This window comes from Phyllostomus discolor, chromosome 11 (assembly GCF_004126475.2).
Source record: "Phyllostomus discolor isolate MPI-MPIP mPhyDis1 chromosome 11, mPhyDis1.pri.v3, whole genome shotgun sequence".
Taxonomy (NCBI): domain Eukaryota; kingdom Metazoa; phylum Chordata; class Mammalia; order Chiroptera; family Phyllostomidae; genus Phyllostomus; species Phyllostomus discolor.
In genome coordinates, this window is record NC_040913.2 from 612,864 (window position 1) to 717,073 (window position 104,210).

At 64.1% G+C, this 104,210-nt stretch overlaps 7 protein-coding genes across 14 annotated transcripts; 5 read left to right on the forward strand and 2 right to left on the reverse strand.

Moving 5' to 3' along the window:
* Positions 1-4,308: 4,308 nt before the first annotated feature.
* Positions 4,309-7,946, forward strand: LOC114508464 (cryptic protein-like). 2 transcript variants are annotated; one of them, XM_028526344.2, is made up of 5 exons: positions 4,309-4,417; positions 4,719-4,877; positions 5,590-5,704; positions 5,841-5,950; positions 7,523-7,946. In XM_028526344.2, the coding sequence occupies exons 1-5, from the start codon at positions 4,345-4,347 to the stop codon at positions 7,690-7,692; spliced, it is 627 nt and encodes a 208-aa protein (XP_028382145.1). In that variant the 5' UTR covers positions 4,309-4,344; the 3' UTR covers positions 7,693-7,946. The 2 variants fall into 2 exon arrangements, with proteins under 2 accessions (XP_028382145.1, XP_035867035.1); XM_036011142.1 differs by lacking the exon at positions 4,719-4,877.
* A 2,543-nt stretch (positions 7,947-10,489) lies between these two features.
* On the reverse strand, positions 10,490-17,421 carry LOC114508463 (serine protease 40). Its single transcript, XM_028526343.2, has 4 exons — positions 16,895-17,421; positions 14,957-15,231; positions 13,233-13,399; positions 10,490-10,927 (listed from the first exon to the last, which is right to left on the reverse strand). Exons 2-4 carry the CDS (start codon positions 15,012-15,014, stop codon positions 10,604-10,606), a joined length of 549 nt encoding a protein of 182 aa, XP_028382144.2. The 5' UTR covers positions 15,015-15,231; positions 16,895-17,421; the 3' UTR covers positions 10,490-10,603.
* Positions 17,422-26,626: 9,205 nt separating this feature from the next.
* On the forward strand, positions 26,627-29,375 carry AMER3 (APC membrane recruitment protein 3). The gene has a single exon (XM_028526342.2). It carries the CDS (start codon positions 26,649-26,651, stop codon positions 28,809-28,811), a length of 2,163 nt encoding a protein of 720 aa, XP_028382143.1. The 5' UTR covers positions 26,627-26,648; the 3' UTR covers positions 28,812-29,375.
* Positions 29,376-39,726: 10,351 nt separating this feature from the next.
* LOC118497446 (basic proline-rich protein-like) lies at positions 39,727-48,605 on the forward strand. Its single transcript, XM_036011673.1, has 4 exons — positions 39,727-42,877; positions 46,329-46,455; positions 47,715-47,807; positions 48,379-48,605. The coding sequence occupies exons 1-4, from the start codon at positions 39,941-39,943 to the stop codon at positions 48,603-48,605; spliced, it is 3,384 nt and encodes a 1,127-aa protein (XP_035867566.1). The 5' UTR covers positions 39,727-39,940.
* Positions 48,606-48,990: 385 nt separating this feature from the next.
* LOC118497286 (rho guanine nucleotide exchange factor 4-like) lies at positions 48,991-69,112 on the forward strand. 3 transcript variants are annotated; one of them, XM_036011143.1, is made up of 11 exons: positions 48,991-49,488; positions 56,137-56,279; positions 62,333-62,512; positions 63,295-63,474; positions 63,560-63,739; positions 64,712-64,944; positions 65,156-65,285; positions 66,413-66,547; positions 67,085-67,328; positions 67,941-68,018; positions 68,298-69,112. In XM_036011143.1, the coding sequence occupies exons 1-11, from the start codon at positions 49,029-49,031 to the stop codon at positions 68,447-68,449; spliced, it is 2,115 nt and encodes a 704-aa protein (XP_035867036.1). In that variant the 5' UTR covers positions 48,991-49,028; the 3' UTR covers positions 68,450-69,112. The 3 variants fall into 3 exon arrangements, with proteins under 3 accessions (XP_035867036.1, XP_035867038.1, XP_035867037.1); XM_036011145.1 differs by lacking the exon at positions 56,137-56,279 and having other exon boundaries at positions 49,093-49,488; XM_036011144.1 differs by lacking the exons at positions 48,991-49,488; positions 56,137-56,279 and adding an exon at positions 58,548-59,377.
* Positions 69,113-69,568: 456 nt separating this feature from the next.
* Positions 69,569-82,389, reverse strand: FAM168B (family with sequence similarity 168 member B). 4 transcript variants are annotated; one of them, XM_028526711.2, is made up of 7 exons: positions 82,170-82,389; positions 77,516-77,596; positions 75,943-76,026; positions 75,028-75,170; positions 74,755-74,932; positions 73,117-73,240; positions 69,569-72,787 (listed from the first exon to the last, which is right to left on the reverse strand). In XM_028526711.2, the coding sequence occupies exons 2-6, from the start codon at positions 77,583-77,585 to the stop codon at positions 73,128-73,130; spliced, it is 588 nt and encodes a 195-aa protein (XP_028382512.1). In that variant the 5' UTR covers positions 77,586-77,596; positions 82,170-82,389; the 3' UTR covers positions 69,569-72,787; positions 73,117-73,127. The 4 variants fall into 4 exon arrangements, with proteins under 4 accessions (XP_028382512.1, XP_035867045.1, XP_035867044.1 ...); XM_036011152.1 differs by lacking the exon at positions 82,170-82,389 and adding an exon at positions 81,854-81,973 and having other exon boundaries at positions 71,188-72,787; positions 74,755-74,929; XM_036011151.1 differs by lacking the exon at positions 82,170-82,389 and adding an exon at positions 81,854-81,970 and having other exon boundaries at positions 71,188-72,787; positions 73,113-73,240.
* A 3,418-nt stretch (positions 82,390-85,807) lies between these two features.
* Positions 85,808-101,497, forward strand: PLEKHB2 (pleckstrin homology domain containing B2). 2 transcript variants are annotated; one of them, XM_036011148.1, is made up of 8 exons: positions 85,808-85,886; positions 91,989-92,032; positions 95,108-95,260; positions 96,184-96,286; positions 97,427-97,466; positions 98,413-98,511; positions 99,330-99,438; positions 101,014-101,497. In XM_036011148.1, the coding sequence occupies exons 2-8, from the start codon at positions 91,996-91,998 to the stop codon at positions 101,148-101,150; spliced, it is 678 nt and encodes a 225-aa protein (XP_035867041.1). In that variant the 5' UTR covers positions 85,808-85,886; positions 91,989-91,995; the 3' UTR covers positions 101,151-101,497. The 2 variants fall into 2 exon arrangements, with proteins under 2 accessions (XP_035867041.1, XP_028382597.1); XM_028526796.2 differs by lacking the exon at positions 85,808-85,886 and adding an exon at positions 91,056-91,188.
* The last annotated feature ends 2,713 nt before the right edge of the window (positions 101,498-104,210 follow it).

Below are 104,210 nucleotides of genomic sequence, written 5' to 3' on the forward strand. Positions count from 1 at the left end.
TTTTAAAAAAATTTAATGTGTAGCATGTCCAAAAGCCTAAAATGGAGCTTTTTATAACTGCAGAACCCACTCAAAACGGTCCTGTCCCGTTCAGAGAGATGCAGCTGCTTTTCAGGGACAGGGAGCCGAAACCGCAAGCCACTCAGCCAAACAAAGCAGGTGCAGAGGAGAGAACTTTGACCTCCAGCTGCACCAGGAACCAAAGGCGCCTCTCCCCGCCTGCTTTGGTTCACAGGTCGACACTCAGCCCGCTGAGCCACACCAGCTAGGGCGGATTGCTGCGCTGTACACCTGAAGCCAATGTTGTATGTCAACTCTAAGTGGAAAATAAAAATTAGTCAGAAACAGAAGAACCTACCGACCTAACTTCTGAAAGGTGAAACTTCCAGGCGAGTTTCCCAGGAGGGAACTTTGGGGGTTCAGAGTGAGCCACCCCAAGGCATCCCTCTGTGGCAAGCTTGAGCTAAAGGGGACTTCAGCTGTAAGCTCAGGAGAAACTTCCGCCCCCGCTCCCCCTGCCCCCCCATGCACAGTGACCTGGAGAACGTGAACTAGGGGCCTTGCCCACCACACGCGATGTGGAGAGAGAACTCACCGCTCTGGCCTGTCTAGCGGGCAGAACACACTCCTCGTCACTGAACATCTGCTCTTCTGACCCCGCAGCAGCCCTTTGTGGCCCCCAAGGCACTCGGCCAGCCGCACGCCCAGTGCAGGCGGCCTCCTACGCCCCCACCCCCTTCTGTCTCTGCACCTCTCCTGAGGGTGGGGCTCGCTGGCTCTGCCGGGCTTGTGGGCTTCCCACACACGTGTGTGTCTTGAATGTGGTTACTTTTCTCTTGCTAACCTCTCCCACGATTAGACCAGCCAGAGGGACTTGGAGGGGGGAGAGAAGGTTGTTCCTCCCCCACATCACATATCCCCAAGCCGTCCTCTTCTTTGATTTCACACTCAATGGATTCTAAGCATGATAATCCATTTAGTCTTTTTTTTAAAAGTATTTTATTTATTTATTTTTAGAGAGAAGGGAAAGAAGAGAGAGAAACATCAATGTGTGGTTGCCTCCCAAGCGCCCCCTACTGGGGGTACCTGGTCCGAAACACAAGCCTGTGCCCTGACTGGGAATCGAACTGGCGACCTTCTGGTTCGCAGGCCGGTGCTCAGTCCGCTGAGCCACAGCAGCCAGGGCCCATTTATTCTTTCATGCACACGAGCAGCACTTCACTGAGCGGCAGGGTGCCTCTGGCAGGTAGCAGCCGAGGCTTGGAAGGAGCGTCCCACCCTCGGGGCACACAGCCACGCAGAACGTGGGTGCAGAGCCACAGTTCTGGCTGTGCACCAGAGTCTCCTGGGCTGGTGAGGAACAAAAAACAAAAAACAAAAAAACCCTGCCGTGCGTGGGTCTCAGCTCTGCCGGGGTTTCTGAGAGAAAGGCCCAGTGAGCCTCGCAGGACCGACCTGCGTTACAGTCGCAACGGACAATCCCTTCGCACCTAACGTTTTCACAGCCGCTGTTTGATGTGCTAAGGACCCAGAGGAGGGGCGGTGGTCTCCAGTCCCCGCACAGGGAGTCCCTGTTCCCACACACCGAGGGCGGGCGGCTCAGAATGAGCTGGGGGTCTGCCAGCGGCGCTGGCTCCAGGCTTATCTGTTCACAAGTGATAACGAGAGAGAGGGGGGCCCTCCCGCCACTTGGCCTCAGGCTGCTCCCCAGCCCCCCCGCCCCCGCCCGGCCAGCTGGGCCTCCCTAACCAAGCAGACCTGGGCTCTTCTGCAGTGACATGCAAAGTTCTCTTTATGAGACCTTTAAGTGGACGAGAGCGCGTGACGGGCCGCTGAAAAAGAGGCTGCAGCAGCAGCTTTACCGCCCCGGCGGCCGCCGGCCCTTTCCCTCCCTCCGGGAGAGCTGACTTGAGGCCTTAAGCAAACAGCCGAGGTGGGACATTCCAGGGCTGATTCTGGCCTCCCGTTCCGCCGCTATTTCTGTGGTTCCCCTCGGTGAGGGGCCTATTTTCAAAACCTTACTTGACATGGGAAATATCATGATGTCTCAGATTTGCTTTTGATAAAAAAAAAAAAAGTACCGGGGTGGGGGGGAAATAAATGAGATTGGCAAAGGTTGACACTTCACTGTGGAGCCCAGGCAGGCTTACGGGATCCCTGAGCGAGCTTTTGTGTAAATCTGAAACCATCCACAATGCACATTTAGTTAAAAATAGCGGTAAGAGAAAGTTGCCTTTTAGATACTACTTTACATTTTTAAATGTTATTATTAGCAAGGTTTGGCTTCAGTGTCATCCTGTAAACGGAACAGCTTTTACACCTCTTGTTCAGGTAATACGCTCCCTGGGCTTATGCATGGGTTCATTTCAGTGGGCGAGTCGCTTAGGTTGTAGAAATGCTCCCAGGGACTTGAAGTCATAAAACGCACTCACGTTTACGTGCGACTGAATCATGGGACTGACGGGTAGTGGCCCCTCAGTTTCAAGGTGTGTTGACCGTGACGCCAGTTACAGACGCTTCACGCAGGCGCCAGGTGTCCCGCTCTGCCTGTGCTGCCTGTGGGTCCCTGCAGGTCACGGCACCGGCGAAGGGGGCCTTCCTGCAGCCGGGCTCGCCGATGCGCTGCTGGCGAGTTTCACAGCCTGTCTAATGAACCTCACATTTAAAGGTTTAAACATTTACTCGGTGGATTGCACACCAGCCTGCAAACTGAAAGGTTGCAGGTTCAATTCCCAGTCAAGCGCATGCCCGGGCTGTGGGCCGATGTTTCTCTCTCCCTCTCTTTCTCCTTCCCTTCCTCGCTCTCTAAAAACAAATAAATGAAATCTTTAAAAAAAAATCAGGAACCAAGACAATATCATCCCTGGAGGAAGCACAGCTGTTTTCAGAAAGCAGTTTTCCTATTAAAATCACAGGACCATTTGCACCCACATGGCAAGGGGTCCCCTTTGGTGCCAGTCTCCTGTCACTATTTTGGCAACAAGACAAATTGAGACTCGAAGTCTCAGAAGAGGCTCCCAGACCATTGCCTTCTCAGGGTCCGAGCGGCTCATCCAGGATGGGGGCGGGGTGGGGCGGCGGCGGTTCCCCAGGAGCCTTCTCCCGCGGTCTGCGCGCATCCTGTTTCGGAAAGATCTAACTAATCTCCAGGCCCTACTTGCCTCTCCTGTTACGTGGGGGCTGCTGAGGGTGCTCCCCCAGGGCAGCGCTCTGTGAACTGAGCGAAGTTTGGACGCACAGGTCACTGTGCTGGGCACGGAGAGCAGGCTGCGGCGGCGGGAAGGCCGGCACCTCGGACAGCAGGGGTCGAAGCGTCCCCGGCGCTCCAGGCTTCTGGGACCCGCGCCTGCGGGGCAGGTCCCACCCGGCCGCTCCCTTTACGGCCGGGTCCCCTCCCGTCTCCCGGGATACGCACTTAGCAATGCAAAATGTCCATTTTCCATGAAAACTTGTTTGTTTGTGTTGGGGTTTTAATTGCCCCCCCCCCTTGAGGGAGAGAGGTGTTGCCTTGGTTACCAGTGTTTTCCCTGAGGCCTGGCCACTCCTGCTGCTCTGGCTGCGTCTGCACTGTCCCCCTGGCTGGGGACAGAGTCAGCCAGGCTCCGCCCCCTGCCCCCAGCTGCGTCTCCCTGAGGGGACAGTCACCACGGGCTGTTGCCCAAGGGCTCCCACAGCAGAGGTCAGAGATCTCTCTCAGGTCACTTCCCGTGGCCTGGGCGGAGGTAGGGCGTACCTGGGGCCTCTGCTCTTACCCACCTGGTCTCCTCCGGCAGTGGCTCCAGGACCTTCCCGCACAAACGCCGTCGGACCCCGCTTCCTTGTGGACTGACCGGCCTTCACCGCATCGGAGGACAGGAGCGGACTCTGCTGCCCACCGCGTCAGGGAGGAGATGGCCCGGAGCGGGAGCGCCCGTGTCAGGTGAGCACAGGGGCCAGCAGATCTCAGAGCCGGGAGGGGTGTTGAAAAGCCTGCAGAAGGAGGGGCAGGGTGGCTCCCTCTTGCTGAGGCACGGTGTGCTTCCTTGGTCTCCAAATCTTCTGGGCGACAACATAATGCACACACACCCGAGCTTTCGTGCACACTGTCTCAGGATTATCACACCCACAGTGTGCGGTCATTTTACCCATGGATAACCCACACCCTTGTTTTTCCCTCAAAACTTTGGGCGAAAAAGTGCGCATTATGCATGGCGAAACATGGTGATCAAAGTCTACACGTTACAAAATGATTGCATGATACCATCCCTTAAACATTGAATATACCTTTATATTACATGTGATTGTATCACAGTTTACATGCATGTAAACTTCTGCTTCTGCGTTTTTTTTATATTTTAAACGTCCATGCTTTTCCTTCGCTATTCCAGGCTTCTGTTTGCGATCAGTCTGGCGTTACAGACCGTTCCTTTGGGAAACAGTAAGAAGCCTTTTATTTACAGTATTTTGATTTCTATTGCGTAGTTGTTTCTCAGACATTATCAATCCCATATCTCCAATTTTTAAAAATATATTTTATTTATTTTTAGAGAGAAGGGAAGGGAGGGAGAAACATGAGTGTGTGGTTGCCTCTCGCGCGCCCCCTACTGGGGACCTGGCCCACAATTCAGGCATGTGCCCCGACTGGGAATCAAGCCAAAACCCTTGGGTTCGCAGGCTGGTTGGTACTCAGTCCACTGAGCCACACCAGCCGGGGCTCATCTTTCCAATGTTTTTAAAAGGCTGCCAGAGAGAGAATCATGAGGGCAGTAGAGAAGAAACCAACAACGCGACAGTTCAGAGGCTCCAGCAGAAAACACTCAACTGGACGTGGGACGGCTCCAGGGACGGGAACGGGAGCGCGCAGGACCTGCTCCCCCAGGCCCGGGCTTCCCCAGAGCGTGAGTCCCACACTGCGTTACGGCCTTGGCGATCATCGCAGCCCCCCGCGTCCGGAGTCAGGGTCTGGAAAGCCCGGGATCTGTTAAGGCTAAGTCGAGAAGCCCAACAGAGAGCATTCTATCATCCTCAAGTGATGACGCACGATCAAGTAAAAACATTCCCTAGCGAGGTGTTCTTTGGCTCTGAAGTCTTACTCTTCCACTGGCAAAGCGTTGCGTTTGCTCTTACGTGGGTATTTTTCTTGGGCCCCGAGAGCTGATTGAAATGCATTGAAAACAAATATCCCAACCCAAGATAACAGCGGACTCTCTCGGGCTCCAGGGGGTCCCTCTGGAGGAGGGGGGGGTCCCTCCGGTGGGGGGAGGGTGGCGTCACTGCATCCGTGGGTGGTCCTCTCCGGGGAGGCCTGTCTTCAGTCACTGTCACCGTGTCACAGCCTGAATTTAACATGTGAAAGAGAGGAAGAAAGCAAGCCCTGCTTGCTGGGGGCAGGCTTTCGAGTCCCGCCCTCCGCCTGGTTCCTGACCCGCCCTCACCCCGGGTAGCTTGTTTTTAATCCTTTAATGAACAAGCGGGGTTTACCTGAGCAAACACACTTAGCAGGGGGCTAATTTTATTGCCTCCCGGGCGATCTCGTCCCGCCCCCTTCCGGCGGATCTAACGCAAGGGCTGCGCCCGCGCGCCAGGCTGACGCCCCGGCGACCCTCGTAGGTGCGCCCCCGCGGCCGCGCTGCTGCATGAACGGCGGCACCTGCGTGCTGGGCAGCTTCTGCGTGTGCTCCGCCCACTTCACCGGCCGCTACTGCGAGCACGACCAGAGGCACAGGTGCGCGCGGGGCGGGAGCGCGCGCAGGGCGGGAGCGCGCGCGGGCGGGGCCGGCGGACCTCGGGACTGGAGGGCGGGGGCGCGCGGGGCGGGGCACGCGCGCCGGCGGCGCTAACGCAGGGTCTCGCCCTCTTAGCGAGTGCGGCGCCCTGGTGCACGGATCCTGGACCTTGCGCGGCTGCCGGCTGTGCAGGTGCGTCTTCGGGGCCCTGCACTGCCTCCCCCGCCAGACGCCCGGCCGCTGCGGTAAGGGGACCTGCGTCCTGGCTCACAGTCCACGCATGCATGCGGTTTCTCCTTTACACACTTCGATCCTCCCAGACCTACGTGTGCCAGGCGACACGGAAATGAGCAAGCTGGGTTGAATCATCATCCCTCAGGGAAGTCACATCTGTTGTGAGTCACGTAGCGCATCATCATTTTTAAACTCACAGTGCAGTGTTATTGTCTACCATGCTGGCCGCCCTGTGGGTTACATCCCGCGGGTTATCTTTATAGCTGGAAGCTTGTACACGGACCCCCTTCACCCGTCTCAACACCCCTCCCCTCGCACTCACCTCCCCGCCCCCCGGCAAGCTCTGGCAACCACACATCTGTTTCTGTGTCTATGAGTTTGGTTCCTTCGTTTAAGAGTCTACATACAAGTGACATCATGTGGCCTTTGTCTTTATCTTATTTCATTTAGCATAATGTCCTCAAAGTCCATCCGTGTTGTTAATAATGGCAAGATTTCCCTTTTTCTATGGCTGAATAATTTTATATATATATTTAACCACATTTTCTTATTCCATTCATCCATTGATGGACACTTGGCTGCTTACATATCTTGGCTATTTGTAAGTAATTCTGCAACGAACATAGGGATGCATATGCCTTTTTCTTTTTAAAAAGATTTTATGGTATAATAAAGAGATTTTATTTATTTATTTGTAGAGAGAGGGGAAGAGAAGGAGAGAAACATCAATGTGTGGTGGCCTCTCACTCGCCCCCTACTAGGGACCTGGCCCACAACCCAGGCCTGTGCCCTGACTGGGAATCGAACCAGAGACCCTCTGGTTCCTGGGCTGGTGCTCAATCCACTGAGCCACGCCAGCCAGGGCCAATTTTTTTATTTCCTGTCCTCACCTAAGGACATGTCCACCGATTTTGGAGAGAGGTAGAGAAACACCAATGAGAAAGAGAAACTCCCCAGCCACGGGCCCTGACCGGGAATCAAACCTGCGGCCTTTAGGTTTACAGAAAGACACTCCAACCAGCAGAGCCGCACTGGCCAGGGCTCACACTCAAGTCTTAAAAACACATTCCTGGGACCAACCAGCCAACCAGCCAGCCAACCACCATCTGTGGGCCAGAGCCAGCCTGTGGGGCCGTGGGCCGCTGGGGAGGCCGCCCACACAGGTCCTGGCCCCAGGGGGCACCGGCATGGTGGTGGACTGCCCCGGAGAGGGCAGCCCCTCCGTCAAGCCCTCCTGGGGTGCTCTCCCGTGATGGGCGCCATTCCTGTGGGTGGGCTTCTCCAGGAAGCCCCCGAGACCCCTCTCTGCTGCCTTAATGACAGCGAAGCCCTCGGCCCCACAAGCATTTCTGACCCAGCGAAACGGACAGACAAGCTGAAGGCCGGCACATCTCCCTCGAGCTGCGCCTGAGGCCGGGCCGTGGGCTCGCTCCCGTCCAGCCCGCCGGGCAGAGCCCCGGCCGCAGGCACAGCTGACAGGGGCCTTTGTCAGAGCGGCTGCGAACGCCTGTCAGCCCCTTAGAGCGGGTCTGCCAGAGAGGGAGGGTCTCACCTGCTCGCTCTGGGGTTTGTTTACCTTTCAGACCCGAGGGACCTGCTCAGCTCACACTCGCCGAGGCGCAGCGCCTGCGGCCCGCTGGTGTTGCTCAGCCTGCTGCTGCCCTGCCTCCTCCTGCCGCGCGGGGGCCGTGAAGGGGAGCCCGCTGCCCCGGGCGCCCGCGGGGGCCCAGCGCCATGCCCCTGGAGCTGCTGAGCGGGCGCGTCCTGTGTGTCCTCTTCAGTTTCCCGTGTTCTGAGTAATATATTTGTTCCGTCCCAATTCGTGTGAACTGAGGCGTTACGCCCACGTTTTTGTCAATAAACATTTTCAGGGTGCCTTCAGCCTGCTTCCCTGGGCTGTGCGTCAGGGCACGTGACTTGGCCGCACGTGAGCAAACACTGAAGGCCCGGCCGCTTCCACCCCACGCATCCGTGCTGTGGTGGGGCAGACTGGGTGGGCGCCCCCAGCACCCCATCTTCCAGCACCCCAGCCCCCATGTGCAGGTGCTCCAGAGACGTGTGAACCGCCTGCGAGTGCCAGCAGCCACCCCCCCCCCCCCCCCGCCTCCACTGACCGCCTTCATTGAGGTTCATGACTCTGCTAGAAGAACCGGTAAACGCACCTGGAACACCCTGGTCGTACAAGTCTGGGTAACCGCGTCCCTGGTTTGCTAGGAATTTAACCGAAGGGACTTCATGGGTTTAACTTCCTTCCAAACCTGTGCCCCGCTGCGCTGACGAACTCAGGGCTGTCGGCCGGCCAGGAGCCCGGGATGATCCGCAGAACCGGGGACGCCTCGGACGGAAACCACTCGGGCTGCGCAGGCACCCTGGAGGGCTCTGCACCCGCCTCCTGACCTTCTCACCAACCGCTCTCGTGACACGCTCGTTACAACCCGAAACCTTCCGCAGCCCGGGGAGGGGGGGGGGGGCGAGGGTTTGCCGCCGGGCTCCAACCGCGGAGGCGCAGGCCTGATTCTTCACCGCGCACGCGCGGCAGCGTCCGGCCTGCGCCCACCAGGAGGAGGCTGACCTGGGGGTCTGTGCACCGCGTTCCCGAGGGAAAACGAGTCCGACCCTTGGTGCAGGGCGGCGCCGCTGGGGGAAGGGGCGCCCTCCAGGACGCTGGCACCTTCAACGCAGATTTAAATAAGCGCTGAAGAAACAGGAAGGCAGGTCTGGTGCAGGGCTGACATGGGAAACAATGACTCAAATTTCGAGACAGACATTTCCAGGCAGTAATCGTTTTTGACAGCCAAGCTGTCTTTAAATGGTTCCAAGTGCACTCTGAGCAGTGCCATGCGCTCGGCGTCATTTGTCACAGAAACGGACCACCCGTGGACTTGGTGCGCGCGCCCTAAGAACTCGACGGACGTGTCTACGCTCTGCGGAATGTTTGCTAAATGCCTGTCTCCTCCCTCTGTCCCGACGTGTGCGGGGGAACATCGTGGGCGGGAGGCACGTGGTTTTAGTTTCAGCCGCTGCACCCAGGAAGCTGAGCCCGGAGGGCCGCCCACCTCCGAGAGGCTGCAGATGTGGGCAAAAGGAAGTTTGAGACTCATTGATTGTTCATGTGAATATCCAGGCTACAAATCGTCCACTTACATTTCCAGTAGAAAATTAGGAACCAGGGTTATGGGTCCTTATAACAGAGTAATTCCTTGATTATAAGAAACCCCCCCGAGTAACCGCGTTACCTTTCTTTACCTGTCTGTCCACCCACACAGCAGACCGGGAAAACTGCCCTCCCGGCTCCGAGAGCAACAGCACGGAGTCTCACATCCCCAAACCGTGACGAGGATCTGCCGCTCTCTGCTGCGGGGCGTGAAGAATTTGGGACAAAAGGCACTTCCCTTGGTAGCGGCCCCCCCAGGTGTCCAGAGAGGTCCCTGAGAACTAGAAACCCCTCAGGGGACAGAGGAGGACCCCTTCACCCAGACGCGTCACCGCTCTTCTCTGGGGGGAGCGCATGGAGGGAGGTGCCTCGCCGGCCTGGGCCTCCTCGGGGCCCCGCCTTTGCTCAGGCCGACAGGGGGGCCAGGGCCCCGCCTTTGAAGGAAGCCGTGGCGGGCTCTCTGCCTTCCCCGCTGTTGACCCGGCGCCCTCACTGTGGGCACCGACCACTCAGGGACACTGAGCAGGAATGGGGAAAGCCACCGGGTTCGGCGCCCTGGTCGTCCAGATCCCCCAGCCCGTTCGGAATCTGAGGTCACTCCAGAGCCGGAGCAGAGGCCCTGCAACCCCACCCCTCCCCCACGCAGCTCTGTCCCCCTTCCAGCCTGGAAGCAGTGGACTGGTCCCGCCCGTGTGGGGAGGGGGGCGGCGGCATTCGGGAGCCACCTCTGCACCACGCTCAGCCTCTGCTGCCTGCAGAAGCCGGTCTGCACACAGGCCTCCACGCCACACGGGCGGCGCTGCCCGCGGCCTGCGTTCAGCTTTGGGTCGTGAATGTTCTAGGAGCGTCTCTCATTTCCGGTGGACCGCTGCTGGGGAAGGGACACGCAGCCACTGGCTGTAGCCTCGGTGCTGGACCAGCAAGTGCGGGGCTAGCTAGGCCTCCGCCGCCAGGGCCAGTGCACCAGTGCACGGGGCAGTGGGGTCTGGGGGCGGGGGGCGGGGTGAACAAGATGATGTGTGCGGGGGGCGGGGCTCAGAACTCTGGAAAGGGCGGCCAGGGCCCCTCACTCACAACTACTGCAGGGAGACGGCGGGTCTCTGGGAGCACTCTGTCTGGGTGATGCTGGCCATCCGTGCCCCACAGGTCCTAGGGCCTGCCACCTCCTTCCCAGGGGAGGCCCTGGCCCCCGAGTCTGCCGGCTCTTCTAGAAGACTCCCCAGGCACAGGGACTCGGCTCCAGGTGGCCGGCCATCCCCTCCTTGTCCTTGTCCCCTTCAGCCCAGGGAGGAGGGAGACCTTCTTGCAGGGAGGAGCCTGAGCCCAGGGGGTGGGGTGGGGCGGGGCGGGCTGGCGCTGCCGAGTCAGACACAGGAGCAGGGAGCTTGTGGGATCACTTTTACCTGGTCAGGCCTCGGGGGGACGGGAGGGCTCAGATGCGGCCCGGAGACGGACAGACTCCAGGAGCATGCGGGGCGCACGGGGAAGGGCGGAGGGCGCCGGGGGTCCCTCACGGCACCCTGAGTGGGGGCGGCAGCAGCAGTGGCGGCAGCAGCAGCGGGAGGGCCTGTGACAGCAGCCGGGCCCTGTGGACCCCGGACCCCGGGACGGCGCCCATGGAGGAGGGGCCGTGGGAGGACGCGGGTTTGTGCTGAGGAGACCGCGGGGGCGGGGGGTTCTCCTTCTGCCGCTCGAGGACCCAGTCGGAGAAGTGGGCGAGCCGGGTGAAGACGCTGGGGCTCACGGGCGAGCGGCAGGGCAGGCTCCAGCTGGACAGCCCCGCCAGGAACCAGGTGTCGTTCAGCTGGCAGCTCAGGGGCCCCCCCGAGTCTCCCTGGGCGGAGAGAGGGGTGTCTCGTGGGCACCAGGGCGGGGAGGGACGCGGGGAGGGACGAGACTGCCCGCGTCCTCCGCCAGTGTGGGGTCAGGCGGCCTCGTGCCGAGGTGGGGTCCTGGCGATCTGGGAAGTCCGGACACCGGGCCCCACGGCAGGCCTCCTGGGGCCAGAAACAAGGGAGGGCCCCCCCGGGAACCCCTGCCGGCCGGCAGTCACAGACCTGCCCCCACGGGGCCTGGCGCTGGCGTCTCAAAGGCAGACACGTGGGGATAGAGGCCCGCGGCCTCCTGTTCCGGAAACGTGCCCGCGTGCCCTGCGTGTGCGGGACGCAGCGGGGTGACGGGCGGCAGACGCGAGCGCCCCCCCCAGGTGGGAACAGAAGGGCCCGAGGGGGTGGGGAGCGGCGGAGGGGCCAGCTGCTCTGCTGGCCCTCGGGGAGCTTCTGGGAGCCCCGCCTGTGTGTGTGTGTGTGTGTGTGTGCGTGTGTGCGCGCGCTGGGGGGTGGGGGCAGGCCCGGCTCTGCAAGATGCAGGCTGGGACGGCGGCACGGTGCCCTGGCGTGGGGGAGGCCGAGGGGTGCGTGTGTGTGGGTGCGTGTGTGGGAAGGGAACACCGAGTGGCACTCAGCGGGGAAGCGACGTGACCTGACGTGGATCCTAAGAGGAAGGTAGGATGCCCCTGGCCGGGCGGCCCCGTGGGCTGGAGCGCCGTCCCCACAGAGTGAAAGGTTGTGGGTTCCGTCCCCGGTGAGGGCACATTTGAGAGGCCACCCGTCGATGTTTCTCTCTCTCCCTCCCCCTCTCTCTCAAACCGGTAAGCACGGCCTCCTGGGGTGAGGAGGAGAAAACGTAATAAAATAATACAATGAAAGGATGGCAGGGGGCTTCTGGGGCTGGGAGAGGTGGCCGCAGCAGAAAGGGCGACAGGGGCCAGAGACGGTGAGGCTCGGGGGGAGGGGGGGGAGGTTGGACAGCAGCCCCGGAGTCAGAGGCGCGGAGGCCTCACAGGGCGGGCTGAGGCCGGGAAGAGAGGTGCGGGCTCGGGAGGCAGCAGGGTGCGCAGCCCCGGGCCCTGCTGGGACAGCGGGCAGGGGTTTGGGGAGGAGAGCGGGGGCGGGAGCATGACGGTGTGTTTCTGAGCTGCTGGGAGACGACCAGGGAGGGGGAGAAAGAGCGAGAAAGAAGGTGCAGGAGGGAGCCGAGACTGGGGTGGGTGGGGTGGGTGGGGCCACCGCTCCGAAGGAGAGCCTGCCTGCCCCAGTTTGACGGGGGGCTCACCACCCCACCGCACCCCACCGGGGCCAGCTACTTCCCCTCTGGGCCTCGGCTTCTCGGGCCAACACCAGCAGGACCACACAGAGTGCGAGGAGACCTCCATTACGCAGGGACCCCGAACGCACTCATGGTCAGTCCGCAGGAAAGACAGACAGCCCCACAGAAACGCTGGCAAAAGACCCGAAGGCGCGCGCTACAAAAAACCGGCAACGCACGTACGGAGAAGGGCCCGTCTTCCTTCCTCCCCGGAGGAGCGCAGATGAAGAGTCAGGCGCGGTGTTTAAGGTGGACCCGGCGGCCCCGGGAAGGAGGAGCGCTGCGGCCTTAACCCCGCCCCCACCGCCGTGGGCGTCCAATCGGTGCCTGCCGCCCGGCCCCAGAGCGCCACGCCCAGGTTGCGCCCAGCCGAAGTGTGCAGCGAAGTTCACGCACCCACGGGACGGGCGGTCCCGGCGATGCCGTCTGTGAGGGTCTGCAGGGGAAACTGCCCAAGGGCCACCGACACCAGCACGGATACACACGCGGCTGCGTGTGCGCACAGTAGGGTGCTCTTCAGCAACAAGAGGAACAACGGAAAGCACGCGCAAGGTGGACAGAGGCCACCAGCAGGACACGAACTGAAAGAGGCCCGAGGAGAGGGCGTCCGGGGGGGTTCCACGCAGAGAGGCCCCGGCACCCACTCACGGGGCGTGAGAAGCCAGGCCAGGCCGTCGGGGGGCGGGGAGGTGCTGACAGTAGGGGGCGTGGAAGAGGGGCCCTTTGGGGCTGGTTCCACGAGGGTCTCAGTTTCTCACGCGCACCAGATGGCGCGCCTGTAAAAGGTGCCCCCCCGCGCGGGACGCTACACTTCAACAAAGCTTTTTAAGAAGTATGGGGGCTTCCGCCCTGGGGCTCTGACCCTTGCGACAGGTGGGTGGGCCGAGGAAGAGTCCAGAGAAGACGGGGGGGGGGGGGGGGGGGGGGGCAGGTGCGGCCGGAGAGGAGAGGCAGCCCCGCCCCCACCCCAGACACGGAGCCGAGTCACTCACGCGGCAGATGGACTTGTTGTCCCTCATGGTCCCAGCACACAGCACGCCCTCGTCGATGGTGTACTGCGGGCCTTGGGGGTCCGACGCCTGGAAGAACACCTTGCAGACGCGTCTGTCCAGGAGGCTGACCCGCCCCTCCTGCAGCTGCGAGGGGCGGGGCAGGAAGTCTGTGGGGGGTGGGGGAGGGTCAGACGTGGGGTGGAGGCCGGGAGAGAGGCCAGCTCCCTCCCTACCCTGTCGGCGGAAGAGAGGCGGCCAGTTCTGGCCCAGAGGTTGGGGGGAGCCTCTCAGAGGCCGAGCAAAGACCAAGGGACAGACGTTGGAGGCAGGCGAGAGGGCCACAGCGAGCAGGGCACTGGGGGAAGGACCGGGAGGGGGCGGGAGTGCCCCCAGGGGCACCTTCCCCGGGGGATCGAGCAGGTGGGGCTGTCTCCCCGCACGTGGAGACCACTCAGGTTCCGGGAACAGTTCACGCAGCTGCCCGTGGGGCGCAGAGGGCGGAAGCTGGGCACCTGGGCCCGGCCAGGGTGCAGCAGGGCGCGGCTCCCAGGTGCCAGGTGTGGCCGGGTGGCATGGCCAGGAGCAGGTGGCCGGCGTCCGGGAGCATCTGCTGTGCAGCTGGCCTCCGCGTGGGTTCCCACGGGTCTGGCCCTGTCTCCTCGGTGGCAGCACAAGGTTCCGGGGCCAGGAGCCGTGGGTGGCTCTGGCACGTCATCATCATCATCATCATGGTCAAGGTCGAGGGTAGCCCAGGCCCTGCAAGGGCAGTCAGGGAGGCAGGGGCGGGGCGGGGGGCAAGCTGCAGGTCGAGTCTCTCCTGGCAGCTGCTCACGGCTCCAGCCCGCACTTCCCTTCCTGCCCTGGCTCCCGCCCTCTGACCCACCCTGAGTCCACCAGTGTTTCTTTTCTTCTTTTTTAAACCTTCACCCGCGGACATTTTTTTTCACTGCTTTTAGAGGCAGAGGAAGGGAGACAGAGAAACATCGACGGGCTGCCTCCCGTTTGTGGCCCAGCTGGGGCCGGAACTCCAGCGGGAGGAGCCACCCGGGCCAGAGCTGCCGGCGGGTCAGCGGAGCCCATGCCAGGGGGCACCTTTGGACGTGTTGGAGCCGACGCCCTGGCTGTCGGTGTGACGGACACCCGGTGGACAGGAGCAGGATGCGGGCACTGGGCTGCCCAGCCCAGGAAGCCCCGCCCCAAACGCCCCATCAGGGCCCTGCGGATCGTGACGGTTACACTCTGAGTTTTCGCTCCGTGTTACATTTTCATAAACGAAACCCTGGCATAAAAAAAATCTCTGCCCAGCACGCCTCCTCTCTCCACCTGAAAACACACAAGCTTGCTTGGCAGGCTGGCGCAACAGGCGGCTTTCCCTCGAGTCGGGGTCAGGAGGAGTGCGGGTCACCGAGGTGATTGTGCTTAAGCCATAAACGCCCCACTTCAGCTCTCGGGCCAGAGGGCAGCCCCAAACCCCCGAGTGGGAGCTCTGAAGGGGCCTGACCCCAGGAGGACCTGGGGCTCCGGTGGAGTCCTGGCTGGTGTGGAATGAAACAGCCCACGGAGAGTCCAAGGCTCTGGAGAGACACCCAGGCTGTCTGAACCTCGGACTGCAGGACACTTGACATTTTAGAAGGTCGCTCTGCAGGGCCGGATGGGCCCCACGCGGGTCACGGCGCCCGCCCCCGGCCTCACCGCCCCCTCTGCCCACGGGCGGCCCCGCTCACCATTCTCGGTGAGCTTGCCCCAGCCGGTGACCCAGCAGGTTGCGTAAATGGGCAGCATGGTGTCGGGCTCCGGGAGGCAGATGGGCAGGATGTGGGGCGTGAAGTCCACGGGCCGCCGCAGCTGCAGCAGCGCCAGGTCGTTGCTCAAGAAGTGGTCCTTGTTGAAGGCCTTGTGGATGATGAGCCGGTGCACGGCCGCCTGCAGGCCATGCGGGGCGGCTCCGTGCAGCTCGTGGTACCCCAGCAGGACCAGGTAGTCACGGGCGTCGTAGGACCTGTGGGGGGCGGGCAGGCTGTGCTGTCACCTGGCTCTCTGACCCGCCCGCCGGCCCCTGCACCGCTGTCTACCCAGAGCCTCCTCTCTCCTTCCTTCCTAATATTCTCTCCAGGGGGTCTGTCTGGTCGCTGTCCGTGGCCTTGGGACATTTGTCCTTCCAAAGTTTCTGCTGGCTTCCCCCACCCTGGCCCCCAGGCCCCAGAATCACAGGGGCAGAGAGCTGTGCCTTCTCCCTAGCCTCAGGACGCTCGGCCCATTCCCGTCTGGGGCCTGAGCCCTGGGGAGGCCCCAGAGTCCAGAGTGACTCCCAAAGGCCCCTGTCCCCACCCCTCCCAGTCCACACCCGCCAGCCCCTCGGAGGGCTGGTCTTGGTCTGGGGACAGGCACTCGGTGGGTCTCGGCAGAGCCGTGGAGGGGGGCTCGCAGCTGCCCCTCGGTTCTGGACACGAGCAACCTCCCAACTCCGTGTCCTGCGGGGGCCGCCCGCCTCCCCCGGGACGGCCAGGCCCCAGGCCTTCTTCTCCGAGGCCCAGCAGCCGGCAGGCCCGCAGACCCCGGCACCTGCCTGGGCTCTGCCCCCTTGCGTCCTGCATCACGGCCATCGGACCGGGCCTCCCTCTGCTCGTAGGACCAGAAACTTCAAGGTGGGTCTTGCATTTATTTCCACCCCCACCCCCCAGCGGGCTGCACATGGGGCCTGGCACCCAGGGGTGCTGAGTAAGTGAACAGAACCCCAGCGGGGTCTCCAAGCCAGCTGACGCCAGCGCTCGGTTAACCGCGATGTCCTCATCACTCACTCCCTCTGGGCACAGAGGGAGGCCACCCCCCTGCCCGCCTCCCAGCACAGAAGCCGCGGGCTCTGCTCCCATTCCTCACTCCGGCTCCTTCCGGTGCGCGGGGTGGTGGAGGGGAGAGGGAGAGCTGGGTGCCGCCGGCTCTGCACAGGCCCCGCAGCCCGGAGAGAGCGGCACACGCAGGTGTGGGGCGCCCAGGGAAGCGCTTGTCCTCAGGTGGCCTTTGGACAATCTGGCCACAAGGGGGCAACACCCTTGTCCACGCAGGGCCCTGGCCCAAGCTCCCCACCCCCAGCCTCACTGTGGCCTGAAGCCGGAGCCAGGCGCGTGGCCAGGGGCACGACACCCCCCGCCGTTTGCACAAGGGGAAACCGAGGCCCACAGGCACCTTGCGGGCAAGATGCAGGTGCCGCAGCCCACCTCGAGTGGGAACCGGGCATGGATTCCTGAGGTGCAGGGGCGGTAAGGAGGGGCCTGGAAGCCATGACTTTGGAACTAGACCCTTCCCGCCACCCCCCCCCCCCCGCCCGTGCTTAGGGATCACCGTATTTAGAGCCAATTTCAGCTGCTGGAAAGTGTCCCACCTGGAGCCAAGACAGCCACACCGCAGCGCGAAGAGGGGCCTGGAAGGGGCCCCCCCAGAGGAGTGGCTCAGAGGTCGGACAGGGGCGCCGTTCCAGGTGGAGGGGACCGCCCCCCAGGCAGGGGCACCCAGAGACGCCTGGTGGGGGCCGCCGGCCCCAGAACAAAGCCTAGAGGGGCAAGAAAGCCCTCGGCCCCCTGTACCCCCATCTTTTCTGGCCTTTCGGTGCTGCCTCCCCTTCCCGCTCTGGGCCGCTGGCCCCGGGGGGGTTGGGGGAGACTCACTGTTGGAAGCAGTGGGCCGCTGAGATCACCCAGAAGTTGTCGATCAGGGCCGCGCCGCAGATGTGCTTGCCGTGGAACTGCAGGCTGGCCTGCCACGGCCACTGCTGGTCAGGCGCCCCGCTGCCACCAAAGATCCTCCAGTCCACCACAGGCCTCCCGCACACTGTGGAGACAGTCCCAGCCACCGGGCACCTGGTTAGACGCCTCCGCGGTCTGGCGGCTGCCGGGTGCCCTGCCCGCAGGACCTGGGTCCACCGTGTCCGGTGCTCGCAGGTCACAGCAGGAACCCAAGGCCCCGGTGAAGTGGCATGGCCTAGGTGACAAGAGGCCCCCTGGCGTCACTGGAGACCGCGGCGGTGAGGACTGTGAGGACGCAGCCCGTGGGTCTGGGGGGGAGGGGGAGGGGACGGACAGACCAGCGGGCAGCGAGGTCCAGGCTGGGCAGCGCCGCTGCACCGGCCCTTCCGCGACCCGCTTCTCTGACCAATGCCCCGGTTTGGGGTCCCGGAGACCGAGGCCCCCGGGGAGAAGTGGCAGCCCCTCAGCCCGGGGCTCTAGGCAGCCCAAGGTCTGGGGTCACACACTTTGCTGGACCGTCCGGCTCCGGAAGCCACGCCCCGCGTTCAGGAACCGGGGAGGGTGTGGCGGGCAGGACCTGGGACCCCGCCCCCGGCCGCAGAGGCTGACGTCCGTTGGGGAAGGGCCCCCGGGAGCAGTGGCACCTGGTCTTTCCGCCCTCCGGGCCTGCCGCCCACGTTCCCCAGAAGCCCGGGGACCCCAGAGCCCACCCCGGCCGGAAGAGGTGCCCCCCGCCGCGGCCGAGGGTGGGGCGAGGGCAGGACGCGCTGGCTGCCAGCTCACCGGCCTCGAGGTCCCGGTTGGTGGTGTTGGTCCTGCTGGGATGGGCGCGCAGCGGCGGCCACAGCCAGAGCAGAGCCACGGCCAGGGCCAGGGCGAGGGTCGCCCGCCGGCCTGGGCCTGCGCCCCCCGCCCCAGCGCTCGCCATGGCGGGGCGCCCACGCGGCGGCCGGTGGCTGGGAAACCGCCTGCTGGGCGTCGGGGGCGGGGTGGGAGGGGGCGGCCCCGCGCGCGCGCTCAGGCAGCTGCGGGGGCGGGGGGTGCCAGGCAGGCCCAAGAAGGCGGTCCACTCTGGGAGCCCCCAGACCGAGAGGGAGGCAGAAGGCACGCAGGGACCCCAGTCTGGCGAAGACTTGGGAGCCCGGGCCGCTGCCCAGGAATAGACCCCGGTGGTCAGAGGTCAGCTGTTTAGATGATGTCATCAAAGACTGTCGTCTGTTTTCAGGGTCTGGTACTCCTCTGAGCCCCTCCTGCAATTAGGCCCGGCCCACCAAGGGAACGCGGCCTCCTTCCGCCCACCCGTGCAGCTCGCCCCCTCCCCACCTCAGCTGGTGCCCGGCCGGCCGGGCAGTCACCCGCGGGCCGCGGCGGGGGAAAGCGCGGCCCGCGGCCCTGGGAGAACGGGCGCCCTTCCGGAAGACGGATCCCTCACTGTGTCCCGCGGTTCCCGAGGCCCCTCCCACTGACGCAAAATCCACATTCTCCTCTGCCAGTGGAGGTCAGGGGCAGGGCGTGACCCGCGGCTGACCACTGAGCTGGACCCCTGCAGTCCAGGGCCCTGGCCCCTCCCCTGTCCTGGTTGGGAGGCACACTCTGGCCCTGAGCCGGCAGCGGTGGCTGCCCTGAGGGGGCAGCCCAGACGGAGAAGGGGCCTGTGTAGAGACTCCTGGTGGGTGGCCCCGGCCTTCTGGTCGCCAAGGAAGTCCCCTTGTTTATGCAGCCCCCCCAGCTGCCAACCCCAGTGGTCTGCCTCCTTCTTGCATCTCTTCTTGCCCTCCGCATGCATACGGGGGCTGCTCTGTGAACCAACACCCTCACTTAAATTTCAATGTCTTTCTCGTGTCTCCTGGATGTCCAAGGCCTCTTCCTCAGGTGAGGGGGAGGTTCCCATGGTAACCCGTTAGGTGACGCTGTGAAGCGCGGGTCTTTCGCATCTGCGGTCCGGTGGAGCCCAGCGCTCCCAGCGCCCAGAGGTAGGACGGGCAGGGCTCACAGTCCCAGACATTTCTGTTTAAACACCGGGGGGTGGCGGCCCTGGCCGGGTGGCTCAGTTGGTTGTAGCGCTGTCTCCTACTCCAAAAGGCTGTGTGTACGAGAGGCAACCAATCTATGTTTTTCTCTCACATTGATGCCTCTCTCTTTCTCTCTCTCTTCCTTCCTTTCTCTTTAAAAGCAACAAACACACCCTTGGGTGGGGATGAAAACTAACCACAGTAATAACAAAGGGGGACGGAAAGTCGAAGGAGTCGCTGGTTCCGACGCGTGTAGACGGGTGTGTGGACAAAACCCACTCTGTCTCGGTGTCCCGGGCTTCATTCCAAGGTCGACGCTGCGACCCTGGACCGACCTCCCTGTCCTGAGCAAGCCTGCCTACCGTCCACGGTCTGTGCTTCTTGCAGAGCTGCCACACACGCTCCGGTGGGCGGGCCACGGCCAGAACAGGGCGGCGACTCGGCCGAGTGTCGTGCTGGTGAGAGGACCGGGTGCGAGCCGTCACCCATGATAGGACCGACCCCGGGAGGGCGGCCCCCACTCTGCTGCCTCCGTGTCCCCGAGTCTTGTCCGTCACTGACACCCGAGCGATGGCCTGAAAAGGCCTGCGACGGGGTCCGGTCGTGAAGGACAGTGGGAGCGGAACTGCTGGGCCGTGTCTCCACCACGGCCCACTCTCCCCTTACCTGACCTCACGCCGGATTCCGCTCTGTTCCGTGGTGCTGCCTGCCTCACCTTTGGGTTTGAACACACCTTCCTGTCGGGGCGGCTGTGACACCTTGGCCCCACGGGCTGACGATCAGTGTTGATGTCTTTCCGGGCAGACGGGGTTTGGTCTCAGGGCCTGGGGCTGACACCCTCTGCCCCCCGGGGAAGGGCAAGAGGGCGGGGGAGCAGGCCGAAGCTGCACTCAGCCCCCCCCACCCCCCAGGACCGAGCTGGAATCCCAGCTAAAATGTAGAACCATCAGCCCCAACCATCACCCGAAAGGTGGCTGAACAGACGTCCCGTACCCCAAGATTCTCAGAAGCAGCCACGTGGCAGGAAGGGCAGAGACAGGAAAAGGGCCAGGCCGGCTCCCGCAGCGCGCCTGAGCTCGGCCGCAAGGCCCCCCCCCCCCCCAGGAGCGAGCTCGGGGCTTCAACCCCACCCAGAGCTTCCCAGCCCAGAGCTGTGGGGCCGGCCGGGAAGAGGCGCCCACAGCACACCCGGTGTGAAAACCAGCGGGGACTCCGTCTGCGGGGAGAGACAGGCTTCAGCAAGGAGCCCCGGAGAGGCCAGCACAGAAACTCCCGTGCACAGCCGCTCACCCGGGGCGCGGCGGAGGGGGGGCCACTTGCAGTAGCTGTTGGGCAAGGAGACCCCGGCCGGCCGTGTGGCCCCGGGGGGGGGGGGGGCATGTCTCTCTCGCCGGCCCTCCCTTCACACGGCCAGACCTTGGTCCGTTTGGGCCTGGTGACCTCTGCTGGCCTCGCTGTGGCCTCGCCGTACCACGGAGGTCCTCAGATCTCGGGCGGGTGGCCGCTGGCCTCGGTGTTCCCTGAGACTTCTGCCGAGTGGCCTCAGGCCCCGCACCCGCCGTACACCCGAAGTTCTGCCTGAGGCTGACTCACCGAGGCCTCCCTCCGGAAACCCACCCACCGCCACAGGCTCCTCCATTAACTGAGGGGCCTAAGGGGCAGCCCCAGGCAGAGGCGGGCGGAGGCGGGCGGAGGCCAGTCCCTGGGTGAGTGGGTCCCCAGGCTCGGTGCGGGTGGGAGCCAGCTGTGGTGTGCACGGCAGCCACTCCACGCACTCGTGTGGCGGGAGAGGCAGCCACACGCTGCGGAGCCCACTGTGTCTCCAAACCGGTGGCCCAGGGCCCGCCCTGGGCAGCGTCCGGCACCACTTGGCCCCGGAGTCCCTCCCAAAAGGGGTCAGTCCCAGCGTGACTGCGGGGGGCCTCGGCCCCGTCGGAGCAGGACCCCATGCACTTCGCCAGGGGCTCCCCACAGGCACCAGACGCTGCTGGGTGGGCCCCTCTGGGTGGTCAGCACCCGCTGGCAGCGCTGGACGCTGTGCTGGGGGTTGATCCTCATGTGCGTTTGGGCCAACAGCGATCAGGACTCAGTGACAACGGGAGGGCTCAGCTCAGGCACAGAGGGGCGTTGCGGGAGCACCCAACTCGGGGGGTCAGGGAGCCTGAGCCACGGCCCCCCCACCCCCGACACCTACTACACACTGCCCCCTGCCAAGGCTAGGAATTTAGTAGGTCCACCTGATCCGCAGAAGCACATACAGACAGGCGGCCTGAATGGGGGGCAAACAGAGCTCAACTGCGAGAAACGCGGGAAGGGGGCTCGCGCAAAGGCGGGGCGGTGCTCGCTGGAGGCGGGGCCTGCGGCCCTGCAGCCTCAGGCCGGCTGATTACAGACACGGCGCATGGGTGACGGCAAAGCCAGTTCGAACCAAGGTGGACGCCTTGTTTCTCCAGGTTTTAAAAAATATATTAAATTGTTCACTAATTAATTGTTGTGAGAGGGGCACGGGGAGGAGGCCCGAGGGCTCGAGGAAAGGCGTGGCCTTTGTCCTTCCCCAGAGCCGGTACCTGCGTTGGGCCTCCCTCGGCCCAAGCCCGGGCCGGGGGACCCCTCCCTCCTCGTCTCTGCAGCGTGGGACCGGCCCCTCCCCGCCCCACTTACCGCGCTCCCTGGGGTCGCCGCGGCACTGGCACCGGCCCTGCGCTCCCGCTGCTCCCCCCCCCTCCCCCGCCCCTCGCCTCCCTGCTCGGGCGGGCGTTGCTCCCGAGCCATCGGCAGTCACCGAGTCCCTGCTCGATGGCCGCCCCCCAGCGCGCGGACCCTCCGTCCTCAGCTCCGGGGGGGGGGGGGGACAGGCTCTGCTCCTCCCCCAAGACTGCGGCAGGCCACGGAGCCCGCAGACCCCACGCGGGGAGCACCTGTAGGGGAAGCACCTCCCTCGTCCCCATTAATGCTGTCACCGGGTCCAAGAGAGGCACTTCGTAAAGAAGGTTCTGGAACACCGCCCTGCATCCCGAGGGTGGCCTGCTCCCCGTCTCCGAATCCCGGGTAGGACTCGAGACGAGGCCCCCTGTGACTGCGCCCTTCCGAGGGTTGGGGTTCACGCTGCCCGGGCTCGGGGCTGCGGGACTCGGACACCGGCGCCTACGCGCTGCGAGGCGCTGGGACCGCGGCGCGCGGATGAGGGCGGGGCGACGGGAGACCTCCGGGCCGCGGTCCCTGCCGGGCGCGGGCGGCTGGGCTGAGGGACGCGGCGCCACATCCCTGCGGGAGGCAGAGACACGCGGAGACAGAGACGCAGAGAAACACGAACAAAGCGAGATCCTGTGGGGCCAGCGCGGCGGCGGCGCATCCGCGCTGCGGCCCCCGGAGCAGCCTCCGCGCCGGCCCCGGGAGCGTCACCTCTCCTACCGGTGCGCTCGCGGCCGGCGCCCGCCCCGCCCCGCCCCGTCGCCCGCCCGCGGGGAGCCCTCCCCAGTGCGCCAGCGGCCGGACTCGCGGCGGCGCGCGGACGCGGGCCCTCGGTCCCCCACCCGCGCCCCGGCGGGGGCGCGCGGCGCTGGGAGCTGGCCGTGGTGCTGAGCGCGCGGCTCGGTGTCCGCGCGGTTCCAGGACCGGCTGAGGCCGCGTCCTGCGACACTCCCTGCCCCCGCGGTAAGTCGCCAAGGCCCCGAGGATGTCGGCCGGGGGGAGGGGGTGGAGGGTGATTTGGGAATTTTTGCGCGTCCTTTCGCGTCACGGGAGGCACGCGGGGAGGGACCAAGGTCCGTACTCTCTCCACCGCATGGTGCCTTGCCCGGATGGCTGCGGTCCGGGGTCTGGGGCCATGACCCTTGCGGGTCTGGGCTGGGAAGGGGAAGAAACTCGGCCCGCGGTCGCGGGTGCGGGAGCCGGGAAAGAACGGGTAAGAGTGGAGACGTGGCTTCCATCCTCCCGATGGGGCAGCCAGGACCACCCAAGGCTCCCCCAGGGGAGCTGGGCCAGAGCCTCAGGCCGCAAAGACCCTTTGTCTCCCCAGCGCGGGGGTGGGGTGACCTGCGGATGCCCACTGCCAATCCCGGCCCTGCTTTGTTCCCTCCCCCACACCCACCTGGAACACGAGGGCTGTCCCTCCCCCAGTGGCCTCCACGTCATCCGTCAGAGGCTTTGGGCAGTCTGCGACAGAAATAACCTCGTGCCCCTGCCTAGCTTGCCACCCCGACACCCCAGCCCCCCCCCCCCACATCCCTGGGCGGGTCTGCCCTGAGCGACCTCTGCCTGCCTACCACCGCCCACCCCACTGCACTTCACCGCCACCGGCTGTCCTGCATGGCGGGGGCGGGGCCGGGGACGGCGTGACACTCGCCCAACCCAGGGGTCAAAATCTTCCCATCTTGACACCGTTTCTGTGGCATACCTGCATCTCGGGCTTTTTCCTGTGCTCCGTGGAACACCCAGTCACTGTCACGCTACACGGGGAAGGAGCACAGAGCTACCCCGCCGAGGGGAAAAGGGTCACCTAGGCTGTGCAGTCCGTCACCAGGCGGAGCAGCAGCCGCTCCAGTGGTGTGACCTGCCCGGTTCGCAGTGAACCTGTGTAAGGGGCTGGGAAGGAGGGTTTGTGCCCGGGGTGGGGAGCAATGCCCCGGCCACCACTCTTCCCCGTCGGACGCTGCTGTGGCTGCTACCCTGAGCTCCCGCCTCCCCTCCGGTCACGCCCGCAGCCGGGGTGATCCGGTAGGACAGGCACTGGGCTCACGTCACTCACCTTTCCCGTCTGGCTCCCCAGGGCAGGCAGGACCAAGGCCAGGGCCCTCGCTGCCGCCTCAGGCCAGGCGTGGGTGCGGCACCCACCACCCAGCCCCAGCCCACCGGCCTGCTGCCCGGGCCGCCTGGGTGAGCTGTAGGATGAGCGGTCCCAGACCCAGCTTCCCGATCGGGAAGCGCAGGCGTACCTGTGTGGGTAGGATGTCTGCACAAGTCACCCCTGCACCTGAAGAAGTAGTGGCTGTGGACCACCGTGGGGGCGGGAGTCAGGAGCCCCCGAGAGTTCCTCGGTCTCCCTGAGGAGCCAGAGGGCCAGGCGAGCAGCAGAGTGAGGGGCCGGGGCCAGGGAGGGTTACAGCTGAGGGGTCCCCACGAGGGGTGGGTGGGGCGGGGGCGACGGGTCTGCCTGGTCCCTCACAGCTTCCTGCTGGGCCCCACTGAGGGGGCCTGTCGCTGTGGGGTCCCGAAGTGGAAGGTGCGTGGTGGCCACCGAGGGCCTGGACACCTTCGGCCTCTGCCCTCAGAGGCAGCGGCAGCCTCTGGCTGTCCCGACCAATCCACTCGGACCCTGAAGCTGTCGTGGAAGGGGGCGGTCAGCCCGTTGCCATTAAGACCCTCTGACCCGCAGGGAGTCCCTGCCCTTGTCCCACACGGACCCTATGTTTCCAAAGAGTCAGGCTCAGAGAAAGTAGTATAGAGATATGATGTGGAAACCCGGGGGGCGGAATACACCCCAGAGTTCATTCGGTTGCTCCAGAACTCTGCAGGTCTCCGGTTCACTGCTCTGGACCTTAGCGCTCACTATCCCAACTGGCGAGGTGTTGCATTAGCTCAGGACACAGGCTTGGCCACGTACAGCTATGGTGAGCCGTCACTTTCTGAGTTCAGGTGCCCTGGAACCTCCCACCGTTCACGGTTTCAACTCGGTTAGCCGTTCCAGTCGTTAAGAGACCGGGCATTTTATTTATCGAGGTCAACAGCAAGTGAACCATCTTCGTCCTTGTGCCTGCGGAATTCTGCACACGGTGAGGTCATCTGTATCGCGCCTGGCGGAAGTCACTTCCGAGAGTATAGCGATAAAAACATTTTTCGATAAAAACAGAGAAGAGCACGTTCAGCGGAGCCCGTGCAGTGACTGTCTCCGAAATTCCCGCCGCAGGAAGGACGCCGGCCCCAGTGCCGGTGCCCACGCCTGCGTCAGCTACTCGCTTGCTTTTCGTCTTCCTTTCTGCTCGCTTTCCAAACCCCCCACGAAGGCACGGCTATTACTGGATTAGTGCATTCACCGTGGATGGGCGTTTGAACCGTGGGCGGTGGGTGTGCGAGGGGTGCAGGCCGCAGAGCCTGGGGGGCTCAGGCACAACCTGTGCCGCGTCAGACTCCAGCCCCCAGCGCTCTCCCCTCGTGCCCCCCACGGACAGAGGGCCCCCCCCCGTAGGCCACCGCGGCCCAGGAGGGAGGGGACCGGCCGGCCTGAGCGTGTGAGCGCGCCGCGTGGGGCGGCTGCCCTCTTTGGGTGCGGCCGCCTGGGCCTCCAAGCTCGCCCCAAAGGCGGCGTGTTTAATACGGGACTGTGCTCCCGTCCCCCAGACCGGCTCTGGGCACAGGCCCCTCCTCGTCTGCCCGCCGGCCCGCCTCCCACCCTCCCCGCCTCTGCCCGCGTCTCCCCAGCCCTGCGGTGACCGCCCCCCCACTTGCTGCTCGTCCCTCTGCCCCACGGTGCCGAGGCCCGGCGTCTCCTCCTCCCAGAGACCCTCCGGCTGGACAGCCCTTTCCCACGCTCAGAGCCGCGGCCTCCAACCAGGCCTTGTAAAAACACGCGTGTGTATGTAAACATGCGTGTGCATACCTTCATAAACATACCTGCGCACACACGCACAGCCCACTCGCTGCCTCCTTCCCGCCCCCCCTCCGGCCCGGAGCCCCTCCCCCACTTCCTCCCGCCCTCTACGCAGACGTCAGGGGGCGGTCTCAGACACCCCCGCCCTCGCCGCGGCTCCCACCCGCCCCCTCGGCGACCCCCACGGGGCTGCCCTGACCTCAGGGTGGGGCCGCCCTCCTCGGCCCGGGCCACGCTCCCCTGTCCGCTCTCTCACCACCCCCCCAGCCCCGCACCCCGGACGGGGACCGACCTCTGCGAGCCCGGTGGCCCCCTCCCCCACCCCGAACCCAGACTGGGCGCGGGAGCCCTCCCACGGCGGGCGGCAGTCTGTGTCCCAGTGTCAGCATCTCCGGTCAGGCCAGCACAGGAGGTGACACCTGGCGCCTCTTCCGGCCCACGACGTCCCGCGTCTCCTCCATCTGCCAGGTCCTGGCCTGGAGCTCGCCTCCTGGCCTTGGCCTCCGGCCACGCTGCTCCGGCTCACTCGGGGGGCCGGCTCTGCACGCACCATCAGGCGCTCCGCTGCGTGTCGCCTGGTGGCGTCTGTCCCAGCCCTGTGTCCCTGCCCCCCCCCCCCCAGCAGGTGGGGCCGACCTGGAGGGCGGTCTCCGTGCCTCCCCAGCCGGAGCGGAGACCTGGGGCTTGTCTCTTAGGTGAAGGAGGCAACTCGTGTGTGGAAGTCCCTGCTGCACCCGCCTACAAGGGCCGTGGGCATCCCCATATGCAGGGGGTGCCACCTGCTCAGCCCCTGGGCCTGGGAACGGGGGTCTGACTGGGCTGGCCGCACTCTGGGAGGGTGCTGGGGTGCACCCAGGGACCCCAGACTCAAGACCCCCAGACCCCGAGGCCCTCCTGTGGGCCTGGCTGCTGCCTGCAGTCTGTGGCTGAGCCTCTCCAGGCGTCAGGGGCCTGGGAAGGCTGGAACGTGAGCGGGTGGGCTGCTGCCACCCCTCCCCCACCCTGGGGAGGGCTCAGCCCCACGAGGGGGACACTAAGTGCCTTCTGCTTCCCCCCCAGCAGCCACCTCGCCGGCAGCATGGAGCTGAGGAGAGGGAAGACCTTCATCAAGTCCAGCCCGCACGTCGCCCACGAGAAGCCCCCGGGCCCCGCGGCCCCGGCACCTGCCCCGGAAAACTCGGGGGCCTGCTCGGTCTCACCTGGCGGGCGGCAGCAGGCCCCTGGCGAGAGGGGCCCCCAAGCCGGTCCCAGCACCCACGGGTGCCCCCAAGGCTCCAGCAAGGGGGCACAGCCCGACCCCGAGGGGGGCGCCCCCTTCAAGCTGGTGTGGAAGAGCAAGACCCAGGACAGCGCACCGGGTGCTGGCAGGGCAGCCTCAGTGGCGGGGCACCTGGTGGGCAGCGCCAGCTTCCCGGGGCCCTCGGGCAGCCAGCGCATGATTGACTACCGCCACTCCGTGCCGCAGGCGCCCTTCGTGCCGGCCGTGGCCAAGAGCCTCCCCAGGAAGAGGATCTCCCTGAAGAGGCCCAAGAAGTGCTTCCGGAACCTGTTCCACCTCCGCAGGAGCAAGACGGAGAGCCTGGCCCCGCCGGCCGGCGCGGGGAAGGGCCCGCCCTCCCCCGGGAGCCCGCCGGAGGCCCGAGGGCGGCGGGGCCCGGCCCTGCCTGCCTGGGGCGAGGGCCCGGGGCCGGAGGGCGCGAGCCAGGACCTGTCGGACGGCGAGGTCCCGCCCGAGGCCCCCTGCGAGCTCTGCAGGGCCCTGGGCGAGGACGCGGCCTCGCTCAAGAGCTTCGACTCCCTCACCGGCTGCGGCGAGATCTTCGCCGACGAGAGCTCGCTGCCGCCGCTCATCCTGGACGCCGGCCTGCCCGGCGCGGCCCGCCCACCGCCGGCCTCCGACGGCAAGGCGGCCAGGGGCCCCGCCCAGGACCAGCTGCCGTCGCCGGCCCGGGACGAGGCGTCGGACCTGGCGCGGTTCTGGGACAGCGTGAACCACTGCGTGTGGCAGCAGCGGCGCGCCCTGCTGGGCCTGCGGCCCGAGGGCGCTCCGGGGGCCGGCCCCGCCCCGCTCCCTCTGTGGCCCTGCAGGGACCCCCTCGGCGGCTCCAAGGCCAGCCCCACCGACACGGGCACCCCCAAGAGCGAGCAGCCGGAGTCGGTGTCCACGAGCGACGAGGGCTACTACGACGCCTTCTCCCCGAGCCTGGAGGACCGGCCGGGGGCCCCGAGCCCCGGCACCCCCTCCGCCTCCTTCCCCCGGGAGAGCTACAGCGGCGACGCCCTCTACGAGCTCTTCTGCGACCCCGGCGAGGGCCCCGCGGGTCCCGGCCTGGACGACGGCGACCTGTGCATGTCCGAGAGCCTGTCGGGGCCGGCCCCGGGGGCGCCCCTGTCCATGTGCAGCTTCCACGTGGGGGCGGACGAGAACCTGGCGCCGGGCCCGGGCCCCGACCTGCTGGGCCAGGGCTTCTGGCAGAGCTCCTGGAAGGGCAAGGAGTGCCTGCTGAAGCTCTGCGACACCGAGCTCGCCGTCACCATGGGTGTCATCAACTGGCTGCGCCGCGGCCCCGAGAGGAGAGGCCCGGGTCCCGGGCAGCTGGAGGGCGGGGTCGCCGCAGGCCTGCTCGCTGGGGAGAGCGAGGCGTCGGCAGTGGCAGTGGCGGCAGCACAGGGGCCCAGCGGCCGGCCCAGGGACCCGGCCGTGAGGGGCGAGGCCGGCGCCCGAGGCCGCCAGGAAGGTTCGTTCTCCCCCTCGGGGGCTGCGGGGGCTGCGGGGGCTGCGGCGACAGAGGCTCCCGGCAGAGACAAGGTCATCACCCCTCTTGCCTGGCCCCAGTCTCAGGCGCCGCCCGGGCACGCAGGGTGCCCCCGAGACTGGCGCAGGCCAGGGCTCAGGGGGAGCCCCCCGGAGGCAGAGCCCACCCTGGCGGGCTGTGCGGCCCAGGTGGCCGCCCTGCAGATCCACCCAGGGTCTGGGTCTGAGCCCCGCACGGTGCAGCCCCCCGGGCAGGACACCGGCGGCGGGCCATGCAGGGGGCCCCGGGCAGGGGACAGGCCCCTTCCCCGGCAGGACCGGCCCGACAGCCCTCCTGGAGGGGCTGCCGCCCGGGGCCGGCCCTCCGCGACAGGCCCACCCCTCGGCCCACAGGCCCCCAAGTGCCCGGGCCTCGTCCTGGACCTACACCAGCCCCGGGTGCAGCCTGCCTCGGCCCAGGCCTCTGTGCGGCCGCAGCCCCTGTAGCTCTGCTGGGCGTGGGCAGGAGCCACGGGCCTCACCTCTAACAGCCAGGGGACAGAGTCTGCCCCACGGCCTCCGTGGAAGTGGCTGTGGCTTCCTGTCCCACCGGGGCCTCCCCTGCAGCCAGCCTGAAGTGGGGGGCCCCGGCCAGCCGGCGGGGAGCCCCAGCGGCAGCACAGCCCTGCAGGAGCCACCAGGAGCAGCCTCTTTGCGGCCGCAGTCCGGAGAACCTGAGACCGAAATCTCCACCTTTCGTCTGCACTGTGGCGGCGACTGTGCTGGGGGTCGTGGGAGGGGGCACGGCTCGGGCAGGCGGGGCCGGGCGTGTGGCTGTGCAGGAACCTGGGCCGGAGCCCACGCGCTCAGCCGGATCAGGCCCGGCAGCTCGCGGCCAAGGCCAGCCGGGGAGGGGCCGGCTCTCTCCAATGGTGCCCGCACACCTCTCCCCACAAGGCTCGGAGGAGCCCAGAGCCAGGCGGCCAGAGGGGCCGCGGTGCCCGGCGGTTCCTCACACCAGGAGCCAGAGAGGCGTGGGCGCTTGCAGCTGGCGGGAGGGAAGCACCTGGCACTGTGGACGGGAGGGGCAGGGGCCCGTGAGTCCTCCCGAGGGTGAGGATAACTCGGGGGAGAGTGTGGGCTCAGAGACCCGGGGGAGGGGTCACTGGGAGTGAGCGACAGGCAAGGCTCCCCTCCCCACCCCTCCCCCGCCGTGCATGAGCCTGGAGTGCCCGCCAGCCCCAGCCCAGCCTGCTCTCCGCCGCGGACCCAGCAGCCGCCGTGTCCCGGGACCCTCGGGGGAGGGGCCTCTCCGTGGGAACATGCAGCCGGGCCAGCTCCCTCCCAGCGAGAGCCTCGCGACCCAGCCGGCCTCCCTGGCCAGCAGGGGCCGCCCCAGGGTCTGCCAGAGATCGCCCCGAGAATGCCGCCTCGCCAGCCTTCCCAGCTCACACTGTCACGGGAGCCACGGCGGCGCAGAGCGTTGGGGAAGAACAGACGTCTCTCTCGTCCCCTCCCCCACGGCCACGGCACAGGCACAGCCACGGAACGTTCAGAACGTGAGGCAGGCGTCCGTCCTGGCCCCTGCGGGCCGTGAGGTGTGGCCCCACTCTGCCGACACACCGCAGTGGGACGTGCAGGGGGGTTGCTGCAGGCAGCCCGGGACAGGACTTCTACCCGGGCCGGCCAGCCCAGCACGGAAGGGGGCGCAGGCCGGGGGCCGGGTGGCTCTCCACACGGCGACGCGGCAGACGCCAGGCGTGCCTGTCCTGGCTGTCGGGTGAGCAGCCCTCGGTGAAAACTCCTCGCCGGCCGGCTGTGTGCCGGGCGCAGGCAGCGCTTGGTCGGCGAACACGCTCCTACCCGGACTCCCGGCCTGGAGCCCGACCGAAGGCAGCCAGGGCCAGGCCTCCGGGGAAGCCACACTCCACTCCTCCCCTCGGGCCCGCCACCGGTGACCCGGGAATCGTCACGGAGCCTCCTGGCTGCAAGCACTTGTCGCCCTCGTGGCCCAGACCCAGAGACTGAGGACAGAATGCTGGCGTGTGTCGTTTGCCCTGGGGAGTGGGGTGGGGGAGGTGGGTCCCAGCCGCCGGCTCCCCAGGCCCTGCCGGGCTCTCCCTGAGCTCCCCCAGGGAGGGCCCCTCTCAGGGCCTCCCCTCCCCCCTCCTGCAGCTGCACAGGCGCCTGAGCCCCCTGGGGGCCCAGCCTGTGTCCCCCGCCCCCTCCAGCAAGCAGCTCAGACCCCGAGGGCAGGCCCTGTCACTGTGCCGCGCCCAGGGAAGCCGGTGCCCAGTAAACACTTGTGGAAGGAAGGAGATGGCGGAAGCCGGTGTGTGGTCTCCTTTTCGACCGTGAGCCCCGGGTCCGGAGAGCCGCCGAGGCCAGGGCTCGCCTCAGGGAAGTTCTCAGGGAGCGTGTCCCCGGGGGCGGTGGGGGACACCAGCCTGAGGGGTCAGGGGGAGCCCGGCCAGGCCAGAGCTCCGGGAAGGGCAGCGACCGGGGTGACCCAGGCCTTGCTCTACAGTGACCCCCCCCACCCAGTGGGGCTGTGCCCACCCGGGAGGAGCTGCTGGCCCCGTGGCGCTCGGGTCGGGAAGCCGCTTGGGCAACCCCAGCACGGGAGGTCCTGGTTTGCAGCCACCAGGGTGGGGTGGGGTGGGGGCCGTGGCAGAGGGGGGCCAGGCACGGTGCTGGGAGGACGGGGCGGAGGATGTGGCTGCCCCCTGCGCCCCCTGCGCCCCGGCTGCCCCGTCCACCTCTGTCCATCTCTCCCTCCACACCCCCTCACAGGCTGCCCTCCCCTGCCCGGGCGGCCCAGCCTGGCCCTGTGGGGGAAGAGGCCTGGCCGGGCGTCTCCACAGCGCCGGTCATTTCTGACCCTCTCGCTCCCACGTGGCCCTAGAGGTCACAGGAGGTTTGTGCCATGTAAAGCCCATCCCACGGACCAGGTCCAGCTGTCCCTCAGAGCTGGGGTGACTCACCGGTGTCACACAGGGGTCAGCTGGGGGCCGCGCCTCCCAACCTTTCACCAACACAACGGGGGACGGAGGGTGCTGGCAGGGACCAGGCAGCAGGCGTCCAGCTGGGGGGGGCTAACAGTGGGGGGCCCGGGCCCTGCAGCAGGGCTGTGGGGCGGGGCTGGGGTGGCTCCTGATGGTCACGGCCCGGGATCTGGGTGGACAGGACATACCGCACACCTCCGTGCTGGGGCGGGGAAAGGTGGTGTTTTGGTTTTTCAGAGCACAGGTAAGACCTTGGAGGTGGTCGTTCCCACCCTTACGACAAGAGAAGTCGGGACGGACGGAGTATCGGTGGCTTTCCTGCCCCGTCTGAGGCTGCGGGGCAAGCAGGTTCCCCGGAACCCGGAGAGACCGACAAGTGTGACAACGCGGACCTGCAGCAGAAGCCGCCAAGGGCCGGAAACCGCGCCCTGGCCGCCCCGGCCGGTGCCGCCCAGCGGGTTGGAGCACCGTCCAGTAAACTGCCGGGGGGTGGGGGGAGGGTTTGGTCCCCTGTGGGGGTTCCTACCTTCCTCACATCGGGGTTTCTCTTGCTCTCCCCCTTCCCCTCCCTTTAAAAGCCTTTCAGGCCCAGGAAGGATCGGGGGCTGGACCGTGAGAGGGGGCTTGTCCTTCTACAGGCTTCTCCTCCAGGAGCCACGCTGCGCGTTCAGGGCGTGGGCAAGGGCGGCCTCCCCGTGGGCCCGCAGGGGGCGAGTGGGCAGAGCCCCTGGGGATGCCCCCCAGACCCCGCGCCCTGGCCCGGGAGGAGGGCCTTCACCGTGGGGCCGTGCCAAGGCCTTTCCCAGCTGGAGGGGGGACTCCAGCCCGACAGCCCTCCTCCGCCTCCCGGTCTCAGGCGGGGTGACCCGCAGGGCAGGCGGCAGGCGGCCAGGACAGGACGTCCAGGGCACACACTGGGAGTGGCAGGGCTGGGAGAGGGGTGTCCCACCTCATGGCGTCTCTGGGCCACACCGGGAGAGAGAAGAGTTGTCTGGGGCCACATGTTAAATGCATAAACATCAACAAAAACAAACAAAGGTCTCACCAAGTTTTAAGTAAATTTATGTTTTTATGTGGGGCCACACGGGGCCCGTGGGCCGAGGGTCAGACCCCCCGGTGGGGCTCCTGAGGGGCTGTCCCCACCCCCAAGGCTCAGGCTCAGGGAAGGCTGGGACCTGAGTGGGCTCTCAGAGGACAGTGGAGGGGCCATGTGCGCCCCACTCCGTCCCCACGTCCATACACCCCCGGCAACGCCAGGCTGGAGCCCAGCTAACAGAGGCAGAGGCTCACTCTCAGGAGCAGGAGGAAACAGGCCACGAGCACGCGGGGGACGGTGGGGACGCCCTCGAGGGCGCCACCTCGGGGACAGACGGCACCACAGCCCAGCCTCCCGCCCGCCGGGCTGACCCGGACGCTCACCGCCCGTTCCTGTCCCGCCTGTCCGCCGCCCTCTGCGGCGTGTCTGCCTCCAGCAAGAAAATGACAAACTGTCGCGTCCCCGACCCCCATGTAGACACGCGTCGGTCCGTGTCCCGGTGTCTGTGCAGCGGTTCCGGCCGCGCGGCGCCGTCCAGACGGGCTCCTGAGGGGCTGCTGGACAGCGGCGTCTCTATCGGCAACGTGGTGTCCAAGAGAGGTCATTCTCCGGTCACGGTTCAGCTCAGCCACCATGCATTCTTTTTTATTTAAAAAAATCTTTAAATATTTTATTTATTTATTTTCAGAGAGAGGGGAAGGGAGGGAGAGAGAGGGGGAGAAACATCCATGCGTAGCTGCCTCCCATGTGGCCCCCACACTGGAGACCTGGCCCGCAACCCAGGCACATGCCCTGACCGGGAATTGAACCAGCAACCCTTGGTTCACAGTCCGCGCTCAGTCCACCGAGCCTCCCCAGCCAGGGCACCGCCACGCATCCCTCCTCTTTAATGGTCACTTGTGCCGTTTCGCTGGCTCCCTCCCCGGTCCCCGTGGATCCCGTGGGCCCGTGCTGGTTTCTCAGAGCTCGCTTATGACCGGAGACGGCCACCACTTGTCCCGTGTTGCAAATGAATCTCCTTTCTTATTCTTTTCGTGTGGTGCTCTTTCATGTTTCAGTTGCACAGAAGTTGTGCGTTGGAATAGGATTATGTTTTGTTAAAAAACAAACCAAACCCTGCTGAAGGCAGGAAGACACAGTCTGGAGGGGGGAGCCGTGTCCCCACAACCAGACTCACAGGCGCGGGAGTCCTCAGGGGGAGGCCGCAGGTGCGGCCCCGGCTGGGGGGGCTGGGGGGACTGCGGGCCGGCCCGCGAGCCAAGCTTTATTCGCGACGGTTTCACACGCAGCCCTCAAACAGTGGGGTACGCCCCATTAACGGGAGGAAGGGAGAAGAGGACCCGAATGCTCGGTTACGGCAGACACAGCGCTGGACAAGATCCAGCGCCCCCTGGTGGTGAAGCGTCCTCAGTGCGGCAGGAGCAGGAGGGACCTTCTCGGAATGACGATTTCCTGAAAACACTCAGCAGTGAGCATCGGCCCGACGCTGAGACAGAAGAGCAACAGGAAGACGCCCACGTCAAAGTTTCTCTCTCTCCCAGCTCAGCAATCACGTCCTGGGGGGGGGGGGGGGGGGTTTAAGAAAGCTGCTCGGAGACAGAGGGAAAGGAGGCGGCAACCTCAGCCTCGGCCTCGGGGTGGCTCTGTGGTGGTCCACGCCCGGCTACCGGTTCGGGGACAGCCTCGGACCGGAGTGGGGGGGCGCGGGGGGCCCACGAAGGGGCTCACGAGGTTGTGCCGGCAGCTCTTCCAGGCCGGCCCCCCTGTCCCGGGAAAGCACTTTGAGAGAACGGGGGGCGGGAGGGGCTCGGGCTGGCCCGGTGTGTGGCTCTCCCCAGTGGTCCTGGTGCACCAGGGGGAGGGCAGCATGGCCCCAGGCCCAGCGCAGGGCCACCATGTCTGTGTCAGGGGCACAGACGCCAGGACAGAGACGGCCACGCTGCCACCCAGAGGGAGCCCCTGGCGTCTTTGGCCCCTGTGCAGGTGTGGGAAGAGGGGGTAGGAACCCCAAGGGGGGGAGGGGACACATCGTTAGGACGCAGCGCAGAGGTCACCAGATCACCGAAGAGAGAGGGCTTTTCCTCCCCGAGTTGCCCTCTACGGCCGGGGCACCCTGAGCAGGCCGGGGAGACGGGGCCCAGGAAGCAGGGGGTGGGGGGAGGGCGGGGTGAGGGCGGGAGGCCTGAGCTGTGGCTGGGCCCCACCCGGCGGTGAATCAGCCCGAACGGAGCGGGCCGCGGAAAGCACGTGTCGGTGCCGCAAATACCTGGAGCCTCTTCCCACACTCCGTGGGCCCTCCCTCCCGGCCCGGCCCAGGCATGCCCTCCGTCCCCGGGGAAGACGCTCGGCTGGAGGAAGGCACCCCTCGGCCGCCTGTGTTCCGGGACGGAGGCCCAGCAGGTAGGGAGGGCTGCGGAGCTTCCGGCAGGGGAGCGTGGTCTTCTGTGTGGGAAGGGACTTGCTCTTTAGGCCTCACCCAAGGACAGGTTTTCGTTGCGTTTAGAGAGAGAGGAAGGGGTGGCACAGAGAGAGCACGGTGGGGGGTGGGAGGGAGAGAGAGAGAGAGAGAGAGAGAGATCGGTTGCCTCCCGTACGTGCCCGACCAGGGACCAAACCTGAAACCTGGGCACGGGCCCTGACGGGGAATCGAACCCGAGACCTCTCAGTCTGTGGGACGACGCTCCCACCACCGGAGCCACCCGGCCGGGGCCCGGAGGGACTTTGTGACGAGCTCCGGACCAACCTGTCACTGTTCTCCGGGCGCAGCCCGCCCTGCTGGGGCCCGGGCCCACCAGGGCCCACGGGGGCCGAGGCCGGGCACAGACAGACACGCTGTGCACACGTCTGATCTGCGGGCGTCGCCTCAGCGTGTGGACCCGGGTCTGCGCGCCGCGGGCTGTGCACAAGCAGGTCGGCTGGCCCTCACCCCAGGGCGGAGATTTTGTACAGACAAAGGGCCTGTGGGGGAACTCTGAGCCCCTGGAGCTCAGCCTGAGCCCAGCAGTGGCTTTGGGTCTCTTCTCACTGAAGACCCCGGAGGCCCCTGAAGGGGTCACGGGAGGTGGGCGTGGGTGAGGGCGTGGCCCAACCGGTGGCCGCAGCCCCCTGGGCAGCTGGAGGAGGGATGGGCTGAGGGCAAGGAGGGGGTGCAGGGGGATCCACGGTGACGTAATCCTCCTGCCTCCTTCCCGTGGATGCGTTAGAAGCATCTGTTGCCTTTCTCATTTTTTTAAAAAGCATTTTTATGAAGGGAAGACTGGTAAGAACCTTACACAGTTATATCCAGTCCAGGTTTGCTACTTTCCCCCGGACCCTCGGTCTGGGGCCCCCCAAGTGGCCTCCCCAGCCCCCGGCACGTGGCTGGCTATTCAAGGGCCCCTTTCCCCCTCCCTCAGCTTCCTCTCCGGCGCTTTTCCTGGTTATCCCCAAGACGGCAACGCGAATCTCCAGGGTGAGCTTGGCTCCGGGGTGAGGGACACGCAGCAGGACAATCTGCCTCCACGTGCGCCGTTCCAGGAGGTTCACGGAGTGCGAGCGCACATTTGTGCCCCGTCACCGTTATTACACACAACCTCCTGTGGTTCCCGGCACAAGGCCCACCCCCGCCCCCGCGCCCTCCGCTTCCCGCGGGTTCCCTTCTTCCCACGGTTTCCCGGGACCGACCCTCCCTCCAGGCGCTCAGCGATCAGAGCGCCTCCCAGGCTGGGGCGGGTCCAGCTCGGGGCTCCCACGGGAGGCAGCCCACCGATGTTTCTCTCTCTCTCTCTCTCAGATCGATAACCATGTCCTTGAGTGGGGATTAGAAAAGGGGGGGGGGGTTCACGTGAAGGAGGTGATAGAGCACGTGGCCTTCGGTGTCGGGCTGCAGAAGGTCCCGGAGGGTTGGGCTGTGTCCGGTGTGACGAGTCCCCTCACCTCGGCCCAGGCGCGCCCCCCACCCCGGAGCGTGGTGCGTGGGGGTCGGGGCCAGCTCCCGCTGCCCGGCGCCTCCGTGTTGGAAACACTTGCTTTCGGACCTTGGCGTGGACGTGCGCTTTATTTTCTTCTGATAAAACCCCCGGCGCACCGCTGCTGGGGCGCACGGTGAAATCAGGTGATCAGAAGCCGCCAGCCCGTTTCCATGGTTGCGGCAGCAGCTCCCCCTGGCTCCCCGCCGCCGCGCGGGCGTCTCCGGGACTGCCTGTCCAGGGGAGCTCGTCCCGCGCAAGCGGCGGTCTTCCCGCCTCCCGCTGCGATGAGCGGCCTTCGGTTTCGTCCCGGGCACTTCTGGTGCAGCGCCGCGTGCGAGGCGCGGGGCCTCACCTAAACCCGGCGACCGGGGGGCCCCGGGGCACGGCTTCGGCAGGGCCATGGGGTTGGGGGGTGCCTCGGCTCCCCACTAATACAATAGCTGTCGCTGGGGGAGAAACAAACGCGGCATTTATCTTGATGCAACAGCTAGAGGTGTGAGTGTTGAAAATGTGTCAGTGGATCAAAAACCTGACGAATTCTGGTCGAGAGCCGCCTGGGGCCAGGACTCGGCATTCAGCGCCTCGGGGAGAAACAGAGGAGTCCGGAGCGGGGCCCCTGTTCTGGGGCCGAAGTGCTCTGGGACCTTTAACGAAGCCACCTACAATTCCCAGTGACACAAGGACGTAAGCTGTTGCCACGCATTTGTCTGTTATGAAGTAGTTTAACCGCCGTATGCGGCAAGCAGAAAAACAGACGCAGTTTTGACTATACCCCAAACATTGCTTCTCTGGCGTGTTTCATTTCAGTTTCCTGGTATTTCTAAAATGCTTCATAATCGCAGCATACACGACACTCTCTGTCCCACACGTTTACAGGTTTCACCCACGGTTCAGAGGACGTCTGGTTCCCACCGAGGACACACGTGGCTGCGTCTGCCCGGTCCGTGTCCCGGTGTCGGACACAGTCCCCCCCTTTTAAACGTTGCGAACAGCAGTTACTGCCACAGACACGTCACGTCGCGGGGTCCTTCCCTAAGTTAGACCCTCTCACAGGAGGCCACTCCAAGCGGGGGCCTTCTGACCCCTCCGGACGCATGACTACGGTGGCCGTGGGCAGACGGTCCCTGAAGCCACTCTGACAGCGGGCGCCCCAGTGGCCACTTCCAGTGTCCGCTGCTCCTTCCGCATTTCCAGCTGGGACTACTCGGTGAGGGAGACCTCTCCCTTCTCCCTGTCTGTCATTTACTCAGTCACTCACTCATGTCAGCAGGGGCTTAGGGAGAAGCCCTTTATTTTTGTGTTATAAAAAAACACACAATGATTATTCATGTTGGATAAATAAAATTCAGGAAATTATTTATAAATAAATAATTTGGATAAAGAAGTAAGTGGAAGAACGGGATTCTTTGTGAGAGTAAGTAATAGCATTACTCACTACTGAGTAATTATATTAAGTGTTTAAGTTCACAAACACCATATTCCCTTCACTTATTTAGGTCTCATTTGATTTCTCTCACCAGTGCTGATCAAAAATACATGGGCATGAAATACCCGAATATGTGTCTAATATATTTCATGAGATTTATACATGGGGACGTATTTTTTGCTATTTTTAAATTTCAAATTCTAATTGTTTGCCCTTCGTATATAGAAATGCAATTTTTGTTTGTTTGTTTCTTGACTGTGCGCCCTGACACCTTACTAACTAAACTCACCTACTAATTGTAGGCTTTTTTTAAATGTTTTTTTTGATTTTCCATACAGAAAATCATACACAAACTATTCAGTGTCTTTCACTTTACTCTGCATTGCTCTTACTGTTCTCGTTGCCGTGTCACACCAGGATGTCAGTGTTCGGTGTCGGGATCGAGTAGGGAGAGAAAGCACTCCGGCCCGGCCGAGGCCGCAAGGGAGAGTGTTCGGTGTCCCCCTTGGTTCGTTCTGGCCGGTCTGTCTGTCTGTCTGTCCTGCGGTTTCCCGCCGTCAGCCGAAGAGCTGCCCGTCCCTTCACGTTTGCGCCCTTCATGCCGTGTGTGCAGCCCAGGGCCCGCCACGTTCCCTGAAGGACGTCACCACTCGCGAGGCGGAGGGTCAGCCGGAGACACTAACTCCCTCTTTGAACTGCGTGTCTCTCTGCAGGCGCCTGTCTCTCGCCAGTCTGGGGGCAGTCCTGGGCTCGCGGCTCCAGAGTCTCTTCCGGCCTCGTCTTTCCTCTCTCTCTCCTCTGGGCGGGGGGCGGGTTCCAGCTGCGCCGGCGTCAGGGCGCTTGGCGTTGGTCTCGGGCGACCGGGGTTCCTCTCTCCCTGCACACGCCCTTCCGTCTTCACCTTCTGGGCCTGCGGCTTGCTCTGTGACCTCAGCTCTGCGACGGGCCCCCCAGAAGTCGTGCATTTGAAGCTCATTTGACTTTCACGCCAGAAGGGTGGGAGGGATACTTCTTGTAGCTCACTCACACGCCAGGGCAGAAGCTGCGTCCGTGGGAAGTGTCCCGTTCTACGCCTCTGACAAAGTGTGTCCCCCCTGCAACCACCACCCCTCGACCTGCAGCTCCCTCCTCTTCCTCCCCGCTCCCCCGATGGCCCGTCAGTGGGCGTGCATAAACAAACTCACGCGCACCAGGCTGGTGAAGAGACGAGAGAAGGAGAATCCACTGGTCTTGCACGGTGTGTTTTGCTTCCTGTTCTCACAGCCGTCCCGGGCAGTGATAACATCTCCACATGTGTTTGCAAGTTCAAGGATTCTTGTCTAATTTTTTTTTTTGCCCCAGCAAACCTCATTCAGAAAACACTTCCAAGCGCAAGAGCCTTGACGTGCGCCCGGCGGGTTGCACAACCGCCGGCAGAGCCCGGCGCGAACGGGAACGCGTTCTTTCTTGCCGACAACACACAGCACGATGGGAGCCTGGCCGTGACGCACGGGCACTCTTGTCCTCAGACGGCCCGGGCTGACGCCCCAGGCGGGCTGCTTTGGCGGTGCGCCCCGCTTCCCTGCTGCTGCTGCTGCGTCGGGCTTTGTCACTGGTCTTTGTCAGGGACACAAAGCTCTTCCTGCTGAGCACACCCCTGTCTTTTCCCAGGGACACGTGGCGCACTGACGGGACGTCTCTGAACCTTCTCCTCCCGGGAGGCGCGTGAGCAGGCGGCCTTGGGCCTTCTCCCAGCCTCCTCTCTCCTCGCCCTTCCTGACCCCGGAGCCAGGTGCGCACCTGCCAGGGCAGGTAAGCTCGGAGACCAGCGGCTCCTGACTTCTCCCGGCTCCTCCGCAGAGCCCGAGGGACAGGGATGGAGCCAGGGACCAGACGGCGATGACTCGGAGACGCGGTCCCACTGGCGTGAAAGACCATCGGACACAGACCCCGGCCACTTGGGAAGTGCTTCCAACAGAGCCCCCACCTGGTGACCCCACGTGGGGAACTGCCGCCCTCCAGGTGGTGCCCCTGGGGACGCAGTGGCATGTTGGGGGTGCCCTGATGGCCCGGCCACCACACCTCCTCAGGAGCAGCGTTCGACAGGTGTCCCTGGGCCTGGCCCCGAGGAAGAGTGAGACCCGGCCCTTGACTTCTGGGAGGAGTCTCGAGAAAGTGGTTTCAGAGCCTTTGCCGCCGCCGAGGACAGGGAGGAGCCGGCAGGGCAGGTCTGGGGCCGCATGGCCAGCCCGCAGCGGCCCTCGCTGGCCGGGGCGCTGCACCTCTCGCAGGGCGGCTGCCGCCTCCCACCAGCCACGCAGGCGACCGTCGGGGCCCGCAGGGAGGCCTCTGCTACTTCTCTCCAGAAATCCAGGTCTGAGGGCTGCCTGGGCCTCCCGGGGGTCACATCCCGACTTCTCCAGGGCGGTGGGCCGGGCCACAGCTGGCCACACACCCACGACAGGGCCCAGGCCCCGGGCAGCACAGGCCCGCTGGGAGGCAGGGCGAGGACGGGAAGCGTCCAGGGCCCTGCAGTGAACGCAGCCCCGCCTGGCCCCCGGCCCTCCCGGGATGGCCCCTGCCGGGATGGCCCCTGCCGGCCTCCTTCAGGGACATCTGGCCTCCCGCACGCCTGGCTTTGCAGCAGCACCCAAGAGAACATTGGCGGTGAGACTGGGCCCCCCACAGGGCACGGGTCTGGGCCCACAGGGACGCCGCCCAGGGCCCAGTCCATCACGGGGTGTCCCTTACGGTGCTCCGAGGACCTGCCGGGGCAGAGCTGTGCGGCAGCAGAAGGAGCTACAAGGCCCAGGTCCGCCCCACCCCCGGCTCCCGCCCAGGTGTCCCCGGGGCCCCCTGCCCCGAAAAGGAGGTCTTTCTGCCGGCAGGACCCATGCGGGCCCAGCGTGGGGAGCTGTGTGGGGGGCTCTCAGGAAACACGTCCCGAGGGTCCCCGGCTGGACGACCAGCGGGGATGGGATTCTCGGCCCCGCCCAGTCCCTGCTGCGGAGTCCCGAGGCCTCGGTTCACGGGAAGCGCCCCCACCTGCCCAGTGCAGGCCCGGACACGGCCCGGGGAGCAGGCCTGGGGAGCCCCCAGGCGCTGGCCCCGCCCCGGGTGCTGCCAGGAAGCAGGAGCACCTCGAGGCCGTGGCCGTGGAGGCAGGAAACCAAAGCGGCGGTGACGCACCCAAGGGTGTTCTCGCCGAGAAGAGCAGGCCGCCTGCGGGGCCCGGGGCCCCACAGTGTCCTAGCAACGGTCGGTCGCAGGTGTGCGGGGCCGAAGGGACCCGGTGCTCCAGGGGCGGCGGTCAGGCGGACGCCCAGAAGGCCACCCCGGAATCCAGGGCCACGCACGCTCCCCAGGAGGGGGAGGACGCCGTTGGCCTGGACCCCAAACGCCGGGATGATGCCTTGCGGGGGTTTTCAGAAATGACCCCAGCAGCGGCCGCGCCTCCCCTCAACGGCAGGCACCCGGGCTGTGGCCAGGGGCCAGAGGGGGCGGCCCCGCCCTTGGCGCGGGCCCTGACGCCGGAGCCGGGGGCAGACACGCCGGCCAGGGGCCGGCGCGGGCTCGTCATCATCGCGGTGGAGCACAGAGGCCTTCAGGCCACCCGCGGGGGCGCGGGCCTGCTCCCGGGAACGCGCTCCTGCGAGTTCCTGGGCGAAAGGCCGCCGTCGCGCCGCGGTGTCGGAGCGGCGCCCTGGGAACCTCCCGGGACTGGGGCGCCACACACTTGGGGCGCGGAGCCCCAGCGGCCCGCAGGCCGCAGCCCGGGAGGCGACGAGGGGACTCCCGTGCACGTGGCCGGGGCTGCGCGAGGCAGAGAAGAGCCCTGCTCCCAGGGGCCGGCAGGGGGCAGGCCGAGTCCCCAGGGGCCCGCGGAGGACGAACCGCCGGACAAGGAACAGAGCTCCAGGACTGGGGCCGACGAGGGGGCCGCTGCTCGGGTGCCCAGCTCCCCGCCAGAGGACACACCAGGGGGGGCGTGGGCGGGCGCGCTGGGCAGCGGGGACCCCGAGGGCGGCGATGCTCTGACGTCGTCCCCACGGACCTGCCCGCTCCGCCGGGCTTCCCAGGAGCCGGAGCCACTGCAGCCGCGTGCCGGCGCCCTGGGCGCGGAGGGCGACCCGGAGCGCTGCGCAGACAGACCGCCCCCTGTGGACGGCGGGTTGGGGGCGCGCGGCGGGGAGCCGACGCCTCTGCACCACGTGCACGCGCTCGGGGACGCTGAGATGGCCCCACACAGCCCGGGCGAGGGGGCCGCGGGGCTGGTGGGAGGAGGGGCCGCGGAGACACCCAAGGACCCAGGGGGCAGAGGGCTGGGCTCGGAGAGCTGCGACGCCCCGACGCCCAAAACCCCGGAGAAGAGCCTGTGGGCGAGGCTGGCCACAGCTCACAGGGCCTTCGCCAGTCTCTTTGAGCCCAGAGCTGTGGACAGACAGACCGCGGACGACAGGTCCCCAGGCTCCCCCCGGGGCCCCCCGAAGGGGCGGAGCCGGCGGCCGCAGAGCTCCTGGCGGGCGCTTCTGAAAGGCGAGGCTGCAGGGGGCCCCCAGCGGCCCTCCTCAGCGAGTCCGGGTCCCGGCCCAGAAACCCCTGCGCCCCTCCCGCCTGCCCCAGGGACTCAGGGCCGCTGCGAGGAGCGGCCAGAGGACAAGGGGGGCCACAGGGCGCCCCCACCTCCACCCGGCAGCTCGGTCTGTGCAGAGAGCAGGAGGAAGAGTGAATCCACCATGCCCTGTGCCAGCCCCCCGAACGGGGGTCGGTGCCTGCACGCAGGGGTCTTGGCCGACAGGTCCTGGCTGGTGCCCCCCACCCGCCCTGGTGCCCGACAGCCCACCCTCACTGTCCCCTCTGCCTCCACCTGCTCTCTGGCCTGCGCAAGCCCGGACGCACCCAGCAGACCCCTGGGCCCCAAGCCCCGGCGGGCGGACTCCCGCTGCCACCCTGGCAGGGGCAGCGCCCGCTCCATGGTTCTCCTCGGAAGCTGCGGCCGGGAGGATGGCAGCCCGCAGGCCCCCGCGAGGCCCAGGACCCACCAGGCCGGCAGGAGCCACCTCTGCTCTCAGCCGCTGCTGGACCGCGAGGACCGGGAGGAGGAGAGCTGGGGAGGAGGCCGGCGGCGCGGTCCTCTGAGCCCCGCACGCTCGCTCAGGGACCTTCCCCGGAGTGAGGTGAGTTAACGGGGACCCCCCCCACCCCCCCACCAACCCCCGGGTTTACCTCTGGAGGGGGCGCCGGAGGGAGCCGCAGGGCCGTGTTGCTAGGCCAGGTAGGAGCAGCCGGCCCAGCTGCACGCCCCACGGCCCCGCCTTCGTCAACACGGGGTGCGACCAGACTCCTGGAACCTGCAAACCAGCAAGCGGGCGCTGGTAATTCTAATTGTAATTCTAGTGTCTGCGTGTTTTGCGGGGGCCTGGCTGGGCCGCAACGCACAGGAGGCTCACCGTGGCGGTACCAAGGCTCCCTCTGGTGGCGGCTCCCGAGAAAGCAGGCTGCGGCCGGCCGCGTCTGCCGGGAACTCGGCCCGCGGGCCCCTTTCGCCCTCGCTCGGCGCTTCTAAGGGGGAGGCGCTGTGTTATCCCAGTGCCCTGAAACGGTCACAAGAACACAGCATCACATCTTCTATAAACACGTTTATATACTACTTCACACGGTCACGGCCATGCCGACTATAGAGGCTTTCATTTTCTATGACTTTGCATCCTGTCGCTTTTCTTTTTTCTTAAAGATTTTGTTTCTTTTTAGAGAGAGGGGAAGGGAGGGAGAGAGGAAAACATCAGTGTGTGGTTGCCTCTCGCACGCCCCCTACTGGGGACCTGGCCCGCAACCCAGGCCTGTGCCCTGACCAGGAATCGAACTGGTGACTCTTTGGGTGGCAGGCGGGCACTCAATCCATGGAACCACACCAGCCAGGGTGGCTCCATGGATTATTCTGATGTGTGTTGCTTGATTTCTAAGTAGATGGGGACTTCCCGAATACCATTCTATTACTGACTTCTAGTTTAACTTACGGTCAGGGAAGCAGACATTGTATGCTTCCAATCCTGTTACATGTGCTATTGCTATTATTGCTCTTCCCCTCATCACCGAGACACGGTCTCCCCTGGTGAGCAGCCCCCGTGTCCTGCCGAGGGTGGGCGGTTCTACAAAGGCCCGCTAGCCCCACTGGGCTGAGGGGCCGTCCAGGTCCTCTGTTGTTCTGTTTCCTCTGTTTCTGTTTCTTTGTCCCGTTGGTGACTGCCATAGAGTGTGGAAGTGTCCAACCTTCACTGCGGACTTTCCACGTCTTCTCGGTGAACTTGTATCCATTTCTGCTCCCTATGGTGTATTCTGAAGGTCTGTGGGGAGGTGCACACACACTTAGGGTTGTTACGTCTTCCTGGTGAATTCGCCCTCTTATTGTTTAATGTCCTTTGGTGTCTTGGTGATTTTCCTTACTCTGAAGCCTACTTCATCTGATACCAATGCAACCATTCGAGGCCTTGTTTTTGTTAGAATTTGTGTGGCATATGTTTTCCCATCCTTCCACTTTTTACCGAGTTTTATCATCACTTTGAAAGTGGGTTTCTTGCGACAGCATATGGTGAGGTCTCTTTTTCTCATTAACCTGCTTTGAAAATCTTTCAGTGATGTGTTCTGAGTATGTAAATCCAGCGTCGTTACTGACGTGACTGGATTCAGCTCTATGGTGTTCTCTGTTCGTTCCTCTGATGTCATCGCGCTGTCGCCTTTTCATGTTTCCTTTTAAGCCATTTGGACATTTTCTTAGTCTTGTATCTTAACTTTTCTACTGAGTTTAAAGTCTATGTCTTTGGTGTTTTAAAATAGTCGCTCTGGGAATTACAATGCATCCTTAACTTTACACAGCCGGCTTAGAGTGGCTGTTTTGTGACTTCAAATGAAATGTGGAAACCATGGCTACACACCCTATAGGCTATGCCGTGCACACATGCACACACATGTACACACACACGCGCACACACACCTCATCAGGCAGCACACTGGCCCGTGCTTCTAACTGTCCAGTGTACTTCAAAGAGCTCAGAGGAGAAACACAACCTGTTACACGTACCCACACCTCTGCTCTGTTGCTCCTCCTGCCGTCCGCTGGCTGTGAATCCTCTCCTTCTCCTCCTCGTGAGAGTGTGTGTGTGTCACCTCCTTCCCTCAAGCCTTTTTCTTTTTGGCTGGGTCCAGAATTCTGAGTGGACATGAAGTTGGTTCGGCATTTAAAAAATACTGTTCCACTTCTTTCCAGCCTCCGAGAAAAATCTGTAGTCGTCCAAACGGTTTTCCCTTACAAATCACCTGTCATTAGCTTTGGGCTGCTTGCAGGATCTTTCCACCTCCTCCGGTTTCCAGCCGTCTCGTGAGGGTGTGCTAGGGATGCGTTTCCTCGGGCTTTCTGGGCTTCCCGCGTCTGTAACGCAGGTTAATGTTTTTCTGCCACATTCGGGACAGTTTCAGAAAGCCCCTGTTGCTCCTGCCTGGCACCACCCCTGCTCCTCTCTGCCCAGAGGCTCCAGGACTGTGCGTTGGTTCCCATCAGCTCCCCCCACACCCCCCGGTTATTCAGGTTGGATCGTTTCCACTGAGCTGTTTAGAAGGTTGTTGGCTCCTTCCTCTCCCATCCCACCGTGTAAGTCAGCAGTGCCAGTGAACACGCGTTTACTTGCTTATCTTGTATGGAGGCAACGGGGACACCCATTATAGCAGCTCCGAGCGCGTGGCACGGCGGTTCCGTGTTTGTGCGTGCCACGAAATGATCACCACAGGGTGTTTAGTCCGCCCCACCCCACACACACCTAACAGAACATTTTTTCTCGTGAAGAGAACAATGAGAATTTTTTTTTAAGTTTAAAAATATTGTATTTATTTATTTTTAGAGACAGGAGAGGGGAGGGAGAAAGAGGGGGGAGAGAAACATCCATGTGCGAGAGAATCATCGATCTGCTTCTTGCACGCCCCCTACTGGTGACCTCACCCGAAACCCAGGCATGTGTCCTGACTGGGAATCAAACCACCCACTCTTTGGTTCCCAGGCTGGCGCTCCGTCCACTGAGTCACACCAGCCAGGGCCACAATAACTTTTTAAAGTAGACCAAACTGGGGGAGGGGGGACGAAGTTTACCGGGGGACTGTGGGGTGCTGAGGGAACACTACCTCTTGCTTTCCCAGACCCACACCAACCCTGGTCCTTTCTGTCTCATAACTGTGAGGCGGCAGAGGCTGCCCGAGGTGCAAGAGTGTTCACTGAACGCCCCTCAAAGAACACGCCGCAGCTGAAACAGACAGTTCTGCCCTGGGCGGGAAGCCGGGCTGTGCGGCCCGCCAGCCAGGGCAGAGCCACGGGTCCGGGAACCTCCCCCACGGCCCTCCCTCGGGGTGCTGAGCTCGGCCCCGCCCGGCCGCCACACTTGGGCGCCCAGGCTGCAGCCGACCGGGTTCAGGAACAGCCGCCCCGTTGTGCCCACGGGTTTCGAGGTGAACGTGGCAACGCCCGGAGCCGCTCGCATCCCGGCCCTGGGCTCGGCTCAGCCCGGGAGCCGGAACCGTCGGGGAAATGCGGCAACGACTGTCGTCTCTCCTCACTGACTCTCGGTCCCTTCCCTCCTCTCCCAGTGCCGGGGGGAGATGACCGGCGCCTCTCCGTGGTCTCTGAGCCCCCCCAGAAGGAGCCGCCCCGTCTCCCAGAGCGCCCCGATGGGACTGAACCGCCTGGGCCGGCCGGAGCGCCGACCTGACGCCGGTGAGTCCCGCGCCCCTCTCCCTGGGGGTTCGCGCCCTGCCGCGGTGGCCCGGAGGACAGGCAGGGACACGGGTTGTTGGCCAACGTTGTCTCCCATCTGGCGGAGAAGTGGCTGGAAGGTGAGGGACAGAAAACACTGCCCGTCGTGCCTTCAGCTCGGAAGGGCTCCCCACCACGCAGGGGAGGGGACTCCTGGCCTAGGGGACATTCCGTTATTGAACCCCCAAACCTGCCTCCACTCACTCAACTCGATCAGAACTGCTGACCGGCCCTTGGGCCTTGTTAAGGGACAGAGCTCGCAGGAGTGACCGCAGAGAGTTGTCTCTGGTCCAGTCCAGGGACTTGGGGACTTTCCCTTCTGAGGGGCCGGCCTCCTCCTGGAGGTTCACAGCTGCCTTCCGGGTCCCTCTCCCGAGACTGCGGCAAGAAGCGGTGTATCACGTCTCGGTCCCTGGAAGGGCTGGGTCTTGTGCCAGGAGGAGCCGGCCGCAGAGATGGCCAGGGCGGTGCTGCCGTGCACACTAACCCAGGAGCGGCTGGGCGAGCCGGAGATGCCCAGGGTCTCCCGGGGAAGGACAGACCTCGGGTGCCGGGGCCCGAAGGGGTGCCGACGAGGTCAGGGGCAACCTCACTGCCCCAAAGCATCCCGCCAGCTGGGGGGAGGGGCCAGAGCTGGTGTCCAAGAAGGACAAACAGCCCCCCACAGGGCTGCAGGACCAGAGCGACTCTACCAAACACGTGCTTTCTCCAGGCTCGGGGGGTGGGGACGAGGCTCCCATCCAGGACTCTCCAGGGCTCCGTCTGGTGGCACTAGGGTCCCGTGGGGGCCAGGGCCGTTGGCAAAAGCTGCTGTGTGAGGGCCGCCGTCCAGCCCTGGGGCAGGTGGGCGTCTGGAGCTCCGGGTGGGACTCTGTGCAGGGGCACCGGCCGCTCAGCTCGGCGGGCGAACAGCGCGGTCCCCCGTCAGCACGGGCTCAGGCCGCGCCAGGCGGCGGACTTTCATTTTTCTCAGACTGGGCTGCGGTCTGAGGTTCACCGCAGGGGGAGTCCCGAAGAGGTGTGTTTGGCAAGCGCCCAAAGAATCCTTGCAAGAACGACAGGATTGTTCACACGGGCACGATGCATAAGTCCCAGAATTAGGCGGAGGCCCCCCGGGGAAGGGCAGCAGTGCGTGAGGGCAGCCGTCCGCACGGTGGCCTGAAGGGACACGGTCCCTGTGCCACACCAGAACTCAGATGGGGCCCCCGGGGTCCCTGCAGGAGGGGTTCCCCAGATCCGTGCCCGGAGGGAGGGGGCCTGCGAGGCGCAGACGCGGCTGAGTCGCCCCCTGGTGCCCATCGGCTGGTATCGCCGTATGCTGGCACAGCACTCTGCCCTGGACATCAGCATTTGCCCGCGACCGTCCCAGCCTGCCCCCCAGGTGTGGGGCAGGAATTAATATACTCACGGCGGAGACAACCGAGAACCCTCGAGGGCGGGGGGTGGGGTGGGGCGGGAGGGGGAGACACCCAGACATCCACGGAGATGCCGGTTCCCTGTGGCTCACAGGCAGGAGCCCACGTGGCTGAGGGGAGGAGATGGGCTGTGAGGAACGGACCCCAAAGGAGGGGAGAGGAGGCAGCGACCACCTTTCCGGGAGCCGCCCTCTCCCAGGTGGGCTCGGGGGAGCGATGGGTGGGGGTGGGGGCTCTGCGCCCCGTCAGTTCGTATTGGCTCTTCCCCCTGGCACATCCCACCCCCAGCGTGAGGCCGCGCCTGCACTGTTTTTCGCTTTCCAGATTTTGCGCTCTTACAAGAACCTCTTGATTTGCGGGCTCGTGTGCAGGCGCGCACACACTCCAAGGACCCACGGGACACTCACGAGTGTGCGGGGAGGGGGGTCGGGGGAGACAGCAGCTCCCTTTCGCGTCCCCATATCCGCAGACCCGGGCTCCGGGTCCCTTCGTGCCACCGCCGGGCTTTCCCCGACACTTTCTAGCGTCGTTCGGTGCGGACCCTGCTGCTCCTTCGCGAGGCTCTCACTCACGGCACTGCCCCTGGCCCGGTACCCCGGGCGGGCACGTTCCTGCCCGCGGGCTGCCCCAGCAGGGCCGCTGCCCCGTGTCTCCCGCGCCCCGGGGGCTGCGCTGGGCCGCCCACCCGGGTCTTGACCCTGGGCCACCCCGCGGCCTTCCGGCCTGACCGGCTTGGGCGCGCGGCCCGCCGCATCCAAGCCGCATCCTTGGGAATCAAAGCGCGGGCCCGCCAGCTCCACTCACCACCGTGGCCTTGGGATGACTGCGCGTCCCTCGCGAGGAGGACCCTGCGGTGCCCCACGCGTGCGAACGCCGGCGGCGGGGCGCCCACGCACGAGGGCCGGCGGCCGTCCAGGCCCAGCGCCGCGCCCGCCCCGCCGCTCCGGGTCTGCGTGCGCGCCTGCGTGAGCGCGTGCCGACCGGGTCTGCGCGGCCTCCGCCGCCGCCGCTCAGCGCCCCGGGGCGGCGGGAGCGGGCGGGCGCGGGCGGGCAGCCGGTGCGCTTGCCGGGTGGGCGCCCGCAGAGTCCCAGCCGCAGCGGCGGCGGCGGAGCCCCAGGATGTCCGGGAGCCCGGAGCGGCGGCCGCGCGGCGGGGACGCAGCGGAGGACAGAGCCGAGGGCGCCGCGGGGCCGCCAGCGCGCCCCTCGCCCTCCGACGGCGCTGAGGATGCGGGTGCGGGCGCCGGCCCGGGCCCGGGCTCGCTGGCTCCATCGCCCGGCAGCCCCGCCGCCGTCGCCTCCGAGTCCCCCGCGCCGTGGCCCGCGGCCCAGCCTCCCGCAAGCTTGTGGCTGGAGCTCGAGCCCCCGTGCGGGAGGGCGCAGCAGTGCCCGAGCGAGTCCAGCGGGCAGACGAGCGGCGACCTGGGCACCAGCAGCAGCAGCGGCGGCGGCAGCAGCGCCGGGCTGTCCCCGGCCTCCGACTCCGACAGCAGCGGCGTGGTGTGCGGCGGCCGCGGGGGCCTGCGCGGCGCGCGGTCGCGCTCCTGGAGCCTGGAGAGCCTGCGCTCGGCCGCCGCCGGTAAGCGCGCCGCCCGCCTCCGCGCCGCCCGCGCGCCCCTCGAGCCCTCGGCCCCTGCCCCCGCCGGGCGGCCTCCCCCTTTCTGCGCCTCCGCTTCCTCTTCCTTTGCTCCTTGATGCTTGTTCCTGCGTCTCTCCAGATTTCCCACCACCACCCGCCACCGCCGGGCCCTCCCTTCACCCGCTCCCACCGGTGGCTCCCTGTTCCCGCCGCGTCGCTCTCACGCACCGCCGGGCAGCCCGCCGGAGGCAGGGCGCCTCCTCCCGCGGGAAGCGGGGTGTTTGGGGCTCGGTGCCGTCGCCCGCTGCTCCTGGCCGCAGCGCGGGCCTGACTTCCGGGGCTGCAGCCGCGTGACCTCTGTAAAGCGGGGGGCGCGGGGCTGGGGGCTCGCTGGCCCGGAGGGGCCGGGATTCAGGGTGTCTGAGGCCCCCGGCCCAGAGCGGGCGCTTGTCGGGGACCCTCCGAAACAAGCAGCGCACCTTCCCCGGGACGCGAAAGCCACGGAGTCCCCCCCGGGGCCTTGCACTACGCCTAGGGCTGCCCTTTCTACCAGGAGGGCCGGGTTCTGCGTCCTCGCGGCGAGACCTGGATCCCAAATATTAATTAAGCAAGGAGGCCCAGAGGGGGTTTAGGACGGGTGCCCCGTGATGGCTTGCTAAACGGGATTCTTTATAGTTCACTTGTTGGAAACGCTCCACAGGTCCGTTTGGAGCCCTACAGTGGAAGCTGTGAAGGGGAGCAGGGGCTGCCGGCAGAGTGGTGGGGGGGGGAGGGGTGATGCCCGGTTACGCTCCCGCGAGGGTGGGGCTCGGAGCCCCAGGAGGCGGCGGAGGGGGCGGGAGCCGCGGGGAGGGGGCGTGCAGACTGCGGGGTTGAGCACCTGCCCCCCTCCCACGGAGCCCACGCTACGTGGGGCCCTGTCGGGAAGAGTGGAGTGAAGGGCTCCTGCGTGAGTCCTGAGAGCGCCGTGGCCGGTGGACACGGCATCTGGACTCGGCGCCGAAGTCAGCGGGCTCCGCGCGGCGAAGGAGCTGCCCTGAGACGCCCACTGCCTGGTCCCCAAACCCACGCAGGGACGTGGAAGAAGCGAACGGCGAGGCTGCGGGAGGCTCCTCCAGCGAAGGGTTTCCCAGGATCGTGCGGCGCGCGCCTGCCCCACCCCACGTCCCCTGAGAACTCGCTTTCCCGTCCTCGCGGGGGCGGGGGTGCCTGAGTAGAGCCCCCCTCAGTTTCAGAACTCCGGCGAGAGAACTCCGAAGTGGCGCTTTACGCGAACTGGGGAACGACCCCTTCCTCCCCGTCCAGCGTCGGGAGGGTTACCTGCTCCACTGCGCAGCGGCGGCGGGCGGGGGCGGGGGGAGCCGCGCGCCCCCATTCCTTCCTCCTGCCCAGGGCAGGCGTAAGGCGGATGGACAGGGCCAGACAGACCTGGGTTTTTAAGGCAATCCTGAGAACCCAAACCAGCCGGGGGGGCCGGAGGCAGTCTGGGTGTTTCGGAGATAACAGCTCTGCGCGCGCGAAGGCCTGGGGTGGGCGGACGTGGGGGCGAGGTAGACGCTGAGACCCAAGGCCGCCCCTGGAGGCGCTCAGAGCCGGACGGCGTGGAAAGCACGTGAGGTTGGAACAGCCCACGTGCGCCGGCGTTGCTGAGCGCATAGGCAGCGTCCCACCTGTGCTGGGGCCACGCCGGTCCCTCTCCAACCTCAGGGGCAGAGGGGGAAGAATTCTAAATCACCGATTTACCCTCTGCCCCCACGCGCATGGGTCACCAGCAGCACTGGTGTCGGGCACTGCCAGCAGGCGCGTGGAGCCGGGTGGATCCAGGAAGGCTTCTCTCAGCTGGTTTCCGGGAGACGATTAAGCCCTGAGGCGCTCAGGCGGCAGGATATGGGCACCACTCTAGAACGGGACTGTTGTGGCTACGTGCCACGCTCGGGAGTGACGGAGGAAAGAGGCAGACCCGCCCGAGAGCAGACCCTGGCTCAGCCCGCGAGCTGCCCGGCCTTGCGCAGGCTGTCGCTCCGGAGCCTGAATTTCCTCGTCTCCGAGATAGGACGGATGACACTTCACTGGCTGGCATGTTGAATGGAGAGTTTCTGGCACCGTCTTTGGCCCACACTGGACGCTTAGTGAGTATTTCATCTTTTTTCCTGCTTCCTCAAAGGACCACGGTCAGTGGGTGCAACGTGAAACTGGGGCCGCCGTCCCAGCAGCTGTGGCCTCGAGGGGCCGAGGCGCCGGAGGTGAGCCCATGCAGGGAACGGCCTCTGCATCGGGGCTGGCTCGGGGTTCGAGCAGCTGGTTTCATCATCTTCTTCCCCTGATGAAAGTCGACTCCACCCGGATTTAGCCTCCTCTCTGCCTAGCCCAGTTCTGTTTCTCTGTGTCTGGGTGCGGAGAGTGGGTCTGTGTTATCAACAGCAGAAAGAGGCACGTGAAACATTTGCAGGTAGAATGGTATCTTAGTCGTTGGTGAAAAAAAAAAGGAAGAAGTTCACCAATCTGACATCTTACACGGCAAGGCGTCGTGATTTTTCCCTGTTGAACGCAGACTTAATTTCTCGTTAGCCCCCTGGTGAGCTGGCAGCCGTCGGAGCTGCGGCTCAGCTGGCCTCTCTGTGCTGGTCGAGGGAGAATGACAGCTCTCGGCTCTGCAAGATGATGAACTTGAGACACTCGTCTGCCAGGAACCTCGCCGCGGGGCGCCCAGGGCACAGCAGGCGTTACCTTATCGCTTGTCTGGACTCCTGGGGATGGCAGGGAGCTCCCAGGCGTGGGTACTGGGAGGCTGGGGGGGCCAGAGCTGTGGTCACGCCAGCCGACACCGTAGCCGGGGGCGGGGGGCGGGGGCAGAGGGGCGCTTTGCCGAGAACACAGCTGCTGGAGCTGCTCTTATCCGCTTGGGAGGGGAACATCGGGTCTTGTCCCTCCGCAAGGCTGGGAGAGGGGACCAAAACCCTTACACAAAACCGGGACCTGCTAAGAGCTGGACTGTCAGTGGAAGATGCATTTTTTTTATTCCACTCGACTCCTGGTTGGGTTCTGGGCAAGAAAATTAAAACTCTCCTTGAGCATTAGAACCTGACATGGAGGGACAGAGGGTGACATTTACATCAGCTCATTCAGTCTGAGAATGTACATGAGTTGGTTAAAAAAAAAGATTAAATACTGATTGAATTGGGAAATCACCTAACAATCAGTCTCTAGGGAGACCTCGGGGCATTTCAGAAACGTTCATCCACCTACGTGTGTTCAAGAGTGAGAGGCCGTGCGTGAAGGGTGCGTGAAGGCTGCACGGGTTCCAACCCCGGCGAAAGGGGGGAATTTGTAACCCGGTGAACACGATGCGCCCCCCCCCCCCTCGGTGAGGCTGCAGGACGCCGAAGACAGAGGAGACACAGAGAATAACGAGAGAGAGACAGAGAGGAGCCGGACTACCCACCACGGAGTGACCCCGGGTCGGAAGCCTGCTCATGAGCAGCACCAGTGAGAACCAGGAGAAGGAGGACTCCAAGGGGCTAAGAATTCTCTCCCCAAACCAAGTGTCAGTCACGATGAGTAGGCTTAAAGACATGGCTGCCCTCTCTCTCTCCCAGTACAGGCTTGAGCAAAGTGAGTCGCATTCCAGAGGTTTTTATAGTGTTGTAATAATCATTCCGTTCAAAACACTTTCTAAGCCCTGGCTGGCATAGCTCAGTGGATTGAACGCGGGCTGGGAACCAAAGTGTCCCAGGTTCGATTCCCAGCCAGGGCACATTTCTGGGTTGCAGGCCATAACCCCCAGCAACCACACACTGATGCTTCTCTCTCTCTCTCCCTCTCTCTCTCTCTCCCCCCCTTCCCTCTCTAAAAATAAATAAATAAAAAATATATATATATAAAAAGAAATCCTAACATTAAAAAAAAAACACTTTCTAATTTCTACTGAAATATTTTTTTTTGCTGTGGCCTGTGGGTTATTTACAAGTATATTACTAATTTATAGCTATATGGATTTTCTAGCTAGCTTTTTGTCATTAACTTCTGACTTATTTGCATAATGACCAAAAAAACCCCTGCATGATTCCAACCCTTTTAAATTTGTCAAAACTGGGTTTATTTTCATAGTAGTATTTCATATATACTTGAAATCAATATGTATGCTGTCCTTGTTGAACACAGGAGATAGTATTTAAGTCCAATCTTCTTGCTGTATTTATGTTTCTGCTCGTTCTACCAGTTGCTGGGAAAAGTAGCCTAAATCTTCCACTAGGACTTTAAATTTTTCAGTTGGCTTTATGTCATTAGGAGCATACAAATTTAGATTTCATTATAACTTCACCCAATATTAACTTTTCGCCATTAAATTGTTTCTCTTTATCTCTAATAACTCATTTGCCTTGATGTCTGCCTTGATGTACACACAGCTGTGGTAGCTTTCTTTTCTTTTCTCTTTTCTTTTTTTCCTTCTTTTCTTTCTCTTTCTGCAATTTGACACTGGCTGGTGTGGCTCAGTTGGTTAGAGTGTCCTCCCCTACACCGAAAGGTTGTGGGTTTGATTCCCGGTCAGGACACATGCCTAGGTTGCAGGTTTGGCCCCCAGTCTGAGTGTGTACGAGAGACACCTGATGGATGTTTGTCTCACCTCAGTGTTTCTCTCTTTCTTTCTGTTCCCCTCCCTCCCTTTCTCTCGCTCTGGAACCAAAAACAAACAAATGAAATAAAAAATTAAAACTGCAATTTGGTATAGTTTATTATCCAACGTCACGCCATAAATTTAATTAAAAAATAAATAAAAACTGCCACCGGGACACGTGGTCTAATGGCAGTGCTCAGGTAAGTGCGCAGAAAGGAGAGGAGCCTCTCTCCTGGGCTTGGGAGGGGCCGTGGTGACAAAGAGTCCGTTGGAGGAAGCTGGAAGTTTGAAGGTTCGTGACTCCCGGTTGGCCGAGGGACAGCGCCCCCCTGAGGCTGAGCGGTTACTGGGCCAGGGGGACTTGCTGTCTCTCCCGCTGAGACGAGGTCGCATCACTTCCTGTCCGAGGTGCCAGGCGCCTCTCTTCGCGCAGGGGTCAGTAGTGCGCCTGGAGCGTTCTCTCTTCTAGCTTCTCAACGTCAGTTTAAACGCGGTTTCCAATTGCTGATGTTCGCAGTGGAGCATTCATACATGCTGAATCCTAAATTGCTAGGATGGCCCTGGCTGGCTTGGCTCAGTGGATTGAGCACCGGCCTGCGAACCAAGAGGGCCGCCGGTTCGATTCCCAGTCAGGGCCCATTCCTGGGTTGCGGGCCAGGCCTACCATTGGGGGCGCTCGAGAGGCAACCACACATGGATGTTTCTCTCCCTCCCTTCCCCTCTCTCTAAAAGTAAATAAAATCTTTTAAAAATTAATAGCTAGAATAGCTTTGGGGAATAGTTTGGCATACCAGTGACCCTCTCTTTTTCTCCTGGAATGACATTAACTTGGGCCTGGGACAGACCAAGTGCTTTCTCAAAAGGTCCAGTCAACTTCCCAAACTCCTCACACCTCAGTGGGGTCCACCTCCCAGTCAATCCCTCCCTCCCCAGGCGGGACGGACAGGCCTTCTGGTCCAGCACCTCCACCTGCACGGTTCTGACTTCTATGGAGCGTGTGCGGCCTTCCCCGGCCCCGCCCCCAACCGGCACAGGAGGGAGGGGGCGCCTTTCTTCCGTCCAATGATCTTGCCAGCTGTTTGCGCGCTCAGCGTGAGGACCCGCCCCTCCCGCCAGCGTGGGCGCAGTGGGCGAGACTCCCTGGTGCTCCGACGGGTTCACGGCGGCAGCCACGATGCGGGAAACACGATGTAAAGTCCGAACTAGTCACAAAAGGCAAGACGGCACATCAGAGAGAGTGAGTCAACCGAAGCCACGGGGCAGGAGAGGAACAAAAGCCGGTCAGCGAAGAAACCCAGCGAGTGACTGCATTTGTGTGAGGTCAAGCCAGGCAAAGCTCAACGGAGATAAACGCTGAAACGAAGACAAGCGTGTGACATATACGAAGTTGGGAATATTCGACATTTCTCCAAGGGAGACAGGAGGGAACAGGATTGGGGCAGGACATGCCGGAGGCTGAATTCCACGATCATGGTGTTTGTCTTACGCAGGATGAGCAGTGCCGTGCGTGCTTATTACTTTCCAGACTGCAGCTGCGTGTATATAATGTGTACTTGTGTGGCTGTACTACACACATACATCTCATGCTATTGCTTTCATTCCGTCATAAACTGCGAGCCTGCTTCTGAAGGGCCTTATACTCCACGTGGCACACTGGCCGGTGGTTTTGAACTGGACCCAGTGGCGGGGATGCGGAGTGCGGGCCGCAGCAGATACCTGTGGTCCCGTGCTCACGCGGTCGGTAGGGACCGAGCAGTGCATGGTCACCGTGGTGTGAATGCTGGCTGGTGCACTCTCGGCCAGACCGAGTGTTTGCAGCAACGGGGGTTCAAGAAACTGGCGTCAGGCCTTCTCCCTGCTCCCAGGCATGTGCCCCGACTGGGACTCGGTGACCCTTTGGTTCACAGGCCAGTGCTCAATCCACTGAGCCACACAGGCCAGGGCTATCCTGAAAAGTTTTGTGTCTTCTTGCGCGTGACCCTCCTCCACCCCGCTGCCCGCTCCTCCTTGCCAACTGGTCTCTGCCCTTCCAGCCATCCCAGATGGAGCCCTGGATGTGGCCATCCATGCCGACAAGACCGGGAGTGAGGAGGACCTTTACGAGGACCTGCACAGCTCCGGCCACCACTACAGCCACCCTGGTGGCGGCGGCGGCGAGCAGCTGGCCATCAATGAGGTAGGGCCCGGCTGGGGGTGAAGGGTGGGGCTGGGTGGGACGGCCCGCTGTCCCGCTGGCTCCGGCGTGCTCCGCCGGCCTGCGCATCTGCGGTCTCTGTGCCGCAAGCACAGGGCGCAGTTTCGGCCCGGGGCACTCCCTTCAGGAAAGGGAGTCCATCCTCAGACCTTGCCCACGGACAGGGCTCCCCCCGGTGCCCTCTGGGCCTGCAGGGGACCGACCTGGAGTAGCAGGCAGGCCATCCGGGACCGCAGGTGTAAGAGTGCTGGTCTGTCCGGACGAGTGGTGCCTGGAAAGCCATCCCGGCTGCCAGAAGCTCAGTTTGGAAGGAGGGGGCCCCTGACCCTCCTAGAAGTCGTCTGGGCAGGACCGGGATGAGGCGCGGGGAACGCTGATTGCTTTCCTGTGCGGAGAGCTCAAAGTTACTGCTGTTGCTATGGAAACTGCCTTTCTCGGCCTGCCTTGGCCTGCTGAGATGCTTTGCACAGGGAAAGCCAGGAGTCAGGACGGCTCTGCAGACACCTGGCCCCGGGAAATGCGGGTCCTTCAGACTGTGCATCGTATGGAGAGTCTGTGTCCTGTTGGTTCAAAGGTCCGTCTTGGTGCTGGAGGTCACCGAGCAGACAGGGTGGGGCTGTTGTCTCCCGTTCAGAGCACCCAGGGCTTCCCAGGGCCCTTGTCTGCCTTGGACCCACAGTGTGCCCCCCAGAATAAGCCCCAGAAAAGTGCCCTGAGAGGGGCGGGCTGGCGTGAAGACAGGGCCTGGGGCTGAGTGAGGGCCCACCTCCTTGGGTCAGACTCCCGCCCGGCCCCTGGCCAGTGGAGGACTGGCGCGGAGCGAGTCCTTCCCTCCTCTGGGCCTGTTTCCTCGGGGTGGGTGGGTGCGGCCCCTGAGCCCGGCTGCGGGGGCCGCGGGAGGCTCGCCGTGCCTGGGCGTTGGGGGTACCTGGGACAGGCGGCCCCCGCTACGACTGGCGGGCAGCGCGGCAGAGACTCACTGTATCAGAAACCCCCAGGAGGCGGAGAAGGGGGCTCTGCACCGACCGACCCGCAGGCCGGGAGCATCAGCGTCCCCCTGCACGCTCCGGGCCCCTGGGCTCTCCCAGCCACCTCGGCGGGAAGGCTTGCTGGGGCTCAGCGCGAACTCTTCCCCGGAAATGACAGAGAGGGCGGAGGTCAGAGGGAGGCGCATGCTCAGTGGTGCTGGGCTTGCTGCGGGACCACGTGTCCATCCGCCTGTGCTGTTTTCAAGGACACGTGAGGGTCGTGTTCTAGATTGTGACCACCGCTTGTCCGTGGTGGCCGCAGGGGACAGCACTTGTCAGTGTCCTGAGCAGGAGGGAACCCGAACCCTGGGGCCTGGAGGGCAGGGGACGCCGGGGGACCACGGCGGGGTGCCCCTGCGGGCAGCTAGGCGCGAGTGTGTGCCCGCACGCATGCGCACGGGGAGGGTGTGGGTGTGGCGTGAGTAGGTGTGTGCTGCACGCGTGTGACTCACATGCTGGGTATGCAACGTGTGCTGGGTGACGTCCCGGCCCCAGAGCACGGCGGCGCAGAGGGTGTGGGGCCGTCGGGGGCTGGGCAGGCAGGCGGAGCCTGTCTCCGTGGTGCGGCCACTGTGGAGAACAGCGCGGAGGTCCCTCCGAAAGGGGAAACCATCTACCACGTGACGCAGCAATCCGCCTGCCGGGTGCACGTCCCAAAGGACGGAGCCAGAATCTCGGAGAGCCAGCGGCCCTCCGTGCTCGCGGCGGCGCTCTGCGCAGTGAGCGAGGCCCAGGACCACGCGTGTCCCTCCGCAGACGGACGGGTCTCGGTGGCCGGGCACACAGGTGCAGCGAAGTACTATTCAGCCTTAAAAAAAACACACACACAAAGGAAGTCCTGCCCTTTGTCACAGCAGAGGGGTGGAGCCGGAGGAGGACACTGCCCAGCAGAGTCACAAGGCACATCAGACAATCCCTGTGTGTTCTCCCGTGTGGAGCCTGAGCCCAGTTCAGAAGCAGAGAGCAGACCGGTGTCTGCTGGGGGGCCCTGGGAGGGAGGAAACAGGGAGGGGTCGGCCACACGGTGCGAAGTGGCCGTTGTGTGTGGAGGATGAGCCCTGGGGATGCAGTCACAGCGCGGTGACCACTGTCAGCCTGAAATGTGCTGGGGCCACAGAGCTCCGGGGGCGGGGGTGGTGACCGGCTGCAGTGCGGTGGTCGTTTGACCTCCTGTGTGTGTGTGTGTGTGTGTGTGTCAGAACATCAAGTCGCACGCCTGAAATGAGAACAATTTTTATTTGTCAGTTGTACCGCCACAAAACCGGGGGCGGGGTGGTCAGCAGCTGAAGAAGCCAGCTGCTTCTCCGCAAGGACAGAATGATGCCCTGATGGGCAGGGTCCGTGAGGAGGATCCTGAGTCGCAGCAGCCCTGGAGCGCCTCCGTCCACCCGGGGTGCAAATCCGGGCCCCACGGCCCTGTCCCGCCGTGGGGCTGGATGGCCAGTGCCCCGTCCTGTCAGAGCCGCATTGACTCCTCTGCGGAGTCTGGGGCTGCTGTCAGTCCTGGTCCAGGAATCAGACGCCCTGGCCCAGCCCCTTGGCTCAGGTACGCGGGTGTCTGCCAGGCCCCACGGCACCCGGGAGCCACCCTCCATGCACCTGGCCCTCCCGGTTCCCTGAGCCTCCCACGGAGTCGCCCAGGTCAGGGGCCTGCGCTCGCTGGAGTCCCCATCACTCGCCCGCCCCGCCTCGGTGCGGGGCTGGGGCTGGGAGCCCTGGCGCGCACGTGCCGGCTGCGCAGAAGAAGCCGGCAGGGCGCACGGCGGCTCCGCCCCCTCCGGGCGCTCTTGGCCCCGCTCGCTAGTGTCCCTGCGCCGCGGGATCTCCGGTGCCGAGCGGAGGCCCCGAGCAATGGCCAGGGTCCCGCAGGCCCGGCATCGCCCCGCGGCCCCCGGGAGCGCCCTGCGCGCGGTGCTGCGCTGCAACCTGCCGCCCGGCGCTCAGCGCGTGGTGGTTTTCGCCGTGCTGGCGCTCCTGGTCCTCATCAACGTCGTGCTGGTCTTCCTGCTGGCCTTCCGCTGACCACCAAGGCCCCGCACCCGGCTCCTCCGGGTGAGTGGCGCTGCCATGGCGCACCCCTGGCCTCGCTTCTCCCCCTGCAGCCCCGGCCGGCGGTGTCCCCGTGCTCCCGGCTCCCGACTCTGTGACCCTAACCCCCCCACCCCCAACGCTGCCGGGGGGAACGCGGCGTTCAGCGACTCCGGGGTGTGGTGGCCCATGTGCACCGGTCCTTCCCTCTGGCATCCGTAGTGAGCGCGCGCGCGGGTGGCTAAAATGGCGCATCGCCGTGGGCACCCGGAGATGCGGGTGCCGCTCTGGCCGCGGTTGCTGCGGGTGTCTGGGAACTGCGCCCCGGGCCTGCGCTCCTGTGTGGCTGGAAGAGCTGTCTGGACGACGAGCGGGCTCTTCTGCACGTGTTACCGGCTTTCCCCATTTTCGGTCTCAAGATCCGCGGTGTCGCTTAGCGCCCCCCCACCCCCCACTCCGCGCTCTGAACAGCCTCCAGCCCCGCTGCTGATGTGCCTGCGAGCTGCGTTTCCAGGTTGCGGTGGCAACTGCGGCTCTCCGCCAGACGGGGCGCAGTGGGAAGGGGGGCCGGTGGTCCTCAGGGGGCACTCTGGGGCAGAGTCCGGCTTCCCCGGGCCTGTCAGAATCTCAGGGGCACGACTTCACGCAGCACAGCCCCTCACCTGCCCCACATAAAGCCCCCCACACCCCAGGGCCAGCGTGTCTCCCCGCCGCCTGGCCAGGAGTGAGCCTGAGCCCCCCCTTCGGCCCGCGCTGTCCTCTTGGCTTCCGAGCGCCTGCACCCGGGACAGCTGCCGGTAAGAGAGGGCCTCTGCGCGAAACCCACCCCACGTGGTGGGCCCCGGCGGCCTCCCGGGGGCCCTGGCGGCAGGACGCTACTCCCGCCTGGGGAGTTGTGATGTCTCCGTGACTCGCATACACGGTGACTGTCGTCACTGCGACTCACCCGAGGACCCCCGTCTGCGGGTCTACACGAGAGCCCTGTGGCCAGCACTGTCACTGGGGGGACCCCGACCCAGGGCACTTGCTCCTGCCCGTGTGCCTACCAAGTGCCTCTGGCCAGACGCGGTGACAAGGAAGTGACAAGGCGACTAATCCCTCTGCCCCCCCCCCCCCCCAGGGCTTCCAGGTGACTGGGCAGGACGGGCATGGGGCTGTGACCGGCACAGGGAACCGCGGCTCCGGGGGAAGCCCCGTGTCTGTGCCGCGCCCGCCCGTGCCCTTCCCCGCAGCGGTCAGCGAGGTCGGCTGGGGAGGGGTTCAGAGAGAAGAAAATGCAGGGGCCAAGTTTTTATCCTGCTTTCCAAAGGGGGAGGGGAGGGCTATGTGGGATGATGTGGGGAGCCCCGGGGCTGGGGGCCGGGGGCTGCTCCCAGGCGGCTGCAGAGCAGGGCGCCTCACGTGGGCTGGCCTGTGTCTCCCTGTTCCCTTCGGGTGCAGGGGCCGGCCGCCTGGTCTCCGTGGCCTGCTGGGTCCCCTGTCGCAAGTCCCCGGAGCCTCTGCGCTCCAGGGTGCTCCCGGTGGTTTTTTGGTCCTGAGGACAGAGGCTTGGGGAACAGTCGGGGTCAGCCATGCTTTGTGGGGTCCAGCCAGCTCTGGCAAGGAGCGCCTGAGGAGGGGGCTTCCGTCCTGATATGCAGGACCACACAGGTGCAGGGCTGGCGGGGAAATGCAGGGGGGAGGTGTGCCGGGCTGTACGAGAGGGGCTCCACTGGGGGTCCCTCGAGGAAAGCCGGGGCGGGGGAGGTGCCTGACCTGGGTCCTGCCAGGCGGGAGCCCCCGGGGGAGGGGGAGCGTGCAGCAGGCCGGCGGGTGTGTCGGTGTCCCTGCCTCCCCCTGGGCCCCGCGCCGGGGCCGCCCCCAAGCTGCCCTGCAGGCGTGCGTGCCGCTGCTGTGGACTGCGGGTGGACGGGGGCCCCAGCGTCGTCTCAGGGGCCCCACCTGCGGTGTCCTCGGGCGAGCGTGCGAGCGCGTGTGCGGGCAGGTGCACGCCAGGGGCTGTGCGGCAAGGTGGGGGGCGGTTGTTAGGACCCCGCGTCTCCAGGACCGGCACCACAGAGCTCGAGCAAGGGGTTTTGTTCCCTACGGGACCCGAGCCTCAGTTTACCCAAGAAGCTCCACGGTCTCGGCCACTCGTCACGCAGAGTGTTTTAAGTCCCGATGCTCACACGCGTGGCGATGAGGCCACCGCCGCCCCCAGTCCTGGCGCTCACCCTCACCCGGGTCTCTGCCCTGGCCGGAGGGGACGTGAGCAGCGGCGCGTGCAGGCCGCCTTGGAGCCCCCGGGCCAGACCCCCGAGGCCTGCAGGCCGCGAGGTGCTCCCTGCCTGCGGAAGGCCCACTCCGCTCTGGCGGCCTTGCTCAATCCTCTCGTCCTCCCCTGTCCACTGTGGCCAGGAGCCGTGGTCCCGGGCCAGGCGTCCCTGGGAAGGGGATGCACTCGAACAGGTGTTTCCAGCTGGGTGGGCACAAGGTCCTTCAAGGAGACCTGCCGCCCTCGGGAAGGCGCAGCGCCCGGTGCCCAGGGTCCCCAGCAGCCCTGGCGAGAGCAGGCACACACGCAGGCAGCTCTGTGGTCCCCTCTGTGTCAGCCCAGGGGGACCTGACGGGGAGCGGCAGGCCCAGCAGGACACAGCTGGCGGTGACCCGGCCCCAGCGTCACGGAGCAGAGACAAGTGACGAGGCTGAGGGGCGACCGTTTAACCGCTGGCCGGGCGGGGACGGAGGAAGGGGGACCCTCACAGGGCGGCAGCCGCGTGCCGCTGGGCTCTCCGGTTCTGCACCCACCCAGGCTCCCGCGGTCCAGGTCCCTTCTGGCTTCCCCATGAGCCCCGCCGGTCCAGGCTCGCCCAGGGGACCCCCCAGAGAGCCCTGGCTCAGGGGGATGCCCCTCCACGGGGCTGCTGAGGGGTGGGGCGCAGAGGGCAGGGGCAGGGCAGCCTTGCCCCGCTGACCGGCTGTCCCTGGCTTTCCCCGCAGCTCATCAGCGATGGCGGTGTGGTCTGCGCGGAAGCGCTCTGGGACCACGTCACCATGGACGACCAGGAGCTGGGCTTCAAGGCTGGGGACGTCGTGGAAGTGATGGACGCCACCAACAGGGAGTGGTGGTGGGGCCGCGGGGCCGACGGCGAGGGCTGGTTTCCGGCCGGCTTCGTGCGGGTACGGCCCCCGGGAGCCGCTGGTCCTGCTCAGGAGCTGCCGTGGCCTTGGGCACCACGGACCGTCCCCTCGGGGCTGTGGGCGGCAGGCCGGCCGGGTGGGGGTCGGGACAGCCAGCCAGGCAGCTGGGACAGCCCTCCCCCCACCTCCCACCTCCCACCGGGGCCCCAGCAGCAGGAGAGGTGCAGGTCAGACGGGAGGTGTGGGGGCCCCTCCAGGGGGAGCCTGCCTGTCAGCCCAGCACCTCCACCTCAGATGAGCAGGTGTTTCCAAAAGCACCCGGGGGTGGGGGCACCCTGCCGGGCTCACTGGGTGCACAGTCACGACAGCCCTGGAGCCAACGCCAAGGCGTGGAGGGTGGACAAGTGAAGTCCGTGGCCCCCAGTTCACAGGGCCCCACCGTGGGGCCCCCTGGTGTCCACGGCAGGAGTCCAGGGCAGGCTCCAGAGGGCCAGGCCGGGCGGTAGGGAGCGGAGCCCCCAGACTCCCTGACCCGTCCGCCGTGTACCCCAGGCCTGTCTCAGTTATGGTCTGAAGGCTGGCAGCGCCGGTCACTGTCCACTTCCCGCGGGTCCCCAGAGAGCCCAGAGGGACAGGCGCGGCTGGCTCAGAAAGTGTCCGCAGCCCTGTGCCCGGCGGGGCGGGCAGGCTGCCCACAGAGAAGGCCGGTCCCAGCAGGCCGATCGCGGCCGGGTCGCCGGGGGCTGCGTCCGCAGCGCTGTTCAGAGTGGCGCGAGGGGAGCCCAGGCCCGCGGGGTGCTGACCGTCAGCCTCGCCTGCAGCTGCGGGTGAACCAGGACGAGCCCTCGGACGAGGCGGCGCTGCGGCCCGGGGCCGGCGGGGCGGAGGACGGCGGGGCGGGCGCGCAGAGCAGCAGCAGGGACCAGATGCGCACCAACGTCATCCGGGAGATCCTCAGCACCGAGCGCGACTACATCAAGCACCTGCGCGACATCTGCGAGGTGAGGCCGGGGGGCGCGCGTGCGCGGTGCGGGCACGGCGGGGCGCAGCGGGGCGGGAGGGGACCTGACCCGCGCCCGCCCCCAGGGCTACCTCAGGCAGTGCCGCAGGCGCGCCGACATGTTCAGCGAGGAGCAGCTGCGCACCATCTTCGGGAACATCGAGGACATCTACCGATGCCACTCGGCCTTCGTGCAGGCGCTGGAGCGGAGGTTCGACCCGGAGCGCCCGCACCTGAGCGAGCTGGGCGCCTGCTTCCTGGAGCACGTGAGCGCGCCCCGCCCCCTGCCGCCGGGAGTGGGGGGGGGGGGGCGGGGCCCCTTTTCCGGGAAGCTTCCAGGGCCCGCCCCCTCACCTGCCCAAAGGTCCTCACCCTTCAACACTGAGTAGAAGTGTCGCTGGTTTTGGGGGGACAGACCACGGCCCAGAAGGCCCCTTGGAGCAGGGGGCCTGCGATCGCCCCAGGCTTTCCTCCCGGCAGAGGGAGGGAGGCTGGCTGGCTGGCTGTGGAGTGGCTCCAGGCTGTTTGTTCTGAGCGAGTTCCGGGTTTCCACGTGCGTGGTTCAGTGCTTCCCTCTGGGCCAACGCCAGCTGGCATGTGACTGAGGTCCCCTGGCCGGGTCCGGGTTAGAGGGACACCCCCCACCCCACCCGGTAAGGAAGCACAGGCTGTACCCGGTCCTGTGATCGTGGTGGGTCGGACACTATGCTGGGAAGGCCCCGCCACCTCCCTCCAACGGCAGAATGGGGGTGGCCGGGTCTGGGTGCCTGCAGGAGCACATGGGGGGGCCTGGGTGCCTGAGTGCGGGCGGCTTTGGGGCCCCGTCCCCGAGCAGTGGGCGGGGGCTCTCCACTGACGCACCTGGTGTGAGCACCACAGCGGCTGTCACCCTCTGTGACCGCCTAAGTCCAGGATGTCACGGGCCACTCACCACGTGGCCGGCCCGGCTTCCCTCTGGCCCTGGGAAGACGAAGGTTTAAGAGAGAAGGAAGGGGGGGGGGGGCCCTGAGAGGAAGGAGCAGGACACTGGGCGGGAGCAGGCCCTGGCACCCGAGTAATCCCCTCACCCCCCCTTGCGCCGCCCTCACCAGCACCACCGTGTCGCCCCAGCAAGGGGCCTGGACCGCGTGTCTGTCTGGGTGCCATCGAGGCCCGTGCCGGCCCTTGAGCGGGGGTGGGTGGGGGGCGGTGCAGGCAGGGCAGCGGGGCAGCCCCCCGACGGCCCGCTGTGCCCCCAGCAAGCGCACTTCCAGATCTACTCCGACTACTGCAACAACCACCCCAGCGCCTGCCTGGAGCTCTCGCGGCTCGCCAGGCTCAGCAAGTACACCTACTTCTTCGAGGCCTGCCGGCTGCTGCAGAGGATGATCGACATCTCGCTGGACGGCTTCCTGCTGACGCCGGTGCAGAAGATCTGCCAGTACCCGCTGCAGCTGGCCGAGCTGCTCAAGTACACGCACCCCCAGCACCGGTAGGGGCTGCCGGGGCGGGCAGGCGGCTGTGCGGGGCGCCGCCGCGGGCGCTGGAGGGCGGCCAGGGAGGCCCTCCCTGCTCTCACCTCCCTGTTCTGCCTGTGGGGCCCCCGGGGTGACGGGTGCTCCAGCCCTGGGGATGCCGCTCCGCATGGGGCCCCGGGAGGCTCCCAGCCCTCCTCGCGCTGCAGTGCGTCGGCTCCGCTGCAGGGACTTCAAAGACGTGGAAGCCGCCTTGGACGCCATGAAGAAGGTGGCCCGGCTCATCAACGAGCGGAAACGGAGGCTTGAGAACGTGGACAAGATCGCCCAGTGGCAGAGCGCCGTGGAGGGCTGGGAGGTGAGGGCCCCGAGCTCCAGGACGTGCCACAGGCCGGGCCGCTTGCCTCGCAGCCCACTGGCTCCTGGAAACCAGGGAGGGGCCGCGCTCCTGGAGCCGGGGGCGGGGAAGCCGATGGGACCCAGGTGGCACACCTGAGCACCCCCCAGCCTTTGCTGCCACTGCCGCCCAATGGGCAGGTCCGGTGGGGCGAGCGGGTGCCGGCGCTGCCACGGGAGTGAGGCAGGACACGGCTCCCTGAGTGTGGGCTGCCACCCGGCACAGGGGGGCTGCTGTGCTGCTCTCAGGGGACAGGCCAGACCCCCGGGTCTGGGGACTCCCAACAGAAGGGTTCGGGCCAGCCACAGCATCAGCAAAAACAGGTCACCGCCTGTCAGAGCCCGCCCCCCCCCCCCCGATTCCTCTGGCTTGCACGGTCCCCTGGACCCGCCCACGCCACAGAGGCCTGGACTAACGGTGACATTCCTGTCCCTTCTCGACACCCCCCCCACCAGCCATGAGAAGGCACAGAAAGACAGCTTCCCGGGCCCCACCCTAGAAACAGCCGGGACCCCTGCGGGTGTTATTTTGTTGTCTTCTGTTTTTCTGGAGGTTGGTTCTGAAGCCAGCCCTGGCTGAGGACCCCAACAAACTCGCCCCCGGGGTGGGGGGGCCCGAAAGGGGCAAGCTCGAAGTCTGTGGTGGGACTTCGGACCCTGAAGTTAGGGGGAGGACGGAGGTCTTCCAAAGAGGCCCCTGTGAGGCCGTCCTCGGCAGGAGGGGGTGGGGGGTGTCCCTTCAGCCACGTCTGACTGCTCTGGAGGGCGGTGCCGGCCGGCCCAAGGCCCCAGGCGCCCCGGGAGGTCTGTGTGCCCTGGCAGCCGCCCCGGAGAGGGAGCGTGGTCCCTGGAGCCGACGCGGCCGTTCCGTCTGAGTGACACGGGAATCGCAGCTCGGCGCGTCGTCAGCGGAAACGCCGTCAGTGGGACGTCCCGCGTTCTGTCCCGTCCCGCGTGCCCCACGTCAGAGTGCGTCTCACCGACGCCTCCCGGGGTCGGCCACGCTTCACAGCTCGCGCCGAGGGGCCCCGTTCCCTCCCCCCGGCCCCGCGTGGGGGCGCTGAGCCCTGGCTGTCCGTGGGCCCCCAGGGGGAAGACCTCCTGGCCCGGAGCTCGGAGCTCATCCACTCGGGGGAGCTGACGCTGGTCTCGCAGCCGCCGCAAGCCAGGAGCCAACAGAGGGTGTTCTTCCTCTTCGACCACCAGCTCGTCTACTGCAAGAAGGTGCTGACCCGCTGTCCCCGCCGGGGGGCAGGGCCTGCGGGCTGGAGGCGGCTGCCAGAGCAGAGCCCCACACAGGGGCGCCCCGGTCCCCGGGGACCGTGGGGCCCTCCCAGCCTGACCAGGGCCCGTGCTGTGGAGAACATCCTGTCTCCTGGCTCCACCACCCCGAGCCCCAGGTGCTCTGCTCCAGCACCTCCCCCGCCTCTGTGGGGCTGCTTATCCCTCTCTCCCAACTCGGCCCGTGGGCCTGGTCGGGGAGCCCAGGTCTCCCCGGGGCTCTCCTGTGCCCTGCGGGCTGGGCCCCGGCCCACGCCTGCAGCCACACTGCTTCCCCACGAGCCTGCAGGCACCCTCGGAGGGCCCCAGGGCGGCTGGTAAGCTGATGAAGGTGGCGGGAGGCTCCTCATGGCCCAGCGCACAGCTGGGGCCGCACCGGCCGCTCTGCCCTCGTGAGCTCGTGGGGGGAGGCCCACCAGCCCTTCCAGGTCCGGGGCGGAGAAGGGGCAGGCTGGCCAGCGGCTCCCGCCGTCTCCGCAGGACCTTCTCCGCCGGGACGTGCTGTACTACAAGGGCCGGGTGGACCTGGAGGGCCTGGAGGTGGTGGACGTGGGGGACTGCAAGGACAGGGACCTGCACGTGAGCGTCAAGCACGCCTTCCGGCTGCGCTGCGGCCCCGCGGGCGAGAGCCTCCTGCTGTGCGCCCGGAAGCCGGAGCAGAAGCAGCGCTGGCTGCAGGCCTTTGCCCGGGAGCGGGAGCAGGTGCGGCTGGACCAGGAGACAGGTGCGAGCCCCGGGCGGCCCCGCCCACCACGGCCGGGCCTCCTCGCGTCCCTCAGGCACCACCGGCGGCTGGGGCAGCGTGTCCTGCGGCCCCAGAGCCTCGCGGTTTGTGAGGCTGCAGAGTAACCCTCGGTTTCAGCCCCAGGGTGTGGGCCTGCTGGCCTTTTGGGGGGCTGTTTATACCACACACACGCACACCCAGTGCACTCGGGGGCACGGATGTGGGGTCCCCTTTCCAGCACAAGCCCTGGGGGAATTCGGGTGGAGGCAGCACCGGCCTGCAAAGCCCACGTGAGCAGGGCGTCCCCATCCTGTGCACGTGCCCCATGGCCTCCACAGTGGGGAGCGAGGACACTGACCGTGCTGGGGACCCGGGGAAGGACAAGGCCGGGGGGGGGGGGCAGGAAGGATGAGGCCCCGAGGGGCACCAGGGGTTCCCACGGCCGCCCACAGCCAAGGCCAGTGGGTCACGCAGGGCGCTGAGCCCCGGAGCAGCTGGAGGCGGGCAGGGCGCACGGGGGCGCCACCAGCCAGGAAGCCCAGGCCGGGAGGGCGGGGGAGAGCCGCCAGGGGCTGGCAGGCAGCTCATCGGCCCGTCCTCCCTGCCCCCCAGGCTTCTCCATCACCGAGGGGCAGAGGAAGCAGGCCATGCTGAAGGCCAGCAAACTGCAGGCGGCCGGGAAGCCCAAAGGTGAGCGGGCACTGGTGCCGCCCCCACCCTCCTTGCGGCGGCACCTCGTCTGACCCTAGAGCAAAGCCCGCGGGGCTCGGGTCCCAGTGGCTGCTGCCCTTGCAGGTGTCTGCTCCCACAGGGGCTGGCAAGGGGCCCCGGGGGGTGGAACGTGTGTCCGCGTGCGGCCAGACTCGTGCCCTGGCCACCTCACAAGGACAGGGTGAGCTGCCCACCCCCCTGCCCCCCGCCCCCGCTCCGCCCTAGGAGCCCGTGTAACCCTGCTGCCTTCCTGCCTAGCCCTCGGCCGGCCCTACTACCTGACGCGCCAGAAGCCCCTGGCCCTGCCCACCAGCCCGCCCCGGCAGCAGGCCCTGGTGCTGACCGAGCCCAAGCGGAAGCCGTCCACCTTCTGGCACAGCATCTCCCGGCTGGCCCCCTTCCGCAAGTGAGACCGCGCCCCCGGCCACGCTGTCTGGACCCGCTCCGCCAGCTGCCCCCGGCCCTCCCCACCCCTGGGCCTCTGCCTGGCCTGCAAACCGCCAGTGAGCAGGGCTGAGCGAGGGAGAGCCTCCTGCCTCGGGACACACCAGGCTCCGCCCCCTCGACGGACGCACAGGAGACACCAGCTGGAGGGGCGGGGCCCCGGCCCGGGATCCGCCCCCCAGGCCGGGCTGACGCAAGAGAGGACCCGCCCCTGGGCCCTCTGCTCTGGACTCTCATCATTCCACCGCCTCCTCCTGGTCCCTCCGGGCAGGAGGAGGCCGGAGCCCGCCCGCCTGTCTGGCCCCCAGGTCCCCTCCCCTGGTTTGGCGCCAGTAGCGAACACTGTCGGGAGCACCCCCCGATGGCTGTGTGCCGACTCCAGAACCTGGTTCTGTTTGCGGGGACCCTGCTTTTGTGGTGACGCAGAAGGAGAACGGATGGACACAGGACGGTGGCCTTACCCCGGGGGAGCGTGGGAAGCCGTGAGGACAGAGTGCCTGGGCCCACTGCTGGCCTGCCCGCCCAGAGCCCCCCGCCCGGCCCCCGCAGCAGCCGACGGTCGCTCGTACTCCTCTGCCTCCCCCCGCCCGAACCCACATTTAGTTTCATAAAGAAATTCATGGAGACGCCCCTGGCTGCAGCCTGCCTCTTCTGTTGGGGGTCCCTGCCCCAGGGGCACCCAGAGGTGTGGGTGGGGGGTGCGCCTCGGGGCTTTGGTGGAGAGCTGCACAGGTGGGGGTGGTCAGCTCCCCTGCCCCCCTTGGGGGCCGAGTCTGGGGTGGGTGTGGCAGGCGTGTCTGGGGGAGGGCAGGCTGCGCCCTCTCGTCTGGTGAGGTGTCTTCCTGGGAGGACCAGGGCCGCAGGGCCAGGAGAGCGCCGGGGCAGCCATCCTACTGCTCCCATGGGGCACTGGTCCCCACACACCCTGGCACACAGCCCAGGCCAAGGGCGCGTGGCTGGGGCGAGGCGGTGGCAGAGCACAAGGGCTGCTGTCGGAACCCCGGGCGTCGGGCTCCCGAGCAGTGACGCCAGCGCCCGGGCAGGCACCCGCCCGGACACACCCCACAGAGAGACAAGGGGACCCAGACGAGACACAAGTCAATCTTTATTGGAAACCGCAGTGTTAGTACACAGCTCCCGTACAGTAAACGTGCTTTCAACAGCTCCACGCCGGAGCTCACCTACGCATAGGCTGCACACACCACGAGCAGCGTGAGTCCACACACGGCAGGGCTGGCGCTGGCGGCCGCCCCCGCTCCGCGCAGGGTGAGGGTGCGTTAACACTGGAAGACGATGCCGGCTTAAGCTTAAAAATGTACTAAGAGAACAATCTAAAAAACAGTATTTAAAAGTCACTTAAAGTTTTTTTTAAATAAACCACTTCCCAGCCAGTCTGTCCTCCAGGGGGTCGTCGGAGCAGCCCTGCCGGGCGCTGGCCCGAGCTGTCCGTCACCTCCGACACGCACGCCCTGCAGGACACCCGCCCACGGCTCCCCGGGGCCGTCCCTCTCTGCTCCGTCCCGTCCCCAGCGAGCTGACTGCAGTCCCGGGGGCTCCTGGGAAGGGACGCCGCGGGCTTCTCCTTCTTCAAACCAAGAGGGTGGAGAAGGGCCGGTCCTCTGACCCGTGGAAGACCCCTTGGCCACTTTCTACCCGAAGGACCAGGCAGGACCTCCTCTGGGGCGTGTCGCCCGCAGGCCACCCCCCCCCCAGGGCAGCCCCTGCAGGAAGCCTAGGGACCGGGGTGCGAGCACACGCACACGTGAGAGGTGGCCAGGAGCCCACCGCGCTCTGCTCTGCAGACACCCCCACCTCGGGGAGCACCGGAGGAGTTGGGCGATGCTTGGGCCACAATGACTGGGGCGCCCTCGGCCAGGTCGGGGAGGTGGCCTAACTGGTCCGGGTGGCACTTTTCCAAAGGGCAAGCCCCCCCCCCCCCCCCCCCCCCCCCGCACTGTGTCTTCGGGCGGCCAGCTCGAGGGCCCCGCCCAGAGCCTCCTGCGAGGCCGGCAGAGACACCGCGGGGAAGAGGCCGTGAGCCGGCGCAGAGCACCGGGACACCGAGCACCCGCCACCGGGAGCACGCCCTTCGCCCGCAAAATTCTCGCATGAGGAATGTCACGTATGGAAAAAACCGGAAGACAGAACTTCTCTCCGTGCTCCACAACTATGCTTGGACCCCGGCCCGGCCAGCCTGTTAACAGGACTTCTGCTCTGAGTTCACGTCACCACCAGGAGCCCAAGACACTGCCAGCCACCCCCGGGCACTGGCCAGCCGTCCCCCCACTCCAGACCGCACCTGCGGGCCGAGACCCCTTTCCCGTTCTGCCCGAGCTCGGAGACCCTGCCACTCCCACCTGAAAGGTGTGCCCCTGGGCACAGGGGGGCTTGGTGCAACCTGAGCCCCCCGCCCCCGACCGGGGAGGCCCTGCCGTCCGGGGCTGTCAGGAGCATCTCCAAAGCTTCTCCTCTCCGCTGCACAAGACCCAAGAGACCGAGTTCTCTGCCACTTGGTCAGCTCGGCCCTCGGAGCCCTCGGCACCTACTGACAGACCACCCACCCACAGACGGATCACAACACAGAGGTCAGAAGTGCACACGCGTGTGCGTGCACATGCACACGGGTGAAGTGCTCATGAAGCAATTTAAAGTACTTATCAGTAAACACACTATGTTAACAGACATCAGAAATAAGGAATTTTTCTTTACGATGATTCATGCAAAAATATCCCTAAACTTCTTATAAAATAAAATGTGAGAAAACATTATAAAGAATACTTGCTATAAAAAATAAGTTTACCAACAGCTCAGGGGGGAGGGGTCCCCCTCCCAGTCTGAACTCGAACCCAGAGCCCGAGCCCTGGCTCACTGGCCCAGACGCCAGGAAAGAAGGCCCCCCCAGCCAGAGCACCCAGCGCTTGGAACAAAGAGGGGGGCACCAGGGGCACCCCCACCTTCCTGGCACTCCCTCTGACATTCTCGGAGAACAGACTCACTCCCATCAAAACAAGTTGAGCCCATTTAGGCAAAAACAAAACAAAACAAAAAAACCTTGGTTTCTTATGTACAACATTCATGTGCGAACCACAAAACCCTCTCCCTAGGGGACCCTGCAGGCAGGCAGAAGCGCCCGGCGCTGCCCGGCCCACGCCCTCGCCTGCTGGGGAGACGGCGGGAGGCCCGCAGACCGCAGGCCTCTGTCCCTGCGTCTCCCACGCCCACCACAGAGGGTCTCCGAGGGTGAGTCCCCACCAGGGGCACGGCCCATACCCGGCAACCGCCCGGTTTGCGACAGCAGGCGATGCGCCTCACATCAAGGTCTGCTCTGCTTCCCGAGGGCTCGGCCGTCCGCGTGGGGGGAGAACAGCCACGCCCACGGGGTCTTCGGAGGACTCTCGGTGGAGAGGAGACAGACGATTTCTAAGCTAAATCAAGAAGAGAACACCACCCCCTCCAAGCACGCCTGTTTCTTTCACCTGCCTCTCCGCCCAGGAGAGTTACGTAACCCCACACAGGCCTGCCCCTCGGGGACACGCACGGCTGCGTCGGCGTCAGCAGGACCTGCAGTGGGAACGCGCACAGCAGCCCAGAGGACGCCGCTCCGCGGGCGGGCACACTGCCGCTGGCCCCTGCGTGTCCCGGCCACACAAGCCAGCCGTTCATGCTCGTGTGCTAAGAACGTCCACATCGCACCAGCCCCGCGGGCCTCAGCGGGAAGGCGGGCAGCCCCCGGACCTGGCTGCCCCCGCCCTCCGTACCCTGCCCCAGCGGCTGAGCCCCGGCAGCCAGTGGGAAAGACACAGGTGGCCAAGACTCCAACGTCGTGTTCCCAACCAGCAACCACACGGCCCCCGAAGGCTGAAGCGTCACCTAGGAGATGCCAGATGCCCCGTGAAGACACGCGCTGCGACACTCCTGACCGTGAGCCCGCACACACAACACGTGTCAGGGACACGAGTGCAGCGCAGCCCCCGGTCCCTGGGCTCTGCGCCAGTCACGGCAGGTAGTTTGAGCAAGCTTTGTGTTTTTAAACATGCATTCAACTAGATATGGTTTCAGAATACGTTAACACCCCCTTTGTATCGTTACAGTTAGCTAAAAAAGTCACCAGGCAGCCCCAGACAGGGTCTGCTCCAGGGCCCACCCACAGTCAGCTGGAGCCGAGGGGCCGGGGCCGTGGGGCCGGCCGGCCGCATCCAGCAAGCGTCTGTCGAGAGCAGAAGGAGCGAGTCCTGGTGGAGGCGTGAGGCCTGCAGCACCGGCGGCGGGGCATCCGAGACGCGGCGCCCAGCTCCGTCCTGCACCTGGGGGCGGCGGGAGATGGGGTCACAGGCGCCCTGCACGCTGTCCTGGACAGGAGGCGTGCCCACCCGCGGAGGCCGAGACCCCCCAGGGGCGGGGGAGGGGCAGGCGCAGGTGCGCGCACGCAGTGCGTGCAGCAGGGACTCGCGGCGCCATCTTCCTCCTGCCCGTGCGAGCCCGGCGGGGACACACAGGTAAACGCTGCTGCCCTCGGGTCAGGAGTCGGGGAGCGTTTTCCTCGCGAGAGCTCACAGGACGGCAGACCTGCCGTGCTCCACGGGGGAGGACGCACTGGAGTCAAGAGCCAGCCCGGGCCTCGCCGGTCACTTACATGCGCGGCGATCACCACTGCGGAGGCACGTAGCTGTAGGTGGGCGTTCCTGGACCCCGGTACGTGGGCACGGTGACTGGGTGGGGGGCGACGGGAGTCGGGGAGTGGGCCGTCAGCAGGGTACCTGGAAGGAAGAGCAGCGCGTCCGTGGCAGGCAGGGCCCCGCGCAGGCTCAGGGGCCTCTGACATGGGGCGGGGGTGGGGAGCCCGGGAGAGGCAGCCCAGGCGTGCATGCCCAGTGGGCGTGTGCACGATGCTCTTGTGGAAACCTCAGGCCAGCACGCTCAGTTGTTTTTCAGATGAAACGATAAACGACAAAATAAAAAGTATTACCTTCAGCCTTAAGAAAGAAAGCAATTTGCCCTGGCTGGTGTGGCTCAGTGGACTGAGTGCCGGCCTGTGAACTGAAATGTTGCTGGTTCGATTCCCAGTCAGGGCACAGGCCTAGGTTGCGGGCCAGGTCCCCAGTAGGGGGCGTGTGAGAACCACCACACATTAATGTTTCGCTTCCTCTTTCTCCCTCCCTTCCCGTGTCTAAAACAAATTAACACAATCTAGAAAAAAAGAAAAAAAGAAAAAAAAAGGACAGCAACCCACCACATGCTACAACATGTATGATCCCCAAGGGCATTACAGGCAGTGAAAAGGCCAGCCGCAGAAAGACCAGCAGTCAGGGGGCAGGTGTGTAGGGGCGGAGCTTCCTCAGGTCGGCACAGGAAAGTCCCGGAGCGGCTCCTGGACGGCGAGAGCGCACGCCACAGGACTGAGCCGTGCACACAGACAGCCGGCGCGACACCGTGGGGCGGGAAGAGGGTGGAGGGAGAGCCCGAGCTGCTGAGGCGTGCGAGCGCACCGAGACAAGGGTGCTTCTCCCGAAGCCCGCAGGGAAGTGGGCAGTGACCCGAGTCCGCGGACAGACAAGCACCGGGCAAACGGATGGGCCGCACCGGGCACCTCCTCCCTCCCGGCCGCCCCAGCGCACTGCCCATCTGCGCCGCAGGCACCTCTGCCTTCCGAGATCAGCGCGGGGAAAGCAACAACGAGAATGAGCAGAAGCACCTTCCTCTCTGGCGTGATCATCCTCATTCAAGTAACGTGTAACAGACAGAGGGGAGGGTATTTTCTAAGACTCTCCCAGCCACGGCCCCCCAAGTGCATGGTGCACCGGTCCTGCCCCAGAGAGCCCCCCGCTCCCGGAGGGGCTCTCATTTGCCAGGGGTCCGCTCTCCCTGGGGAGTGACGTTGATGAGCACGCTGGAGGGTCTCCGCAGGTGGCTGTCCTCTCTGGGACACAGGCTGGCTCTTCTGGACCTGTGACCTGCCTGCGAAGCAGCCCGTCCCAGGGGCAGGCACCCCGGGGCTCGCCCCGCAGAACACCAGTCCCTTCCGCACAGGCTCTGTGCGCTGCCCAGTGGCTCTCATGGCTGGAGCCCCGCCGTTGACCCTGTGACCACCCCACCCCACCCCCTCCCTACTGCACGGAGGGAGGGAAGGAAAAAAAGAGGGAAGAGGCAGTTCCTTCTCCAAAGAGCAGGTCCCTGCACACCCATCCAGACATGGGAGACCAAGGTCCAGGGTGGGGACAGCAGCGGGCTGGCCTTTCCCTGCGCACTCGCACTGGACACCGGGCGGACTCACCTGCTGACATGGCCATCGTGGTCCCGGCCACCATGCCCATGGCGACCCCGCTGCCTCGCGGAGGAGGGATGGGCGCAGGGTACACGGTCGCTGGCATGCCGTTGGGCTGCACCACGGTGGTGTGGTGGATGACGTGCGGGGGCGCCGCGTACAGGGGCTGGGTGTAGAAGGTGCCCTGCTGCGGGAGGGGGAGGGGAGACACCTGAGCAGGGCGCACCTCGGGCCGGAGCCCGGGAACTGGCCCCGCCGTGCCCACAGGGCGCCCCGGCCTACCTGTGCATAGGGGCTCTGCTGGGGGTAGGCGCTCCGCACGGGGTACACCGCCGTCTGGTAGGGGGCGGGGGAGGAGGAGTAGGGCGGCACCGCCCCGCTGGTGGGGGAGCAGGACACTTTGTACGGCGTGCCAGGGGCGTAGCCTGAAACGAAGGAGCCTGGTGGTCTCACCGCACACCCGCACCCTCGCCAGGCACAGGGAGCAGCCCGGAGGGCCATCCGTGCCAGACCCCCGCCCCGGGTCTGGCTCCAGACTTCAGGTGCGAGAAGGCGTGTGCAGAAGGAAAAGCAGAACGAAGGGAAAAGCTGCACTGAAAGGGCGCCCCCAGGGTCCTGATAAAACACAGCTCGCCCGGCCTCTCGGGGGCGGACGCGGCAGCCAGCAGGCACTCGGCCCCGCCCCCTCGCTTCCGGACGTGACGTCTGCTGGGAGGACGTAGGCGTGGGCTTCCGGTCCCGGGGCAGTGCAGGGGGCTGGGGGCCCGGAGCCCCTCAGACGCGTCCGAGTCACAGCGCACCCCGGACCACCACCTGGCGCTGCCCGGGGTCCGGCTGGACGTGCAGGCGCAGGCGGAAGCCCAGTCTGCGCCTCCACCAGCTGGCTCAGGCCGCCGGCCCGGCCCAACTCGCGGGCCCATCCGACGTCCTCCTCTCCGGTGGCTCCCCAGAACGCACGGCCCGCCCGGCTCAGGCGCCAGGCTCCCTACCACCCCTACCACCGCTCACCTCTCACACAAATGGCCCGGGCCTCGGCGTGCCCCGTGCCTCTCCCTAAGTACCAGCAAGGCCAAGCTCCTGAACCAGACGGCAGCCCCACACCCCCATTCTGCAGCCTGTCTTCTCAGCACCCCCACCCCTCCCCTCCCCTCTCCTTCCCCGTCGCCGGGACACCCGCCCAGTGCGCGGTCTGCGTACCTGTCTGGAAGGCCGGGCTCGCCCCGGGGTACACGCTGGGGGAGTAGGCAGGAGCCGCCGCTGCGTAGCCCATGGGGAAGCCGGCTGCAGGGAGACACAGGACAGTGCGCGTGACTGCCGGGGACTGGCGGGACTCCGCACGGACCGGGGTGGTCTTCCTCGCCTGCGTCACCAGGACTCCGGGCCGAGTACCAGAGGCCAGCGGAGTATCTGCGGTGGCCGCCTCCCCTCGGAAGCGTGAGGCGCCCCAGCCCTGACCTTGCCTTTCCCTATCAGCCAGGGCTTTTCCCAGCCACAGCTGAACTGAGCTGAAATGCGAAAAACACCCCGAAACAAAAACAACCCCCCAACACCCAGGCATAAGTCCCAGAACTGCAATTCTCTGGCGGTTTGACTCTCGATGCTCAGCCTGCGATTCATTCCCAGCCACAGGGTGCAGAGGGCACTGCGTGCCAGGGGCCTCTGCTGGGCTACAGGTGGGTGCGCACCGCACGCCCCCCGCCAGCAGCCTGACCTTCACCAGCAGGAACGAGGCGCCCCCAGAAAGCTGCACCACAGCCCCTGCTGTCTCCGGGGAGCGCAAAGGGAACAGCACACGAGAGGGGCAGTGTCCCAGTCGGAACCCGGCCCCCAGAGGCGGTCTGGCGGCAGGCGGCGACCGGGAAGACTCAACAAAGACCAAAGCCAGCCCCGTGGGTGGGTGTGAAATGGCTCCCGGAGCGCACGCAGGTGCCCGCGCCCGCTCCTCGGCTCCAGAGACGCACCTGCAGCCCAGCCGGGAGGAGAGACTGGCTCCCTCCTGGGCCAGGAACGGGGTGCTTCAGCCCCTCTTTCCTGGGTGTCTGTGCCCCTTGAAGGGACCAACGGACGGGAGCCCCGCCTCCAGCCCCAGTCCCGCAGGCGCCCCTCTGCGTCCCCGGCCCTGGGCGGGCTGTCGGAGCCCACAGAGAGCAGAGGCCCCAGGACAGGCGGGGGGACTGCTCACGGCCAAGTGCACTGGTCCCCCCCCCGCCCCCGACCTTCCTCTGTAGCTGCAGACATGTCCCTTCTGTCCCTGCAAATTCAGGTATGTGTACATGTTAAGCATTTACTCAATTTTCTAGGGTTTTGGGTTTTTTTTTTTACCCAACAGGGTTTTCAAGTTGCCTGTCCCACCACATGAACCTGTGTAGGACAGGCTATGTTTGACCATCCGCCCGTCATCGGGGAGGGGAGCTGTGGCCCGCCAGCGGCACAGGCCACCCGAGGAGAGCAGGCCCAGGCTCCCCTGGAGGGCAGGGACGGGGGTAAACAGGCTGCCTGCCCGGGCCGAGGGGAGGGCTGTGGGCACAGAGACCGCAGCTGGACCAGCGCTCGGCGAGTCCTGCCGAGCACGGGAAGCAGGGGAGCAGACCCTCGCCCCTTGTCCCGGACCACCGCAGCCCCGGGAGCTCTGGACGTCCCGGCTCCTCAAGCCAGCACACCCCCTCCTCAGCTGGCCACCCTGGGCGGGGCGTGTCAGCCCGGGCTCTCGGTGGCATGGGCATCCACCCGGTGCCCGGTCCTGTCGTGAGGACAGACTGCGAGTGCTCACCTGGGTAGCCGACTCCTTTAGCGCTGGCATAGGGAAGCCCGGAGGAGCCAGGGCTGTACACAGGATTCATGACTCCCGGAACTGCACAGGGAAAGAGAGGGGGTCAGTCCCTCGCCCCGGCCTCCAGTCCCCCTCCAGCACCAGTCTCTCCTCCCGGTAAACCAGGCCCCTCAGCCGAGGCCAACCACCCCCGACCAGGAGGCGACAGGAGGCCCTGCCAGGCACCACCGGGGCCCTGGGGACTTCCCTCGACGCTGTGTCGACCTGGCAGAAGCTAAGGAAATGAAGAAAAGCACCCTGGCCCTGGCGGGGTGGGAGCGTCCCGCACACCACAACGGCTGCAGATGCGCTCCCCGGTCAGGGCGCAGGCCGGGGCTGTGGGTCCCATCCCAGGTCCGGGCAAGAGTGGGAGGCAACCACGGGATGCCACTCTCTCTCCCCTCTCCCGCCCTCTTTCCAATGCGAGTAACAGAACCCTATAAAAAAGGAAAGAAAACCACCTAGGAGTAAGTAAAGACACAAAGAGGGCCTGTCCCTAGAGGGGTGGGGTTAGTGTTCCTCTGCACTTTTCCTCATTTCGTAAATAGCTTCTGTTAAACATATATTTTTTAAAAGACAAGTTAACTATAGTCCAGCAACGTTGCTAGCCCTCGATGTTCTGTCGTCCGCAATCCTTTCTCCCTAAAACGGTCCAGTACTTGCTCAGCCACCACCAGGGTCTCACCGTTCCCCAGTGGGAACGGTAACCCAACACCCCAGCGAGCTCCTCCAGGACAGCGCTATCCCCGGTGTCTGCAGGGTGCTCCCGACGCAGACCCCTCGGGGTCCTCGCCCAGGGAGCCGCCCTGGCCGCGTGGCGGTGAGGACCGAGGCTCCCTGAGCCGAGCAGCAGGCACGGCCCGGGTGGGGCGCGCAGTGGGCAGCGGGCAGTGCCCTGGACTCTGCTTTGGCTCGGTTTTGCCGTGACCCTGAAACTGCTCTCGAAGGCAAGGTCTGTTTTAAAAAGAAAAACACGTAAACCCACGGCACTCACTGGTTTCCTGCTCCCCCCACACCCCCCACTAGAGTGCAGGCCCCTGCAGGCAGGCGCCTGGCACCGGTCAGATGCAACCCCGTGCGCCTCCAAACCCTAGACATCAAACTCCACCGTGAAGACAAACCACAACACGCGGCTCGCCCGACTCTCTGCCAACACTCCCGACCCAGCGGTCCAGCACACAGAAGTGTGCTCGGTCACACCCTCGGCCCGCGCCGCAGGTTCCACCCGGAGCGGGAATGCACGGGGGACACGGTGACTGGGATGCCCAAACGACTGCCCGTTTCTCACCCTTGGGACCAGGGGCAGACACCGCACCTGCCGCTCTGTCGACGAGCGGAGCTGGGAGGGCAGTCCGGCCCGCGCTGTCCCGGACCCCCCGTCCGTGCTGTGCAGGCCAGCGGCCAGCGCTGCAAGGAGCGCTGGGCACCCAACAAGGTGGCCATCGTAAGACAGAGTTTTTAGTTTTATTTCATTTCAGCTTAGGTGGACTCACACATGGCTGGGGGCTCCCGCGCAAAGCAGCACAGGTCTAGGGAGGAGGCAGGAGGGCAACGAGGCCGGGAGGGCGTGTGGCAGGCAGCACGGACTGTGAGTTTTCACCCCACAGCGGCTCAGTCAGCGAGCCGGCACCTGCCGACCCGGCGCCCTGCACGCTGAACCCGGTGCTGGCGGGTCTTCCGTGGAGCTGTAGGGCCCCTCACACACTCCACCTGCTTTTCTGGTTCCACTACCACCTCTCTCAAGAAGTGAGTTATTTCCCCAAACCCCATTTCTCTCTTCTGCGCTGGAATCTAATTTTATTTTCTTAATCGAAGCCCAACCGAGCGAAGTGCTGTGCAAGGGCCACGCAGACAGCCAGAGGCACGTCCCAGCCCCGGGCTGGGCTTACAGTCTGGAGAAGTGCGGCCGACAGAACTTTCTGTGCGCACGGAGCTGTGTCTGCTCTGCCCACGCACCGTGGCCACTGACGGCCGCCAGGCTCTTCGGCGTGGCTGGCTCAGGGAAGGCCCCACTCCTCACTTTATGTTTCCGGGGAGCAGTCGCCTGCAGGTGGCGGCGACTGTTCCGGACGACGGGGGGCTCCCGAGTGGTGCTGGGACGGGGCAGGGGGCTCTGAGCCCTGGCTGGTGTGGCTCAGGGGGCTGGCAGCCCGGCGGGTCTCTGAGGGTCAGGGCACACGCCTGGGCTGAGGTCCAGGCCCCCGGCTGGGGGCATGCGAGAGGAATCCACGGCTCTCTCACACACTGATGTTTCTCTCCCTCCCTTCCCCTCTCTCTGACAAGTAAATAAATGAATGAGTGAATAAATAAAATCTTTAAAAAACAGTGTTCTCTGGGTTGAGTGGAGATGGGGAGACTGGCCAGGGAAAACTTGATTCACAGAGGAGGTGTTTCTAGTAAGCTCTAAAAGCAGGGAAGATCCCCCAAAGCCACAGAAATGAGAAAGTGCAAGGTGCCCTGGGGGAACACCGGGTGACAGGGCTAACACGGAGCCCAGGCCACCTGCAGGGAACCGGCAGGTGGCCATTCAGACCTGGGCCAGGGTGGGAGCACCCCATGGAAACCCTGGAATGCGGGGCTGACAGGAGACGCCTCCTGGTAGGCAGGGGAGCGCAGGACCGGTGCAGCAGGTGAGGACAAGTCACCAGGTGGCCTGGCCACGCCATGCCCAGGTGGAAACTGCCCAGGGGATGCGAAACAGACACAAACACGTGTGCACGAGTGTGGGCAAAGCACTGCCCCTCATGGCCAACAGCTGTGAACGCTGGGAAGCACGGGCCCCACAGGCCGCCCCCCCCCCCCCAAGCAATCTGGCCTGTCGCCTGGCCCAGTAAAGAAGGCGCCATGCCTGTGCCACTAGACCCCCGCAGGACTGCACCTGAGTGTTCAATAGCTACCCCTAATTCCAAACTAGCCGGAGGTTACCTTTCTCGAAAACGCTTTCACTTCCCCAGAGGAAAAGAATAAGTGTTTCCTAAAGTGGTTAAAAAGTCCTCATGAGTAAAAAACTGTAAGTGAGAAAACGTGGTAACAGGACCGACGAAAGCCATGTTGCAGCTCCCTCTCCAGCTGAACCGACGGGCCTGCCTGGGGCCAGGAAAAGGCAACGTCTGGGAACTGTAGACGGATGCCTTTCTGGGGTTCATTTCTGAGGATTCACCGAGAATCCTCACAAGTGCAGGTGGCCTGGAGGACAGCAGAGGTGGCAACTGTGGCGGGTAGAGCCATCGCCCTGCCTACGAGCCCAATGCTCCCATTATTCTGATGGGCAGGGGGCAGGAAGAGGGGGCGCTCCCTGCTGGGCCTTCTAGCCACTGCTGCAGAAAACACCCCCCCAGGGGCAGGGGCTGCAGGAAGCAGGCTGCAACTGACAGCTGTCAGAGGGGAGGGGGCTGGATGGAAGGTGAGGGGGTCAACAGAAGAACCTAAATGCATGACCCAGTGTAGAGGGTGGGGTGATGGCCAGAGGGGACAGGGGCAGGGCTGGGTGGAGGTGGGCAAAGGGGGGGAAATGGGACATCTGCAAGTGTCAACAGTCAATATAAACTAAAAATAAATACATAAGCCAGCCTTCGGGGACCTCTACCAGACCTTAGTTTCACACCACGACCAAAACTAACTGGCATCTGCAAACACATGTTGCCAGCCTGCCTAGCTCAGGACAAAAATAAAATCTCCACCATGGGCACCCCTGGAGCTTCAACATTGGAGAAAAATAACTTTGCATTGTTTAGTTCTTGCCTGTCACTGCAGAACTAATCCCCTACATCTATAGTTACCAAAATTTAAAAATGTGCCCCTACCACAGCCAAAACCAAAAACTTTTAATCTAGTTGTTCATATACTATTTCAGAAAGTAACCTCAAATTACAAACACAAGGATGACTAGAAATTTTTAGGAGTGGGAACTAGACAAACGTTTGCATTAAAAAAATTTCTTGCTGAAGAAATGAATGAGGATGATAACTCCACCAGGGTTGTCATAAGATATTTGATAAAAAAAATTCTTGCGTGCCAGGACACTCCAGGATATTTTTATGTATGACTTTAATTAAACATCAACTCATACAATCCATTAAGTGCGCATTTACAGACACTATCAAAGAGAAAAGGCTTCACCTGTCTGGAGCAAAGTTGACCCAGACTGGGCCACGGAACGTCCTTTCTTTAGAAAACATGAAAGGCTTTCACGCCGGAAGGCGAACACCAAGTTTCTGCCAGACCAACAGAATCTTGACCGTGTGGGCAGACAAAGGGAATCGTGCACACATCAGATTGGTAAAATCTCAGAACCTAAACCTGGGTTACAGGAACCACAATCCGCTGCTTCCCCGTTTTTCATCCATTTTCCGGATCTGCTCGCGCTCCGACCTCCTAGAGGCCCAGAGAGAACGCGCTCGTGCAGACTCCACCTGGGCAGCGGCCCCGCCGCCCGCCCCGCACCTGCCTGCACCCCAGGCGCCCTCCCCCACCCCGCCCAGCCCCGCGGTCCCTTCCCGGGGGCGCAGAACCCCCGGCGGCGGGCTCGACCTTGGTGCCGCCCCAGGCCAGCTGCACAAAGCGCCGCACTTCCGGCCGGGCAGCCGCGCCCCGCGCGGGCCCCGCCCGCACTCACCGCGCCGCGGCGGCGGCCTGGGCCTGGACGGCCAGCGCACGCCGGCCCGGGATGGCTTGGGCGCTGGAGCCGCACTAAGGGCGAGCACCGCAGAGGTCTGCTCCGACGCGAGGGCTGAGCCGCCGAATCCCCGTCGCCAGTGCCGCCTCGCCCGGCCCGCCTCCCCGCAGCCCGCGCTCCCAGCCGAAGCCGCGCAGCCACGGGTCTCGGATCTCACTTCCGGCCGGAGCGCGCCGCGGCGGGGGCGCGCCGTCACTTCCCTCGGCGGCCCCTTCCGGGCGCGGGGGCGGCGTGCGCGCTCCCGTCGGCGCCTAGCGGTCCCGGAGGTAGAGGCCGGTAGGAGCCGCAGGGGTGGCGGCTCCCTGCGAGTAGCTGGGCTGGGCAGTAGCCGGACAGGCTCTTGGTCACCGGGATGACCGTCTCCCTTGAACTTTTCGAACAGACGCTTCTTTGGACTGTTTCTTCCCAAGCAGCTGTCGCTACGCCCACTGATGGCGATACGAAAAGGACAGGTTGGAGCGTGGCGGGCTGGGCTTGGCTGCAGAGAGAAAGGTCGCAGGTTTGATCCCCGGTCAGGGCAGGGGCCTGGGGCGCAGTTGGTCTTCTGTCGGGGCCTCTTACCAAAGGCAGCCTATGGATGTTTCCCTCCCTTCCCCCTTTCTCTAAAAGTAAATAAAATCTTTTTTATTTTAGTTATTTATTTTAGATAGAGGCGATGGGAGGGAGAGAGGGAAACATCAATGTGTGGTTGCCTCGCGCGCGCCCCCTACTGAGGACCTGGCCTGCAACTCAGGGATGTGCCCTGACTCGGAATCAAACCTGCGACCCTTTGGCTGGCGCTCAATCCACTGAGCTACACTAGCTGGGTCAAAAATAAATAAAATCTCTTAAAAAAACAAGTAAGTTCTACAAGATGACATTTTATTGTTTCTTTTTCTCCTCGATCTCCTGCTTCCTTTCCACTGCTGCTACAGAATTTTGCCCCAATATATTAGTGCACCGGGCATCTTTTTTTGGTGGTGTTTAATCACTTGTATCTGTCGGGGTAGCTAGGAAATGCTGTAGTAACAATTAGCCCCAAACCTCGGTGTCTTCACACAACAGAAATTTATTTCTCACACGTTGGGTCCAGGTAGGTGGGATCATCTAAAGAAGTACACAAATAATAAGAGAATTCATCAACAATAATACAAATGAAAAAATAAAATAGTTGTCACGGTTTTAAATAGTTAGAAAATATAATAAAATTTATTTTGTACCAGGTTAGTTATAGGGAAAATAAATACAAGCCTAGCAATAAATTTATAAGAACTGTTCAAAATCTGTATGAATACAAGTTTAAATACCAAATGGCACAAAAAATGGAGAAAAACACCATATTCTAGGATAAGTAGATTTAATATCAGAATAATGTCAACACTCCCTAAATTAATTATGAATTTAATACAATTTATAAAAATTTTTAACTAGATAAAGTGATTCTAATTTACATATGAAACAACAAAAAAATCAAAAGCAAGAACATCTGGGAAAACTTTGAAAATAAAGCATAATAGGAAGAAGTTCCTAGACTCCCCCCCAAAGAAAAAGAAGATAGATTTAAAAGCCTCAATGAGTAAAACAGTGTTTTGCTAATGCATGAATAGACAGACCAATGAAATACAACAGAAAATCTAGAAATACACCCAGATAATTGGGAAGTTATTTGAAAGGTAGCAGCTCGACCAAATCACTGATGATAAAGATAGACTTTTTTTAAAAAGGTTTTATTTATTTATTTTTAGAGAGAAGGGGAAGGGAGGAAGAAAGGGGGGGAAAAACATCAGTGTGTGGTTGCCTCTGGTGCACCCCCTACTGGGGAATCTGGCCTACAACCCAGGCATGTGCCCTGACTGGGAATCCAACCAGTGACCCTTTGGTTTGCAGGCCGGCACTCAATCCACTGAGCCTCACCAGCAAGGGCTAGACTGTTCAATAAATGGTACTGGGATAAAATAGAGCCATCTGAAAAAATATAACATTGGATCTATACCTTACACTATAGCAGAATAATATCCAAATAAAAAAAGATATAAATGTTCAACCAATTGATGTTTCTCTCTCACAAAGATGTTTCTCTTTCTGTCTCCCCACCCCTCCCTCAATCTCTAAAATCAATGAACATGCCTTCAGGTAAGGGTTGTTTGGGTTAAAGCACACTTTTGTTTCCTACCTGAAACTGTTTTGCAAACTATTCACTTCCGTAAAGTTTCTCCTTTTCTGTACCTCTTTGGGTATTATTTCATATATAATTTCATAATATAATTATATATATATATATATATATATATATATATAGAGAGAGAGAGAGAGAGAGAGAGAGAGAGAGAGAGAGAGAGATGGGGGGAGGGAGGGAAAGAATGAGAGAATCATCGTTGGTTTGCCTCTTGGTATGTGCCCTGACTCTTTGCTTTGCTGGACGATGCCCAGCTGAGGCAAAAGATAGTCAGGAGTGAGGAAACTCCAGAGGCTCCCCAGGACTAGGACAAGGGGCATTGATACAGGACAGAGACCCTGTTCTAAGACCAGTCGTCCCCACTTTCTGGAAAAGCACTGAATCCTGGTGACCCATGCAGCACCTGCACAGATGCTACATGACCCCTGTTCCATGATAACAGCGTCAAAACAAATTAGCATCATGGGGACCCTCTCCCCTGGTGGGCAATCAAGGAAAATCATGGGAGACCACATGCACAGTATCTTAAAAGCAATACAACTACTTGTACATGCACAATAAGCCCGCCAAAACTAGCCGGGAACTATTCATCCTGTTGGAATAGCATCCCGCCAGCACCGGAGGATCAATCTCTGCTTGGAGTTGACCTGCTCCCATGTTCTGTGTTGTATACTATTGTTGAGTAAGTCTGCTCTCTCTTTCTCTCTTTGTGTTCACTCCAATTCATTGTTTGTGATGACCAAGAACCTGATTACTGATGCCCACCTGCGACAAAGCTATTTTCCCCCCTCCTGTCATGTACTCTTTGGGAGGAAGTCACTTGCACAGCCCACACGGGAGAAGGGGGTTAGAGATTAAACATCTCCTCTAAGTGGGGTATGATTAATTAGAATTCGATAAGGAAGATGTATCTCTTCTTCCCATTAATTTATTCAATCATTTATTACAGCAGAATGAACTCTAATATATTTAGCTTTCACTCTAAATTATAACCTAATAGTACGTAATTTATTTTATTGCTCCAATTGTTCCAGATTTGGCCATGGGGAGCTTTCAGGTTCATGGGCACGGCCTTTCACGGGCCTCCTCGCGTTTATTTATTCATTTTTTGAGCATTCCTTGCTTCCGGCGCGATGGGAGGCCCTAGGCTTAGCTTCTGCGTCTTCTCCCTCCAATTCGAGCGTCTGAGGAGCGCGGCCCCAGGACGGCCTTCCGAAGTAAGGGTGCATAACACCCCTCTTTCGCTGAGAACTCAGCACGCACTGAAGCTGGGCTGAGGACGCGCACACCCCGCCCCTCCGCTCCTTCCTCGGAAACCCCAGGCTCGGCCGGGCACCGCCGGCGCGGCGGGGCCGAGAGTGCGCCTGCGCACCCGCGACAGGGCGGGGCCGCGGGAGGGCCCGCAGGGCGCAGGCGCGCAGTGGGCTGGGCCGCGGGTTCCGCAGCGACCTTGCGCTCGGTGTCTGCCCGGAGTGCGACGACGCCCGCCGGGACCTTCGCAGGTAGAGATCAGGGGTGGACTGGGCGCTGCCCCACTGCCGTGGGCTGTGCCCCGCCCCACGCCCCCTCGGAGGGGTCCGTCTCGCCCCCCGCTCGCGCCCTCTCTCCACCTCCGCGTCTCCCGCCCCGCTCGCCGAGGTGCAGGTCCCCGCGCTCCTGCTTCGCAGGGGCTGCCGGCCCCCGCCGCTTTCCCGGGTCCGGGCCTCGCGGGGGAGCCGGGCACCACCACGCTCTCCTCCCGCCGGTTAGCGGGACCGCTGGGCGCTCCGGCCGCCCCGCGCTCGGTTTTGCAGTTTCCGTAGCTTTGCGTGCGTGATTGCACATCATTTAGAGGAAATCTTTGTTTTTTTCCCCACGTTTGAGCCTCTCACCAACTAGGTTGGGCATTCGAAGGAGGTCAGGGATTTTTCTTTCGCGTCGGCACTGGGGTTTTTAAGTTTTTTGTTTTTCTTAAAATCTCAAATGTAGAGGGACTTACAGAGACGAGGCTTCCTAAATGAGCGGATACCCAGAGTGCCAGTTTTTCGGGGCGGTTGGAGGAAAGGGTTAAGTTGGGACGGCCATACAGTGTGCAGATGATGTTGTTATAGAATTGTATATAGTTTTATTAGCCAGGCCCCCGCCACCCCGTACATTCAATTTTAAAAATTCTAGGGGAAAGTAGTTAATTCCAAACGCTTCTGACTCCTGGCCCTTGAGAATCTCTGCTTGTCCACTGCCCCCCGGGACGGGCACTGGGATCTCCCGGAGGAAAGTTCCAACCCAGTACCTACCACCTCCTCTTTATCAGCTTGTCTGCTGATGGGCACTTGGATTGCTCCCTTGTCTTAGCTATTGTAAACGTTGCAGTGAGCATAGGGGTGCGTTTATTTTTTAAATTAGTGTCTTGGGTTTCTTTGGATATATTCCCAGAAGTGGAATCGCTGGGTCATATATGGCAGTTCCACTTTTAATTTTGTGGGGACCCCGCATACTACTTTCCGCAGTGGCGAACTGCCTGCCCCAGCCGCATTCTCAACTGGAGTGCAGAAGGGTTCCCCTTTCTCCGCGGCCCTTCCGGCCAGCACTTGTTCCTTGATCTACTGATAGCAGCTCTGGCAGGCAGCGGGTGGTGTCTGGTGGTGGTTTCCATTTGCGTTTCCCTGCTGAGGAGTGATGCTGCTGGGAGTTTTTGATTACGGCTTTGATTTCGTTCGTTGTAATTGTCGGTCCAGATTTCGTTTCTTCTTGATTCAGTTTTGGAAGGTTGTGTGTTTCAGGGAATGTATCCCTTTCTTTCAGATTGTCCAGTTTACTGGCATGTAATTGCAGTATTTTCTTACGATCCCTTGTATTTGTTTCTGTGGTGTCAGCCGTCATTTTTCTTTCATTTCCGATTTTTTAATGTGGGTCCTCTCTTTTTTTCTGATGAGTCTGGCTAATGGTTTATCAGCCTTGTTCATCTCTCCAAAGAACCACCTCTTGGCTTCATTGATCTTTTGTATGTTTTGTAGATTCTATCTTGCTTATTGTAGCTTTGGTCTTTATTATTTCCTTATATTAGTGGGATATACCAATGTTTAAAGGGTATATCCTCCTGGTGGATTGATCCCATAATTATTATGGAATAAATGTCTCTTATAGCCTTTGTTTTAAAGCCCATTTTGTCTGATATTAGTATTGCTGCCCTAGCCTTTTTTCCTGTCTGCTTGAGATGTCTTTTCATCCCTTGACTTCCAGTCTGCCTGCCTGGGCCTTGGGGTCTGAAGCAGGTCCCTTGTAGGTGGCATGGGTAAGGGTGTTGTTTTCTTATCCATTCAGCCCCCCATAAGCTTTTGATTGGAGCATTTAATCCGTGTACTTTTAAATGTTACTGATAGACATGTGTTATTGCCATTGGATTATTCATATTTCGGATTCGATTCTCTTCTTTTCTTTTCTTTTCTTTCTTTGTAAAGAAGTCCCTTCAGCATTTTTCATAATATTCATTTGGTGGTGATGAATGGCTCTAGCTTTGTCTTGTTTGGGGAACTCTGGTCTCTCCTTTGATTCTAAAGGAGAGCCATGCTGAGCAGAACGATCTTGCCTCTGAGTCTCTGCTTTTTATCACTGTGACTATTTTGTGCCAGTCCCTTCTGGCCGGAGAAGCTTCTTTTGGGAAGTCAGAGTAAGATTTGGCCGTGTCCAGGGAGGGCCTAACACAGGAGAGGTGGCATCTGGTGCCATGCCGGGGGAGGGCCCTTGCCCTGCAGCCCCACCGCCTGTTTCTTCCCCTGTGTCTGGCAGCAGCTGAACTTGACCTCTTCCTGAACTGCCCCATGTGACTGTGGGGCCAGCTCAGGCTGCATTTCCGCCCCTCCTACCAGTCTGGAAGTGGCGTCTTCTGTGTGCCTTTAGGTGTAGGACTTCTGTTCAGCCAGACGTCAGATGGTTCATTCAAGTGATTGTTCTCTTACGTGGTTGTAGTTTTGCTGTGGCCACGGGAGGAGGTGAGTGCAGTGCCTACCTGTCCTGCCTGCCATCTTGACCGGAGCCCTTCCTGTTGGTTTGTAATCAAGGGTTTTTCAATGCAAACATTGTGGTTAGGGGTCAGTGGCCAAGCTGACTGTGTTCTGAGCAAGCTTCAGCAGTTTCTTGAGCCTGAGTAACTCAGTTCGTGACCTCATCTTGCGTGGATCGCCCCTGACTGGTCACAAGAGTCAACCGGGTTGGGGAACTAAGATTCTGCAGGAGATCTCAAGGGTATGAGTAAGTGATTTTATCTTTAAAGCAAAAGGAGAAACCAAACATCTTGTGACCGATGTTATTGCTTAAGCTCTTACTCCTTTAAGGGAAGCTAGCTGCATTTTTCTATCGTTTCAAGAAAGTGCACTTTTAAACATCTTCTCCTGGATCTTGCTTTGCAGCAAGGCCCCCAGGACATGGCTAACACACTTTCTTAACCTTTGACTCGAAGCCCCCTGGCCACCAAAGCAACCGGAACTCCAGTCCAGCCTGTCCTCTGTCCCGTGCTCCGACCAGCAGGCCATCGCATGCCGGGAATCTAGTTCCTGGGTTTGACCGGGGCCCTGCCTCTGCCTCTGGCCTCACGGGTGGGTGTGGTCTCATGAGCATCGGAGACGCTGGGACCCCAACTCTCGGGGACCCTCCTGGGCAAGCTGCACCTGGTCTGACGTGTGACCGACTGTCAGCAGGGACAGCGCACGCGGCCAAGTTAGTATCAGGCACCAGTAGAGGTTAAAAGAAGTTACCGCAGAAATTCAGGGAACTCCTTTCGGTTGCCCCTTGTTTTTGGACTGTTCACTCGGTTTCGTGACCCTCGGCAGCTGCTGGGTGACCGCGTCTCAGGCAGGCTCCATGTCTGCACCGTCTCCCCGCAGCCCCCGGCACCGACGAGGGACGTGTGGGCCTGTCCCCCAAGGTTCTACTCCTCCCACGAGCCACAGGCTGAGAGTTCACGGTACGACCGTAGGAGGTTCAGCCATGAGTACCCGGGATGCGGCGTGAGTGGACACACCTTCAGTTTTCTGTGCTGGGTGACCGTCACCGTAGAGTTGTGATGCTCTCGGTGACATTGCACGGCCCAGCTTTTAAATAACGAGTTTAACCTGTTTCTCCCACTAGACTGGACTCTACGTAAAAAAGCAGGGACTTCGGCTTGGTCACCTCTCTGTCCTTGGTCCTACTCCAAGGCCGGGCACGCAGTAGGTGCTCAAAGGATATTTGTTGAATGGAAATACGATGGTATTATTTCTCGGCCTCATATCTTTTTGGAAGCAAATGACTATTTTAGGATGCTTAAGGCTGCAGGTTTGTAGGAAACCAGTTCAACCCAGTTTCAAGGATAAAAAACTTTATTTTGCTGAACAGGTGGGTTGATCAGTGGCTCAGAGGAATTCACTCTGCTCCCTTGCCACTCCCGCCCTCAGGCTGGCTCCCTCCTCATCACAGGGTGGCTGCCAGCCACCGGGAGCAGTGCCCGCATCCCTGGGGGCAGGGGAGAGACTGACTGCGGGGTCTGGTCCAGCGGGACTGTGTGTTTGAGGGCCCGAAAGCGTGGCAGAAAGGTGCGGAAGGATGCAAAACGCACTTCCTGTCTTGGCGCGGTGAGGCAGCTTGAATCGGCAGAAACTGCAAGAGGTTAAGAACCTTCCGAGACTTTGGAGATGCTGGAAGCTACGGTGACTAAAAGCTGTGCGGAGCTCTTTCTCTGAAGGTTTGGAGACAGGCGAGAATCCAGCCACACGGAGACGGGGAGAAAATTATGTGAGGGCGGCTCGCTTGTGCCTCCCGAGGGGAGGGGCCCGCGTAGGCTGGCGTCCGCTTTGCCGACCTCGTTCCCGAAGGAGAGCGCCTGAAACCCCGGGAGGGGAACAGAGGTGGCCTGTGACCTCAGCCTCCAGTCGGTACCTGCTGACTTCAGAAAATACAAGGCTATAACACGTGCAGACGGTTAAACAGTTTTGAACAGGACAGACAGGTGGGATGGGACTGAATCGCCACCCTGTCTTCTGAAGCACACCCAGCATCCCCTCGTCCCTGTCCTTGGCGATCGTGGCAAGGGCACCGGCTTCTCGGTTCCTTCCAGAGCAGTTGTGCGGCGTCAGCCGCCCCCTCGGGGCTCAGCACGTTTGCACCGGGACCTGCGGGCGGGGTTGGGGGCGGGGCAGGGGGTGGCGCCCCTTCCGGCAGAACCGCGGGGCTGGGGCCGGCCGGGCTGTGCCGCACAGGTGGAAGCGCTGTGGCAGGAGGGTGCGTGTGTCGGTGAGTCTCTGCAGGTGCGTGAGTGAGGTCTGCTCCTAGGGTGGCCGCACACCTGGCCGGCCGGCGGGCGTGCACGCTGAGACTCTCGGAGGGGGGTTCGCATCCCCTCCCAGCAGCGCTTGCGCGGGGCGGCGTTCCTGCCGTCGGCGTCCTCCGCTCTGGGCGCCTTGTTTCCACGCGTGCCGACCTGGCGCTGGGGCGTCCTGGTGCCCGGTGTTTTGCATTCGGTCTGCCCAGGTGCAGGAACTGGGCGCGTTGGGAGTGTGTTGCCCGTTCCGGCGTGTTTTCCTGTGAGCGGCCGAGTGCACCGCCCCCGCCCCACGGGACCTCTGTCCGCACCCGCGTGCGGCTGCAGGCATTGTCTCTGAGCCTACTGCGGTCTTCTTGACTCGGTTTTTGTCCTTCACGCTTTCATACTTTTTCTTCCCGTTTCCTGTGTTCTGCTCTGACCTGGCTGCTGCACCTGTGAACAGCCGTGTACACCTGACCGGGCGTGTGAACTCACCTGGGCGCCGCGGGGAGGACGAGGAGGCTGCCGGACGCCAGAGCCCAGGACAGGGGGTATGTCAGGGGCAGCCACGACCCCAGACCCAGCGAACTCTCAGTGTGCGTGGGCTGCTGAGTGGGGTTATACTCCGCGGGGTGGGCACGGGGTGGAGGCGGAGCCTCCAGTGGGAGGGGGAGGGGCTGGGGGTGGCACTGGCTCCACTGAGATTGTACTGCGTTTGGTGAGTGCCAGGTGGCCAGTGGGATGGAGTGGCTTTGGTCCCTCCGTCCGCTGACCCTGAAGGGGATGAGGACGGAGACTCAGACCACCTAGCTGAGATTTGGTGAGACTGTAATGGGAGACGTGTGGTCTTCTGAGACCCCGGGCGCTCCTGAGAGGTCAGGGGCAGGCGCGCCCTGCTGCTCCCCCTGCACCTCCTGCAGCCGCAGCCGAGTGGGCGCTGACACTGGCTCAGAGCCCCAGAACGGCAGGTGGGCTGGTTACGGGGGGGCGGGGCGCCTTGTGCTGAGAGGTGGGAGCTTTCGGTCCCTCCTGGGACCTCCAGGGAGGGACAGAGGCTGGACACAGAGGTGCGTCACCAGCAGCCGCCTCCGAGAACCTGCTGAGCAGCCTTGGGGGACAGGGGCCGAGAGCTCCTGTGGTGGGGTGATGCTGAGGCTGGCGGGCGGGGGGGGCGGGTGCCCAGGGCTCTGGGCTCTGAGGCCGACTCCGGGGGGTGAGGGTCAGTGTCAGGTTGAACCAGGAGACGTCCAGTCGTGTCCTGGAGCTGGGGAAGTGGTGGCCTGTGTGGAAAGCCCCGCCCCGTTGGTGCCAGGGTGTGGTGGGCAGCCCTGACCCTGCCTCTCTCCCGAAGGTGGACGATGGCGTTCGTGAAGAGCGGGTGGCTGCTGCGGCAGAGTGAGTACCGCGCGGGGACCCCGGGCTGGGCCGACGCTGGGGGACCCCGTCTGTGTTTCTGCTGCTGCAGCAGATCCGTGTGCAGACAGAGCAGAGGGCAGAGCCGTGCTCACGACGTCACCCCAGGTGTCGTCTCGGGGGTCTCCCGGGCTCTCCGGCCCTCTCTGTACTCCCGGGCTCCCGCGGGTGGCTGTGCGGAGAGCAGCCCGGCAGGGGTGGCAGGGTTTGTGCCCCACGGCCGCCCGAGGTGCGCCCGCCTCTCCCTGCAGGCTGACGCGTCAGCGGGGAGGCCCTGCTCCCCGTGTGGGGATGCCTGGCTCGCCTGCGGCGGGACTGGGATTCTGAAACGTGGGATCTTTAATTACAGGGATAAAGACTCGACCCGAGGGTGTATTTTTGTCTAAACCCAAACCTTTGGGCAGTAGTCCCCCCAATATCTATCTGCAGGGGGCCTGCTCCAAGACCCCCAGTGGACACCTGAAACCGTAGATAGCACTGGCTGTCTGAGCGAGGTGTGTACGGAAGACTCACCCACTTCCCCTTCGCCTGATGCCTGGGCAGGAGCCCCAGTGAGAAAGCAGCGAGTGAGCGAGGGGGGTTACGCTCACCACGTCCCAGAGCAGCGGAGGCGTGCAGGTGGTGACACGTGTCAGGACTGCCCCCGGGACCCCTTTCCTGCCGTGCCGCCCGCACCCGCACGACACCAGCCCTGGACACGGAGCACAGCCTCCTTTGGGAGCGTGCAGTCAGGGACTCGACGGCAGGGGGACGCGAGGTCAGAACTCCGCCGACAGGGACGCCCCCTGCCGTCGTGCGGTGGCTGACTGGTGGTTTCTGCTCAGCTCGGGAGCTGCCAGTTCAGTGGGCACTGGGGTCACTTCCTTGTCAGCTTGGGCAAGTGCTCTCTTGGTTCGGGGGGCAGACAGGGTGCAGGGACTGGGAAGGCTGGCGGAGCACAGGTGGGGCTGACTCCACCGGAAACTTCCAGAAGCAGTGTGAAATGAGTGCTCAACCCTCCTGTGTCTTTATACACTAACAGTGAAATTTCAGAAAAATAAATGAAAAAAAAAAAAAAGAATTCCTTTTGCAATGGCAACAAAAAGAATAAGACACCCAGGAATAAACTTGGGGATGTGAAGGACCGATCCACTGAAAACCACAAAGCCTCGTTTAAAAAGGTCGAGAGAGACACAAGGGAATGGATGGAGATCTGTGTTCACGGATTAGATGAATCAGCACGGTGAAAGTGTCCACGTGAAGACAATACACAGATTGAACTCAGTCCCCGTCAGACTCTTGGTGGCGTTTTCTTAAAGAAATAGAATGAAAAAAGAAACATCAGATTTGTGTGGAACCACAAAGGACCCCAAATACTGAAGCAATCCTGAGAAAAAAAAGAACGGAGACGTTGGTATCACGCTTCCTGGCCTCAGATTATGCTCCAGAGCAACAATAATCAAAACTGCGTGGTGTCGGCAGACACACAGACACACGGACGGACGGAACGGAGCTGGGAGCCCAGAGACAAACCACATGCAGCTGGGCGAACAGTTTCTGACGCGGGAGCCCAGAGCAGAGGAGGGAGGAGAGCAAGCCGGGGGAGCTGGAAGGCCCCGTGGGAAGGAATGGGGCTAGGCTGCTGTGTGCCCCGTGTCCAGAACGTGGCGCAGCTCGGACCCGAGACCTGGACGTAAGGCCTGGAACACTCAGGTGCACAGGGGATGACACGGGCTAGGCTTGGGGGCCTTCGTCTTAGGGTTTTAGGAGTCTGACCCCAAAGGCAAGGGCAGGGAAGGCACAACGAATGGGACTGGGTCAAACGAAAAAGCTTCTGCCCGGCAGAAGAAACCTCCAGCAGAACAAAAGGAGACCCACCGAGCGGGAGAAGATGCTGGCAAACAACAGCTCCAGCGACGGGCTCACACAACCCAGCACCACACACACAGCGGTTAAAACGCGGGCAGAGGACCCGAGCGGACACCTCTCCCAGGAAGACCCACAGACGGCCACCGGGTACGTGGGCAGGTGGTCGACCTCTAGTGAAACGCAAGTGGAGGCCACCACGAGGTACCACCGCACGCCCGGCAGAGGGGCCGCCGCCGTCCACACGACAGGCCGTAACGCGTGCCGCGGCGGCGGTGGGGACAGCCCTCGTCCCCCGCTGCTGGGCGTGCGGCCCGGTGCGGCCACGGAAGGGGGCGGCACGGGGGCTCCTCCGGACGGTGAGGACAGAGTTGCCGTACGACCCAGCCCCCCTCTTTCGGGCGTCTGCCCCCAAAACTGAGAACATGCGTGTGCGAAGACACACGCACCCCTGTGTTCGCGGCAGCACTGGCCGCCCGCGGTGGCCGAGACACGGAGCGGCTTCGACCAGGACCGGGTGGCGACGCGGGGCGTCTCTGCGGGGGCAGCGCCCGGCCGGCGAGGAGACGGGCTGCTGCCGCTCACGGCGACACAGACGCACCGCGAGGACGTCGGGCTGAGCGAGACGAGTCGGACGGGAAGAAGCCCGTGGCTTCACGTGTGAGGGGGCAACAGGTGGACAAGGAAGACAGAGACTCTCGGACTCGGATGCAGGGCGCGGCGTGGTGGTGACCGGGGAGGGGTGGAATACGGGGGGGGGGGGGGGTGATAGGTGTGGCCGTGGGGGGGGCGCACAGTGCAGCCCCTGGGTGGGCGAGAGAAGGGTCGCGGTGGTTTGCGTGGAAGACAGCGCAGTGACAAACGTCCCCACAGCCACAGCAGAGGGAACCCTGCCCCCCCGCACACTCGCAGCGTGAGCCTGCGTCTGCCCGCCCGCCCGCCCGCGTGCAGACGGGTCCTGCAGTTGCACACCTGAGACCTGTGCGGTTCCCCTAAACCGAGTCCCCCGAGAAGTTCGGTTTAAAAACAGCCTGGGGATGTGGGGCGGACGGTGCTGTGTGTCCTCGTGCCGTGCGGGCGTCCTGCCCCTGCGGTCCGTGTCCTGGGCCGCTCGGGTGGGCTGCTCGGGGCAGTGGGGGGCCGCAGAGGACCGTCCCCCTGCTCCCGTCCCCGGGGCGCTCCCAGCAGCCGTGTGCCCGCGGTGTCTTCCAGGCACCATACTGAAGCGCTGGAAGAGGAACTGGTTCGACCTCTGGTCCGACGGCCACCTGGTCTACTACGGCGACCAGACCCGGCAGAGCATGGAGGACAAGGTGCACCTGCCGGTGGACTGCATCAACCTCCGCGTGGGGCTCCAGTGCCGCGGTGAGCACCCACCGCCTGCCCCTCGCCGCCCCGGGTGGGCCCTGGGGCCTCCCTCACCCACCCGCCCCCACTCACAGGCCCCGGGGGCCTCACTGGGGAAGAGCCGCCCACCGTGGGGGCCGGGCGGTGGGGCAGATCCATTTCTGCTCCGAGTCAGACCCTCCAGCGCGCACCCCTTCCTCTCCCGTGGAGAACGTGGTGGGCGTTTCGGGGCCCAGAGCCTTCAGACCCGAGAGAGGGGGCCCCCCAGGCGGTGCAGGTTTGCGACTCAGAGCTGGGGGGGGCCCCTTCGGGACGGCAGCCGTCTCTCAAGGGCCGTGAGGTCCCGTGTTCCTGGAGTTCCCCGCCCTCCCTCGGGAGGGCCCATCTGCGCCAGGCGTGGAGCTCTCCCTGTCTCACGGACGGCAGGTGCACACACAGGCCCGTCCGTCCCCCTCGCTCCGCCGCCGTTTGAGGCGGAGTTTGCCGTGGGAACCTCGGATGGGTGTGGCGTCCCTCCCGCGCGCTGGTCCTCGCACGCGGGTCTCCGTGGCCCAGGCAGAGCACACACGGGTGCTCGGAAGCTCCAAGGTCGCTTTTAGAGCAGCGACCCAGCTGACGCTTCCTGCGAATGAAGTCAGCAGGTGTTCCGGTGTCTCGTGCTGCGTGAACACCTTTCACCGCGTGGGGCCTGTGCTTCCAGCGTCTGGGACGCGCGGCGTGTCTCCTCGTGGGGGCCGCCCCTCCCGAGGGCCACCCACTCGTCCCACAGGGAGTCCCGCTGGCGCGGGGCTGGGGTGTGCCTGTTCGGTTCCGCAGAGCGGAGCTGGGGCGTCCGCAGGTGGAGTGTTCCGAGGTGCCGGCCCGTTGCTCACCTGAGCTCCTGGGGGAGAAGAAACCCTCTGAACACACGTGCATTCCTGCATTCCGCCCGCCTCTCACAGACGTGCAGCCGCCCGACGGGAGGCCCCGAGACTGCATGCTGCAGGTGGTTTGCCGGGACGGGAGGACCGTCAGCCTCTGTGCGGAAAGCCCGGACGACTGCCTGTGAGTTTCATTTCCGAAGTGTTTTGTTTTCCAGGGCGTTTTCTGTTCGAATGCCGAGTTGTCGGGAAGGGCAGGAGTGGGAGTGGGGCCTCCCTCAGGTGGCAGAGGGGTGGCTCGGGGCGTGGGGAAGAAGTTCAGGGGTCCCGCTCCGCCCCTGCTGGCCACCCGGCCGGCTTCCTGCCTGCGCAGGCCCCGGGCCCTCCTTCCCCTGCTCGACGCCCGCTGGGTGGTGGGCGTGACCGAAGGGGTTCTTAAACCATGTGCCCCCCCACCTACCTGCCACGCTCAGTGTGGCAGGATGGACAGTAGCCTACACGTGGAAAGAGCCCGGTGTCTGTGGGTGGGTGAGAGGTGGGTGTGCACACGCATGCACAGTGGGGTGTCGCTGCCCTCTGGCAACGAGAGAGAAGCCTGCTGTTGGCAGCAGCACGGACGGACCTTGAGGGCGTCACGGTCAGTGAGGTGAGCCAGTCAGAGAAGGACAAGCACTGTGCGGCCTCTCTCGTGCTCGGGGTCTGGAAGGGCTGACCTCGCAGGGGAGGAGAGTGGAGGGTGGTGGCCGGGGGCTGGGGCTCGGGGAGGGGGTGGTCGGTCAGCACGATGCTGGGCGTTCACCGTGGAGAGAACGGCCCTGCTGGACGCACTTGGGTGGAGACAGAGCTTCCACGTCACCACGTCATCTCAGGGGCCCGGGGAGCAGAGGCGTTCACTTACTGCCCTGGTTGTTTCACGATGTGTGTGTCCTGTGGTCTGCGTGCCTTAAAGGTGCACGCAGGTCAGTTTCTGGGGCTGGCAGAAAAAGCGCCAGCCTCGTGTTCGGTTGTGAGGAATTGCCACCCCGTCCCTGAACCTCACGCAGCCATCCAGTGGGTGGGGCGGGTCTGTGTGTCACTAGGCTGGTGCGCCCTTCAGTTACTGAGGGCAAAGCAGAAGCGGTGGTCTGCAGTGCGCTCTAAACTGTGTGTCATGTGTGCTGCGCCGTGTTTCCACGTGTCACGTGTTCTCAGTGCACGCCCCCACTGGGTTGGTTGAGTGGCCCTGGACCTGGCTCTAGCAGAAGCCCTGGCGCCAGCACGGTTGGGGGGCCGCCGCGCCCGGGGCTGGATTTCACTCAGACGACTTTCCCTCTCGTCCCTCCAGGGCCTGGCAGTTCACACTCCAGGACTGCAGGACAAACACGGTGAGTGCCTCCGGGGGCAGCCGGCAGTGCCCTGTCCCACGGACTCGCTGTGACACACGGGGGAGGGGGTGCCTGGCCAGCAGCTGGAGGGGGGCGGGGTGCCTCTCGGGGGTTCACCCTGGGAGGGCCCGGTGGGCCAGGCCTGTGGGCGGGAGTGGGAGGACCCGGTGCCAGGGTGGTTTTCCAGAAACTCGGCATCTCACTGAGATTTGCTGCACGTTGACCTCCGCTGTGCTCCGCAGAGGAGGCTGGGAAAGGTCGGCGGGTCCTTGGACCTCGTCCCCCCGGCCTCGTCTCACCTCTGGCCGTGGGGGGCCCCTGCGCAGGCAGCCCCACTGCTGACCGGCTTCCTCTGCCCTCTGCCCTCTGCGTGCTCCTCCTCCAGAGGGGCCCCCTCTCTCTGCGGGGAGGAAAGCGGAGAGACGCACCGCGGGGCCGTTCCCTGCCCTGCCCGGCCCCCGGTCTCCCCTCCCCCCCAACACCCACTCCCGGGGGAGATCAGTGCTGACGACCCACGTGCCCCGGGGCCGGGCGACTCTTCACGGGCACTTTAAAGAGTGCACGTCGTCGTCTTCTCCGCTGGGGGGCGACTCAGAGCAGGAACGGACGCTGCGTGCGGAGTGTGTCTCTGGCGGCCACCCTTCGGACCCTGGGGTCTGCTGGTGGACAGAAGGGCTGGGGGCGGCCCCTGGGGCTCCTGGCGCCGTGGGCGTGAGCGCGCCCAGCTGCCCGGCGCGTCCCTGAGAAGGATGCTGGAGGGTGCCTGGGGGTGAGGGGCGGGGTCCCCCCCCCATCTACTGCCTTTCTGAGAGCTGCTGTGTTGCCGTCCACAGGAAACCTTTGGGCTTTAACAAAATCTCGCTAAACAGAAGGACGCGGGTGTAACGTCCTGAAAGCCTCTGTAGTTGCTGTGTGGCAACCGCTGTCTCCCCCTCTCTCCCCTAAGGCTTACGTCGGCTCGGAAGCCGTCTACGACGGCCCCGCGGTGGGCGCCCCGCCTCCGCCTCCGCCTCCGTACACGGCCTACCCGGCTCCGGACCCCGAGGTAGGGGGGGAGCGCTTCTCCGCGCCACCGGGCTCGGGCGGCGGGCCGGGGTCTCTGTGCCACTTACTGTCCTCTTTGAAGAAAGCAAAGACAGGACGGGAGCCGGTGTGGGGAAAGTAGACATGTACTGTAAACCCCCGTCTTTCTCAGACCAATGCATCACCTTCCACTCCCGTACAGCAAAGCAGCGGCCCTGTCGCCTTCGTGTGCACAGCCCGTCTGGGCGGCGACCCGGGAACCCGCCGTGACCTCGGTGGTTGCGCTGGCCACGCGGTTTTTGTGGTTTACAGTTTGTACTCAGTGACCGACTTACACCCTTTGTCTAATCAGAAAAGAATGCTTTGAAAGTGAAAAAGAAGGCAAACCTCAGGAAAAGTCACACCCTGAATACCAGACACGGCGGGGGTGCCCGAGGGTGCGGAGCCGGGAGCCTGCGCTCCGCGGAGGGGGCTCCGGGCTGGGAGGCGCCGCCGCGCCGCCGTCAGTGTTGCCCCGGGGTTCAGTTAGGAGGGGCGGGGAGGGTCGCGAGAAGGCGCAGAGGTAGAGGACACGGCACGGAGAGACCGCACGCACTCTCCCCCGTCCCCTCCTTGTCACACGCGAGGTGACGGGGACAAGCGTGGGCGTCTCTGTGCTGCTCTCGGAGGGGACCACACTTCCAGTCTCCCCCTCGGGTGTGACGTCAGCTGTGGCCCGAGGGGCGGGTCCGCCGTGCGTGTGCGGTCCAGTCCCTACAGGCCCGCCCACGGCGCAGAGCGCCGGTCCCTGAACGGGGCGGACATCAGCCCCGCGGCTTGACCGCCCCTTTCCTTCCGCAGGCCTACGGCTACTGCCCCTACGGGGCTGCGTACGCGCCGCCGGGCGCGCAGGTCGTCTACGCCGCCGATGGGCAGGCCTACGCGGTGCCCTGCCAGTACCCCTACGCAGGTGAGTCGGCCGCCCCCCTCCGCGCGGCGCAGGGGTCGGTGTGCGGGCGGAGCTGTGTCTGGTCCCAGCCTGCGAGGCGCTCCGCCCGGGCTTTTTCCTTGAAGTGTCACATGGAGTCACACGCTTTGCAGAGCTGAGTGGCAGGCGCGACAGTCAGAGCGTCCCCACTGCACCCACGTCTGTTCTCGGGGGGAGACGGGGTTGGCAGTGGGATTCGCTTGCGGGAAGCAGCAGCCCAGCGCAGAGGCCCCTCGTAGGGGAGGAGAGGTGTTCTTTCTCCTCCTTTTTTGCCTTCCGGTAGCGTCCTGCGAAAGTGGTCACTGCGGAGGCGGCGTTCCTTTGTGCCAGGGACGCAGAGGCTGCAAGGGGCTGACCTTGCTCTGGGCTTTCGGCGGGCTTCTCTCCGCTTCTCCCCTCCCGTCCCCGGAACCACCCTGGAGATGTGGGCGACATGGAGTTGTGGGCGCGCCCTGGGCCGGCGGCGGTGCACCGAGTGTGTGACGGGCGGTCCCCCGCGGGCACGTCGGGCTGACACACACAACCCTCCCGCGTCTGGGGGCACCTGTGGTCAGTCGGCCAGCCAGGAAGTGCCCAGAGTGCCGTCTGTGCCCACCCTCGTCCGTGGACGGCGGCCCAGCTGTCCTTGCGGGGCCCTGGGCTGCAGAGACCGCCCCCCTTGCACTTGCGGGGGCGAGTCCGGGAGCAGAGCTGCGGGGTCTGCGTGGTGGGCTCCGCGCCCCGCCTTCCATCGCGGGCCCAGGTCCTCGGTTCCCCGGTGATTTACGAGTCACCTGCCTTGGCCCAGCCTCTCACGTCCGCGTTCTGACCGTTTACGTGAAGCCCCGCTGAGCTAGGTGGCTGAAGCAGGTGCCACCGCAGAGGCCCCCCGGGCCACGCGCACCGGGCCACGCGGCCAGTGTCTGCCCTCCGGGAGGGATCGGAGCGGTTGGTCGCAGGGGTGGCGGGCGGAGGAGGAGAGGAGCAGGGTCTGCGCTGCGGCAGCGTGAAGAGAACCAGCCGGCAGCGCAGCGGTCACGTGTGGAGGAGAACAGGAGTTTCCCACTGGAGCCGTGAACCGCGGGAGTGTAGCACCGAGTTTTTTAAAGTTCGCTCTGTAGGAACTCCCCCTGTGACACGCTTTCCCCATAAACGGGGGCTCTGCCCGGGGCTCCGCTCCTGCCCTGCGCGCTCCCGCCCCCGGTGTCCCGAGAAGTGTGCTGTGTGGACGTAAGTGGACCCCAGGGGCCGGAGTCGCGGCTTCGCTGGGATTCTGCTCTCTGGTCCCGTCTGGGACTGCGGACCTTGGGGAGCCGAGCGTCTGCATTCTCGGAGAGCGGAGTGGAGGGGCTCTCGGGAGGCCAGGTCCCGCCTGTCGCCTGCGGTGGAGGAGAGCGGGGAGCGCCCACCGCAGCGCCCCACCCCCGCCCGTCCAGGGGAGGCCGCGGCCACGGGAGGGACGCCAGTGCAGCCAGCAGGGGCCCTGACCGCTCTCAGGAAGGGTCCGGGCGGAGAGGGCCGCCCTTTCCCCCGGGTGTGGGCGTGACCCTGCTCAGAAGCCTGTCTTCTCTCTTGCAGGGCTCTGCGGGCCGCAGCCCACCCGCCACATCATCGTCCGGGAGCGGCACCCCGGCGGCGACGGCGACCTGGCGCTGGGCATGCTGGCCGGGGCTGCCACGGGCATGGCCCTCGGGTCCCTGTTCTGGGTCTTCTAGGTCCCGGGGCCGGACGTGCAGGCCTCGGACGCCCCTGCACAGGCCTGTCACCGCCAGGCGGTCCAGTGCGCGGTGAACATCCTTGGTGAACATCCTCAGTGATTGCTCCCATCCTTCTTTCGAAAGTAGTGACGTCATAGCTCCAACCCACCCACAGGAGAACCACAGGGAAGGCCGTTGGGCCGACACCTGGACTCGTTCCGGTGGCTCCTCCTAGAGCTCCCGGGGGCGTCACTGGAACGCAGCCAGTGGGCTCGGCCCTGGAGGGCGGTGTGGCATGTTGGGGACTGTCGTCTAGGGCTGTGCTGGCGGCACGGTGAGGCACGGGCCAGCGGGAGCCTGGCCGGGAAACGAGCTGCAGCTGCTTTTGGTTTAAGGTCGGACGTGCAAGCCTCAGGGGCCAGAACTGGCCCTGCTCCTCCCAGAGCTGCGGCCGGTGAGCGGCCAGGGGACGTCCCCGAGGCTGTGTGTGACGGCCCACGGCCCCCAGCAAGGCCGCCTGCTCAGGGTGGTGGCCAGGAGGGGCGGGGGGAGGGCCAGTCCCTGCTTTTAGGATGAAGCTGCTGCTCGGGTTTGGCGTCTGGTGTGTTTTTGGTGGTGACCTTTGGAAAACATGACACGTTTGCAGTTGACTCAAGCCTCAGAGCGTCGGGCTTTGTCCTGTGAAACCGGAAGCAGGCAGAACGGCCGCGAACACATAGGCGGAGGGAGATCTGCTTTGTCCGGAGCGCGGCGTTGCCAGTGTGGGCTGGCGTGTGCCCACTGCCGCCTCCGCCCGCTCACCGTTTCCTTCTCCGCGTGTTGAGAAGGGACCTCCGCCCCGCGGGGCTGCCTCCGGAGCCTGCTCACGAGCAGGTGTCTGGTCCCTGAGGACGGGGGAGGGGCGCGCAGCCCGGGTGGAGCGCCTGGGGTCTGGGCTGCCGGGAGGGTCTGGGGAGAGCCGAGAAGGGGCCTGAGGACGCGCGTGACCTGCACCGGGTCCTGCCCACCCCGCCAGGATGCCACCTGGTGTCGACCCGATGGCTGGTGTGAGCTCTACAAAACCCAGGTGGACCCTTTAACTGCATGAGCCGTCGAAGCTCCTCCTCACTGTTCCTGTCCTCTGCCCTGCTGCCCTGCGTGCTCTGGAAGTGCCCCCTCGCAAATGCAGCTCAGGCCCTTGAAGGCCCCTGCACCGTCCCTCCCTGTGGCCCTGGTCCCTGTAACACACACTCCTGGCCACGCAGACTCTGCTGTGGCCGAGGCGGGCCTGCCCCCCCTGGGGGCGGCTGCCTGTGCCCCGGAGGCTGACGGGAACGGAGCGTCCTGTGCACCCCGAGGGCACCGCAGACCTGCCTCCCTGGCCAGCGTGTGGGCACACACTCGTGGACGCTGGAGAGTCTGCAGAGTCCGTTTCCAGGCGAGGGGAGGCGAACGTGACCACCTCTGGACGCTGGACCCGGTGCTGTGCGCCACCACTGGTCTCCAGGGTCGAAGGTGTTGCCTTTGTGAGTTCACGCCCCGTCAGCGAGACTGGCTTTTCCTGATGGTGATTGTTTCTAAAGCTGTGTCCCTTACTTACGGAAATTAAACAGTTTTGAATGTCGCCTCGGGGTTTTCATTGTGAACTTGGAGTTCCAGAGAGCTGGAGCGATGTGTCTCCGTGGTCCCCGCTGCCCTCTGGCTGCAGGGGCGGAGCTGTGGGCTGGAGCTTGGGCACGGGTGCACCCGCCCTGACCCCACTGGGGACACGCCTGTGGGCAGCCTCAGAATTCACTGTCACTTGTGACTCATCCTGACAGGAAGCACAGGGTGGGGAGACGTTGGGGTGCGGTCCCCCTGGCCCTGTGTTCAGGGGACGCCAGCCCTGCCGATCCTCCACGTGGGGAATCCTCCGTTGAGCTGCTGGGGTGGGGGGACTGGGAGGAGCTCGTGCGGGCAGGGTGAGCGCGCTCACCTTCTGCACTTTACACACTGCGCCTGGGAGAAGCTGGCCCTGGACTCGGCACACGCCGGGCTGGCGGTGTGGTGGCTGTGCTTTCAGCTAACCTCCGGGGCTTGGGTGCAAAGGGAAGGGAGAGGCCGGTGGCTGCGGTCCAGACCGCCATCCGTAGGACCAGCCAGGCCATGGCCTGAGCTCCGGGCCGGCAGGAGGAGGCCCCAGGGTGATCTCCTGTGTGGGCTGTGGTCCTGGGTCCTCTTCCTTCCCCACCTCCCCCCGACCCCTGCCCCCTGCCCCCCAGCTCACGCACCGCAGGCAGGAGCACAGTCCTGTCCCTCTGAGTCCGTTCGTTCGGCTGCTTCCCTGTCTCTGGGGTTCTCTTGGGCCGCAGAACCTGCTATTCTCCCTGTGTACAAACTGTGTACTTACAGGTGAAGGTGACAGTATGTTAAATGGTGTTAACCTTAAGGCGTGTGTTTGTTTTTTAAATTCAATTTATTGAAACACTAACAACAAACAGAATTCTTCACCATTTCTCCACCTTCCCCCTACACACCTAGGCCACCACCAGTCAGTCTATCGTTTGAAAACCACTGTGCGGTAGCACACTGTCGGCTTTCCCACCGCCCCGCGGGCAGGGTGCCGTCTCTGGAGCGCTCCCCGGGTGCCGAGGGGTGTGCTGTCGCATCAGGAAGCGGTAACCCGGTGAGCTCTCTCAGCAGCCCGCGGGCCGGTGCCCCGGCTGCCCAGCGTGACGCTGTGGCCTGGGCACCAGACACCAGACCGTAACGTCCGCTGGGACACACGGGCGGACCCTGGAGTCACACGTCCCGGTGACCGTTCGGAACCTGACGGTGTGCGTCGCCCTCACCCAGGTCTGCGCGTCGGCAGTCACTCCCAGGCGTGGCGCAGGGAGGGCACGGCCCACGCCGCATCCCACTCCCCCAGTTCACTCCCCCTGCACTCACGCTGCCCCCGAGGCCCCAGCTGTTCTTTTCACACTTAATTCCCTGAGTAGTTTGGCGCAGCTCAAAGCAAAGACAAAAAGGACAGACCGCTACCCTCTGCCTGGCCGCCGGTGCAGGTTTATCTGTCCTTGCTGCCGGCGGGCGCACGCCAGCCAGTGAGGACACACGGTT

Bases quoted from the DNA above. Each gene is read 5' to 3' on its own strand.
- LOC114508464 (XM_028526344.2), top strand. From the start codon at position 4,345: ATGCTTTTCCTTCGCTATTCCAGGCTTCTGTTTGCGATCAGTCTGGCG. The intron at 4,878-5,589 runs GTGAGTCCCACA...CGACCCTCGTAG, and splicing joins GGCCCGGGCTTCCCCAGAGC to GTGCGCCCCCGCGGCCGCGC. The intron at 5,705-5,840 runs GTGCGCGCGGGG...TCGCCCTCTTAG, and splicing joins GAGCACGACCAGAGGCACAG to CGAGTGCGGCGCCCTGGTGC.
- LOC114508463 (XM_028526343.2), bottom strand. From the start codon at position 15,014: ATGCTGCCCATTTACGCAACCTGCTGGGTCACCGGCTGGGGCAAGCTC. The intron at 13,400-14,956 runs GTGAGCGGGGCC...CACCCCCCACAG, and splicing joins GGGCAAGCTCACCGAGAATG to ACTTCCTGCCCCGCCCCTCG. The intron at 10,928-13,232 runs GTGAGTGACTCG...CTCTCCGCCCAG, and splicing joins ACAACAAGTCCATCTGCCGC to GGAGACTCGGGGGGGCCCCT.
- AMER3 (XM_028526342.2), top strand. From the start codon at position 26,649: ATGGAGCTGAGGAGAGGGAAGACCTTCATCAAGTCCAGCCCGCACGTC.
- LOC118497446 (XM_036011673.1), top strand. From the start codon at position 39,941: ATGGCCAGCCCGCAGCGGCCCTCGCTGGCCGGGGCGCTGCACCTCTCG. The intron at 46,456-47,714 runs GTGAGTCCCGCG...GGGTCCCTGCAG, and splicing joins GGAGCGCCGACCTGACGCCG to GAGGGGTTCCCCAGATCCGT. The intron at 47,808-48,378 runs GTATGCTGGCAC...CCATATCCGCAG, and splicing joins GCCCATCGGCTGGTATCGCC to ACCCGGGCTCCGGGTCCCTT.
- LOC118497286 (XM_036011143.1), top strand. From the start codon at position 49,029: ATGTCCGGGAGCCCGGAGCGGCGGCCGCGCGGCGGGGACGCAGCGGAG. The intron at 63,475-63,559 runs GTGAGGCCGGGG...GCCCGCCCCCAG, and splicing joins ACCTGCGCGACATCTGCGAG to GGCTACCTCAGGCAGTGCCG. The intron at 63,740-64,711 runs GTGAGCGCGCCC...CTGTGCCCCCAG, and splicing joins GCGCCTGCTTCCTGGAGCAC to CAAGCGCACTTCCAGATCTA.
- FAM168B (XM_036011151.1), bottom strand. From the start codon at position 81,896: ATGAAAAACGGGGAAGCAGCGGATTGTGGTTCCTGTAACCCAG. The intron at 77,597-81,853 runs GTTTAGGTTCTG...TTCCCTGTGCAG, and splicing joins TTGTGGTTCCTGTAACCCAG to TTCCGGGAGTCATGAATCCT. The intron at 74,933-75,027 runs GTAGGCCGGGGC...CCCCTCCCGCAG, and splicing joins AGCAGAGCCCCTATGCACAG to CAGGGCACCTTCTACACCCA.
- PLEKHB2 (XM_036011148.1), top strand. From the start codon at position 91,996: ATGGCGTTCGTGAAGAGCGGGTGGCTGCTGCGGCAGA. The intron at 98,512-99,329 runs GTAGGGGGGGAG...TTCCTTCCGCAG, and splicing joins ACCCGGCTCCGGACCCCGAG to GCCTACGGCTACTGCCCCTA. The intron at 99,439-101,013 runs GTGAGTCGGCCG...TCTCTCTTGCAG, and splicing joins CTGCCAGTACCCCTACGCAG to GGCTCTGCGGGCCGCAGCCC.